Source organism: Pararge aegeria, chromosome 8, assembly GCF_905163445.1.
Source record: "Pararge aegeria chromosome 8, ilParAegt1.1, whole genome shotgun sequence".
Lineage (NCBI taxonomy): Eukaryota > Metazoa > Arthropoda > Insecta > Lepidoptera > Nymphalidae > Pararge > Pararge aegeria.
This window is the reverse complement of record NC_053187.1, coordinates 7,746,571-7,883,640: the sequence shown is the minus strand read 5'-3', so window position 1 is coordinate 7,883,640 and position 137,070 is coordinate 7,746,571. Positions and strand designations below refer to the sequence as shown.

Below are 137,070 nucleotides of genomic sequence, written 5' to 3'. Positions count from 1 at the left end.
TAATTCTTTTAACACGTTGACTGCTGCCTAACATTAACAAATACGGTACACGAGTGCGGCAGGATTACACGCTAGGCGTGTTTTCAGCACTGATGAAGCGTATTCGAAACAGGCGCTACGAGCATGCGGCCCCACACGCCTGGCGTGTTTAAACTTATCGCGACAGCTATGCGGCCTTTACGCAACAGGTGTGTTATTACATCACTCGTATTTTCTCATTTATTTATTGAACAACATGAAAACCCAACACTTGTCGCATTTGAATAGCAATTTGTATTTTTTTGTTGGATAAAATAGAATAAAACTTTAATGTAGTCAACACAGATTTTCTTTTTTTCAAAAATAATCATTTTCTAAAGAGCTTTAAATATAGTGGCTTTACATCTGGTAGGTACACTATTTTACTATATTCAAAATCGCGGCAACGTCAACCTGTGTGTAACTTGTGAATGTCATTTACGAATCATGATAAATAAATAAGTAAAAAAACAGTATTAAATACCTACTTACATACGAATGCGGATTGCCGACAAAGAAGCAAATTTTAAAATAATATGCATTTTAAATATAATAATCCTTCCAGTAAATATACAGAACCATTGTTAAATTTACTTTTAAATTCGAAACAATAGTAACTCATTCCTGAGTAGTTTATTGGTACCGCTGGCCGCACCGATAACGTTTATTTAAGACGATAAGAAAAAATAAGGATGCGGATGCATCGTTTTGTAATTCTGTCGGTATAATGGAATGCAAACCGATATTTATAAAATAAATTATTGACGATACCGATACCAATGAAAATAGTGCAGGCGAACTCAGGCGTACAAATATTAAAAAATATACAAATAGACGTCAAACTTATGTTGCGGATACCTTTATTGCAGAAAAACATTGTAGAGTATGCTAAAATATAGGACGACGATCCTATATCGATATCAATATCTATTTCGCGTCCCTATAAAATATTTTAAAACAATGCAATTATCTAGGTGGGTATTATTTAGTGATCGATGGTATTATACTATTGTTGCAAATATTTGGTCGAAAACATGTTTTTTATATGAACTTGTTAGTTATACGTGTGATGGTCGATTCTCTCGATGGCATGGGAATTATTAAGAAAAACACTCATGTATAATGATTAGATAACTCACAAAACAACGAATTTTAAGTAGGTATACTGTCTAATATGTAATAAAACGTAATTGCGTTAACGTTTAACTAATATTTAATAAAACGTACTTGCGGTAACGTATAACACACTTGTTGCGTAAAGGCCGCTCTAACAGTATATTTAAACAACACAGCGTTTGTGTTTGCCGCACTCGCAGAACGCCGGAAAAACACGCCCAGCGTGTTCGGCCGCATCCTTGTAGGTACATTTATTTTAACACGCCTAGCGTGTTCGAGCCGCACACGCGTTACGTAGTTTTCAAACACAAACGTTGTGTTTTCAGCAGCCAACGTGTTAATGAAGTTATTTATTTTTAGCTATTGACAAACTGTTAAGCCATAGTGTGTGCATTTTATGTTAACTAATACGATTAGATAATTTTACTCGTCGTAACGCATCGTTATTACTGGAAATCTATTACATAGCTTCTTCATAAGCGCACAGCTACACGTACATAACTTTTCTTTAAGTCAGCCCCTGTAAAATTAAAGAGATTATTTATTTAATTAAAATTCCGCGGACCCTGTTAACGGAGACCATGGGACTACGAACTGCTACAAAGTAAAATACATAGTTCATTTATTGGTAATATACAGTTGACGTCATAAAAAAAATTAAGGTCCAGTATGTTGTGGGGTATCCGAAGCACCTCCCATGTATATTCCGCGATTTTTATAGTTTTGGAGTTATGATTTTTTGACGAATTTCGACATGACCATCTTAAAAAGAAGCAAAATACTTTTTTAGAGTTTTTTTTGCAATTGAATTCTCATGAGATATACTTTTATGCAAAAAATAATCGGCTTCGTAGCTTTGATGAAAGTCATGAAAATGTTGGGCTAAAGTAAAAATTTAAGTTCCGTGAATTATTACTTAGATTTTCAATTTAAAGTTAAAAAATTTAAGTTAAACTTTTAAGTTAAATTTTTAACTTTTTGGGGGTGATTCGGGTACCCCACAACATACCGGACCTACATTTTTTTTTATGACGTCACCTGACCAGCCACCCTGTATATACCTACCATAGATTAGTGAATTCTGGTTAGATATAGAACTAGTTAATTATTGGTTCATAACTTACCGTGGGTTATCGCCAAATAATTGATGGTTAAAGATGAAACTTTCCCAAGTCGACGGTATAAAATGTTTTCTAGTAATGACGATCTACGACTATCATATAACATCAACTTTGTCAAAAAAATATCAAAAAGTGCTCAGGGATACATTGAAGTCTGTGTTTTGGATGTGATAGAGGAAAAATAAATAATAGCATTCATAATAAACCTAATGGACTTTTATTTTTAATTGGAAGCTTCATCCGCCTATTAACCATTCATCTTGTTGTGTGATAGACAATTTTTTTACTTCTCGCTTAATAGGTACAACAAAGACAAGGAAAAATTAGACAAGAGGCATTTTTCATTACAAAATTCTCATTCTTTTTTTATTCCACTACAAATTAGCCTTTCAATGAAATCTCACCTTTTCTTATAGTTAACAATTCATTAATTCAGCTATAAATCATTCTCCCTATTCGGTTTTACACGACATCGTATCGGAACAATTAATCGCTTGGCGGCACGTATTGTCGGTATTGTGGTAACGAGCCCCGTGCCTGGCCACCCACCAGACAAAATTTGTATGGTGATTGGTTGTACACAAGTAAAAAAAGGAAAGCTTTTTGCTTCCAATTCAGCTCACATAATTGAAACTTTTGTGTGATAAAAATGTAATGCCTATATTTTAGAAGGGAAAATAAAACGAAATAATAAACATAACATAATGGTATGTATTTCGTTAAACTATTTACAAAAAATAAATACACGAATATTCACAACATTTACATCAAGTAAATGCACGACAATATTGCATTAAGTTGGGAAGAGACGGAATGACAAAGTCAAAAGATAAAGGATGAAAAAATAAATTCAAATATGGTAAAAACTATTACACAATAAATTATGATATTCAAATACTTTGATGAAAGCACACATTTTATAGTAATTAATATATAGATAATATTAATCGTTCACAATAGATTCATACAAGATCCTTAGTGGTGATACGTGACTGATATTGAGAGACGCATACATTATTTTGTACAACCACATAATTATTAACATAAATTCTAAGTTTAGAAGTTTATTGGTTTCCCACTGTAGGCGGCCAAGTTAGCTTCTCTTAATGCTTCCGCGCACGTCTGCAAAGAAACGAAATAGTTTTAATTAATCAACATAATCATATCGTATAAATAACCATATAGACTATATAGGTTTCTCTTTCTTTCTTTCATTTCTTATTGGTATTCATGTCTTTGTTTCCTCTGAACATTGCAAATATATACCAATATATATATGCAAATATATACCAATATATATATGTATATATTTATTGGTATATATTTGCAATCTGTGAATTAAATCAATAAATAAATAATCATGGAAATGGTTATAGCCTTCGGCTTAGAGGTTAGGATTTTGGCCTTCCATTCGAGGAGACAGCCCTTCCACCGCTAACTTGTCAGAGTTATGTGTGTTTTAAGCAATTCATATCTCTAGCTTTAAGACGATGATATAGCTGCGACAAATGTTATGAATAGGTATGTATTTGAAAAAACTATTGCTGTGGCGTTGAGCCTGTCTTCCCCCGTACAGTGTGACAGGGACAGCTGCACCTCAGACCAATTTTACCAATAAGAATTTGGCGAGATCGAAGTTTCGTATTCCCCTGTTTTCTCAAGCAGATTCAATTATTCTTAGCATGAAAATGTTAAGAAATATAGCATCTAGGTTTCTCTTTCTTTCTTTCATTTCTTATTGGTATTCATGTCTTTATTTCCTCTGAACATTGCAGAAAATAATGGAGGAAATAGAGGAATGCGTTTGTATGGAGAATCCCGCCTATAGATTTTTTTATTATGAAACATACAATAAAAAATAATACATTTTATTGATATTAATTTAATTTCAAAAATGTTTGCATACTATTTAATTAGCTGAATGTAAAGGGACAGAAATAATTGTATGAGCAAAAAAAACCATGCCAACAAATAATTACTAATTAATTAATAATTCTATTCTAATCCATTCTGTTCTATACTTTCCACTTAACGGTAAAGAAAAACTTCGCACCTGTATGCCTTCATAATGTTTTGAGAGGCGTGTGAAATCTACCAATCCACTCTTAGCAATCGTGGCTCTCGCGGGCAACCAGCCTTAGATGTCAACCACCATACAAATAGTAATAGATATAGAGAAAAACTTACGGGATGGGCGTGACAGACTCTGGCAACATCCTCAGCGGATGCACCGTACTCTTGCGCGAGCACTGCTTCGTTGATCAATTCTCCGCCACCCTGTAGCAAAGAATGATTACTAGAATTAGAGTGGGTGGGAGAATATGCGTTCCATAGGTTCCAATTATCAAGCTACTAAGTCAAAACATTGTATGTTAACATATAAATTTAACATTTAAAAAACCACGACTTTTAATATATTCTACATTATTCTATTAGTGAAGTCATTTCATTCGATGCTCATGTTGACGAGGTTATTAAAAAAAAGGTATTGGATTTCAAATTTGTCATAGTGTTATAGTATCCTTCTAGACAAGCCAAATCAAAATCGGTTCGTCCATTCGAGAAATACGATGCCACAGAAACATGTCTTCGTTCATGCGTATTTGTGTCATATCATATTGTCACGTCAAAACAGTCACGGCAAACTTATAACACCCCGTCGTTTGAGCGTCAAGAGTTAAAAACTGTACAGTAAAGACCTTATTCAAAAATATTTGATTGGTTAAAGAACAATCATCATAAAAGTATCTTGAAAAGCAACCCACGTTTTTAATTACAGTTATATTTCTCGTTATTTATGGTATAGCTGTACTAAAAAAATATTTTTTTCCTTCTACTGATCATCTACGTATTACGAGGTTAGTTGAGTTCAAAATTGTTTAGGTTTTGGGATTTATCCACCAACAAATTATCAGTACTAGCTTAGTATTACATAAATTAAGATTAAAACAAATCTCACTGGTCCAATAATGTGTGTGCCGAGGATGACATCTGTGGTCTTGTCAGCTAGCACTTTGACGAAGCCGTCGGGCTCGCCGTTGGTCTTCGCTCGGGAGTTCGCCAGGAACGGGAATTTGCCCACTTTGTATGCTCTACCCTGCGAAAGAATAAAAAAATATTACACAGATAAATATATGGTGGCTCTGTTTTTCTCATTTATATGAAAAACAGAAACAAAATTGAATTGAATTTAGGCCGTAGTCCACCACGTTGACAAATTGCGGATTGGTAGACTTTCTACGCCTTTGAGAACTCTGAGGCAGGTTTCCTAACGATGTTTTCCTACACCGGAAGTGATATTTTAAAAGCTAAAAAAAAAAAAAACATTACCATTATAATTTGAAGTAATGTTACTATATAGCAATTTAAAAACATGGGGTATGTCAAGCCGATGGTAACAGACAAAAATAAATTCTACTTTGATCATTTTGATGTTTTTTTTTTGTAATTTTTCCAGTCAAATTGAAACTATGGTGCATTTATCCGTAACACACCTCTTCATTTTCTCATAACACGCACGTTCAAACGCACATAAAAACAAACACTATCATATCAACTTTATAACGTTATACAACGTGTAACCGAATTAGGAAATAGTGTTGAAGGGTGCATAATTATATTTCATAAGGAATCATCCTGTATATATATTTAATCTAAAGAAGCATATTTATTTTTCCATACAAACTTATTCAAAACATTCTAAGTGTTTACTTATGACAACCCTATTGAAGATAGAAGACGGACACGCGCATAGTACCTACGCTACGCTAACAAAGTGACCGAAGTAATAATAATTAAAGTGACAGGAGTCACTTGATTTTAATTTTTCATGTGACGTTAGGGCGGTATCTGATTTCTTTCAGAAGAAACTATGGCACTTTTTTACTCGAAATCAAACAGAGACATTTATTAGAGTATCTCTAAAGCCTGTGAAGTTATATTTCGGTTTTCGTTTACACGTTGTATAAACGACACGGTAGAACAAGAGGATGTATCTAAATTAATCAAAATTACTTGCCTCTTTTTTGAGATCCTCCTCCGATTTGCCAACCCAACCAACTTCAGGGGACGTGTAGATGACGGATGGAATGGCGTCGTAGTTGAAGTGTACAGGCATACCCTACAAACAAAACAGACTACTGAGAATGTTGTAGATTATTCAGATTTATAATATAACTAGCGGACCCATTCCGTCTTGTGAGCAAAATAATTAATATATTACGTGTAACGGAATTATGAACTACTGTTGAAGGGCGCATAAGTATATTTCATAAGGAATCACCCTGTAAAAATATTATATTAAAAGAAGCTTATTTATTTTTCCATACAAACTTATTCAAAACATTCTAAGTGTTTACTTATGACAACCCTATTGAAGATAGAAGACGGACACGGGCATAGTGCCTACGCTACCCTAACAAAGTGACCGGAGTAATGATAGAGTGACAGGAGTCACTTGATTTTACTTTTGCATGTGATGTTAGGGCTGTATCTGATTGCTTTCAGTAAAAACTATGGCAACAGTTTACTCAAAAACCAATACCGTTTCGGTTTCACAGATAAGTCTCAGAGACAGTAAATAATGTACCTCTAAAGTCTCTGAAGTATTATTTCGGTTTTCATTTACACGTTATATAAACAAATAATAAATATGCTACGACAATACACACATCGCCATGTAACAACAAAGAAAGCGTGGCTTGTGTTATGGGTACCAAGAAGAGCGACGATTTTTATATGAATAATATACATAAATACTTTTAATATACAGATAAGCACCCATACACTGAAAAACATTCGAGTTCATCACACAGACATTTTCCAGTTGTGGGAATCGAAATCACAGCCTTGACTCGGAAAGCAGGGTCGCTGCCCACTGCGCCAACCGGTCAGTAAACAAAATCCAAATCGAATTTGGTTAACCGTGGTAACAGGGTTCAGTTACGTTTAATAATTCGATTAACATACGTAACTGTTTCTTGTGGACATCCGTCCACTGTTGGTCTAAAGGCCTTTCCTAAAGTGAGGGATTGCCCATAATCACTATGGTGGATGGACGGATTGGTGATCTCAGTGGATAGACACTGCGTAGTAAGGGGGAGCGTGTAACGGAAGTTCGCTTACTACGATACAGGCAGAGGAGGTGACAAACTGTTATAACAAGGTTGCTTGGAAGCATCCGGCTCCGTCTCCATCTCTCACAAGATAGAAAAATGAATGTTAAAATTTAAAATGTAAATTGTTGATATTGGAAAAGAGCAACTGCTAAGTTTCTTGCCGGCTTCTTCTCGGTAGAATCTGCCTTCCGAACCTATGGTAGAGTCACTACAAACAGACAGACTTGACGTTACAAAAGTGCTTATTAGGCCTACTTGAAATAAATGAATTTTGATTTTATTTGAATTTATTCTGATCTGCTTTTACCACACACAGTTTTAATGTTAATCAGAAATCAATCGGTTTATCGAACTTGAAATTCGCGCACGCTGCAACTTGTTAATGAAAATTAAAATAAGGGCAAAACAAAACAATATATTGAAGCACAGGAAAGCTCTAATTTTTTTTTATTCCACTGCAAGTTAGCCCTTGACTGCAATCTCACTTGGTGGTAAGTGATGATGCAGTCTATGATGGTAGCGGGATAACCTGTTAGGGAGTGTGCTGTGTGGTAGTCATACCCTTAATAGGTTTCTACGCGACATCGTACCTAAACACTGAATCGCAAGCGGCACGTCTTTTTCGCCAGGGTGGTACTTAACCATAATAAGGCCGAAGCCTCCCACCTGACCAGACAAAAAATTCCTCCTCTTAAACTCACAGCACTCACCGTTGCGACAGGGAGGTCTGATGGTGTATAAACGATAAATGTTTCGATTACTACTTTCCGATTACACCACCGCAATGACTTTAATTGACAGTTTGTCTGTTAGTCAGACTAAAGAATACTAGATCGAGCGTGAATAAAAAAAAGGTTTATTTACCTTTATACCCTCAACACAAACGATACCTTCGTCTTCCGCTTTGTGAGCCAACATGGGGCCGTGGATTACGTCACCGATCGCGTATATTCTGAAAAAAAAACATGTAGAATTTCACTTACGTTGACTTACTAAAACTTTATGATATAATCATTACTATAATTGTATACGCTATGTATTTACCTACCCGGGAATTGTAGTCTGGAATTTGTTGTTAACCGGGACACGGCCTCTGTCGTCCAGAGCAATGCCCACTTTGTCAAGCCCCAAGTCCCGTGTGTATGGCCGCCTGCCAATGGAAATTAGCACCACGTCGCACTCCAACTGCGATATAAAATAACTTAGTTAATAAAAGACTGAGAAAAATTAAGGTCAGTTTATCAAGACAGGACTGCCAAAACTACTTGTCGCGTTTCTTTGATCAGAAGTCCAAAAATTTCTGCAGCCACGGGATCATGTCTTTATATCTATATACATATATTAAAGGCAAAGGTGACTGACTGACTGATCTATCAACGCACAGCTTTAACGACTTGGCGGATCGGACTGAATACTACTATTACTAATTAATATAAATATTCCAACTAATTCCAACCCTTAGAGGGTTGAATGGGGGATGAAAGTTTGTATAAAATTCTTCATTTATCAATTAATTTTTATAGTTTAAGTTATATCTTCCGAGTGATCGGACTCGGAAGATATAACTTAAACCGTTTGAATTCAAATGATAACAGTTTCCCCTCAAAGTATGTTTAGCAATAACTATAAACAAGTCTCAAGGACAGACTTTCGAAATTGCGGGAATAGACTTGAGAGAAAACTGCTTCTCAAATGGGCAGTTTTACGTAGCTTGCTCACGCGTAAGCTCACCCAGTAGCTTGGTAGTTTTGGCGCCTACTTATAGATCAGTAAAGAATATTGTCTATAAAGAAGTTTTATACTTAGTTCATATTTTTCTATTAGCAGCAAGACATTTTTTTATCCTTTGTAAAAGTGTGGCAAAAGCGAGTCTTCATTATGGCAAAAAGTCATCGAACAAAATGGCACATATTTACAATAGTTACTTACAAAGAATCATGTAGACATACGGAATGGCAATTTTTGTGTAACTTATAAAAAGATGTGCGGACGAATTTGTGAGATACCGCTTGTAGATTAGTAAATATGAAATAGTCTAGGTCTAGAATAAAGTTTTTTTTTCTATACATTAATACATTGAATGCACGAAATCACCCATGTTCTAGTTTTAATGACCTTTTGATAACCCCATTGCTCTGCCGCTATGTAACTTTAAAGTCATATTACCAGAATATATAAAACTTATATGGAATTATAGCGTTAATCAATATAATAAGTTTTATATACTTTTTTTTTTATATACTACGACAAAGCACACATCGCCATCTAGCCCCAAAGTAAGCGAAGATTGTGCTATGGCTACTGAGATGACTGATGAATATTTTTATGAATAATATACATAAATACTTATAATATACATATAAACACCCAGACACTGAAAACATTTATGCTCATCACCCAAACATTTTCCAGTTGTGGGAATCGAACCGACCGAAATCGGCCTTGGGCTCAGAAAGCAGGGTCGCTGCAAACTGCGCCAATCGGCCGTCAAATATTAATTCAATAAGTAATTCATGTTAATGAATCAATGCACAAGACGGCTGCATTACAGAAACTCGAGAATTATAACCATTGCGCTAAGTGCAAATTGTAATGTGTAATGTTTATTCATATAGTTTTCTTTGGCCATACTATAAGTTTTCATGTGAACTGACTGATGTCAGTTGAAGATTTAGATTTATGTTATGTTAGTGTGTAACATAAATCTGTCATTTCGTATAGAATACCAATATTGATAAATCTTATCAGGATGAATTTCTTATCAGTTACATCATCATTCATCCTGATAAAAATATACGTCTAAGTGTAATTTAACACATTCATCTTAATTCAGACAGTTGTATTAAATCACATAAACAAATACTGATAATGGGATATCTGAGTACACTTAAAAAAGATTTTAAGTAAAAATATATGAATGTATTCTTATTTGAATATAAACAAATGATAAAGTAGTAATACTCCAACTCTAAATTATCTGAAACAAGCTTATTAGATTTAAACCACTATATAAATTAAACAGAACACATAGCGCTGTACCAGGGAGGTTGTAACTGTGTTTGATCTAAATTAGTTAAAAAACCAAGACAAAGTATATATACAACGTGTAAATGAAAACCGAAATAATACTTCAGAGACTTTAGAGGTACATTATTTACTGTCTCTGAGACTTATCTGTGAACCGAAACGCTAATAGGTTTGAGTAAACCATTGACATAGTTTATACTGAAAGAAATCAGACACAGAACTAACATCGCACGCAAAAGTAAAATCAAGTGACTCCGGTCGCTACGCGCACCCAATAATACAGTTAATAGGTGCGCGTCGCGTAGCGTATGTACTATGCATGTGTCCGTCTTTTATCTTCAATAGGGTTGTCATAAGTAAACACTTACAATGTTTTGAATTAATTTGTACAAAAAATAAATATGCTTGCTTTGATTAAATATTTTTACAGGTTAATTCCTTATGAAATATACTTATGCAACCTTCAAAAGTTTTTCGTAATTCCGTTACACGTTGTATAAATAAAAACTAAAAATAAGACTAATATTCATTCTTTAAGTTACCAACATAAATGGAAGGGACCACCTCTCTGTTGCAAAGATATTATATTCTATGGCCAATTTTGGTAACAACTTAGCCATAAAACATAATTATGTTATGTTACCTAAAACTGTATTTTTGTTTCTTTGTAACTGTATCTAGCATAATAAATAAGTGTAGAACAAAAGTTACTAGCGGGTAACTTACAGTTTCGGCATTTCCTCCTTTGGCAGCTTCAACACTGACTTTGACAATGTTGCCCTCTTTCTTGACACCTGTAACTTTGGTGCCGAGCTTGAACTTCATGCCCTGCTTTGCCATAATCTTCTGCAAAGTTTTTGAAACCTCACCATCAATACCAATACCTGTAGACAAATAATTTTATAGCTTATAGTTTTTGACAGCCCTACGTCTGACAAGTTATAGTGGATGTCCTAAGGGACGTTGATCGGTATCACTTATTGCATATTAAATTAACTATACGTCAACTGGCAACATCAACCGTCCGCTAATAATAATTCAACACCTGCCCTTCCCACCTATTTTTATTACTTGCTGTCTTAGCGGCAAAAGAAAAATACTTTATTTCCAATTTCAAATTCAAAAAGCTGTTTATTCATGTAGGCCTATCACAGGCATTTATTAAGCGTTCATACATATATATATGTTTACATAATTGTAAGCGGATGGTGAAACGAGTAACTTCGTTCGAAAATTTAAACCTAAAGCTTTGACACAAACGCTACGTCACAAACTTGCTATCTATTTCGGTTCATAATGTAAAAAGCCTGACCCTCGGACCAGAGCAGACCAGACCAGAGAAAATTCAGGAATTTATAAATTCTCAAATTTCTCCTGGCGAGAATCACCATTAGTAGACGACCGCCAGTGAGATTGTCTACTTATTAATATAAAAGACTCACCTCCAATAGAATCAAGGAACTCGATAGCAGTCACATCAGCACCAAGCCTCTGGTAAACTGAGCCTAGCTCCAGGCCAATGACCCCAGCACCGATCACTAACATCTTCTTGGGCACTTTGGATAGCGCAAGCGCCCCTGTTGATGTGACGATTTGCTGCTCATCAAACTGGTGAAGAAGAGATAAAAAAAATCTTGGGATTTAGCTTTTTGATAAATGGATGGATGGATAATGAAACTTCAATTAGTTCTAATAAGCCAAGTAAACCTATTTTGTAATACAATACTAATGATTTCTTTTTAGCTTGCATTTTTTTGTATTTCTTTCAACATTGCAGGGGCCAGAGCAAATGTAAGATTTCTTCAGGACTCGGCTGGCGGAACATGTGTAGCGGTTGGCGAATTTTAATCGGTTGCGGTTTCGGTCAGTTGCGGTCAACGACAATATTGAATCGCCGCGGTTTTGTCAGAATGACGTTTTCCCCCCGCCACAACGTTCTTGCACATTCTTTATTATTTTTTTATTCCACAACAGCTAACTAGCCCTTGACTATCTCACCTGGTGGTAAGTGATGATGCAGTCTAACCTGTATGTCATACGTCCTAACCGGTATCTACACGACATCACACCGGAACACTAAATCGCTTAACGGCACACCTTTGTCGGTAGGGCGGTAACTAGCCGTGACCAAAACCTCCAGACAAGAGAAGAGAAGATAAAAATTCCCAAATTTTCTCAGTCTGGAATCGAACCCAGGTCATCCTACTTAAATTCCCATCGCTCACCGTTGCGCAAGGGAGGTCGTTAATGTAATTATAAACCATAGACAAAAATTATATAATATAAATAAAATAATTTTTATTAATTCATAATTTACTAGGGCTCTTTGCGTTGATATCAAACATAATACGAATAAATTGATATAAATAAATTTTCTACTTACAGTTACACCTGGAAATGGTGTCACTTCAGATCCAGTTGCAATCAAGATGTTCTTTGTATTGATAGTTTCAACTCCTTTTTCACCTTTGACTTCTACTTTATTAGGTGCTGTAATACTACCAACTCCTCGTACTAGTTGAACCTTAAAAATCAGACAATATTATAGCATTTTATAACATCAAATAACTCTTAACACAACAAATTTAAATTAACACAATAAATATTTAATTAATTGTTTTTGAGGCGATGAGGATTAATTTATTTATGTAAAACCGTTTAACATCGGTATAAACTACTTTAAAATTCTATGTATATTTTAAACAATGATCTGATTATGGCAAAAAAAATGTTGCAGGTAGAAAAATACGAGGTGTCCGATTGGGGTGACACTAATCTGGTACAGTTTAATGCTTCCAAAACCCAAGCGTGTTTGTTTTCCGCCAAACGGAGTCCGTTCCCCCTAACTCCGACTTTCCGAAATGTATCTGTGCCAATCACGAATAGTATTGAGCTCCTAGGTATCAGCATTTCGTCCAATCTAAGCTTTGGACAATGCATCGAGTCCAAAGCTAAAACTGCTGGCAAAAAACTTGGCATCCTCAACAAAGTTAAGCGCTACTTCACGCCAGAACAGCTTCTAACCCTGTACCAAGCTCAGGTTCGGTCGTGCATGGAGTACTGCAGCCATTTATGGGATGGCTCTGCCAAGTACCAGCTCGATGCTTTGGATTCGGTGGATCGTCGTGCTAGGAGACTCATTGGCAACGACCTTGTAGTCAGTAGACTTCAAAGCCTTGAACACCGGCGCAAGGTTGCTTGTCTGGCTGTTTTCTACAAGATACATTTCGGAGAGTGTGCTCAGGAGCTATTCGATTTGGTCAAACCATCTCCTTTCTACAATCGAACTGCGAGGCACCGAAAGAATCTGCACCGTTACGTGGTTGAAATACCATCAACACGTACGAAGCGTTTTGCTTCTTCCTTTCTGATCCGCACCGCAAAGGCCTGGAATGCCCTCCCATCTTCCGTCTTCCCTGATACCTATAATCTGGGTACCTTCAAATCAAGAGTGAATAGGCATCTTCTAGGCAAGCGCGCTACATCTTAGGCTGCATCATCATTTACCATCAGGTGTGATTGCAGTCAAGCACTTGTCTATATAAAGAACACAAAGAATTGGCAAATATTTTAACTATTAGTTTTTAATTGAAGTCTTTTTATTATTCATTAAAATCATACCTTGTTTTTATTAAAAAGCATAGCAATTCCTCCGGTTAAGGCTTTAACTGCATTGACTTTATACGACATCATAGTTTCAAAGTTCAATGAAAGATTTCCAACTTCAATTCCTCTATTTTTGAAGTCATGTTGGGCCATGTGATACAAATGCGAGTTATGCAGTAAAGCCTTTGAGGGGATGCATCCAACATTTAAGCAAGTTCCTCCCAATGTTGGATCTTTTTCTACTGACACTGTCTATGTAAATGATAAAAAAGTATTATATATGGATTACAGAAATAAGATAATAATTAGCCTGAAATGACAATAATAAATTATATTGTACTAGCTCTGCCCTGTATTGAATACTGTTACTTAATTATTGTAACGGTATTAGTTATTTGAGTATGTTCAGTAAGCTAAAAAGGAAACCAAATCTGGTTGACTGAAAGTTATGAAAGTAGGATAGAAAAAAGTAATTTCAAATGTATTACATGTATATATAATACATTTGCTATTTCTTTTTTCTTATCCTACTTTATATGCCTTCATGTGGGAGGGGGAATAAATATACATTTTTGAGTACCTCCTTTACTGCCCTGGCTTCCAGATAGTTACAGTTTACTTCCAGATACTTGTATTCTAATTCTCACATTTAAAAAAAGCTTGTCTTAAAGGTGGTAATAATACCTATTCACTCCTGTTAATGAGCAACAAGAGTTAATGCATAAGCTACCTCAAAATTCTGCATAAGCAGGAATTTCAGTGAAGTATTGCTTCTATATGTAGGTATATTCTTTGTAAGATTTAAAACCTGCAGTATAGTTTTAAGAGTGTAATAAGCAGTAATTACCTTGTGGGTAAGGCTTCACTTTTGGTGCAGTACAAGTACAATCCCTGGCGTAAATTTACTTTTTCCCAGCAACTTTTCAGAGTTATATGCCTTAAAATCTAAAACATTGTCAGGAAACCTAGTCTCAGAGTTCTCCATAACGTTCTCAAGGAATCTACCAATCCGCACTTAGCCAGTATGTTGGGCTACAGCCTACACCCTTTTCTTATTTATTTATTATTCTGAGGAGCCCCGTGCCCTGTAGTGGGCCAGTAATGGGTTGATGATAATACCAATGATATGTATATTTGTGGAAAATTAGTACCTTTAAGCCCAGTTGAGCGGCTTTGATGGCAGCAACATATCCGCCAGGGCCCGACCCAATGACAACAAGGTCTGCATCATGTGTTGTGGCATACTGTCTGATTCCAGTCCTTAAATTGCCACTCTAAAAAAAAATTCATTAAATAAGTTTTAGTTACATTATCAATGTTTACTGAGCAAACACTTAATACTGTTTTTAATGAAATGTTCCAAAAGTAACTAGGATTCAAGCTGTTTATTTTTTTTGAGTTATAATGTGAACTCTGAAAATTAAGTTGATAATTAATCCTAAAGTAAGAACCACCTGGAGCTTAGTTGTGGTAGGTGGAAAATATTTTGCTAAATTATTTTCAACCTAACGTTCAATTAGCCATATCTTTACTTATGAATCTATGGCTTGACAAAGTCACGTGTTGAAGGTCAAAGACTTCACGAGCTTCATGTTAAATATTTTCGGTCGCTAAATTGCATAACAAATGTTAAAGAAGGATACATTTTTTTACCTGAAACAAAACTACTAAACTAACGCAGCTACAGAGACTACAAGATTGCATAACCCATGTCAGAAAACTCTGTTTCGTGTCTTAGCTGTAAAGTAGATGCTAATATTAAGAGCTTACCCTAAATGGAGATGATGCTAGTTTTAAGAATTTGATGCCCATATTTGAAATCGATTTAAAGGGCAGTTCGTATGAAAGTAGAAGGAAAAATTAAGAAAAATATGCGGATTGCGGAACCCTGGCGATCGGCGGACTTGACATTAGTGACATTTACTGTCAAAAAACAGAAAAGTCATAATTACCACAGAATATTAACATATTACCATCTCACAATTGCAAAAGGCCATAGTGTTTACTTATTAAATATTATGATATTGAAGCTCTAAAAACTATTTAAACATTTACTTTATAAAAGGGTTTTTGAGATTTCTTGCTTGTTTTAAAACAAGTAAATTAAAGAATGCATAATTTTCAATGAAATAAATATTTATTTTGTAATTGCAACACCAAAATGCGCGCGCTGATGCAACGGAAGTTTTGTTTATCAATCAAGCAAGCGAGCAGTATGGAATATTATCGCGATCGTGGTAGTGTATTTTGCTGGAACCGTTTGTAAACGTACATATTACGCACGTAAATCGATTTAAAGTATTTTTATCATTATCGGTTGGATTCACGTGACTTTGGAACAAATACGCAGTTATCGTAATTATTTGAAACGTTTCTGAACCACTGGGTAAGTACCATACAGTGAAATCTTACTACCTTTAGTGATAATTTATAATTTGACTTTGTTTTGTTTGTTGTAATGTTAAAATTAAAAATAAAATGATGCTTTCAAAATGAAGCATAAGTACTGTTTGCAAATGAAATAATGAAATTACTATGAGTTATTAGATATTTCTTATTAATTTCTCGAGACAATTTAACGAGCAAAAAATTAATTATTTATTCATTGGTCCTAGGCGGACGGAGCGGTATAATTACTTGAATAACTAACTATAAAATAAAATTATAATCAAGCAAATATACACAAGTATTTGGAGATATAAAATACTTTTAGCCATATTTTTTTTACACATCACTATCGCTAAGAACGTCAGTAATTAGTCTGCATTATATTATATTACCTATATAATTACCTATATTGGATAAATAATTTACCTTTATAAAGCTAACTGTTTTCGTATATATATTTAAAGTATGTAGGTACCTATCTACTTTCTTATCAATATGCAATAGGTACCTACTTATTATTTCAATTTTCATAACCTTGCTACAAAATTTAAGTTCTGCGTTTATAAAGTTGTAATACTTACAGTCTATTTATTATTAACAATATACCTAGGTATCTTTTTAGATAGATAAAAGGTAGGTACATGTAATCTGCCCCTAGTAGGTAATTATTAGTCAGGTATATTGTGAAGAGTTATTAAATAATATAAAACTAAACCTGTACAAAATTAAATTGGTGGCAAAATTAATAAATCTACAATGGGCACCCAATGTTTAACGTACTCAAAAAAGTGATATAGGTATTAATAGTAGGTACTTAAAATACCTTTTAAAAAGGTAATGGTAGACTTTTAATAGGTACCTACCTAGGTAGGTACAAACTAAAGCTAGAAGGGTTCTAAGGGTGGTAGTCTCCGTAAAGCCCTCAAGAAACTTAGAAGGAATTTTTTGTTATTACCATCCCACAGTCAATTAATAATATCACCTATGAAGTGAGAGCAATTCATATTTCATACTTAGCCGAGCTTTTTCATCGTGCAGGATCTGATTTTTTAGCTTTAATGCAGCATTACGCGTTTAGTTCGTACGAGTCCATTAGGTCGCCGTCTTAAAGTCTTAATAGTACAATACAGCACCCCAGTTCGCAGATGGTACCTACCTACCTTTTGTTTACGGAAAGGTGGCAGGTGTAACATTCCAATAAAAAAGAAGAACCGGAATTTCAACCTTAATAACCGGCGTTAAAGTACAAAACTGCTTTGGTGATCGCCATGCGGTGCGGTTTCCTTGAATTAAAAAAATCGAATTCGCCAAAGAAATGCGGATGACGTCATCAGCGCGTACGCGTTCTATTACCAGTATTGCAATAATCCTCAAGCGCGTGTCAGAACAGCATTAGGCAGGTAGGTATTCGCAGTCTTGCCTAATAAAGAAAACTTCTTAGCGTCTACATCAAAATGTCTTAACGGTTAAGTAATTAATTTTCTGTCTCGTTATCGACACAAAACCAAATCACAAATAATTGCCTAATAGAAAATACCTACCCAATAGCAATTGACAGCCTCGGGCCTCGTCTAGTCTAGCGATTAGAATGTTCAACTGCGGATCACGCGGTTTCCCATATAGGGCCAACAATTAACATTGTTTTTTTTCCGTAAAAAAGTTTTTTTAAATTTTATTTTATCCCATTACAAGTTAGCCCTTAACTGCAATCTCACCTGGTGGTTAGTGATGATGCAGTCTAAGGTGGTGGCGGGCTAACCTGTTACGGGGTCTAATAGGAAAGAAATCTAATAGGATAGAGAAAATTTAGAAAATATAAATTCTCAAGCGCCTTTGCCGGGATCGAACCCGGGACCTCTCACTTAAATTATCAGCGCTCACCGTTGCGCCATGGAGGTCGACACGATCATTTATTTTATTTATACATTTAGTTGTCACAGAAGTACTAGAGGAAAAGCTAGGTACCATACAAAACGGTTAAAAAGGTGATCTTATAATGATTCCAAGCTTGAAAAGAAAAACAAACCTACTTTCCTAATATATCAACACATTACTAAATGTTTCCACGAGCACTAACCACTCGCATCCTATTTAAGTAACCTACGTACCTAGTTCGCGAGTTATTCTAAGCTTTGGAACGTGAATAATGGAAACTAAAACGCTACAGTTGTGCATTTCCGCATCATATTTTACTCATTTCAGTGTTTCACTTCAAAGTTGAAATAATCAAAACGTGATGTTGCTTTTTGTGTAATTGTTTTGCGTCAGAGGTTTCATTTGTTTCACTCATTCGCAAAGCAGTTTGACAAGATACTTCGAGACAAAGATCTTAATTAGCTATTGAGGTTTTTTTTCGGCGGGAAACTTCGTACATGGCGGACGCGGTTTTCTCAAATTTTTCTTTGATTTTACTGTAAACTCGTCTTGAAAAGGATTTGGTGTTGTTTATATTGAACTGTAACTTGGCCTGTCAATTTGTGCACACGTGTTAGTGAGATTCCGGTGTAATTTCGGTGTTTTATGTGAATTTACACAGCAGCAGAAATAGTTGTTATTGGTGATATTCGTATAAATCTAACCGTATTTGGTGTTGGTTAAATATTTATTATGTGTCTGTAGTTATAGTGTTTCCAGTAAAATGGATCTAGATACACCTCCTGAGCCGCCCGACCCGGGGGCATCAGCCTCGTCTCGCAAACGACAAGGAGAGGATACCAACGTATATGCGGCCAAAAAAACTATAACTGATCCTACTCAGGTAAACCCATCCGTTCAAAGCCTTTACATACATCCTTCCTTCACCGAAGGCGCCAAGTCATACTCTGACGATGATAATGGGCCTTTTATCGTCCAAGTCTCACGGGAAGTGGAGGACCCATCCTCTGGAGCGTCATTACGGGCTATAAATTTCGGTCAATTCTTGCACAAACACAAAATTGGTTCAATTATCCACGACGGCGTCAAAAATATAGGCCGCAACAAAATTACTGTAGAGTTTACTTCTGCCCAAGCTGCCAACAACTTTCTGGTTAGTCCAGTTTTGAAGTTATGCAAATATAGAGCTATAATTCCCACATACAACATAACCAGAATGGGGCTGGTGAAAGGAGTTCCCGTGGACTGGTCGATGGACGAGCTTGTTGATTCGCTAGAGCTCCCGCCTGGCTGTGGTGAGGTTCTGAAATCAAGGCGACTGAACAGAAAATCTGTCACAGAGGGTGTCATCACTTGGGTGCCTACCCAATCTGTTGTCCTAACCTTCAGGGGGCAAATGCTTCCTGCTAAGGTATATTCATACCACACCTCACTGCCAGTTGAAACATATAAACTTCCAACAATACAGTGCCAGAACTGCTGCCGTTTTGGCCACATTAAAACAATCTGCAGATCTAAGCCCAGATGCTACAGATGTGCTCAGCCCCATACAGGTGACTCATGTTTGGTCATCAAGGAATTATCTACATGTTTACACTGCTCTGGTAGTCATTTTGCTACTGATAAAGACTGCCCAGAATTCTCCAGGCAGCAATCTATTAAAATGGTCATGTCTCAGAATAATAAATCTTACATTGAAGCATCATCTCAGTTTCCTCCTGTCCGCAGGTCCTATGCTGAGATAACAAAAGAAATGTTTACTCCTACTAATGTAACTTCCTCCAAAACCTCCTACCGGCAAACAGTTTTCCGCTCTCCTCGTCCCCGAGCTCCTCTAGCAAAGGGCTACGATAAAAAAGCTGTTCAGACTATTGTCGGTGATTACTCCTCATCCCTTCCTAATGGATGCGCTCTCAACAACAATGTTGAGAACCCTCCCTCCCAAGGTAAAATGCTTGAGTTTATCTCCGAATTTCTACTTAGTATTGTCGCTCCATGTAGTGAAATTCCCTTACCGCCCAACGTTGCCAAAAACTTAAGCCAACTTTTTAAACTACTCCAAAATGGGCCCAATAACCCTGCTACAGTGGAACTGTAAAAGTTTACGTCCCAAGAAACATGAGTTAACCTTCATAATCCCACCATTCTTCCTCCCAAAGTCCCCCGTCCTTTGAGTGTTAAATGTTTTTTAATGTTTGTTTTCAGTCCTTATTGTAGATTTTTATGTAAATATATAGTAAGTAATAAAATTAAAGTATAATGTACAAAAAATATCCGTGTAAGATATATATGCATGTGTTGTCTGTGTCCTTAGGTTAAAGAGCTAACTAGCTAATAACAACTATTTCTTGGTACAAATTCAAAATTAACTTTTCATTAGTTTCACCGATCAATCTCCTTCGTGCCTTCTTCATCTACAAGACATTGGCGAAATACCTTGTGCCCAGTTGGCGCAGACAAAAGCCATAAACAAGAATTGAATTGAATTAGCTATTGAGGTAGCTGCAAAAACATTATTATACCTAATAATACAAATTGCTTGCAACTTTTATCCTTTTAGAACGTAATTTTCTCTTGCTAAAGAATGTAAAGGATTATTTTTAAACCTCTTTTTGCATTGGCGTTATACCTACTTTTAATTGCCGAATTATCTTTTCTTATTATCCAATCATTGACGGCCGATTGGCGCAGTTTGCAGCGACCCTGCTTTCTAAGACCGAGGCCGTGGATTCGATTCCCACTACTGGAAAATGTTTGTGTGATGAGTTTTTCAGTGTCTGGGTGTTTGTATGTATACTCTAAGTATTTATGTATATTATTTATAAAAGATATTCATCAGTCATCTTAGTACCCATAACACAAGCTACGCTTAAATTGGGATTAGATGGCGATGTGTGTATTGTCGTAGTATATTTAATTATTTATTTATTATTTATAATCATTTGCTGGTAATAATAATAATAATTTAGTTTTAAGCGTCTTATAGACTCATTAATGAATTAATCATTTTTTGTGATCTAAGTATAGTTAATAAATTAATACGAGTAGGTACTATAAAAATTACAAAATAAAAGTAAATGTAAACTTATAGCGCGGGTCACCACGAAGGTGATCCCGTGACTGCAATCTCACTTGGTGGTAAGTGATGATGCAGTGTAAGATGGAAGCGGACTTTCTTAAGAAGGAGTATGGAGTTCAATTACCGTACCCGTATTTTTCTATGCGACAGCGTACTGGAACGCTAAATCGCTCGTTTAGCGGCACATCTTTGTCGGTAGGGTAACTAGCCACGATCAAAGTCTCGCGCCAGACCAGACCAGAGAAAATTCAGAAATATTAAATTCTCAAATTGCCCTTTCCGGGAAACGAACCTGGGTCCTCCTTAAAACCATAGCTGACCGTTGAGCCAGGGGGTTCCCCTGGGACAACGGTCAGGTTAGGACAACATAGTACGTATTCCAAATCCCCGCAGCTGATCTGTTCACCCACTATAATATCTACCGATTATCGGCCCACTACAGGGCACGGGTCTTCTTCCACAATGAGAAGGGGCCGTACTCCACCACGCAGGCCAAGTTCGGATTGGTGGTCTTCACCCACATCCCCCTGAAATTCGCGTTACACCTTTCTTGTACTCTCCTTTGAACTCTATTAAAAACCTCAGGTCGTCAATCGACGCAAGGTCGTAGGTACTTATATTTTTATGTACTATTGAATACAAGTTCACAGCAGGACAAAACCGAACTCCAACGGGCGCAAATGGCAGTTGGTAACCATTTTTATTCATTAAATGAGCGTATAAATAAAAAGTAATAATTTACGTAAATTAGGTTTGTTTATACACGACTCCTACAGGAAAATAATTTTGTATCGATGTTCGGTACCAACATCTCATCGTAAAATAAATTAAAATGACAAGCGTTGATAGCCCAGTGGGTAAAAATTTGGCTTCACTTTTTTAGGTACCGAGTTAGATCACCGGCGTGCACCTCTGAACTTTTCTTTTAGTTAAATACCACTTGCTTTAACGGTAAAGGAAATCGTTGTGTGAAAACTTGCATGTTGAGAGTTGACCATTCCGTTCTTTAGGCGTGTGAAGTCAACCAATCCACACGTAGGAAGATTGGGCGACTAACCGTCTATCCTATCGATAAATCCTTCTTGGAGAAGTTCCGTGCTAAGCACGGCTAGCTACGACAGCTTTAGTACTGGTGCACGAGTGAAAATAATATCCAAATAATATATGTGTATTAATAAACGGGGGTAAACTTCTCCTATTCCATGTCCCAGTGATTTAGAAGGTAGACACTTTAATTATATCCCCTGTCAGGGTATAATCGGGGATATAATTTTTATCTTCCGCCCGTGCTAGCCCTGCTGCAGTGGGCCGGTAATGAGTTTATAATAAATACGATAATCCGTTTGTTACTGGGAAATGGCGATATTACAACTGTAAATATTATTTTCCTTAGAGTATCAACCTGCAGCACCTACAATTGCATCACACGAACCGTCAATCATAATAAAATGATGCAGAGGCATGTGTCATTTGTAAACATGCAGAGTATTGTAACAAGAAACCACAGAAAATAATTTTGATAACAATACTACTACCTACCTGTATGAATCACTTCGGTATTAATCAATGAATAAGCCAGCTAAACCGCTTTTAATTTAAGCTGTTTAAAATATTGAATACGTCTCTATTGTATATACGGAGGCCCAGCCTCGATTCAACCATGGGCCATGAATAGGGTAATCATGCTGCCATGCAGTGGTGAGCCCTGTAGTGTTATGAGTAAAAGGTCCAGGGTTCGATTCCAGGCGCGAGAAATTTGGAAATTTATAATTTTAGAATTTTCCTTGGTCTGTACTGGCCGTAGCTAGTTACCACCCTAGCGACAAAGACGTGACCTACAGTAGAAATTGATTAGGGGTATGGATTTAATATAACTGATATAACATTTACGCATAGGGCCAATGGACATAATCTCAGAAATAAATACAAAATAAATATTTGGTGGCCAAGAACTAAGACCTATGGTAGTAAAAACATTTTGTGTGAGGGTGCTCATTTATACAATAAATTACCAAACTCAATAAAAGAATGTAATAACATTAACATTTTTAAAAGTCAGCTAAAGGATTATAATATCTTACCAAATAACCGAAAAATTCTAAAGATTGTTAAACTTTAAAATGATGTTGGAAATGAGCTATCTGCTGAGTTTCTTGCCGTATCAGTGTAATCTACCTTCCGAACCGGTGGTAGAGTCACTACAAACAGACTGACTTGACGTTTCAAAAGTGCTTATTAATTAGGTCTACTTGAAATAAATGAAATTAGAATTTTATTTTAAATACTGTTAGACATAATATAATGTGTGCGTTCTGTGTAGATTTTAAGAAAAAGATTTAAAGCAGTGTATTTTAGTCAGTTATTAAAATGACATTTAAGTTTAAAAAAAAAATAGTGTCAAAGGAACATTATATAAATAGTAACAGCGACTCGTTTGACGTGATGTTTACTATTAATAAATAACCACCAGGTGTGTCTAAATTATTTGATTAGAAGTCCATTAATAAAGTTTATCGCCTCACTACTTATCTGGTGACCTGTTGAAATTTGATACCCACCAAGATATTGATTGCGTATTTAATACCTACCTACTAGTATGATAGCTTAAAATAGGTACCTTGGATAATGTAGGTTAACATTGCTAGGGCTACCAAACTGATCTACAAATACGTGATTACTAGCTGCGCTCCGCAGTTACATCCGCTATACCAACGGGTTATATATCATCATCAACAGCCTATTACAGTCCACTGCTGGACAAAAGGCCTCTCCGAACGGGAGGATTTGCCCATAATCACCACGCTGGGCAGGCGGGTTGGTGATCGCAGTGGATGGTAGTAGTAGCACAGAGAATGCTGCTGCCCGCTCTCCGTTATATTCCCTTAGTCGCCTCGTACGACACCCGCGGGAAGAAGAGGCGTGGTGGCAATTGTATTCTGATCTGCTGTCACCACATGGCACGGGTACTTATAATGCAATGCAACTATGGCCGTAGCGTGATGTTTTATAGCCACTAACCATCTTCAATAAATGGGCTATACTTATGACGCATTTTTTTTTTAATAAGGATGGTATACATAATAGTGCGATCTAACACCTCAGATTTATGATTTCATTAAGTATATCAAGTAAATCAAAGATTAAACTTGTAATTGTATGCAGATAGGTTTGAAAGACTAAACTTTTAAATGAAGCCCACTCGAAGCCCTACAGTGAAGATGAGGAAGTTGGAAGTAAAGCAGGTTAGGTTCCTACACAAATTCTTAAAAGGCAGAGAGGCATAGTCGTGATTGTAACTTGAGCCTAAGCCACTTTAAAGGTCGAGTGGGATAAAGCTTGTGTCTGCTCATAATCCGAACAATATTATAAGCCGGTTAAGGCATTTCTGGCCCATATCTACGGTTCAGTTTACCTGCGCAGTGGAACAGGTAATCCTGTTAGGTGGCCGTGACACGTTGCCCGGCTTCTGCCCGAGGCATTCGATTCAGTTTAGTTCGGCACGCATCCGCGCTCGCGATGTGCGACGCGAGAACTCGTAAACCAGCACCTGCCATACAAAAGAAGCTCGCCATCTATGAAAACGGTACAGCTGCCAAACAAAACAAATATCTACAACCATGTTAGCATAGCCATCTGTCCACCAGTTCCTGTGTTTGGTCGCGCATCGTTTTTACGATCGAAAGTGTCCAAGCATTTTAATTATGATGCGGCTATTCATTTGGATGTGCGCTTGCTTTTAACTGTGGCTAGTTATCATTTTGCGCACGTGCTATTAACCAGTGACCTTAAGATTTTCACGCTCGCAAACGGAGAGTTGTATTCGAATATCGAAATACTGTAACGAAAAAGTAATATGGACCTTATTGTAACGGTTTTGAGTCGAAAATTATCTTTATTTGACAAACTTTCAGCCAAGTGAGCACGAATTAAAGCATTAAATGATGAGCATGATTAGTTCCATAATCCACTGTAGTCTAAAGTTTCGATACTCGAAATGACTACGGTTGCGTGCTATACTAGGGGTAAAGTAGAACAACAGCATGGATGACGAAGGCCCTGATTTTATATTTTCTATTACATTCTAGTCGTAACCAAAATTTATGACGTAATTTACAGTCCTTATTTGAAGAGGTGTAAAAATTTTTCACAGTTCAAATTCATCACAAACTTGCAATTGTTGCGCAGTTCTTGTTCGATATTTCTCCGTTCGGTAATTTCAACACCAAAGACAGGTAGCAGGCCTATTCTGTATCTCGGTGTATATTAAATTACGTTAGAAACTACGGAAAGGCGTCATCTAGTAGCTGTTAAACCATTATTTTGCATTGTAAAAACCTCATATGCCAACACTATACAAACTGAGGTTAAAGAATGCAGTATGAAGGTTTAACCGGCTTTTTGATGGCAACGTTTAAATCTTTTATATGTACACCAAGATACAGAATGGGCTTGCAAAGCCTAGGGTGCTTTCACGCCTTGTGGTTTGCGATATTGGATCGCTTTGACATACTGCACCAGTGTGACACTTGATATTCATTGTTACATCCATTCTTACAACAAACAAACGTTCACTTTCATTGTTTTGCAATTATTTTATATGCGACCGGCTATAATACAGTATTTTATTACACTCGCATTTATATAACTCTCACATTAATTTTAACAAATTTTTAGAGCGCGGTTTATTCTTGTTCTCTTAATTTATATTTGAACGGAATGTTTGAATTGATGTGATCAAATAAAAAGTATTTTTTTATGATATTAGTGGACGTATTTAAAAGTATTTCATTCTTTTAAATTTTTCTGCATTCCTACTAGGTTAAAATTTTTGAGCACGATATATTCTTATTTTTTTTATCATCATCATTATAGCAACCCATTACTAACCCGCTAAGGGTCTCCTCCCACAATTAGAAGGGGTTAGAGCCGTACTTCATCACGCTGGTCCTGTGCGGATTGGTGGATACATACACATACCTTTGAGCATCTTTCCTCACGATGTTGAGCAAAGTTGAAGCAAGTTATATTTCAACTGCCGCAATTCAATAAAACGCACATTACTTAGAAAAATTTGTGCTGGGATTCAAACTCGGTCCCCCGATGTACCCGCTGTGCTATCACCGCTTATTTTTTTTTTTTCAATTGAAAGGAAATTATTGAATTGATGCGGTCATAGGTACAAAGAGGATTTTTATTTTTATACCATTTGACATGGAGAAATTTCTTAATATTTTAGCATTAAAGAATTAATAAACATCTTTGTTATAATTACTATACGGTTCTCCTCTCAGATTGGGGAGGATTTTAGGCCATGGTTTACAACGCTGGCCTAGCGCGGATTGGTAGAGTTCACATGCCTTTGAGAATCCACATGTAATGGGTCGATAATGATGACTATCAATCAATTCGAAACCTTATGTCTAGCTCAAATCAAACTAAGTGAGAGCTAAGCAATAAATGTATTACTCACGGATCGTATTTGAATATATACACTTCTATTTAAAATGTATGTATTGCACTTCCTAGTTCTTCACACTTGAAGTTCTAATTCCTATATTATGCAGGTGTGGCGCAGTACGGTTTGTCGGCGAGTCCCCTCATTAGCTTTGTGTGCACAACGATGCGTTGTTCTCAAGTCACGTACGCTGAGGCGATTAGTCTCGTTTCTTCTTACCGACACTGGAGTTCCACATGGAATTATTTATATGTTGTCTGTACTAATATTATAAATGCGAAAGTGATTCTATTCGATGAAATTTAGCACATATTATAGAATGGTACAAGCCATCCTAGTGCAACTGAAAAGCACTCGAAGGAAATTTTTCTGGGGGCGGAAATTAAAAAAAAGAAAGTACAATGATATTGCACGGCTTTACAGATAAACTGATCTTGACAACATTTTCCATAGAGATAGCTGTGCATAAATATATCTGGCTTAGAGAGAGACGTATTGTACTTTTTATCCCGAAAAAACTAAAGGGTTATATAGGCTCGATTAAAAAAGAAGAAAAATAACGCGGATGAAGTCGCGGGCATTAGATAGTTATTTCAATAGATGTTTATTATTTATATCGATAAGAATAAATAATATAATAATAATAAATCTATATAGTTTTTTACGGTTGTTCTGTTAAAACTATTAAACTATACATCCGATTGAATTGAAATTTTGCATCCATGTAGAGGATACATTGACTTAATGGATAGGCTAACTTTTTTATAAATGTTAAATCTCCGAAGTGTATAGCGGGGGCGTTAATGCTTAGAAAAAATCATAAAAAACTAAATTTTGGAATTTAACTCTTTTAGTCATGAAATTTGGACAGAATTATTTTGGGCTATGTTACAAGCAAACAAGAATGTATTGAATGATGTTTAAATCACAAAATCGGTTACGGGGGTGCTAATGAAAAAAAATTAAAATTTTAAACTAAAATTCCCACAGACTTAAAATTTAATAAAAGTTTCATGTTTGTTAAATTAAGGTCACTTACTATATGTTTTCGAAAAATTTTAGCCCTAGAGGAGATTGTGGGGGCGTTAAAATTATTTATATAATTATAATTGTTGATTCTAATGGTTTCTTTATAGTAATAAATGATGGACCAAGCTGTGGTAACCTAATGGTTAGTGAAAAACCATAATTTGTTACATAAACAGAGGAACACTTTGAATGCCATGCAAGGAACACATCCTATGAAATGACACCCTTCGGACTGGAACGCAGCTTAGCAGCTTAAATAGGCATGGGGGTAGTAGGGACTTCCCTGGACAAGCTTGGCCACAAAATGCTTTAATAGGTACTACTACTAAAACTTAAAGTGCGGAAGAGTCTATGAAAGATTTGCAGTCAATGATTGCAACTATCTATAATTTTCAAATAATACTGATTGCCTCTGGAAGTAGGAGGGACATCTTTAGTGCTAAAACACATATCTATATATATAAAAATGTTATGTTGGTTTGTGTACGCTTCAAAAACTCAAAAAGTTCTGCAATGATCGGGCTGAAATTTTAGCATGATATATAATAGGCATCAAGGATTGTTTTTATCTATTTTTCTCAACCATTCAATCACAATGTGCCACAGCGAAGCGTGGCAGGGTACAACTAGTCTTGTATATAATTGTACATTGAAACTGGATCTTCAAATTACTAACCTAATGTTATCTCGAAATTTTTCATAATAAATATAATTCTTTGTGTGTTATCATCAACTTGGAATTATAATATTAAAAAACTACGGGTGGTACGGCAGATCCCTAATACAATGAATCCTTTTTACAAGAGTTGAAACAAATTATATTTAAGCAAGTTTATTTAATAATAGTTAACCAAAAGTTTTCTCAAATTTTTTCGTAATAGTCATAATTACCCTAATTAAAATAAATATCACCATTATATCTAGTTTCTAGTCAGCCAAATTTTTGTCAGCAATGTTTTTTGGTGGGTGGCGTCGGCTGTGGCAAGCTAGTTACCACCCTACAAAGACGGACTGCCTTGTAGTGCAATAAAAAATACTTTGATGTACCGAAAGATAAGATCTGACAGTCAACATCCATTTAGATTATTTCTTTCTGATGCCTCTACAAGTTTGACCCGTAACCCTCGGCATCTTTCAAAGTGACGGTTGTCTATGTGACCCGATAGTACAGTCAGATTTCACTGAATTTAACGTACCTACCGACTACTTCATCATCAAAATTAAGCCAATAATGCTCTAGTGGCAGCCTTCCTCTCTTATGACCCACCATTTTGCACCATTGCGGGTAAACCTAACTAGTTTTCATCACGAGCTTTTCACGTAACGCTGTATACGTGAAGCAATTATATTATCGGTTGACCAATTTATTTATTATTTATTATTATACATATAGGGTCCTAGCCAAAAATGACTTAAGAGTTCTATCTTCTACTCAGTTGTTCAAAGTATCCTGGCTCAAAACATACTTACTGGACGGTATGTAATTTAATTGCGATAAACGAACATTTAAGCACAGCTTTTATAAAGAGTGGCGTAAGGACCATACCTACATGAGTGGCAAAAACCACTAAGGTTTATAATCTAAGAAGTATTGTTAAAAATTACATAAATCACGTCAAACAATCATTTATTACCTACCACTTGACTTAATGCGATATAAGCCTATATGAAGTATGCGGGCGCCATTTGAAATGTTGAATGCATTGCTTACCATGACGAATACTGTGAGAAATGCCTTATTTAGCATAGTGTTGCTACTTTACCGACGTTAGTGATGTTAGTAAACATGGGCGGGTATTAAGTGGGTGCCACACGTCATGTTAGTACATATTTAAATGCAGACTTAAAACTTTTTAGAAGTCATGCTTATAAAATTTCATGCGCACGTATACACATACTCGCAACTAGAAAAAAAGAAAGAAAACTTTTATTTGGGTATTCGCAGAAATAAAAATATAAAACGAATGATTTTGTGTTTTAGACTTTCAAGAATTCTAAATATCTTCTAAAAATCATTAGTATAAGATTTACGAGTCGTTTTCGCATATCAAACTCTGTACCGTAAAATGCAACTAATGTCACTCGTTTTAGAGTCGCAAATGCTGCACTTCAGATTTTTGTTTTACAAACGTTCTGTCAAAGGTTTAGAGCTAAAGGATTGTAGGCAAATTTCAGCTTTAAAACAATCAAAATAAAATCTATTTTCGCCGACATTGACTGATGCTTATCAAAACGGTTTCATTTGTGCCTATCACAATTTTCCTGAATTTTAAAAATCCATAGAGTCCTTAAAGTCAACTTCCATTTACCGACCACAGACCCGCCAGTAGATGAAAAGACGACATCGGACGAGTCGCAGTCGCCGCTGGACGCAAGCGCCACAAGATCATAAAACGATGTCCTTGCAAAGGACTGACAGCAGGACGCCGAGTGGTTGTCATGGTGATGATGATATACCCAGGTAGAATCTCTGCCGAGAAATCTTCGGGAGACTTGTTGTTCTTCAGATTCACTTTTCATTTAGATTTACATAACATAGCGTCGCGCGTCGTAGGCATATTGTAGGTGTAATAAAGTGACGTTGTTTATTCAGAAGACCACTTACGTATGTACGTACAACATAACCTCGATACATATAATTACTATTTGCGCAGAATGTTGTAATATCTACGGAACTATTTAACTGTTGTCTATATGCGACACTACAGTTACTCTTGCGCACTGCATGTCAAACGCGTCAAACTTGCTGCATTAGGTATGCGTCGCATAGCACTGCACTGCGTAGGCACTCAAGGGATCGTAGGATAAGCAACGCCTTGGGTGGTTTCTTGTGAACCTATGTATCTTGATCTACATTAGTGTACTGTTAACCACACAGCTGTTTACATCTACTTGGTCTGGTCTGCAGGGAGAGTTCAACCGTGGCTAGTTACCACCCCGGCGTCAAAGACGTGCCGTCAAGCAGAATGTGTTGATCAAAACACTTTTTTGGTTTGTCTAAGCTCTATTTATATCTCTAATTGGGGATAATCTAGCCAGAGTACATTTTCGCAGTTATTAAATTACTCCATAATTGATTTAATCTTTCTGCGGCTTCGCCCGCGTGTTCCGTATCGATATTTTCTCACTAAAGAAAAAAAACGCAAAAGTTGCTACGTGAGAAAAGTATGTAACAACTTATAACGTTAATAAAAAAATAAAAACATGACTGCCAAGCTGAACACTACGAATTGTCTCTTTTAAAAATGGCGCCGCTCAGCCGCAATATTGAATTTCTAAAAAATAATTACAGCTAATGTGACTCGGGATAATGCCAGCAACAACAAACAACTGTCATTGATAATGACAGTTGTTTTGTCTTAAGATTTTAAAAAGCCACTTTATTATTCAAAGATAGCACCAGACTTTGAAGAACTAACCCAATTGCGTTTTAGACCATCAGAACCGTTTTCACATTTTGGTTCAGAAACCATGTCTATGAATTGCTCTGTGGCTGCGTGATTGAAGGACAAACAAACAAACACCCTCTCGAAATTTACAATATCAATAGGTATATAAGCTTTTAATAGCTTTCGCCAACGAATAAGTAGAGACGATATACCTACAATATAAAACTTAAGAGAGTGTTGGACAGTTGACTTATCGTGATTACGACACGGCTATTACGCATTTGTAGTAATTCCTTACGAGAGCGGAGCTAACCTGCTATCCGAGATAATCGCGTTAGTTCAAACCTGTTGTATTTTAATTGTCGGTAAAATGCAACTGTCACTTATTGCGCCGTAGATTTTGTTTATGCTCATAATATTAAAGATAAAGTCTACACTGCGCGAGATTACTCCCGCATTCCATAATGAGTAGGTACTAACGTATAATTATGTATAAATAGTTATTATTTAGGTACCTACTTTAATAATGATTAGGTACTGATAAGAGAAATATAGGCGTATAAAACACAACGTTTTTAAAAAGCTTTCCTAACTTTCTGTTCTTATCAGTTTATTTGCAAGTAAACTGCTTATAGCTTTGCATAATCCTTTTATATTCTGTCCAATACAATTATTTCAATATCAGCAAATGCGCTTCAGCGAACAAACATGAGTTTCAGTGAGACAGTATTGTGAAAATACTGTCTCGCTGAAGCTCATGTTCAATTCCTTCCAGTAACCGTAGAAAACACTGCGTTCGATATAATAGACGGTTGTAGCGTAGCCTGCCAGGATGCATTAGTACAGCGTCATGTATCTATCTAAGGCCTGTGCTCAACAGTCAAATCAAATCAAATCGTTTATTTGCAGATTGTTATTACATTGTTGGTAGGTACATAAAATATAGGGACAAACAATCCGCCTTAGATGGCATGCAAAAAATATAGATGATCGTACACTAATTCCTACTTACTATAATACTATCCTAAGTCAATCCACATAATTAAAATAAGAATAAACTTTAAGACTGATATTGATACAAAATTACAAATATCTAATCAATTCATGTCAAAATATAATCACTGTAAATGTCAAACCTATAATATGTGGGATGTTAATAGGTTAATTATGGTTTATGGTGATATACCTAGGATACAAGGTTTTGGGTTCGTAAGAAATATCTATTATCTTATATCTTATATGTATAATATATAGAGCTGAAGAGTTTGTTTATTCGTTTACTTGAACGCCATTATCTCAGGAACGGGTTCCGATTTGAAAAAATCCTTCAGTGTTGGATAGCCCACTTATTAAGGAAGGATAAAGGCCTGACCAATAGGAGCATAGCACCAATGAAGAATGTTTCAAAATCGGGGTCTTTTTCTTTTGAGAGCGTCGGCTGCGTGCGCTGCGTAAACGGTTAAAGTTTCGATAAAATCATGTATGACAAAGTTGTTCCCCTTTAAAAGTTCTAAAAAGAAATCCGCGACAGCTTATGTCTATCTTGGTTGACTTATACGCGAACGAAGTTGCGAGGGACCGCTAGTTTATTATAGGTTTATAGGAAAAAGGATCCAGTCTTTACGTCTAGTTGTAGATGTTTATCTTTTTTTAAATAAAACCTCTTTAGGCGCGTTGAGCACTTTTTGGGCGAGCAAAAATCACGGAACTCGCGTCATTATCACCGGAGGCTCTCCATTAGCTACGTATAAACTTTGTATATATGTGTTATTTTTGGGTGAACAAAAAGTTGTCGTTGTCTTCATACGTTTTCTTCTATCGGTAGTCCCCATAAGTCTGCTAACAAAAAGAACTTTCTTTTTGCTCTTGTAATTTTTTTCTGATAGTCTACACTGGACTAACAATGAACTTTGACTGTTCATTGTAGAGAATAACTGAATTTTCTTATCCTTGCCTTTGAATAAAGTTATGCTAAAAGGTTCCTTTGAGGCAGCATTCTTAAAAGCTACCAATATCTTGGATTAAAAGTGAATCCTTTGTAAATTCTCAACGGTTGGGAATTTCCAAAGGAGGCTGGGAATAGTCGTTCAGTGCTAGGTTCACGTCATCATCATCAACTTTTTGTTTTTTTTTACCTACTATTACAGAACATAGACCTTCTCTCTCATAGGAGAGATATAGTTACATTATGCCAAAGCTAGTTTGAAAGAGGTTCTAGGAAAACACCCCCATAAGGTATTACTAATACGGGAGACATTATTATAATTTTTATCAACGTATATTCTATTGCAATCGCATTCACGAGTATATGTGGATGCGTATTAACTTGTGTTGAATTATTGTTTTATATTATTTTGTGGTTGTCACTGCGTATTTTTTTCACTTCTTTGTATAATTGATATATTGAGTAGTATTGATCTCTGAAAAAGATGTCGAACAAAAGTTTTTATTATTATGAATCATCTGCCTTGTAACCGAGGTTTAATGCACCAAATAGCTTCAATACTGGCTGGCAGGCTCTAGTAACGTAGAAGGTACTGCGGCTTATATAGTTGACGGTTATTATCAAGTGATAATTACCGGGATCGAAAACGAGTTCCAGTTCCCATAAAAAATAAAGGTCAAACCTCCAATGTGGTACACCAATCTAGTTTCCCAGTTGGATCGACGTTGCTTAACTAACGCAATTACTAATAAACCGTATAATACTAGGCCACACTACCTTCGATATTCATCATATTTCTATTCTATGGATAAACTCGATAAACAAAGGTGTCACTACAAGCATTTTGAATCTCATGAAACTTATTTCGGCAAATCGAAACTCCAAATTGCTCTCTGGTGTAAAATTTGAACAAATTGCTTTTGATTTGGGGTGGCAATCATTTAATCGTGGGTGACCTCTCCTCCAATAAAATCACTAATTAACTTCACGCGGTAGCTGCTGTGAATCGGGATAAGTACTTGGTAGAAATTATGTTTTATCATCAATATCCTTTCGCAGTTCCGACGCCCGCGTTGGGGAATAATACCGGAAACTGTGTTTTGGTTACCTCTGTTGAAACAAAAGTTTTTGGTTTATCACATCACATCACACCACACACTGTCGCAACGGTAACCACTGTCTGTTGGAGGTCCCGGCAGAGGCAACCGTTTTGGTCTGGTGGAGGGCTTCGGCTGTGGCTAGCTACCACCCTGCCGACAAAGACGTGCCTATGCCATGCGATTTAGCACTCCGGCACGATGTTGCGTAGAAACCGATTATGAGTTTAATGAAACTGCCACACCGTTAGCCGCTTACCATCTTCGACTGCACCATAACTTCCCAGAAGGTGGGATTGCAGCAAGGGCTAACATGTAGTGAAATAACAAAAACCACATAGATATACACGCGGGCAAAGCTAGTTCATATTACGTTGAAAGCGAAAGTGCAATCGCGTCCAAAGCCGCCACATACTCTCGCACAACGTTTTGGTCAGCTTGACCGATACTAGTTTGAAAATTCCTGGCACGCTATAGCAATGAACGGAATACATACTCCAGGAAGTGAAATTAAAATGTTAGTTACCTGTACTATCGTAGTAGGTAACGATAATAAAAGCAATACCTAAGTGTATGTTTATTAGTCTCGGTTATATCTATAGAAAATTGCATCATCAGCCTCTGTTAAAGCACAGGCCTCTAGTAGGAGAGGGAAATAGATAATAAACAATGCGGATTAGTTATAGTAATCTAATACTCCATGAAACTTCTGAAAAGTAAACATACATTAAGATAATACTAAAATCCCCATAAATTAAGCAAAAAAAGTATCCGGTGTTTATTAATTACTGATCGTTATCTGTTCAAAAATTTGGTATATTATAACATATAATATAGATATTTCGTAGCATTTCCTTTCGTATAAGATATTGAAATATATTTTATTGATCTAAGACTTGAAATGTTTGAACTTTATTTAGAGCTCATCTCATGAAGGATCATAGTGATTATGGGTGACCCGTGTAACTGTAAATAACTCTATCAGGAACCACTCCTAAAGTGAATGTGAAAATTCCTTTCTTTAAAAAACAGCAGATAAAAAAACAAACTAAAAATTATTCTCTCTAAGCACTCTTGCCGCGCAAAAGTTTCATTTACGACGCTCATGAGTGCCAGGCGGACGTTTCATTCATTTTAAAACCCACTTTTATGTGAACAATTTGTCACGTGGACGGACGTGTAAATGTAAAAGTCTCTTTTCACGAGGATCACTTTAAACTAGAGGGTTCCGCTACAGCAAAGTCCTTAAGCACGCATTTTTGGCAGCTGACGTCACTCGGAGTGATTTCTTCTAATTTGTAGTGTTACATCCTCGAGTGGAACCGTGAAATCTTTAATAACCATCCAACGAGATTTTTAAACACCGACATTTCTCATTTTCTATTGACTCTGCAACTTTCAACAGTAATAATTAAAAATTTAAGTACTGGTTTTGCATATTTAACAAGCTGTTGTCCGCGACTACATTCTGCTTTGATTCTCCGTTTTCTTTAGGATAAAAATATTTTCCTGTGATTATAAGTCCTCGGTTGAAGTCCACGTTAAATTAATGTTTAGATAAACTGATGTACGTACCAAAATCATCACCATCTTGGTCGATAGAAAACCACTGATGCACTTATTGTTTTTAGTAGGAATTTCCACACGCCATAATTTGGTGCTGCTTGTATCAATTGACTCCACAGGGAGTCGTTATTATTTTGTATTGTAAAGGTATCATCGCTGCGTTTTTCGATGCGGTCGCCACTCCAGCACCTTGGGAACCGAACATCTATCGGTCCTCCGCTATGTCCCCCATCCTCTTCAATTTCATAACTTGCTGAGCAACGCAATTTGATCATATAGAAATCTGAGAGTGGCTAGTCTTGTGACTTATGCTGAAGCTAAACCGCTGAGCTTTCTTGTCAGGCCAATAGTTTAGTTACGAATTTATAGTTTCGACCACGTATCGACGAAAACGCAGACAAAACGGATTGGTATTTCCATTTGCGTGCATAGCGTTTGGCTAGCAAATGAAATGAAATAGAAAACCCTTTCTTATTTTCTATAATATAAAAAGGAATCGCTGAACTTGTTGCTAAGCGGAAATCTCGAGAGCAGCAGAACCGATTTCGATAATTATTTTTTTTAAATATTCTTTGAAGTACGAAGATGGTTCTTACGGAGAGCAAAAATTAAAATATTGCCTGAAAAAGTCTAAAAACAACACTTTTCAATACGCCCATTCAAACAAACACGTAAACGAACGATTCGTTATTCAATCAATACTCAATTTGATTGGGTCCAGAAGTTTAACAGGGTAGTTTTTGTTGACAGGGAAACCAAATTGTTTCCCCTATTCAGGATTCGAACCTCGCCTTTGAGATCCATACTCGATCATGCATACCACGAGACGAGCGGGACAGGAATTAAAAAAAAATTGAAATTTGATAAATTATTTCTTTGTTGTACATTTCATTTGTTTCTGAATTTCGTATATTTATGTATTGGGCGGGCGGCATGTAGGGCGAGAAGCGAAAAACTCCGTCCGTCTGCTTCACGGGGTCAACGGCCTCCCAGCCCTGCCCGTGAACGTGGCGAGGGATGCACCCAGCTGTTATCGACACTGTTTGCAAAATGTAGGGTAAAACGTGTAATACGTTCAATTCCAATAATTGATTAACTTTAGCAAAGTCTATATACCGCGGGTGTGTGAAGCGGTGATAGCCCAATGGTTAGAACTTCAGCTTCAGGGGCCGAATTTGAATCCCAGTGGAGGCCCTGCAGTGGGCCGTTAATGGGTTGATATGATGCTGATGATATACAACGTGTAGCGTAATCCTTACTTATATCACAGTATAAAGAAGAGATCTTGCAAAAATCTTAAGTAGACACTTGTAGTAAATGCTGCGAAAGTCAAGATAGCTCCGCGACTGTAGGTATATGGAGGCTATGTAGGTCCCTTCGTACTAAGGCCAGTAAGATTCCTATACGAACCTAACCCTGCTCTGTGCCAGCTGTTTCTGTGGGTTTAAAAGTTAAATCTTATTCAACAACATTTTGCATTGAGACCCTGGTGATTGATAAAGAGGGCACGTTACATTTAAACACAGGCAATCCAAAAGTTATTTTATAAAACGTTGGTTAAAAAACTGAACGAAGTATTTAACTCTATTCTCCACGAAGAAAAGGACATTGGCAACTTTGTAGATATATTAACTGCTTCATTAATTTCCCACTGCTTGGCGCAGGCTCTCGTAATATGATAGAGAAAGGTTACGCCTAATTTTGAAATACATCATTGTCGCATCAGGTCTTTGATATGTTTTGTTAAGTATGTTTTTATAGGGGTGCTGAGGTCGTAGATTTATTATTTAATTATATATTTGATCGCTGATTAGTTATTTGAATTGCTTAAAATTTAAAGTAAACCTAATACTTAACTATCGACTCTACCTACTTACTACTTACCTAAACGAAAGAGAGAAAAAACCGAAAATTATTTTATGAAACACGAATATTTACGGATTACTATTTATAAGAGAATAATGTTTAAATCCTCGTTAAACTCACTGTGTAACGAAACCGCTATGTAAGGTAGTTCATACATATTAGATTTGCTTTAGTAATTAAAGCAGCAAATTTTCTAACACATTCCATTTCTTCAGTTCTCCCCCTCACTTTTACCTATTACGGGAAAACTGACTTAATATACGGCACAGGAACTATAGTTACAGTCGTACCTTAGCTTCGGAATGAATCCGAGGTGGAATGTTTTAACTTACTTGCTTTTTAGTTTAGACAATAATTTATGTTGACTAAAAATGACCTAATTTTGTAATTTTTACCTACACTTAGGTGTAGGCTCACTATATGAATTTAACAAAAAATTTGAATTACATGCGTATAAAATATTCAAAAAAATCCTCAGACCGCGATCCGCGAGAGTCCCAAGTTCAAATTTTGTCCATTTAGAAATTGTTATATGCATTTTAAAATTGATTGTGACACATATTACACAGTCTAACATTTTTCACTAAACCGGCTTTCTCTATCTTTGAAGTCGGTTTTGCTTGAAAAACATTTTCAAGCACTCGGCCTTTAAATCGGAATTGGGTTTTCTATGACTAGTGGTTTCAAATATGCAAAGTTACATACAAACGAAATGTCTCTTGGAGAAATCAGTAGACATACATACTCATAAAAATACAAAGTAAACTTACTACCCTCTCCTTTTACAAAGCCAGCTAAAACTCTACAAAGCTTATTGTTAGAGCATCATCATCATATCATCTGATAAACTTCACGGTTAGCATAGGCAGGTCACTATAATGATATCCCAAGATTACATCCCGTGACAAGAGACAAAATAACCGTGTCCACCTATCAAATAATGGCGAATAGGAGCAGTTTACACCCAAAATTAAAAAAAAATCAAAATTCATTTATTTCAAGTAGGCTTAATTAATAAGCTTTTGAAATCTCAAGTCAGTCTGTTTGTAGTGACTCTACCACCCGTTGCCCATAGTGTCTATTATTACACCTATATTGTTTGAATTGAAAAAGCTGCGGGAGAGGATGAAATTCTGACCTTTCCCGGGAAAGTCTTTAGCAGGCATTTCCAGATTCCTCGGTCCTGTGCGATCTGAATTCTGCAGTTCTGACCTCCCGGCGCTCCTATGTGATACTAATATACTACATTACATCGATGTCAAAATACGACTAATATTCCGCTAATATTTTCATGTAGTTAATTTGCCAAATTAACACCTAACACGCTATGAGCGACGCGAATAGCGCTAATTCGTAAAAAGTGATTTACGAAATGAAATGATTTGATGCCGTAAATTATGAGTCACGCCTTTTATGGGTCGGTTCCCAGTGTTAACGTACGCACAGTGGGTGTGTTTAATAGGTAAGTTGTGGGCCACAATATAATGGTTAGTTTGAATGATTAGTTATAATTGTCCTATATTGTGTAGTTACCACCTCATATGAAACTAGTCTTACTGTTGCCTTTTCTTTACACCTATTTAATTCCTGTACGAATAGGGTCAACTTAATTGTTAAAAGGTCTTTTGAGTAGTTCACCTTGAATAAATACAAATACCTTGATAACAAAATCAGTAGGTTTGTAATCGTTTCACGAAGGCACTTAATAAAGTTAATTCTATGACAATCTTTATTCTATCTATCTAGGAACCTCACGAGTCACTCTTTTATTTTAATTATGTGTAAATTCAAAATTATTTCTTGTCTGGACTGGTGGAGGGCGATTTAGCGTTCCGGTACGGTACAAAGTAAAAACCAATCAATGGTATGAGTTAAATATAACTGTCACAACCCTCACAGGCAGGTAGACTGCAATACAAAGACAGGGTATGCAGATGATTTAAAGTGAAGAAAATTTCCAGTACTAGTTATAAAAAACTTAAGGATATGCTTTGTAAGAGGTATAAAAAGCCTACCCTTATATATTTATATCTCATAATCGAGATTTTATTCATTTTATGTCATACCCTGTGCATACCCTCTATGCACGCAACTGACTGCATCATTCCTCAGTGTCAAGGGCTATCTTTCAGATGAATAAAAACAAAACACACGCGTTTTATCAACTACAAAAATGAGTTGAAAAAAAACGTCCAACTCATTTTTGTAAATGATTGCAAATTATGGAATTTTCCGCTCCAAGCCATTCGCTTGCTGCAACCAGTAAAGTGTTCATAAACATGCATTTGGGTTACGGGATAAGTATTGCTGCTGTGCCACCGTATTTGGATGTAGTATTTCTCGCTTGCTATTTAAAACGTGTACTAATAAAGTCACTAGTATATTGACTAGTGACTTTAAATATTTAGTGTAATATAAATATTTATTCTTTCGTATAATAGGCACTACTAAACTCTAACTATTTACGGGTGAAGTCAAGGATTCTTGTAATCATATTGCAACTACTAAAATACGTGAAATACGAAGTGAGCATATAAGTTATACCGGCATAGTTTTGCCTCTATCTAAATATAATAATTTTTCGTCTCCGAGCCTAACGCTGTAGTGAAATATGCAAAGTATTCCTTTACCCTCAATTTCATGTTCAGGAGGTATCCTGTTCATAAGCAAACCCGTTTAATACGTTTAACCCACGCGTTTTATCAACTACAAAAATGAGTTGAAAAAAAACGCCCAACTCATTTTTGTAGATGACTTCAAAAAATGATTGCAAATTATAGAATTTTCCGCTCCAAGCCATTCGCTTGCTGCAACCAGTAAAGTGTTCATAAACATGCATTTGGGTTACGGGATAAGTATTGCTGCTGTGCCACCGTATTTGGATGTAGTATTTCTCGCTTGCTATTTAAAACGTGTACTAATAAAGTCACTAGTATATTGACTAGTGACTTTAAATATTTAGTGTAATATAAATATTTATTCTTTCGTATAATAGGCACTACTAAACTCTAACTATTTACGGGTGAAGTCAAGGATTCTTGTAATCATATTGCAACTACTAAAATACGTGAAATACGAAGTGAGCATATAAGTTATACCGGCATAGTTTTGCCTCTATCTAAATATAATAATTTTTCGTCTCCGAGCCTAACGCTGTAGTGAAATATGCAAAGTATTCCTTTACCCTCAATTTCATGTTCAGGAGGTATCCTGTTCATAAGCAAACCCGTTTAATTCCGCAGTTATGATTTAATTGACGGCCGATTGGCGCAATTCTCGCAGCGATCCTGCTTTCTGAGTCCAAGGCCGTGGGTTCGAATCCCATAACTGGAAAATGTTTGTGTGATGAGCATGAATGTTTTTCAGTGTCTGGGTGTTTATATGTATATTATAAGTATTTTTGTATTATATTCATAAAAATATTCAACAGCTATCTTGGTACCCATGACACAAGCTACGCTTACTTTGGGGCTAGGCGGCGATGTGTGTATTGTCGTAGTATATTTATTTATTAATTATTCTCTGTATGTAAAATTGTATCGTCTTTGCTGAGGGTCAAAGACCGCATGGTTTGAAATTACAGACTAAAACTAACTATGCTAAGAAGTTTAAGCTGGACGGTGCTAAACCATTTATACAAACTTATAGTTTGTTAAATAAGGCACACCTAACGTGCCTATGTCGGAGCGAAATGAACCCCTGAATAAGGCATATATTTATCCTCGAAATGAAATGACGAAAAACCTCACACTGAACTACGTAGCTTCGTTATAAAACAAAAGCTTTGTGTGCGGATATAAGAAAATTCACAGTGAAAACAGGCGGTAGTCTACTAGCTTCGTTTGCTTCGCAGCGTGATGGTTAATAGAGTATCAATTCCTCCAAAATTTGGTTATCAAATGACGTTTTTACTATAAAGTGGTAGCAGTGCTTAAAGTAGCAGAGATCGTCCGGGGAAGCACTAACGCCAAGAAGCATTACTGTGTTGTTCCGGTACGTAGTTGCCGGTGTTATTAGAGGCGCATTAGGCTTAACACCTTCGCCTTGAAAGACACAGGGCGGCACTTTTTAGAACATATCCTTGCATGCCACTTAAACATCGTTAAATTTTTCCAAAATCCTATGAAAGGAAAGCTTCGTTTCACGCGATCTATGCGGCGCGTTGTCAATGCCAGCCCATTGAATACGTGACAGCTGTTTACCAATACAGAGGCGGCAGCGGCATATCGGAACGTTTTCTCTCCCTTTGTGATGATGATTTATTGGCGAGCCTTTTTCAAGGTTCTGTTTATGCCCTGACTCGGCTTGGTTCTGGAATTCCATAAAGTTCGATGGTAACCTGTTAAGTCTGATAGGTTAATTTAAATGTTTTGAATTATAACTTTGGTATTTATTCGCGGTCATACGAAGTTTTAAATTAATTTTAATATGGCTAATGTAAACCAGGTTCCGTGCATATTTGAGATGCTTTTGCCTGCGACTCAGCCGTCCTTTCCTTTCTGAGCCCTTTTTGAAGTCAAACTTCTTTAGGCGCGACTAGGCTAACTCAGTTTTTTTTTCTGACGGCAGTAACGCTTACGTTAGACGTCTGTGTAGTTTCCGCTATTTAAAAATAATAGTTTGGATTGGTCGTAAGTATATTTCATATAACTCCACGCTTCTTGACTTATTAGCCAGCTAGTGGCAAATATCATAATCAATTAGGATTATTTATTTTCAATATTTTCAAACAAATCAATTGTGAATAGCAAAGTGAATAGAAATTCGACAGTTTTAAAAAAAAATATTTAAATTGCAAAGTTTTTTGAAAATTTCTAAATATACTTGTTTATAGATATTTATTTTTGTTTAATTAATTTTCTGACGATTGCGACATTCAATAATATTCAATGACTAGGTTATATTGACATGTGCTGATCTTACCTTCAATTTTCTACTGTCAATAATTCTATTTAACAAATGAAAACATTTATAAAATTTGAAAGTGATATTAATGAATTTTTAATAGAATATAAAATGAAATAGTGAATATTAAATGAAATGTCGGAAAGTCTCAGGAATATTTAAGTTTTTCATCAATAAATAATAATAAAAGTTTTACTTCAATCGCGCATAAAGGTTACACGCTTATTAAGAAGCGCTGACCTGCCCGTCAAATAACATTTTTTTTGGTAGGTAGTTATAGGCTTTAGTTGTTTTGACGATTCTAAGAAACTATTTTTTTCATAATCCTGCGTCATAACACCCGACACATCTGTGTTAATATCATGTTTAATTATAATATCAATGCTGTGAAATCGGAATTGTAATAAAAACACACTAAAATGTTTTTGAATTTTATTATCTTACTTTACTTTATGTTTAAATTAATGATTACCATGCTAATGTGAAAAGTAGGTAGAGCAAATAATGTAATATACAATTTTAAGGGTAGTAACACACTGGTAACACCAACCGACTAATGAACAACACATAACATTATGTCAAGGGTTGACCCACGTGTTTCTGGACATCAAGCAACGCCACGTGTCTGTCGTTCAAATTGCATAGCATCGGGTGTTGTAGGCTTAAAAACTATTAGACTAGTATAAAGTACTAGCGCTCACGTGCAATTATTACTGCCACGTAATTGTAATTTTTTCCTAAGCTTTTCTTAGCTATTTTACACAATAAACTCCGACCAACCACTTCACATCGCCCGCCCGCAATATAGTTTGCTCCACTCCTAAGGATGTTAAGAAATAGCATATAACCTTTCTCAAGAATGCAGGTATCAAATTCGAGAAAGATTTTTCAAGTCCGACTGGACACACAAGCAAAATGTTATTGGCAACCCTAGAAAACTCCAGTTTTATAATTATTATTAGTATAGATATATAGCAATCTTATATAGCCATGTGTAGTACACTCTATAACCTAATATATATATACAGCTCTAATATAACTCTTGCTGCTAACTCTGCGTGCTAGTTGGGTGGATTAATGACGTCTGCTTCGAAAATAAATAAATAAATAATGTTATTCCATTATTTATTCAAAAATCGAATACTTCCAGTCGCATGCTAAGCGTGTTCGACCAGGGACGTCATTAATCAAGCAGATAACATAAAATAGAAAATCTTTCACCAATAAAAGTTATAATTTATTTTTTAAACATGACGATAGGCAGTGATTTGACGCAGTATGGAGTGCACACCACCTAATACACCATTATTAAGTTGCTAAGAAGTATATAGACGTTATGTAAAAGTTACTTTAGCACATTTGCGAGTATAGCTGTCCACGCTTCCTCAATGTTATTATATTGAATGACTGTATTGTATCTCAAGTGAACCAATAATTACTATAGCGCACCTAAGTTTTGTAGGTACCTGCGACTTGTTCCTGGTTACGATTAAACTTACCGCAACCTGATGCTTAGGTACGACTTTACGCCAATATCCTAACTCTGGATGTAGTTGATAATTTCTTTAGTAAAAAGTTAAAAATCCAATACTTAACAATTCACTACACCGACGCGCCACGAGTCATTTAAGTACGTAAATAAGGCAATAGGGTAGATATGAGCATAGATCAATGGTTATATGTACAAGACCATCTGCATAGCGTGCACTTCGTACAGGCACAAAATCACACCTAAATATTATATAACGCGTGTAGGAGGAGGATTTCTCTATTTTATTCCATCTACCCCGGCATTATTTCTACCCCGGTAAAAAAATCCTGTGCACCACTGCTTATTTTTGCGAAATTCTGGCGGGGATTATATAATCTGTGCTGCTATAATTGTTCTTTATTTGTCATAAATTAAATTGGTCCATTTTCTTTACCATAATGAATGAATTATTAATATTATACTTTTATTGCACACCACTAAAAGTGCATAAAAAAAGAAAAAGTACAACAAAACAACGTATACAATTTGGCGGCCTTATCGCATCACAGCGATTTCTTCCAGGCAACCAATGGCGAAGAAAACTAATACAGGAAATAGTTTTACCATATTGCATGAATAAACAATATATATAAATAATAGCTTTACTAAAAGCGGGTGACATAAAAGTGTAATGTGTAAAGAATCTGTGTAAAATCGGTTTACGAGACGGCTTCTTCTACATGCCATATTTTTTTTAATCCGCTTAGCAGCTTGTAACCTTTGTTATTTACTACCGCTTCGGCAGTTATCTGAATGTACTCGTACCTATCTGATAAATAAAAAATATATATAAATACGTTAAGTGCACGGGAGTGTACTTACACGAACGTATGTTAAAATGATTAAATAGATATTGTGAAATAACTATAACATCTCGAATAGTATAAAGATAGGTTGACTTTCTATACTCAAGCAAGTTCACCTAAAACTGAATCTCGTAGGTGATTAAATCTGAGTCGCTGACTCTAGAGTTACCAACTTGAAAACTTATAGCAATTTATTCTTTAAAATGCCTTCTCGCAATTTAGTCCATGCTTCAGTGCTGCCATCTCTGAAACAGTCACAAGACATAGCTGTACCAATAACATTTCTTGAAACTATGTATACAAACAGTAGGTCAACATCATCATCAATTCAACCAATTTACGTCCACTGCTGGCCATAGGAATTTTGTAGGGAGTTCCACAATCCACCTTCCTGGGACGCTTGCCTGCATGCAGCGGCTCCCAGGGATTAAAATAACAAACAATTTCTACAAAATAAACAATTTTGTCTTTTCTTTTGTTCGTCTGTCGGTCTGTTTGTTTACGCCAACACCCCCAACGGCTGGATTGATTTTTAAGAAAGTTTTACTGGCAGATTGTATTAAGCAGACAGTAACATAAGCTACATTTGAGTGAATGGAAAGGTTCGATACAAAAATACTAAAACCCATGAATTAAATAAGAAAACAAACTCGATAAAAGCCGATAAACTATAGGTTATATTTTATATTCACGCCTTTAGTAACTAAAATTAAAAAAGCTAATTAATAACATGGCCGGTCGATGCGACGCGGACGGTTGGGTTATATTGTGTAACATAACGGTTGAAAATTTTCATTCGAAAAATATATTTAGGAAGTAAGGGAATTTTTATTTTGATGTTGAATAAATCAAGACTTTTTATTTAAGGCCTTAACATAACTGACAGTTTTGTCGACCCAAACAAGCACTCACTCACACACACGGAGTAATAACAATTTTAAACTGTCGTGTATACAAATTGTGTCGGTAAAAGTAGCCGTCGATCTAATCGGGAGCGTCCCCCAAATACGAGTAGTTTTACCCTTTTCTGTTTACACCCTACTTGTTTTTTCCGCCGGACCATTATCACTAGTGACACCCTAAGGAAAATTATGTATGCAAACTGTAACAACCCTTTTGAATTTAAAATTAAGCAACGTATCGATTGAACAATAAAGAGAAACATTTCATTATATGGTTTTCTGGTTTAAAGGTATCCTATAATTTTCCACATCCCTGACAACATCTATGGAAAATTTCATGATGATCGAATGAAATCGAAGTATTATAAGTAATAACTTGCACAGTTCAAGTATTCTATAATCGTAATCATCAGTTGGTCTGGTGGGCAGAGTATTAATCTGATCTCCAAGACTTGCCATTTTTCTGCATCTGCATCATCATCATCGTCATCATCAACCCATTTCCTGCCCACTGCAGAGCATGGGTCTCCTATTAGAATGAGAAGGGTTTAGGCCGTAGTCTGCCACGCTAGCCAAGTGCGGATTGGTAGACTTCACACGGCGTTGAGAACATTATTGAGAACTCTCAGGCATGCAGATTTCCTCACGATGTTTTCCTTCACCGTTTATAATAGCAACTGATATTTGAATTGCTGCGAAAAGTCAGTGGTGCGTGCCGGGGCTCGAGCTAGGTCTCCACTTACGGAAAGCCGAAGCCTTACCTTCAACATTTTTTTTAAAGGATCTACTATTAAGTTTGTCTAAATATAACACCCATTTCATTTTTGTCCCGAGACTCATGATTACGAGTACATAACTACGAGATTAAAGCACTTGTAACTAAACTTAAATAATAGGGTAACCTAAAAACTTTATAAGTAGGTACTAATTAAAACAATAGAGTTCTATTAGTTTTATTGGTTTGATTAAGCGTCGTATGCGTGTGGCAACGTCTCGTGGACTGATTATTTGACCTCCAGAGGTCCACGGGAGAATAGGGTATGAAAGGCGTGACAACTTGCTGTCATCAAGTTAAATATGTGCGCCCGCATCAGGAAGTGGCTTATTGATAGGATGACAAGCCATCCGAGGGGATTTTAACAGTGATTGCTTTACGTCATCACCTACTTTGTACACCGTTTCTTTGTCTGAATAAAATTTAAGTATTTCTCCATTATTACGATGAGTTACGTCAGGTGCATCACAAAGTTGCTTTGCGGCATTTTTATTGCATACTCGTATTTATTACGTTACTTTAAAGTCTTATGTTGAGTTACAGAATTTCACTTAAAACGTATAGTTGCCGAACAATCTTAAGTGGTACTTTGAAATGCTCCCCATATCTTAAAAATTTATTAGCTGTTAACTCACGACTTCACCGTCGCGCTGTCTTTTGAACCGTTCCTCAAAATCATAATATTTCTTGACGATGCCTGTTAGTAGTATTCGTCTGAAATAGAAATAACCAGGCCCGATGCTTTTGTAAACTTAAATAGGTTTAGTATCTTAGCACAACCATAAACGCTTTTCGTTTACACGTTTGAGTAATAACTTAACTGGCGGTGTTAGGCTATATAGCTAGTGGTTAGGACTTCGGCTTTACTTTCGGCGGTACAGAGTTAGATCCCCGGCATGTACCTCTTAACTTTGCGAAGTTGCGAACATACGTTGAAGTAATTAAATATTACTTGCTTACGACTATTTTGTGTTTGTTTTACTTTATATTATCATTTTCATCCTAAATGTAGTTGCACATATATTACGGTAAAACAATAATTTTCAGCCGTTGTAAATCGAAAACTTCTTCTCGAGAACAATTACATATAAAAATGATTTAAAAGCTTAATTTGACTGTTTTCGATTTCACGTGGCATACTTAAACCGACCTAAAATGATATGTAGCTAATTTAATTCATGGCTATAGTTGTCTGACTAAAATTTGAACAAAATAATCATAATTCCCTATATACCTATTTTAATTCATTTTTTGGGATACAATGATAACACTATATTAAGTATAAATAAGTATGGAGTATATGCTTAATATAGCGTATTTATTGTATCTATTTTTACGATATTAAGAAAATCATACTGCACATTTGCCTAAGAGGCAATGTTCGTGTCGAGTCTTTTTTTATCTCTAGAAAATCGTGTAGGCACAGCGGATGAAGTCAGAAATACGGTCAAGAATAATATATCTTTTTCTCGCTGTTAAGAACTTTATCGATCTAATAATAGTAGGTAGTTAATTCCCCATTTCAGAATACCCACCGAATAACCCATAATGTAAAACATCCCATGTCGTAATGATTGCCGAAACTGTAAACGAGATATAGGAATTCCCATTAAAGTGACGCAATACCAAATGTAGAGCGATTGAAGTTTAAAAGAAGGTTGGCCCACTTCTGCTTTGTTCCAGTTCTCATGTTTTTTTCCTGCTCTTGCGTGCAGTGCTTTGTTGAAAGTGAAAGACAGGTGAATCGGTATATTCGCGACGGCGAGGGTATAATACGGCGGGTTGACGGCCGATAGGCGCAGTTTGCAGCGACCCTGCTTTCTGATCCCAAAGCCGTGGGTTCGATTCCCACTACTGGAAAATGTTTGTGTGATGAGCATGAATGTTTTTCAGTGTTTGGATGTTTATATGTATATTATAAGTATTTATGTATATAATTCATAACAATATTCATCAGCTATCTTAGTACCCATAACACAAGCTACGCTTACTTTGGGGCTGGATGGCGATGTGTGTGTTGTAGTAGTATATTTATTTATTGTCGTAGTATAATAATAATACTGTCAACCAATTGAAATAAAGGACAATAGTATGTAATTGAATGGCTTCTAATTCTCCTAAGCTTATCTTTGGATTATATGTCATGTTCGATTATTGTATCAAAGGAGCTGTCACTGCCACTTAATAATGCCAAAGGGGCGTTACATTTAGTACTAAATCTGTACATGATTTCGTCGTAGGTACAGTATGAATTCCTGTCCCTACCTATATATATATATATATGTTTTCGACTAATGTTATAAGTGCGAAAAAGAAGAACACGAAAAACTAACTTTCTCATCCATACTTCCACACTAATATATAAACCTTAATAATGCGTAAGTGTGTTTATTTGTTTGTTACCTATCTTTGGCTTACCCACTTCACTAATCTCTATGAAATTTCACAAATAAATAGCTTGTATCCTGGAAATAGACTTTTCCTCCTAGACTAGACTAGGTACTTTTCTACTTTTCCGTGACATAAAGTATAAAGCAAGAAGCCCTGGGGGATTCTTAAAATATAGCGTTTAAACGGCTGCATAGCTAAAACTATAGCTATCGCATTCCGAAGACGGACATCGAATACACGTCTTTATCCCGTGAAAACTAACTTTCACCACGGGATTTTAAAAAATCGAAGAAGTCGCAGGTAAAAAAAGCTCGTCTATAACATTACTAGGTTTTTCAAGATGTAATATATTGTACGTATTATTCAAAGACCTCTAAACCAAGTTGCATAAAAATTAAAATTGCGAATCAAATAACGACGGTAACGTGATTTTTTCGGGATAAACGTAATAACGTATATCACCATGCAAAAAATGACGACAACACTTTATATTTAAATTAATTGTAGGATTTTTATACCGACACTCAGTAATTTTTTGTTATATTCATCAAGTTAAAGTCACCTTCGTCGGTGGAAATATTATACGTTCATTGACGTAGGCAAATATTCCTCCATGATTCACCAAAAAACGGTAATATTTATTTATGTAACCAAAATAACAATACAATGTTCGTATATTTTTGGTTATGTGGTCTATACTTCCTGCTGCACTTCTGAACGTATATATATATATATATATAGAATAGATACTGCCGAAATTCTTTTAAAATGCGGCAATTAATATTGGCGTACGAGGGTCCGCATTTTAGGTGTTTATGTTGTGCATATTCATAACAGAAATTTAGCTACTAGGCTACAAAAAAAAACCTAATTATGTGGTTTTTCGGAAAAAGCGCCAATGAATCAATACTATTTAAGATACGAGTTTATAATAAGAATGACTAAATTGGTTAATATTAATACACAATAGATATGTAAGTATATCGTTATTATGGATCTAATGAGAATGCTCTGATTCACTCCGCGCACGACTCAGAGAACAATGTTCGGAGATTGAGCAATGAGGAGATCCATGAAGAAGAATCAGCTCAAGATAGCTCAAGTCACACGCACGCAGTGGCTCAGCACCAACAAATTGACATATTTATTATAAGTTTAGCTAAGTTCCTAAATTCGAAGAAATTAACTAATATTTTTGTAATGTACATCTGTAACTGACTTAGTATACGTTTTGGCTAGCTGTAAGTATGCTAAGGATATAAATAAATACAGTTTAAAAAAAACACTAAGCTTCAGTGGCGATGGGCGGAGCACATAGCTCGTAGAAACGCCGGTCCTAAGGTGCAATGGCGTCAGCGACGCCTACTTGGCTTCTACCAGCCTGAGTAGAACCTCAACTAGGTAGTCAAACCAGCTGCTGGAACCAGCACCGTAATTACCGTGCTGGTTCTTATTATGTTTACAGTTTACCTAGGCAATCCTAGGTGGGCCGGCATTTCTGTTTTTGCCTGCAACATATACCTATCTGCTTTAGTTATAAAAATTCATTAGTTCCAATTAATAAAATGTAAACACCAGCTATAATAGTTTCTCTAATTAAGTGGAATAAAAAGTTAAGACAAGCGTATAAATACGAACGAACGAATAGTTAACTGAATACTAGCTGTTGCCCACGAATTCCCCTTTTTCCCAGGATAACCGTTATCCTAGGACCGTCTCCAGGATGCGAACTATTTCTATGCAACATTTCACCAAAATATATTAAGTATTCTAGCTACTTATGCATAGGTTAAATATGTATTTTTTGTTATCCCTCGGGTAATTTGTACCAGCAGTTTTTCCGGGATAAATGTCCTGTGTCCATCTCCGAGACGCAAGCTGCATGTATCTATACGTCAAATTTGAACAATATCGGTTTAAAGGTAGAGTCGGGCGTACAACAAACAAACAAGGAGACAAACAAACAAATAGACAGAATTTCGCATTTATAATATTAATATGGATTAACCAGATAATCGAAGCGGTGATGGCCCAGTGCGTAGTGCTTCGAGTTAACTTTCGGAAGGATTTCTATTTTTTCTTAGTTATGTGCGTTTTAAGCAATTTGAATATCAGTATCTTCAACGGTGAAGAAAAACATCCTAAAGAAAGCTGAGCGTTCTCAAAGGTGTGTCAAGTCTACAAATCCGCACAGGGATGTGGTGGAGTACGGCCTTAACCCCTTCCTGAAGGAGACCTGTGTCCGGTATTGGGTTGGTAATGAGTTGATATGATAATCATGATGATGAATGATGATGAACCAGAATAACGTCGCGTTATAAGATTAGTTGAAATTGATCTTGTCTTTGGTGAAAATAAATATAGGAGACCTACTTTTATTCTTGCATCGCGTAGGTAGGTCATCTACTATATTCTCACTCGACATAACCTTGAAAGAGAAAAAAGTAGGTTACACTTATCTTTTAGGCTTAGAGATGCAGAGATGCAGACAGATCGATAAGGCTTACAATCTTGGCCACAAGCTTTATTGTTGCACTTCTAGCTTTAGTTCCTAAGTCTAACCCCATGCCCCTTAAAAAACCTCCCGAAGAGGTTGGAAAATATTTATATTTTAGGTAGGTATTATTAAAGAATACTACATTGAAATGGAAATTGCAATATGAAAAGTGAGATAACCCATTGTACGGCTCTGTTCAAGATGAGTTTGCTTTTTAATTCTTTTTTCAAGTTTCCATTTTGCCGTCTTTTCAACTGTTAAACAACGTATGAAAAACTGCATCCAGTTTCTACATAAACGCGAAGTTTTTAATTTACGCACCACTGTGGGTACATTAAGATTGCGTTTTGAAAAAAAAAAACTTAATAAGTGTCAACTAAAGGAATATAATGAGAAAAGTAATCCTTTACAGTGTTTGTAATTTATTTATACATGCTATAATATAGATATGATTGATACGATATAATAATTAAAACAATGTCACATCATTACTAAGTAGTTGGTACAGTCCTTACATTATAACTGGTCCCCTAATTGATATAGTCCTCTTTATTATATACGGATATTTATAGCGAATGGACTGAAGGTATAGATTAACGAGTATTATTAGTAGAAGTAGTATTAGTTTGAGATTTTTTTTCTACTCCATCATACAACCTTTATTGCGTCAAGCATAGTCTGTTATAGTTCCAGTTACCTATGTACCTAGAAGATTTGCTCATATTGCCGTTTTCGAGTATGAAAATATATGAACATCAGATTATGAAAATTAAGCTTAATTTGATGACTTTACAATGAATAATTGAGTCATTTAACAATTATTCTTTGTAAAGTCAACCTCTCCTGAGGATGCTCCGGTTTCGGATCGAAACTTGCGTATAGAGTACATTGTCGAAGATATTTTTGGTGTGAAGTATAAGGATTAAAGAAATTATAATTTACACCATACAGATTCTCCTGCTTTTCGCGGAGTATAGCAAATTAAGCTTAGTTTTCATAATATATCATGGATTTTCGCAAATAACGCCTGCTTTTATCCAATGAACATCGGAGTAAAATGGAACTTATTTGCATTTTATTGAAGCTCAAATTGGCCTAGAATTCTTTAGTTTGGGCTTATGACGGAACATTTGTGAAAGAAAAGCAAAAGTACATGATTTGCGAGAGATATAAGGTCCATTTTACTTTGATGATTTAGAGTTTAATACTCAAAAACGACTTATCGAACGCGAGCAAGCAAATCATGTACTAAGGCTACAGTATATGTATAATAAAATCCCAATAGACATATTGGTTACATTATGTCTAAGATATAAAAATCATTTGTTTCGACCATGAGATCATATATTTCGATAGAAAGAAACACACAAATATCCTAATGTTAGTAATTCCTAAAGAAATGTCATGCTCAATTTGTCAGTACGGTAATCAATGATACTGACCATCAAACTTGTGTACAAATGCCATAGTTACTAGCCCGAACCCTATTCGCCAGGGATATAATTATTTAGAAACTATTATTAATATAAATAAATTAAGTTAAAAAATAAATAAAGCGTAAAAAAAATCCAAACAAAATAAATGGTAGATACTTTGATAAAAGATTCAAATGTCCCCTATCATAGTTTAAGAGGATTATTTGAAATGCACGTGGACATGAAAGAGATTCATTTGCATATCGTACTGACCAAATGGTAATAAGAGACGCGACGCACCCCTTCAATAGAAATTCTTTTGTAGACATTAAATTAAATGATATGACGTGGAGTACATGCTACTAATTTGAGTTTGTCCACCTTCATATCTTTATGAATATATGGGCATCCGTATATAATATTCTCGTGCCTCGGAGAGCACGCTTTTCCCGTTGATCTCGGTTATGTCAATCTGTGTCTCACCTCTCAAAATTCAAAATTCAAAATTGAACTTGAAGTTTGTCAATTCATGTTGCGTGAATGATGTGGTGATCTTTTTTGTCGTTTTTAGGCGCATCGGCGAGCGCTGTGGTTTTTGGAATTTATAATTTCTGAATTTTCTGTAGTCTGGTCTGATAAGAGGTTTTTGCCGTGTAGTAACCATCCCAAGGACGTACATCTAAGCGATTTAGCGTTTCGGTACAATGTCGCGTTGAAACCGATTATGGTAACGGGCTAAATATAACTACCATTCCCCTAACCGGTTATCTAGTTACCATCATGTACCTACTGCATCATCGTACCAGCAGGTGAGATTGCAGTCAAGGGCTAACTTGTAGTGGATTAAAATAAAATTATCTGTAATAATGGATTTTGGGTTTGCGAATTGCTAATAAGTGCATATTTGGATTATTTAGTCATTCTTATAGTTACACATTAAATCAACGTGCTAAGGTGAATCTTTATAATAAACTAAAATAGCCGGCCTAAAAGTATTGCTTTCCTTTTACTCATGAAATCATCCCTAAAACTCGTAAACGTTTATATCTTTTCTAATGTAATAAAGTGAAGAGTTTGCTTTGGTTGAGCCCGCTAATCTTAGGAATTACTGGTTAAAATTAGGAAAATCTTGTTGTGATGGATAGTCGATATATCGAAGAAGGCTATATATTATCACTCTACGACTATTAGGAGCGGGGGCATCAATGAAACAAACATGTTGCAAAAACGGTTTTTTATTCCTTTTGGAGAGCTTCCGATGCGTAACCCGTTGAAGATCTGCCAAAATACTAAACAAAGGAAATAATTGCTCCTAATAAATTTGAACTTAGTCAAATTAGAAATCCTCAACAGCATGTCTCTCTGGTTGCCTCATACGCGGACGAAGTCGCGGCTAGCAAGGAATAAAGTAACATAAACCGATTGTGGAAAAGTTTTAATGTGCTCAGTTTCACTAAACCGTATTTACTTTCATTTTGAAACGACAAAAACTTATCTAATGGAAAACAAATATGTAAATAATGTGCTCGTTTGAACTTTCATATAACTACTTGGGTTGATTAATTGAATAACAGCCATCGTCAACGAGGCTCCCCTTAATTGAAGAAAATTAATGTTGTCAGGCATTAGCCTCGTTGGTCTAGTGTTTAGCACGTTCAACTACGGAACATGATGTCCTGGGTCCGAATCTCGGGTCGGCATAAAATTATATAAGGTATTTAGTTCGGTTAAAGAATTTTCAGTACCAGTCTGGAATTAGGAAATTGGCGTAGAACGCCTGTCTGTCGCCTTTATTATCACTTTGTAATTTGAAAAACAAGCGGAATAAGACACCGACCATGAATACAGAACAGTGCACTATTTAAGGAGGCTTGTATAAACAATGTTGTGTCTTTTTCACTCGTTTTAGCCTATGTCAAATGGTTCAATTAAGTTTCAATTAAGCCTAGTGATTGTTTAGAAGATGAAGGAAGGAGAAACAAACTTACTTTCGCATTTATAATATTAGTGAGGCTATAGGGAAGTTGGAACTCATGTAACATGACACGAAAAAATACATATGGGGCGTACCCGCATTCATAAAGCTGGGAATTATATGTGTAGCTTCATCACTTAGTGATGAGATCGATCGATACACAATAAAGGTACCTTAGCTACCTACCTATCATTTGTGTGGAAGTATCTATAATGTAAACATCGGGCGCTGTTAACAAGATTGACGGCGTGGCCTTTAGACGTGTTGTGACGTCAATTGTTCCAGCAAATGAGCACTGAAATGGCCTTGCTGAAGCAATACGTTAGGGCTCTAAAAATAGTCATAGGTCAGGGGTCAGGCGGCTGCGACTAGCGATCCATTCGCAAAATGAAAACTGAGATGGCATAAAAAGTTTATCTGACGTAAATCGCGGCTATTGTTTGACAAAGCAAATTTTTGTAGCTGAATATTTTTGGGCTTGGTCACCGAATTATTTCAAAGTAGTTTTGGAATCATGACGGTTAAGGTTTCTATTTTGTTTATTTAACCAGTTAAATTGATAATCCGTTTCTAGTCTAATTCAATTACAATGAAATAACAGACATTTGAAATTCCGCTCTTTTTGTAATTCTCTTAATGTTCATCATATCAACCCATTACCGGCCCACTACAGGGCACGGTCTCCTCCCACAATGAGAAGGGGTTAAGGACGTAGTCCACCACGCTGGCCCAGTTATATGTAGTCTGTCTGTATGTCATTAACCGTTTAAGCAAGTGATATTTCACTTAAAACGCACATAACTTAGAAAAGTTAGAGATGCGATTCGAACTCGGCCCCCCGAAAGTGAAGTCGAGATCCTAACCACTGGGCTAACATCACTTCTTTTTGTTACGCTCTTAATGTTCATTGTATACTTATTATGTAATTCTGCAAAGTAACAATAGCTTATATCAAACATTTTTAAAGTAGGTATCAAAATAATGATATTGTTGTTTCATTACTCTACTCATCCGCCTCTTCCTGAAATATGGCAGTTAGGCATTTAAATTTAAAACAAACTTTAATTCATTACAGCTGCAGCAGAAATAGAGTACGAAAATCTAAGCACATTTGCACGTCCCATATTTTACATACTCTACTTAATTACTACCTTTATTGCCAGGTTTGTGCTCGATGATAGAATATGTATTTCATCGAGTACAAACCTATATACAGAAGATTTACATCGCACTGTATCAAACTAATAACTCTATATAGGTTGGCGCATATTTTTTGCCGGTGTACTTGTTTATTTTTATCTGTACCAATACCATTGTAATGTGGAAACGTAATGTACGTATGCGGTTCCAGGGCCTCCTTTATCTGCCATCTAATATTTATCTTCTAAACATTGTATTAATTTTCTTATCGTACAAATGTACTTAGAGAAGATAAAATGTATTACCTACTGCGTAAAGAATCTACTGCGTTCTTAGTTAAGCTTTTCTAACAATATTTAACTGTCTAAAGTTTAAATTTTATAAGTACGTCGTCGTTGGAGTTGAACGTGTACTCGTATGGGTAGTCGCGTTTACGATCTTGGTAGAGCCAAGATTAGATATAACTTGAAGGCGCGCCCCATATTGACTTAGTTATCAACCATCAAGTTTTACCTATAAGTAAGTATATTAATACAATTATTTTACAAGAGTCCTTCAGTGATAGAGCTCTTAGAAGTAGGAAGCTTTTTTTATTTTAACTTTTTGGAGTCATGTGCTTTTAAATTAAAAACCATTAGCTTTAATGGCGATGGAAATCATAGTGATGAATGCTGCATACCTTAGTGTTCTTCATAATGTTCGCAAAGGCGTGTCGAAGTCAACCGATCCGCGCTGTCTGGCCAAGTGCGGATTGGTAGACGTGGTGGAACACGGCCTAACCCTTTATCATTCTGAGAAGAGACCGTTCCCTGTACTAGGCTGGTGAATTGATAATTATTATGCTGATAAGGAACGGGTACATAGTCCATAATAAAGACCGTTCATAAGTATGAAAAGTCTATATTACGGCCGTTCTTCGTATTATTAATAATAAATGCGATGGTATTCATTTGAGTAAGATTAGCAGTAGCGCATTTTAAATTCTTATTGTTCTGGCTATTGAAATTTTTACTAAAGCATCTTATCGTATATTCGCGATTTAAAAATTCAAAACAATATTAAGCTCATTATTATTATTGTTCTTATTTTTTTATAAGACTGATAATGCATAAATATAACAGTTATCCTTTGTTAAGTCTGGCCCACGAAACTTATATATTTATTTTTAAAAAAGTTCGATCAATTGTTGCTCTAATGAATGAGTCAGTTGCTTAATGTTTTAGAGTTTACCGCAATCTGACTTAGTAGCATAAAAAAGTCCATAAAGTGTTCTTGCGTGATCTTCATCAATAAGAACATTTAAACGCTAGTTTCTATACTCTCAAAGACCTTGAACGAGATTATATATACTAGACGGCCTTCGTCTAAGTCTGGTTCAATAAGCCCCATGTTTGTATTATAGCTCTACAAATATCCTTTCAAGGGCAGTACTTATAACATTCAAGTTTACACTAATGAAACCATAGCTATAGGTACATAATAAAATACGCTTGGATAATCTTCGCTGGCCGTCTTTCTTCCTCATTACTTATGTGTAGATATATTTCTAAAGTACCTAAAATATGTATCTCAATACCAAATTTCAACTAAGTAGCTAGGAGATATTTCTGACAAACTAACAGGTACTCAACCAAGATCCACAAGAATCAAAAAGCAAAAGAAGTGGAATTTCTCCTTCAAATTTAGTCGGAATAATGCAAATATACCCCCTTCTCATTGTGGGAGTAGACCCCTGCCCTGTAAGACTGTAGTGGGCCGGTGATGCGTTGATATGATGATGATGAGGATGAATGCAAATAAGTACTCTTTAACTCTGACGGCCGATTGGCAGCGACCCTGCTTTCTGAGTCCAAAGCCGTGGGTTCGATTCCCGAAACTGGACAATATTTGTGTGATGAATAAGAATGTTTTTCAGTGTCTCGGTGTTTATATTAATATTATCAGTTATCTTAGTACCCATAACACAAGCTACGCTTACTTTAGGACGAGATGGCGATGTGTGTATTGTCGTAGTATATTTATTTATTTAAGATTGTTGAATTGATGTAAATTTTTATATAAATTTGTGTTTTAATATCTATATAAAATTTATAGCTAAACCTACTAATCTCTTTCCTCGTTTCTCATGTTAACATATATATTTAATCGCAACTGTATTTATCAAAGTTATTTCTAATCGTGTACACAGATATTGAAAACCAATACGTTTGTTTATAATATCTTTTATCTTCCGTTATCCTTTAGGTTTTATGAAACTATTTTAGGCTTTAAATTTTCTTGTTTCAGATAATCGTGCATTGATAACAATTATTTTATTACGTATGATACTGATATAAAAAAAATTCATTGATAAAAATTACCATAAAGTAGGTCCTTATGTACTGTTGAATCGATCGTTGTCAATGGTTTAGCGACAAGCTGGTATAGAACAATATTTTTATTTTTTATATAAGTTATACCCATATATCAGTTTGTATCGTGCAGGAATGTTAAATCGCTTGGCGGCACATCTTTTTCGGTATGGTGGTAATAAGCCACGGCCGAAGCCTCCCATCGGAACAGACCGGAAACCAGGCAATTCCACTCTTGCCGTTGTGCCAGAGGTCGTTATCTTATTAGATCTTCACAGAGTGTTTTGTGAGAATAATAGATTATCATAAACCTAAAGATAATACTATATTTAAACCTAGACTGAATTTTAAATAGATATAATATAATATTGTTTGAATTGACTACTATGCATTTTATTTACACAAAAAAGCTAACTTGCTTAATTAATGCAATAGACAAGTTTCAGTCACCTTTTTTTTGTAAAAATACTTATCTATTGCATATACTCAAGTATGATTAATAATTTAAAATACTATAAAATTGATGAATTTCTTAATGACAAGGTAGGTTGAAGACAAGGTGTTAGAAAAGATCAACTGTATTTCAAAAGTACTTATACTTGAAATAAATCGTTTATGTGTTTTGACAGGTGACACCCCGCATTCTTTAAATGCTAATGAGTAATTATATAGCGCATAAGAGTTAGGCATACGTGCCAACCTACTTTAACGCTTGAATAAAGCCATTCTTATTAATGAAGGTATGTAAACTTTTACTGCGCAGTTAAATAATCGTGTGTACAAACAAACTCTAAACATGAATGCTACATACGTCAACTTATCACATTTGTCACACACTTCCGATTATTCTGGCACACAATGTCCGAGTCCGTTTGTTTCCTATCGCGATATACTTACTGTAGGGTTGCCGTATTTTTTTTCAAACTGGAAAAAATCATTAAAAACATTTCATTTTTTACTTTCGTTAATATATCTGCATATATTAACGAAAGTAAAAAATGTTTATTGTTATTTAGCAAAATAAAGTTCTTCTGTCATACAATTGTCTGATAAACTTTCATCTTTTATACAACGCAATAAACCCTTACCCACCGCGTCGAGTCACCCGTTTTTTTTGTTCGCTTGGCACTTAATAACGTAAAAAAACCTATTATTTTTTGTAGGCCCTTCGTTTTGAGCTATCAAATGTTATAATTTGTGCTAAGTCATAAAGTTAATAATTATTGTGTCATTGTCAGATCATTTATGCAAATATAATTTGACTAAATTAATAATTTACAGCAATATAACAGAAATGTAATGTAATATTAAAGTAAAGTACCTAATGCGTGAACCCTACTTACTGGCCGTCCGCTTTTAATGGCATAAAGTAGTTATAATTTCACACTTTAATGAATCGTTCTTTATTAGTTTAGTGAAAGTAACAAATGACTTTTATGACACATTAAATAGCTTTATTTATTCGGCTAGTTAAAGAATTTAAATTAGTTTTTAAAAACGTTCTAACAGACTTGATGTATGATATCATCATCATGATGATCATAGCAACCGATGGACCTAGACTGCTGGTCTTGTGAAGAAAGTTCCGATTCCTCGGTTTGTGCCAGTGGCCTTTAGCGGTGCGCTTGATGCCGTCTGAACATAGACATTTTAATAAAAATACACTGTTATTTAGTTTTTTATGTCTGTCCACTTGTTGGCTACCAAAACTGCTTACCAGCGCGGGGTTGCTATTCCACATTGCATTTTGGGTTCCAACGCCCAACGATTCTATGATAACACAATGCTATTTCTAGTTTGGCCACGACTAATGGAAGTAAAATTTGATAGATATTTTAAGAATTAACAGATGGCATATTAAACTAATATTTCCCTTTTTCCTATGTTTTGTATTGTAATAGATACGCCCATTGTCGAGCGGGTGGAAATTGAACACTTAGTTGAGGTATCGATTTAAGAGAAACTAAAATCCATAACTTCACTACATTTAACGAGATGTGCGTACGAGTTATGGGTCCAAAATCTTATTTAATTAAAATTACTGCACTGAACTGTCAGTATCTGTTGAATTTTAAAGAACTGAAGGCTAGTGATTAACTATCCAGAATCGAAGGACACTAATTGGCTTAACCAATAAATCAGAACTATCGCTTTTCAATCGCGAAATTTCAATTACCTAACCATTTTCATCGAGTGCTCAACTTTCATCCCAGTTAGTAACTGAATTTCAAAAGTTTATAACTTTAGTATTTCCAGCTGTCCGAAGCACAGGAAACGGGGTCATTCATGGCGGGCGATAACGAGCAGCAACGAGTGGTTCCTAGTTGAAATTGTGTTAAAACAGGAATATGTGGGTTAGCACACGGAAAAAATATTTAAATTAGTTACATTTTAACCAAATATTTTTAACGAGTATCCTGAAAATTTAATTTTAAAAGAGGTCTTGCTCCAAATTTGGCAAAAGTTACAATGGAGTTCTGGCATGGAGAGGAAAAAGCATGTAACAAAAGTTTAATTGGAATTTCGACCTATATAAGTTGGTATTTACGTGAACACAGGGTATTTATTAAATAAGTATAGATAATACGTAAGCCTGATTTTGACGTAACCACGTCTTCCAAATTGAAAATCCCTATTCCCTATTCTTATCTTGCAACGTTAGATTGTAAAGCGAAGTCTCTAGTAAGGTTTGAAAGAAAGTATGTGTCGACTGCCTTTTTGGTTGAGGGCTTCAAGAAGAAGAAACAGAGATAAGAGAGTTCAAAACTTTGATCAGTAAATATTATAGAGGTTGTTCATCTGATTGCCTCGCCAGATATTCAACCTCATTTTTGCAAATATCTTTACTATAACAATATAATGTTGAACGATATAATTCCTAAAGAATACAAAACGTCTGAGGAATAATAAGTAGAAATGCTTACTGCATACGCTGTTGAACTACTGCCAACTAGGAAGGCAGTATAAAAGCTGATTTGGATTACAATATATATATTTGAAATTATCTGGAGCACGAAATCCGAACAATGAGATATAATAGATATTTATGACGAGACAGCGAGGCAGCCCCAAGTGCACAATATTTTAAGTAAATGAATTGTTGTGTTATTTCATTTAAATCGTATAATGGAGTTGCGTAAATTCCATGGTTTTAAGCTTTAATTTTTATCGTAAACATTTTCTTTTACCTTGTACCAAATATTTATAATTCATGTTTACTTACGATTTAAAGAAATAAAAACGCAACGTATGCATCATCTCGGCCGTATAAATTAGATGTGCAAAACAATTTCGTACGCCGAAATATGTGAAATCAGTCACAACACAAGACATAAGGTTTACTCGAAAAATTTTAAACAGCTCTTAGATTGTTATGGAATACTAATGTATTTTTTCGCAAGTTCATTTCCTCGTAGGTACATTTATCTACATAAATAAATATACAACGACAACACACACATCGCCAGTAGCTATGGGTACCCAAAGTAAGCGAAGCTATGGGTACTTAGATGACTGATGAATATTTTTATGAATTATATACAAAAATACTTATATACTGATTGGAAATATAAACAAAAAAAAACATAATAAATATAAAAATAGATAAGAATATAATCTTTTGCAAATTTATTACGTTAAATTTTCTATTTTTTTTGACAAATTGAGTTATGAAATATACAGATAAACAAACAGAAAAACCTTCATGTTCATCACACAAACATTTTCCAGTTGTGGGAACCCACGGCCTTGGACTCAGAGAGCAGGGTCGCTGCCAACTGCGCCAATCAGCCGTCAACATAACATTTTATATCGTCGTATTAAATTTAGTAGAAGTTAGATAGATAGTTGTCTGTCTGTGACTTCATATGAAGCACGTTTCCTTAAGACGTTTAATTGTTAGTTTGAATGCAATTCTTGCTAACAGAAAGGCGAAAAAGCAGACAACCTAGCAATATACAAAAACCGATGAGAAAATGTAATTATGATAGTTTTTTTACCTAATACAGCCTGCCAACCTTTCCGCTCTCCTAGGTTGTGGTGGTGGATCTCCTAGGATCATCTAGAAAATCCAGTTAACATATGAGTTTCGTTTTCAGGGCTGGAGCAAAGTCAGTTTAATGGTCAGTACTCACCGGGAACTTAAAATTTTCGTCTGGAAGTAGTCGTTGTGCTAGCGTTCATTAGACAAGGACACTTGTTCGCAACTGGGTGCTTAGAATTTTCTAAGAATAAATATATACTCGTAGGTTACCTAAGGTAGTATTTTTTTTTATTCCACTACAAATAGCGCTTGACTGTATCCTCACCTGTTGCTAAGTGATGATGCAGTCTAAAACAGTAGCGGGCTAACCTGTTACCGGGAGTATGGTAGGCATACCCCTAATCGTTTTAAACGTGACATCGCACCGGAACACTACATCGTCGCTTAGCGGCACGTCTTTGTCGGTAGGGTGGTAACTAGCCTCGGCCAAAGCCTCCCACTACGTTCTCAAATTGCCAATATGTTGCCTAAAGCGCGCCGGCCGCGGCATGGCATTTTTAATCCTATAGGAATAAAGATTGTATTCTAAATAATACTAAATTAACGAACATCATTCAAAAAAAACGATTACAGAAACTCGTTTCAAATGCTGGTGTAACACAGTATTTAAGCAATGCGAATCCCAAGTGAGGTGATATCATCGCTGATTCATGAGATACTTTTCATAACGTAATCGTTTGTTTTACGTTTAAGGTAGCCGGGTATTAAAGAATTTCCCAATGTCATAGAAGTATTAGGTAGCAAGTCAACCAGTGTCGACCATATCTTTTGCGCTTAGATTACAGTTCAAAAACTTATTAAACAGAAAATGGACGAGAATTCTTCGCAGAAAGGTGAAATGTTAAACTCGCAAGAAGAATATTTATTCTGAAATATTGCTAACAAGATATTTATTATTAAATAACAATATCTCCTTGTACTTCTTAAGTCTCCACATTGTTTTATTGTGTGTGTTTCAAAGACGTCTAGAGGTTAAAGTTATATTGTGAACTTTGATCTTTTGTAACAAACTTATTTTTTTTTGATATTATTTTTACACGGTTTTAGCTTCACTTGTATGTTTGTTTGTAACCGACTTCTTTGGGCGCGATTTTGACTCACTTTAAACGGTCAGATTTCTTTCAAACTTTGTAGACATATCGAGGACCGATGACAATACACTAATCTGAAAAGATTATTCCAATTTTCACTATAAAAAATAAGATTTTTTACTAATTACTACAGCGCCATCTAGACCCAAATGAAAAAACCTATGGCGTTCGCGTACCTAACAAATTCCACAGAAAACATTAAGCTACTAGATGGTAGAGGGCGTTAGCTATTACTTTTTAATGGCCTTTTTTAAATAATAATTAGAACTTGCATTTCGAGAGACGGGCACGCTGAATAAAAAAAAAAAAATTATCTCTTTAATGGTGGATGGGTTACCGATTAATTTTGCTCTAATAAAAATAATAGATCAAGAAAAACTAAAAAAAATCGCTATTATGAATAAACTAAAAGAAATAAATTATTTTAGTTTTTTATACCAAGCGTGTTTTTTTAGTTTGTTTGAACTATTTAATTATTATAGTAAAATAATGGTAACTCTTAAAAAACTGCAATACAAATGGCAGATTTAAAATTCATTTTTTATCCAATTCACTTAATGTGTTGGATTATACTTTTGAAGTAGCTCGTTTATATGGTTTCAAGTGTGCGTTGGTAAAGTTACGTAATAACTAGGCTTATCATAATAAATAATACTTATTTAACGAAAGCAAGGTTTTCTTAATAATATGTAAGGTTGCAGTTTCTAGTTCTGCTAATTATAGCTGCTTTTGTCAGCAGTTAATTTATTAATTGCCTATGTTTTAATAACTTAATTATTATGTAAGTATCTACGTATGTATAATAAATTGGTTTCTTTTCCGAATAATATGTCTTGATTGTGATTCTCATATGACCTTGAAATTTAATTTAAATCGCGTCGGAAACGGATTTTTGCATTTTTTTTCATCCCTGGAGTCGTTGAGTTCATCTTATATTAATGTAATTATTTTAAGGTGATTTAACCTCTTAAAATAGCAGGGAATATCATCATAAGAAAAGTCATAAAAAATTAAAACCAACAAAATGTTCATTAATGAGTTTTTGTATTTTATCTGAAAATTCTAAGAAATAATTGTAAGAAGAACGTAATTAAAATTTTCAAAGGTAACTCTGTTATTATTTTACTAAATCGTTCAGCATTTAGTCACAAACATGGTTCAAAATCGGTTCTGCTGCCCGTTCTCTGTTATATTCCCTAAGTCACCTCGCAGGACAACCGCGAGAAGAGGCGGAGTGGTGGTAATATATTCCGATATGCCGTCAACACACGGCATACTACATTCCAAATCCAACTCAATCATAGATAATTTATATTTTCAGTAGTTTCAACCTCATTTAGCAGCACTCATTTTTTTATTTCACTACAAGTTAACCCTTGTCTGCAATCTCACCTGCTGATAAGTCCAATATGCTAACTGGCTAACCTCTTAAGGATTATGGCAGTTTTATTAAGCTAATATCCATAATCGGTTTCACGCGACATAGTACCGGAACGCCAAATCGCTTAGCGGCATGTCTTTGCCGCCAGTTTGGTAGCTAGCCACCGCCGGAGCCTTTAACCACCAAAATATAAACGTAGTTACGTACCGGTGGATTACAAAGATACAATTTTGTTCACAGCGCTGGCAGTGGGCACGGTAAACGAGTGCGGCGTGGGCGCTGGTCCCACGCTGGTCCCCGAGTTCGGGCTGACAGCCGTGGCGATGGTACAAGAGGGCGAGGGCGCGGGCGACGGTCTCATCGCCCCGCGCCGCTTGGCCAACCCCTGTATCGAGAACCCGCTGCGCATGGACCTGCATAGAGAACTTATGTTCAATCAAAAAGTGTAAGTGATCAAAATATATTGAATAAATTATGTTGCATGTTTTAAAAATATTTCTGAAAGTCGGATTTTATGCATTTATATTTCTCGACAATGAAGAGTGAAAAATCATGAGAGTCAGCTTGCTAAAAAAAAAAAAGAAGACTATAGTTTAACCATCAGGTGTGATGATTGCACCAAGCTTTGCACGGTCTATGTATATTATACTTAAAAAAACTACTTTGGGAAAAAAAAATATACGTAACTATCTACTGTACTTAAACCGTTGCGTTTCGTAGTTTTATGTAATAATGTCAGGGATTTGCCGAAAATTAAACTGTTGAGCGTTAGAAAATGATATTCGAGTTTTTTAAATGTTATCCGGCTCCGGTTATATTAATTAAAAAGTTGAAAGGCTTAAAATCTATTTTGAATTATTGAAATCTTTGTTTCGTATCTTAATTAGGTAGTTGAAACTACTTAATTTTATTTTGAAATTGTAATTAAGAGCTTAACTTATTGTTAATATTGTTTTAACTGCAGTATTTCCATGCGAAATTAGTCGAACCTTGAATCTTAATAAGTTAGTTTGGTAATTTAAAAATTGGTTTGATAAACACAATGGCAAAACATCTTCTGCATCCATTTGAAATTGATGATTTTTGAACACACGTTTCGAATCTACCCTCCAGCATATTTCGAGGAGACCATGCTGGATTCGTGGCAAGGGAAACACACGAGCATTAGCCTTAATTCAGTCAGGATTAAACTACGCACTGTTGTTTGAAGCTATTGTATCTGGTCAGAAAGCCACCTCCTAGTAGAGCGCTGCTTCAAGCGCAGGTCAGAAACTAAGCAACGCGAAGTCGCCGTCCAGTGGCTTTGCCTGGTGTCAAGTCGTATAGTTTATTGCGGTATCATACTAATGATTATAGGTAAGAAGCGGTCTCCTAGCGCTGATTCAAACGCGCACATGTCAGAGGCTAAGCAGAGCGAGGTTGCCGTCAATACTCTACCGGCTTTGTGTTGAATCTTAGAGTTAAAAATGTTTTATTTCTTAGCGGCGTGTTTCATCATTTTACATGACAGATCTTATCGCGTCAGAGCATTGCTCGGAACATCAAAAATAGCTCTAAAATCTTTAGTCAATGCTGCCTGCATGTGAATTAGTTTTAACTACGATCGTATCAGACGCAGTGAAATAAACTCTGTTACGTTTCAAATTCTAATCAGAGATGGAACGATCGTCGCCACGTCTTCGCTTTCTTTATTTAACGATTAAGTTATAGTAAGATAGTTATGCGAAGTGTGTAACTTATTATGAATATTTATGAATCTCCGTTAGCTCAACAGAGCAGGTTCACTGAGTTTATAAGACTGCAGGTTCAAAACACAACCAACTTATTTTTTTTAGTCAAAAATAAAAAATTGTTGAAAGAAAATGTTGCACGTTAACCTAAGACGTTAGCAAAATAAAAACTCCTATTATTGACACTGATAAGTTCTAAATAATCTAAAGCATTAGCATTTATTTTTTGTTTTTTGAATTTGAAATTTACAGTCGTTTTATGCTTCAAATGTTTATGGCCCAGCCAAATTGAGAATTTTTCCGTACTTAATTTTTTCTGGAGTATGCAAATATGGCTTTGAGCTTAGCTGAGATTTCAATTTCAATTCATTTTTCCGGATTAACCTCAGTCCTTACTTAAACAATAATACTTAGGGTTGGGATATACATAACATCTTCGAGTATACATTTATAGTAGGCTTGTTCAAATACTTTCACAGGAAGCTAGCCCTTTTTCGGCTTTGAGATTTTCTGAAGTGTACCCTTCGTCTGACGCCAGCATCTTTGTCCATTGTAAAGCCCTTCTGAAAGCACTTTGTGCCGCCCTCAAAAGGTTCTTCAGAGATCGCAAGGTGACACTGCGACGTGTTATATCTTTTCTAAGACAAAAAAAGTTGTACTGCGAATTTGTACTTGTGCACGTAGAAAAAAAAACAGTATGTAATCTTTCACCTTGCATTTAAGTAGGGCATGTTTATTTTTCTTATTCGGATAAAAACAAGGAATGCTTTTTCTTTTAAATTACTTATAATTATTAACCGCCCACAAAATGTTCCACTGCCAGGCGTAGACCTCTCTCAATGTTGCGAGTTTAAAAAAAATATAAATTAGAAATCTTTTTGGCCGTGTATCCTCCCCATTAATGTAATAAAGAAAGACAAGAGTTAAAAAGCCCTCTTTTATGAAATGAATTATCCGGATTTATTCGTTCTACTTTTCTAGAGATTTACGATAGAGGTTTTAAAGTATCTTACACACGAATGAATTTTAATCGTTTTATTATGGCAATAAGCTACGTCCACATGATGGTGGTATCATGTTAAGGCTATTTTTTATGGCTAACAAGAATGCTTCCTAAATTATGTGTTGCGTTGGTTAGGCGTATAGCAATGTTTGAACAAAGATTACCTACGTGTTTTTGGGTATATTACACCTATACATTTTAATAGGTCATTGGGTTGACACCCTTAATCTCGGTTAGCACCACTTAATTTAAATTTTCTATAAGTGTGTGTCCCAGGATAAGCGAACAAACCGAATTTGCAAATCCACTAGGACGATTGCAAAATACGGTTTTGGAATCTATATGTGCAATCATCCTAAGTATTTTTAGGATAAATACAAAATCTTTATTACAGGCATGAATTAACATGATTTTAATGAATAATTGAATGTTAAAAAATCAGTTAAACAAAAAACCTCCTTTTCCATTTGAAATAACCTGGAATTGCCAAATTCATCGGTAACTTACGAATATTTTCTAAGAATTAAATTTTGCTAATAACTACATTATCCGGATTCTTGGGACTTACACAGGTGCGCAACATACTGCTGGGGCCGCTAAACTTGTAGCCCAATAGGCCAAGATACGGTTGTAAAAAGACCATTGGATTTGATACAGTCATAGTTACGGACTGAAATTTGCCTAAATTTTGTAGATAAGTTTTAATTTTATGTCCAGGATATACCGGTATATTCTGTCTGAAGTTGGGCAATTGGTTTTGTTCCAACCCCGTGTCTCAGAGTCGGCCCTGGTTATTAATACATATATTCACACATCGCCATCTAGCCTAGTGATAAATACCTCTAATTTTTATTGAGCGTAAATAAGTAAATGCGATTAAAAATAAAATTCGAAAAATATGATTAGGTTGATTTACCGCTTTTAAAATGAACTTTATCCTTATTCCTACTGTTTTAATATAATATTGTTAAATTGACTACGGTTCCACATTTGCGTAAAATCAAACACGATTACGATTAAGCACATTATAACGATCATCGAAAATATTGAAAGAGAGTGTAATTAAATAAAATAAAAGTACGTAAGTACCTTATTTTTTTATTACAGCCCACAACAAAAAACAAAGTTTTAAAATTGTTTGTTGCATGCGAACCATATACCTCTTCATTTGTAGTATGTACAGGAGTACATCAATAGTTTTCACATTATTTCCGCCTTAAAACATCACTGTATAGGTATTATAGTAAGTTTATAGCAATTTTTTTTTAAGTACCTACATATAGTATTAACAACCAAATCAAATATTGCTTGCCGTCTCTTTAACTACATCGGTATCGAACATCTGTCGCTAACCGTATTGATGGTGTGCGCGCATATATTCAAAGTCACAAAGCAAGTATTACAGATGTCGACTGTCGTTTATATTGATAAACGACAGTCGACATCTGTAACTAATAATAATACTCACACGACCAAATGTCGTATTCGTAATTGCGAATACGTTCCTTGAATCTTTAGATATTAACAGAAACAAATAAGAAAGAAAGAGTATTATTTACCGGGTGAGGCAATGTTTTTATAATTTTGAGTAAAACGCTTTTTTTAATTCAATACAAGTTAATCCTTCACTGTAATCCAACTGAAGATGCAGTCAATACGGTAGTTGCCTAACCATTTAGGTTATAAGCCATACCCGTTAACAGTTTTTACGCGACACCGTACCGAAACGCACAATCGCCTGGCTTACGTCTTGATCATTAGGGTGTTCATTGGCCTCAGAATAAGCCAGACAAGAGTGAATTTAAAATTTATACAATTTCAAAACTGGCTTATTCTAAAAGAGTGTATATAACTTTTGTATATTTTTGTTTATATCCTGTAGTTAATAAGTTTGAGTTGTGAATACTTACGAGTAAAACTTACTCGTAGTTCTATGGTGTTTTTATACTTCGCCTTTGTGAGTCTTATTTTGGGGCGAATCGATAATTAATATGACAGTGTGATTGCGGCAGGTTTAACCCACAATGTATTTGATAAGGGCACTGTTAAAGTAAGGTGCAATTCAACGGGAAGAGTACATACGAGCAGGTAGACGGTCTTATAACTTTTTGGTTACGGTAAATTGTGAGGGAGGCATAGTGGGTGGGATCTGAGAGGCCGAGTCTCGGCTAATTAGTTTCGTCTGAACACAGACAGGCTCATTGGTACATGTCTGAAGTGTAAAAGAAGATTTATTGCTTTTACCTTTTCTATTATAGTATATGTAAGTACATTACAGGTAGAAAAATTAATTCGAACGGGTGATACCAGGTTCAGACAAGACTCTACTCTTGTTGTAGTTTAAATAACTCATTTTTTTACCCAATGGCATGAATCAAATCATAGCATAAATCCCGTCATAGTTTATAAAGGAATTCAAGCTATGAATTGGGTCTGCAAAGTTCACTCCCGGCTTCTCTGCATTCCAACCTATCCGCGCGATCGTAGAGTAAGATCAGACAGACATGATTTTGCAAAATATCCTGTAAATAATCAATATTTATATAAGTATTTTAACTGGGGCTATATGAGTGAAGCTTGATCAAAAATAATAATAAGACTTAGAAAGATGAAGAATATTTTTAATCCGAGAAGCAGCATCGGTCTTCAGGATGTGATTACACATGAGGGTTAATGCCTACGTCTCATGTCAATAGACACAAGGCGGCAGTTTGTTGGACCTGTTCTTTGCATGCCCTGCGAAGTGTTGCTCTGGAGGCCTATCAGATAGTGGGAGGTCATCGTTTTATCCCTGGCAACACTATTCAACAACTTTTTTTTTTTAAATAAAATATATTTTCTTAATAGAAAAATGTAATAATGACTTAATGAAAAATATGCCTAAGGGAACTACCTTGTCACAAAGTTATCAATCATAATATACTTATTAGTAAGGAAAATGTAGCAAATTTGTCGAAATACAATTAACACCAGAACAATAGTCTACTGTCCACTTGATGGGTTAGACGTGACTTAACTGATAATGTAAACAACAAACTAACAAGTCGGTAAATCCTTTAAACTTCGCTCTTAAGCACTAATGTAAGGCTTGAGTTATTGTATACTCCGTGACAATATTTCAAAATAATAGTCGATATGTAAATTCGCCTAGCAGACTGGCGGTGGCATTATTTTCTTCAATATCAATAACTATGCCTTTGAATTTTCAGTACTTAATTGTTATTTACGACAGTAGTTTGCGCACCATCGTAAACAAATTATAGTGTGCTAATAGCTTCAATTCAATAATTAAAATAGGTAAAACACAATTATATCAAACATATTTCGACACATTTTTTAGCAAAGGCCACCCCTGTACTAGTGTAGAGCGATTCCAAATTCCACTGTCCTATATTTTCGTATAAACAGCGACCCACTGCGACCATTTTCATATTGTCATCATCATCACACCAACCCATTACCGGCTCACTACAGAGCACGGGTCTCCTCCCACAATGAGATAGGGTTAACGCCGTAGTCAACCACGCTGGGATTCGAACTTGGCCCGCCGAAAGTAAAGTCCAGCTCCTACCCAATGCGCTATCACCGCTTCACCGATTCATATTTGTAGTCCCAAAGTAAGCGTAGCTTGTGTTATGGGTACTAGCAGTGGCGTGCACAAGGTTTCTGACCAGGGTATGCATAAAGAAGGAAAATGGCAATAATATGGAAAAATCCTTCCCCTTAATAATACAAAATTTTTAGGGTATGCAGTGGTTTTGTGCATGTATGAAGTGCACGCCACTGGGTATATAACTGATGAATAATTTTTATGAATAATATACATAAATAATTATAATATATAGATAAACACCCAGACACTGAAAACATTCATGTTCATCACACAAATATTGTCCAGTTGTGGGATTCGAACCTACGGCCTTGGACTCAGAAAGCAGGGTCGCTGCCCACTGCCTTATCGGCCGTAATATTGTATATTAACCAAATGGGAGGTCTACCAACGTTTATCAGGCCATTGATGTATTAGTTTATTAGTGGCTAGGCTACTAATTTAGTAGTGCCCTGCCTATTGCCACTTTAGCTTTGCTACTTTCTGAGTTCTGTCAGTTTTTCCACAAATCTTTTTATTTTTCCCGTTGATCATTCTATTTGATATTATATTTCTCAAAATATATTACAAAATCTCATAACAACACAAATACTCCAAATACCCAATGCCGCCCTCAAATTCTTTTTCCCATGCAAATATAATATTTCATTTGGTCGACCTGTTGATTCAGTCCATTTCCCAGTCATGATTATAGGTGCCTCTCGTAGCCCCGTCACTGATTTCCGCGTTGCGCCGCCCGTCGCCGGTGTGACGGAAGGAAGCAATACAGATTACCACCGGGAACGCGCTTCATGTTTACTGCTAGCATAGCATTTATTATTTATATGCTTTGAATCTCACTCACACCGCAGTTGTATACTTTGGATCTAAATTGTTGACATAAATAATGCTTGAATGTATCTTAACAGTTGTAGTTATAAATAATGGTCTACATGTGTTACTGATAGCATTAATATAATACCGAAGTTATAAAAGTACTTTGAAACTAAATGTCTGTTGTTATATACTACGTGGAATTTTGCTAAAACACTGATAAGAACGCAAATGTTAACTTTTCATCTACGGTAGCAGGTTTGTGGCTAAATTGGCAGCTCTTTAACACTGTTTCAAATGCCACCGGTTCCGAAATTATGATTTGCATTATGAAATTCATTCAAGGCCTATCACAGGAACTTTTGGAGCGTTCATACATATATGTTTACATAATTGTAAGGGGATGGTGATAAATTAGTTCGCCAACTTAAACCTAAAGCTACGAGGGTTCCAAACGCGCCCTGGTCTTTGAAGAGCCCACAACAAACTTAGCCAGGTAATTTTTTTTTTGTTATTACCATCTTAAAGTAAATTTATATTAAGCTATGAAGCTAGAGCAATTCATACCCAAGCTTTTTTTATCGTTTAAGTTATCCTTAATATTATTATAGGATTTTTCTGTAAGCTTACGTTTTATATAAACTTTGAACTTATTAAATAAAATATGCGAAAAAACATAACCCGTACAATTAAATGAGAGAAGCATTTAGCGTACTCTATTATATCACCATAATATAGTAGGTATACCTAAGTTTAATGCTTATTACTCGTAATAAAAATCCATATATTTTAATCATATTATATGAAAATATTATGGAAATTGACCAAAGCGTTACACTTTTTACGAACTACTTATTTACGTTCGCCCCTTTTTGAGTTATGAGGTAGCCTAGAAGTAGTCCAAACAATTTTCCCTAGATAAAAAGTAGCCCAGATCCTCGCAAGTCGGTTTATAAGTTCCGAAGATTAGTCTGAACAAAGAGACTGAAAAGGATATTTGCCTTTTTTGTGATCGATTAAATAATAATATTACGAGCTTACTAGGAGGCAGTTATTTCGATTCGATTTACATCGATTGCAACTTCGTCTGCCAAGAATTGCTGATATCCCATTTATCAACCGTTTGTTGGTAGTATTTTCAATACTTCACTTACGTGTTCCCCATTTATAGTTAAAAACAGAAATATATAGATTCATGGATATGAAAAATTAATACATGAATAATGACAAACTTTCACACAAATTTTCTCCCGCGCTTAGGGGCATATCCATATATATCCTGCGAATCTATTCTTAATACAGACATACTTTTCCCTAAAGGTGTTCTAGAAATGAATTTGGGTACATTATATTGTCTTAAAATATCAAATTCCCACGTTTAACCATTTGGGCTGCAGGTTGTCTACCATATGGTTAGGACAAAACCTTCTTTTGATATATAGCAAAAGATAGATTTAAAAAATGTATTGTATGACATAAAGTTTGACCGATCACCGATCACCGATATCATTAAAACTGAACGTAACTTTAGGTAATTTTTGATTTACGTTGTTGAACTGGCATTCATTTACCATTACAATTCAAATAAAGGTAGCACGAAAAGCGTTAGTTTGTGAACATAACTTTCGAAATTTCCGTATCGGCAGCTATCCAAAACACCAGTAAGAAATTCGATAGAGATCGAACCAAAACTACTGCCAGAAATATTTACGATAGCAATTCCAGCTTTGTGCAACGGAGAAATGGGTTGATTGCTTTTCAGATTAACTGAACGTTATTTGCTTTGAACAGACCAAGATATTCTTACCTACGAGTAGATGCAATGGCAAGGATGTGTTTAATCAATCATGTAAATGCAATAAAAAAAACAAAATGTTTATTATTTGCCACCAAATAATTAACATTTTGTTTTTATATTAGCCCTTGATAATTTATCTCACCTGCCTCATACATGTGTTCTGCCATGGGTTTCCTCCACCACACTGTCCAAGTTTGGATTGATAAATTTAACACGCTTTTAAAGAATTCTCAGGCATGCTGATTTCCTCAGGATGTTTTCCTTCATCTTGCTTTAAGCAAGCGATATTTTAATCAAAAACGCACATAGCTTACTAAAGTTAGAGGTACGTGCTGGGAATTGAACTCGGTCCCCACGACGGGAAGACCGAAGATCTAACCATAAAGATATCACCGCTTTATGGTCTTCAAAACATTTGGCGGTCATGTTTAAAAAACACCAAGCGAAGCAGTTGTTTGTTTTTTTATAGTAATACTTGTCGGACCAAGCAGATGGCTCACCTGATGGTAAGTGGGAAGTGCAAGGAGCACGTCCTACAACATCCCGCCGTATTGAGGCGTAATGGTTAAGCCTCATAGGTCTGTAATTACACCAGCGACCACACCCTTCAGATCAGAACACAGCATTACAACAATGCTGATTAGCGGCGAAAATAAGCACGGCGATAGTATGTCTCCGGAGCAGTGGCTTGCGTAGAGGGTATGCACAGGGTATGCAGATGATATAATATGAAGATAATCTGCAGTAAGAGTTTAAAAAAGTCCTAAGGATAGGCATTGTAAGAGTTATAAAAAGCCTACCCTTTACTATTTATAACTCGTTCTGGACATTTTCTTCGTTCTATATGCACGCCACTGCTCCGAACGAGTTCCGTCACAGAAAACTCTACTACTACTCAAATAGGTTACTTTTTTTTATCAAAATCGGCTCGTCTAATTATCCGCCTTGATCTATCATGAGGTAAAATGAGTAAGCATTATACTGCATGAAAGTAGAGTATTTTTATCGTTTATTACAAAGTATGAAGCTCTGAGCCTGGTCATAAAGTAGACGGCAATATTCCGTAAAGTCGCTAGCAATTAGGTGAAATTAAGTCACGCTGATGAGCCTCGTAACTCGTAATGGCGTGGAAATTACATTTCAGCTCTCATCACTTCAACGGGCCCTTAAACGCTTTTTGAACTCTGCATTTATTTTTAAATCTTAGTGACTTGTACCTACTTCAGAAAACACTTTCTTTTGTTCATTAAATATCTTAGCGTTTTAATATAAGAGAACAATAGAATCCCATGCTGTGGTAGCAATTACTTAAAGACGCTTAACTCACTATTGCTCGCTATGTTATTAGACACAACACAATAAGTTAGCAAGAAACGGGATGCTGTTATGGAAACGCAAACGTGCTTCAAAAATAAACACATGTTATTCGCTATTTGGCATTGACGCTTTTAGTATTCCTACGGGAGGCGTTGACTCACCGGGAAATCAAAAATTAGCTGGAATAATTTGTACGTGTGTATGTTGAAGTTCCTGGTCGAAATGATCCAGTTTATGGACTAATGGACCGTTGACTCATAAGAATCAATATCATCCTCAGTCTTAATTGTTCCACTACTGGCAAATGATTCCTCAATTCTCGGATACAGGCGTGAAGAATTCTTAACTTTGACCCATCACATTACTCCAATCTAGGTTGGCGGGCTTTAAAGGATCATGTTTTTTTTTACAAATTAAGCCTTTGACTGCAATCTCACCTAGCGGTAAGTCGTGATACAGTCTAAGATAGTAGCAGGCTAACCTGTTATGGAGTATGGCAGCTTTATTAAACTTAAATCCCTAATCGGTTTCTACGCGACTCCCACAAGACCAGAGCGGAGTAAATTCACACATTATAAATTCCCAAATTTACCCTGCAGGGAATCAAACCCAGGCCTCTAACTTAAAGCCACAGAACGCATCACTGCACCAGATAGGTCGTCAAATTTAAAAAATGCCGCCATAGCCGTTAGTTTTAAGCGATGGAATCAGAACTGGGGATCTAATCCAGAGCCACGCGGTCCGTGTTCGAAAGTGCTAACTACTAGACCAAGGAGAGCAGTCCTAAAAAAATTGGCTTGGTAATATTTTCAGTCCTTTTTGCATATAATATTATTTATTAGTACTCTAATTGAGCAATACGGCTACATAATCAATTTTTGAACACCGATTGGCGCTGTGGGGGTAGCGACCCTGCTTTCTGAGTTGTTCTGTGCCAGTTTTAAAGGCTGTTGGTTCGATTCCCACTACTGGAAAATGTTTGTGCGATGTTTTTTTGTATACCTATTACTTATTTATAAAAATATTCAATTCAAACATTCATCAGTCATCTACTCATACTATGCTTACTTTGGGGCTAGATGCCGATGTGTGTATTGTAGAAGTAGACTTATTTAATTTATTTTCCCAAGAAAGGTAGGTACTAGGTAAATAAATGTGGCAACTAAATATCGTTGTAGATTAACAATTTGCGACATTTCTGTGCTGAAACAATTGTATTGTCAACTTCTAAACTCTTACGACAGGCAAACCGTGACGAAAGGAGAAGGAATCTCTGTTAACATTTTTATCAATTATCATCAAGTCTATAACAGTCCACTGCTGGACTAAAGGCCTCTTTAAGGGGGGGAGGGGGTGTTTGCCCATAACGTCCACGCTGGGCAGACGGGTTGGTGATCGCAGTAGGGTAGGACAACAGCTTGCCGTAGCCCATAGCGAGGCAAATGAGGTCGGGGGAATATTCTCTCCCGGGACGAGCTCTACATGCGCTGTACGAGGGAGGCACCGGTGCGTTCTTTGGAGATCCCGGAGCCTCCAAAATATGTGCCGAGTATGGCCACCGAGGGGGTTTTAGTGGGTTAAAATCCCACATAACCCTCAATCTTCCCTGAGGTCGGGTATCTTTGAAGATTTCCATCAACATAAAAAAAAAAAGATGGTGGCAGTAGCACAGAGGACGCTGCTGAACGTTATCTGTTTTATTCCCTTAGTCGCCTCGTGAAGAGGAGGACACATATGGGTTATGGGTTCTTAGATAACTGATGAATAATCTCTATGATTAATATAAATAAATACTTACAATATATAGATAAACACCACAGTGAAAAACATTTATGTTCATCACACAAACATTGTCCAGTTTTGGGAAGCGAAACCACGGCCTTGGACTCAGAAAGCAGGGTCGCTGCCCACAGCGCCAATCGGCCGTCGAATATTTATTTGTGGAAGATAAAATAACTAACGTTGTTACACACTAGACCCAAACCATATCGTTTATAAACTTCTCTTGATATATTAACAACATAAATAAACAAACCATAGTGCAGCAGCTGCTGTGCAACAAAATAATCGTTCGCCTGACGTCACCAAGACTAAATAGTCCACACATGCAGGTACTGTGCGTGGGAAAGCTATGAAGGAACTGCAGTTGAATAAAAAATATCGCGTCCCATAATGTTCCTAGCTATGAATAAGTCGTATGGCGTAAAAAGAGCACTGGCGGGCTGAACACTCATTAGACGTATACTTAATTTAAACTCTTGCCGTTTAATCTTCACGATCTTTTTGTTAAATTACCGTCTACCGTATTAAGTGTATTCTTTTCAAATATTTCAAATGGAGTAACTTATAAAATTATTACTTCAGAAAAGTATTATAAAAAAATACTTTCCTGTACTTAATATGAACAAACAAACAAAAAGGCAAGAACCATTATCTCGGTATCAAATTACAAATAAAAGATACAAAAACTCTAAATAAATTTTCTCCTGTTTTAATTTTATTCTTGACACATTTTTGTTAGTAGTTTTAGAAATAGTTACTCGCGCAGATCGTCTGCCAGCGCTCTTTTTACGTGACATCTACTATATTAGGCGTCACTTTTTCAATTACTCAAGGCTTGCGTAACTTTAAACTTGTTATAAAAAAATACTCTACGCGGCTTTGATGAAGTTATGAGGCATGAAGTGCGATTTGGTATATGCACACGCTTTGACTTTTTAGCTGATGCGGGAAAAAATGTGTGGCCTAGTTGCGACAACTTATATTACACTGTTTTGACTTTTGACCGCATTTGTGGCGCAGAGAAATGATTGCATGAGTTATTTTGCGGTCGTTATAACACACAAAAAAGAGGTATCACATTCGATTCCTTGATTTCGTACGATTATTTTACCAAATTCCAAATGATTAGATGCTACTGTGTGGTGCTTGGTAATTAAAAATGTAGGTACCTACTCTGTACAAAATAAAATTATGTGAGAAGTATATAATTAATACTCAGTAGTTTTAATTCTCATTTGAATTTCAGCTCGCGGCCCGCATTTTATCTGGATGCTGGTTATACAGTAACATATAAAGCATTGTAATTCGTCAGCATTCATCGTACTTATTAAACACCTTTTTAGCCCAAGGATTTTGTTCACTGGTAGGTAGGTCAAATAAAATAAAATTCATAAATCGAATCAATTTTACAAATTTAAGGCCACCTGTATTTAAATCCGTTTTAAGTAAATAAATACACTTGAAACCTTCTGAGCAATGACATCCTTATCGCTTAAAATAACATTGCCTTATATGGTAGCGAAAATCGTATTTGATAAGATTAGCCACACATATCAACAGTATAGAGTATACGTACACTCGACACTCTTATCACGTTACATAGTTTATTTTTTTATAGGATTCCGAGAAGTAGTAGAAATACATTGTTTGGTAGTAGTAGACCTTTTTGTGACAGAGATCGTCCGGGGAGGTACTATCGCAATGCTAAACAAGAATTCTAAATTCTAAATTAAATAATGCTAAATTAATTATCATATATATATTATATTATTAATTAATCATTAATCTAATGCTAAATTCGCTAATTCTGCCGCTAAACAGCATTGCTGCAATGCTGTGTCTGAAAAAGATAGTCGCCGGTTTAATGATAGGCACATGAGACTTAACTCCTACGCCTCGAATTGTTGGGCACAAGGCGGCATTTTGCAGGACGTGCTCCTCGCGTGCCCTGTAAAGAGTTACTCTGTTTATAGGCGATGTGCTTATCAACCGAAGCATAAGTTTTTAGCCTTATCTGCCTGTAATTACACCGGCTACCAAGCCCTTCTGACCGGAACAAAGCGTTGCTCCTCGGTGGCCAGCGGTAACGTGCACAGGGTTTTCGGCGAGGGTATGCATGAAGCAGATATATAGCATAAAATAAAAATATTCCCCTCCAATACGAGCTGTATAAAATAATTTGGGTATGCAGTGCTTTTGTGCATGTATGAAATGCACGCCACTGGTGGCCAGTAAGCATGGCTGCAGTATTTCCCCGGACGACCTGCCGCAAAAAGCTCTCCTATTACTTAAATTAAATACATAAAGCTAGTTTATTTGGATTCTTATCCGATATAAGAAAACAGTATACTGCGAATGTGAATTTGTTTGTTACGCGCTTTAAAGCCTTAACCAATCAACCGATTGTGTTCGCAGTGGCGTTCCTAGGGCAGTGGCGTTCACTTCATACATGCACAAAAGCACTACTTACCCTATAATTGATAAAATAACTCTTGTAGGAGGAGGATTTTTGCCATTTATGCAATTTTTCTGCGGTATGCATACCCTGGTAAGACACCCGGTGCACGCCACTGTCCTGTGGGTCTTCAAATTGAGCAGGCCCAGTTACCTAAAGGACAAATTTAACTAGTCATAATCGCTAAGTCACCGATCTTGTTGTGCTAAATGACAAACAATATCAACTATGAGAAACACTACGATTAAGGTAAACACGCGGATTATGGTTAGAAATTTCGATCGATAATTGGTTAGATAAAGTAGTTTCTATGCGCTGTTTGCCAAAATTAAAAGAGAAATAATAGAACTCCAAGTTTTTCTGTAAATTCTGGTCTCTTCAATTTATAAAGCGCCTGATAAAATTATGTCATAACCAGAGGCGTTCCAGCCATTCTTAACAAAGTACTTGGTAAAGTTACTTTTAAAAAAGGGAAAACCCGAAATGATTAAAAAAAGCTGGATTAGCTTCAAAAATGAATTATGGTTATCCAATCCGGGCAAAAGCTAGTGCTAACATGCCTGAATGTTTTATATAACCTACACTAAATAGTGAATTAATACAGAACTTTTATCTATTCCAGAGGCAAAAATGTTCTCAATCAAAAGAGCGAGCTTCAAAAGGCTCTTTCAAAGCACAAAGAGAAGCAGCTCATCAACCAAATAAAGGAGCACAGAGAAACGCCAGGTAATATATTTTCATTATTTTTTTTGTTTAGCTAAAGCAGAATTTAAAATTTAGTTTGATAAATATTATAAAGAGGGAAGTGTATATTTTTGTTCGTCCTTCCTTCACAGAGCAAAGAAGCAATAGATTGTCGTGATTATCTGCATAGATATCCTTTATAGAACGGAGAATGGAATAAATGTGCTAATTTTTATCTAAAAAAAAAATATACTGTTTTAATGCCAGACCTAGATATTTATCGCAATTGTTTTATTTTTTTTCATTTAACTACGAATTAGCCCTTTACTGCAATCACACCTGGTGGTAAGTGATGGCAGCGGGGTTTGCAGTATGGTAGTCATACCCCTAATCGGCTTCGACGCGATATCGCATTTAACACAAAACGCCTAGCCGCACCTCTTCGTCAGTAGGGTGTTGACTAGCCACGGCTACGAAATTATAAATTCCCAAATTGATCCTGCCGGAAATCGAACCCGGAACCTCCCACTTAAATTCTCATTTTTCGCACTAGGGAGATCGTAATAACTTCTTTATTATTACTTATTACGAAACTGGTATTCCAATAGTATATTTATTTACCAAGTATTTGTGCCGGTGATAGTCTTGTAGATGAGGCTGCAGACTTACCGCAGAAACTGATTAGGGGTATACTTATTTCGGGGAGTCTCTCATGACCTCCGTCCTGCCCAAAGGTCGGAGGTAGCTATAAAGCTTTTCCACCACGCCCAAAGAAAATTGGAAGCTATGGCTGATATGGCAGCCAAGGGCCTACCCCTAGGTGGCTAGTCATAGAAAACAATATATGTAACAGAATAGCGAAATGTTACTTAAGGATGTATAGGTATATTTCATAAGAAATCACCCTGTAAAGAAATTAAGTCAAAAGAAGCATATTTATTCTAAGTGCTTACTTATGACAACCCTATTGAAGATAAAAGACCGACACGTGCATAGTACCTACGCTACGCGCCGCGTACCTAATAAAGTGACCGTAGTCAAATAATTTTAATTTTGAATGTTATTTTATGGTTGTTTCGATTTCTTTCAGTAAAAACTATGGTTTACTGGTTCACTCAAAATCTATTAGGTGTTCGGTTTCACAGATAACTCTTAGAGACAGAATCAAATGTACCTCTAAAGTCTGTGAATTATTTATTTCGGTTTTTATTTACAAGTTGATAATATGTAATGGGCAGTGGCGTGCACAGGGTTTTTGACCAGGGTATGCATAAAGCAGGTACATGACATAAAAAGGAAAAATTCCCCTCCAATACGAGTTATATAAAATAATTTGGGTATGCAGTGCTTTTGTGCATGTATGAAGTGCACGCCACTGGTAATGGGAATAATGCACACGAACAATAAAGGCGGGCCAAGTCGTAGGGAAATCTAGTGGAGTATATAATTAATTAGTGAAATTTTGTAACATTTGACGGGCCAAAGTCAGAACGTAACGTTGACCTTTGGCACGGCACACTTGGGTTTCGTAACGAATTTGCTAAGGCTCGCAGTGCTTCGCTTACTGCATTGCTGGTTATATGAATCTCACTTCCTCGTGTTAACTCTTTCGTAAAGTTTAATTATTTTATTTTCCTTTAATGTTCTTTCAATGCAAATACTTGCACATAATAAAACCTAGAGATACTTAGTCTACCTTAAGTTATTGTCAAATCCTATAAACCGACTGCAACCAAATTTTAAGTATTATAGATTCTAAATTAAGTAAAAATGATGAATAAAGTATCTTTTCACAAGATGAAAAATATTAAAGGCACCTATTTCCATACTAATATCATAAATTCGTAAGTAACTTCTATCAGCGAAATGATAATAGTACCTTTTGCATCTAAACCAATGAACAGGTTTCGATAACATTTGGCAAGTAGATATATAACCTGAGATTTCTGGAAAAGGGATATGTTTTAGTCTGGAAAAACAAACTGTTACCAAACAACAGATGGCAATTTAGTACCTATACAAAGGTATATATACTTTAATCAAACCATCGTCATTTTCATCCTCAGTTGCTTACGTGTAGGGTTGCCAGATCGATTCTTCCTGTTAACCGGATCAATAACCGATTTTTCGGGATTTTAGGGCTTTGGTCGGAAGAAATAAAAAAAAAAGTTAATAATATTAATTATACATAATATATTAAGTAAACAAACATATTTTTGCATAGCACTGTAGATATAAGAAAAAAAAAACAGTAGGTATTTGTGACACATAAGATAAGAACCGAATGAGCATGTTTATTGTTTTTGTTCTTGCCATAAGTATTTGTAATTTTTTTTTTGTGTGTTGTTTCGTTTGACGAAAATGTGAACTTAAAATTATCGAACTTGTTTTTCGGGAGATTATTTGCTTTGTCGGGAGTCGGGAGGACATACAAAAATTCGGGAGAATCCCGCCAATTCCCGACCGTCTGGCAACACTACTTACGTACCGGGCTGAGACCTCCTCGCATACAAAATACAGGTCTGCATTATTATCATTTCATGTTAGTTATATATAATAGGCTTACGACTACATGAGGGTAGTCAACGCTAATTTTTTTACCCCGGACTGTTATTGAGGATTTCTTACATTATAAAAAGCCAATTTTGAGTCTCCGGTTCTATTCCTAACCCGAGAATAAAAGCGGTGTTCCGTAGTTAAAAATACCAACTAAAAGGCTTACAAAGCGGTTATTCTATTTGACATTAGAAGTATATGAAATCTGTCAAAATAAATTGCCAGTTAAAAAGTTAACTACATAGTTAATAGGCAGGTACGACAACGTTTATCTCCATGATCAAATAGAAAAAAATGCTATAAAAACTCTTCTGTGGTTCTCGGGAGTAACGCATTATTTATTATCTTTCAACAGATTGGAAATCACCTAAAGCATTAACTTTATCGATTTATCGCGCGGATAATAAATATTTCATGCATGTCTATTCAAACTGATGGGATGTGTACATGAAATTGCAATGTGCTGGACCCTTCATTATTCTATTACTATCCCACATCAGGGATCATTCCTACTTTCTCATAGGAGTGAGAGATATAAGAGTATATACCTACCACGCATGCAGCGGCGATAGATAGCCCAGTGGGTAGGACTTTGACTTCATTTTCGGGTGCCCGAGTTCGAATCCCAGCACGAACCTCTTGTATTGTGTAGTGAATTACTAATAAATGACCCGGGGATCAAATACCTCGTGATCCTCTGTCGAACATTCTAACCGCTACGCAATACGGGATGTTCCAGGACAGAAAAATGAATTGGTTATCATTTGAGACGAATGGCCGAATTTTGCGTGCTGCCTATACGGTTAAGCTGTGTTTCCTATACGTGACGCGATAATTTTATTTACTTTTAATTATTATTTGTTACGTTTCATTGTTTTAATTGCACGAGCATTGTATTTCCTAGATAGCCTAGTCGGTTACTTTTTATTGCCGCACTGTTGCTAAATTGTTAGTGCGCAAATAAATAGTAGGTACATTAACTTTTCATTACATTATAATTTTATCTTTTTGTATTATTCAGATTTAGGTTATAATTTGCATATATTATACCTGCCTATTGCGTTTTACGATATTATCTGTGCCTTAGCTCTTAATTTGAAGGGTATAAAATGTTTGTAATATTTCGACGTGCGTTTCAAGAGAAAGAAAAATTCGGAAATACGGAAAAAACTCCCCCTCGAAACGTTAAAAACCATATCGGCACGGCTCCCTCGGTACTGAGGTAACGATTCACGGACAAAGCCATCATACCAGACCACATATAATTCAGAAATTACGAATCTCCAAATTGCTTCCGCCGGGGATCGAGCCCAGGACATCCCACTCATAAGACCACGGCACTCACCACTGCACCAGTAAGTTCGTCAGTTTATTTCTACTTACGACGCGGGTAGGTATAGCCTGCCTAATTGCAGCAGGTAAGGCTACTTTTTTTTTGTTATTTATGAAGATGAAGTGCCCAGACTCCATGCGTCTGACGGATTAATATTTTATCACATAACTCGTAGGCAGCAGGTTTTTTTCTCCGCACATTTGGCGGCCACTTTATCCGGTTGTTTGGTGCAGGTGCATCGGCCGTTCACCCCGTCAATCATTATCGTTAGGGTTGCCATTCGTGTGTTATTTATTTCGCCTCGAACTCTGTATGTCATAAAAACCAAAAAATGTCCTGCTATCTCCTGGAAGCCTAGTAGTTTAGAATTCTACTATATAGGTAATTTTCTTAATAACCCATTACCGGCCCACTACAGGGCACGAGTCACCTCTCACAAAGAGAAGGCTTTAGGCGGTTGTCCACCACGCCGACCCAATGCGGATTAGTCAAGCTTAAATAACACTGAATAATCAGTATATAGTCGATAGCTTTTCACTTACTTGGTCGGCAATCCGCTTTGTCCGTCAATCATTACTATAAAAAACAAAATAAACTATTTCAAAAAGCCTTACAGACTCTGTTTACAAGTCGAGTATGTATGTTTGTTGTGACTTTACCACCAGTTCGGGATGCAGATTCAAATGAGCCGGCAAGAAAGTTTATGAACACAATGTCAACAAAGGTCGCTGCCTTATTGATGTAGAACATTCGCGATTAGTTACAATCCAATCAAGCGCATTAAAGGTAATACCATTCAAATCTTATTATAAGCTAGAACTCAATTTCCTACTCGGGTCTTCTTTAGTCAACGTGCCCCTTTTTGGTCAAAGTGGAGTGAAGTTTAGAACACAGTGTGAACACTTACAAACGTCACAATGACGTTTACGTAAACAGTACCTATAAAAAACTGAACTTTTAATTAAGTAAACTTTTGATTTTTTCTTGTTTATGGCTTTTGTTAAAAAAATCTAAATTGCCCACCTTGCCAAATTAATCGAGATTCAGCATAAATAATAGTAGGTAAATACTGGAACCGGACTAAAAAGAGCAGTGCAACGCAGCTGGATAACCTATCGTTATGTTAGATAGTCAAATCTGATCGGCAAATAAGGGCCCTTTGGTGCAGCAGATCAGAATACAGTTTTCAAAACCCCTCCTCTTTCCGCGGGTGTCGTACGAGGTGACTAAGGGAATATAACCGAAAACAGAACGTAACGTCTTCTACTACCATCTACTGCGATGACCAACTGCTCAGCGAGGTGATTGTAGGCAAACCATTCTGAGGACGAGGCCTTGAGTCCATCAGTGTAATAAGCAATGGATAATATGATAACCTATAAAGCCAGTTAGTATGTGAGGTGGATTGAAATCAGAGTGCTTCTAGGTTAAAATCTCACCCATTGGTCATTGCTGGGCTCTTCCATAAGAGAGAGACTGAGAGCGTAAATCTACCAATCTTTTGTTACGCGGATTCTAACAATTATTTTCACATGTCAGTGATAATAGAGCTAAGCGTACTCCTGAGGCGCAAGGTGATGAGAAGTAATATGCTCATTCACCCGGGAATCGGAAGTCGTCGTTATCCGTCTAGCATGATGAGCACTAAACAAACAAGGCAGCTATCATAATAATAATAAATGTTGTTATTCTGTTCTTTATTGGACGTGTCAGCATAACGTTCGTAGCGCTGTATCTCAACATATAGATGTATGTTACCTAACCCAGTGAACAAGATAAGATCTGGCCTATATTTCCCCATTTTCTTATCTATTCGGTTTCATGGCTTAATGTAACGTTAGATATCGACCTTATTTTGCTCTCCGTACTTTTTATCTTCATGTCATTGGCAATGCCATCCAAAAATGTTTACCGCATCTTTAGTTAAGCTTACGTTACTAGGATTAAGATAATATTAGTGTGCGTAATATGATATAAAATATCCTTTTATATATTTTGTAATGTGAAATTAGGTAGATACTTAATAATATCAAACGATGTTTTGATTACTATTTTGGAAGATAATTAAAGGAAGCTACAGGTAATCGAGTATAATCTAAAGTTCAGAATCAAGATATACAAACTTAGCGATTTCTTAGACTTAATAGTTTTACAGCATCAGTAAAGACAAACCGAAGAAGGAAGGATAACGTCGAATAGTCTCTAAGTACTACAGAAATGTTTTCGGAACCTAGTCAAGGATCCCATGACCCCAACTTCCACCGGCCTTTCGAGCTATGTGACGTTATCATCCGTATTCTTCTATATATCTTCGCAAATTGTTGAGCCCACTCGCTTATCTGTATCTATCCTATTAACGAGCACAGGTCTCTTCTCGTAATAAGATTGCTTTAAGGCTAAGTGCTACGTGCTTACTGCCTAACTGCAAATTGGTACTTCACCCACCTTTAAAAACTCTCAGGCATGCAGCTTTTCGCAGGATTAACCGTAAAGCAAGTGAATATCGCTTGCTTTACGGTTAATAATCAATTGCTTTGATAGTCAAGTATTATTGATTTGATTACATAGAGATAATATCTTGAGTATATGACTCTTGAGCTTTCTCATAAAGCCATAATAATTAGCGATCAAGTTTCGAATACGAGGTGAAGTCATGATGGCTTATATATCACTACCAACAGGCATTTCTTACTGACCAGTATGATTTTGTTAATCGTAGTTATGCATGAAATATGATATATATGTAGCCTGTAGGTGGTTCCGAAGTTTACCAAGACCGATCCCTAAGCAAACATTTTCCGATATCAATTTTTCTTTTCCTCGGAGGAAAGGAAAAATTAATATCAGAAAATGTTTTATGAAAGAAGCAAGGTATACCTACTTGTGGACTGTAATGACTACATTTATTTTTGTTCGATCGCCGAGAAATTGTCGTTCATTGGGAAAATTGTTAATTTATTTTCTTCCGACCCTAGCGAATGACCAAGGTTGGATGAAAGTGAAATTGCAAACTCGATTCTGCGATTCCGATTGGCCGAACGTCAGTGAAATTGGTTGCACGGATAACCAAGTGCATTGAATGCTGCTAAATGTATCTGCATATTTACTGCATTACCTACTCGCAGTTGTTTTGCTGATATTGATTCTATTTTTGTACTGCAAAAGAGGGCTGTTCGGGCAATAGTTAAAATAGGCCCAAGAGAGTTAAGAGACAAATTTAAAGCAGCTAAAATTATGACGGTGCATCATCAATACATAATTTGAATATTTAATTTATATACATAAAATATAACAAATTTTATAAAGAATGTGGACTGTAACAATATTAATATTGGAAGTAAAAAAAAATTTGTAGTGCAGTTTACTAGGCTGCATAAAATTAATAATTCATTTAAGGTTTATCTTTTTATAACAATTTACCAGATGAAATCCTGGAGATGTCTCTCAATAAGTTCAAAGTCTATATAAAACGTAAGCTCATAGAAAAATCCTCAAGGATTACATGTATGATAAAAAAGCTTGGGTATAAATGCTCTAACTTCATAGCTCAACATTAACTAGACTGTGAGATGGTGATAACAAAAAAAAAACCTGGCTAAGTTTGTTGTGGGCTCTTCTTAGACCAGGGCGCGTTTGGAGCCCTCCTAGCTTTAGTTTTAGGTTAACGAATGCACTTATCACCATCACTAACATTAGTGTAACATGTTAAATGTATGAACGCTTCATAAGTGCCTATAATAAGGTCTACATGAATAAAATATATTTGAATTTTATGAAATCCCTGCTATTATTATAAATTGTTTGTTTGTTGTTTTGTCCATTTTCCCCCAGCAAATATGTGCGCTAATAAGTGACAAAATTAAAACAAAATACACTGTTAATGCCACAAATAAAACTGGAGCGCAATTACGATATTAATTGTTTTTGCTGAAATATCAGACATTTTTCAGGGAATTTAATAATATTTCCTATACGTAAGACATTAACAGGTCCTAAGATATTACGATTAATACACTAGCCTTTATCCGAAACAATTATTTATTAATAAGTATATATCGTCATCATAATTATGATGATGGCAACTGAAGTTACACAATGCAAGCTTTCAGTTGGTCACTTAATTCATATGCACTGAGATATAAACTCATTGCTCGGTTCTATAACTTTAAAGATTTTTTTATTGGTAAAAGAAACACCATGTTTACATCTTACAACTTTTATTTATCTTTATTATTTTTCTTCTCCAATAGTGACTTAACACTTCAGTCGGTACCTATTCTTTCTATCCGCCATTTTTATATAACCTTCCTTTTTGATCTGGGTTCCTGTCATTCTGAATTCCCTCCGACTGATATTAACCACAGATGCATAATTTTGACCAGTCTGAAAGAAGATACCTTTTTTTTAAAAACTAAACCTGTAAACACAAAGGCATTTTTGCTAACATTCGCAACTAGGTACTATTAGCTACCGGAAATATAACATAACTGCTCAACAAATATTTTTACTTATTCTGGTTTTTTTTACGGTTTTGAAATTTTATAAATAATCTGCATAATATTTCAAGGCAGACGATTTAGCATTTTAATGTTCGACTTTAATGCCCTAGGTAATTTAGTTTGATCTGCAATCTGTAAGCTTTATTTTGAAAACAAGTATCTAAGGTACTCCAAAATTATTTTTCGTAATCTTTAACAGTTAAAGCGAAGGTTCATGTTGTAATTACTCGCAAGGCAAACCTTCATGCTTCTTAATTAATGTTCACTAGGTATATAACAAACCGTAGGTTAGGTATAGGTATATTATAAACTTAGTGCACTATCCTACAAATCCTAGATTATACATACTAGCTGTAAACTTTATTTGCGTATGAAATTAACATAAATATGATAATCATCATCATATCAACCCATAACGGGCCCACTACAAAAGCACGGGTCTCCTCTCACAATTTAGAAGATTTTGGCCGTGGTTCACCACGATTGCCCAGTGTAGGTTGGCTGGTCTACACGCCTATGAGAACAATAGAGAGAACTCTCAGGCATGCAGGTTTCCTCACGATGTTTTCCACCACCGTTAAAGCAACAGATATTTTAATTTCTTTAAACACACATAACTTAAAAAAGTTAGACGTGCGTGGATTTGATGTCGGCTCCCCGAAAGTGAAGTCGGAGTCCTACCAACTGGGTTACCACCTTCAAGATTTTTTTCCACACTTAGCACTTTGAGAACTTGGTTAATTGGGCAGCAGACGAACGAGGCAGTTTGGTCTCGGTGTTAATAAAACCTCCTTTGTGGTTACAGAACTAGAAAGGGCGATCGCAGAGCGGGCTAGGCGGCTCGAGCAGGCGGAACAAAATACGGAAGAAATCGAATCCGGCACAAACCCTACCCTACAAGAAGTGCGAGCGCGCTTACGACACGCGGCGCCGACATCTCCCGCAGCCTCCGCTCACTAAAATCATACAGTTTTTTTTTTTTTTTTTTTTAATATTTAGTCTGTCTTGACATGAATCGTAGCGTAAGATCACATAAGCGACACGTCGTTCCAATTTAAAGTTGATATACTTACCGTCATTGATGTTATAGGTAAAGAGGTGGATAGGTAAGTTGTATTCTAAAGTGTGCTAAAGAGATCTATAGAGTGTAGTTGGCTTTGCTCAGACTTAAGAAACAGTTAAAACGAAACAAAGTTTTGTGTCTGACATAAACCCGTCTCGTTAAAACAATAACTTTGACTGGGCGAAGTCAAAGTACTCTAAGCCCGAATCTCTATGGCAACAAAATCTAACATTATATGAATGAAATTAAATTCTGACACCTTTAAGTTAGCCTGATTGAACTGAAGTTCAACTAAACGGACCGGTCGGACCAACTCCGTGCTGGTCTAGAACGTATGGAACTGACCTTAGTCTTGCTTGGCAATTGACAATGATCGATAAGTTTCGAAAAAAGCCCATTAATTAATGCGCATTAAGCTCACTGCATGCGTACCTTTGCACGATGATTGATGAAGTTACAAAATTGATTATTAATTATTTTGAGGAGACCAGTTCCTGGTCATTTAATAGGCTAAAAATTATTAACATTTCGTTTTATTTGCCTAAATCATTGCTCGACGTCAATGTAGCTTACAGTTAACCTCAAGGATAGTGGTGACGTCATTTAGGCATGACAACACCCCTACGCAGAAAATATTAAGACAAAAGATATATATAATTATAGACTTGCTATTTCCCGTGTTTTCTCACAGTTAAATTTCTAAATTAACGGGCTGCAGACTTCTTGATTTTAAAAGGAAAATTGCTTCCTGTTATACTATGAACTATATGCGATACAATCTCTTCAGCTTTATTGTATAAAAATAATAAAGTGTAGATAAAAGATAAATTTACATATGTGATCTTACGCTATTTTTTTTATTCGACTGAATCATTCGATTACGGCCAGATGAAAATAAAAGTTTCACTCAGCGCCATCTGTTATTACGCAGGCAAACATCAAACGAAATGTTTAAAAAATAGCAACACTTCGAAAGTTCGAACATTGTGTTGGTTATTACTTATTACATCATTGGCACGTTGTACCTTCAAAAGAGATTTCGAGACAACATTTTGTTGGATTCCCATTTCTTTGATGATACTGTATGTTTATGGATGCGAAGCGAACGCGTGGGTTGACGTGGAGATACGCTTTGATTGCAAAGCTTGTATTTGTTTGATTACGCATTAGTTATTTATCTTACAAGTGTGGTAAGTTTAATTACAAATGCACACCTGTATTACGTTTTTCAATACATTTTTATTAGTAAAAACACCTCGCTCATACACCATATCATAACAAAAGACACTGTGAAGTAAAATATAACACGTAGTAATATTTTTGAGCACAGCGGTGGTGTATATGAGCCTAATCTATTGAAAAAATATTTATATATATAGAGAGCAAATTTTTTCTTACCTGTCTATTTTAATATAGGTAAATAATTCTTTAAGGTACTGTTTAGTCGAAATATGTTTAAAAACAAATCATTTTTTTTTTGTATTAATCAATCACTCAAATCAATCAAAAATACTTTATTGTAAACCAGAAATAAATAAAAGCGAACAAAGGTACAAGTCATTAAAATTTGTGTAAGAAAGGCGGCCTTATCACTTATAGTGATAAGGCCGCTCACATATGAATCCAGATAAATTCCAGTAAGATGGATATATAGCATAAAAAAAATGAGATAAATGTATTTAGTTGGTACACAAGTTGTTTTTCATTACTATTTTTACTAAAAAGTATGGAAAAGATTGTTCACGACATATTATGAAGGCGTCTACACACAAGTTTAAAAACTTTGTCGGCAGTACGATAAGCACGTCAACCCAAAAACGCTTGCCTCTATCGGTGTGCCAGCCGCTGTAGTGTGTAGAACCTTAAGAAATCTAAGAAAAAATTATCTATAGGTAGATAGGAGGTCTTTATTGTTTGTCATCGAAACTAAGTCACTACAAGTGTCACAAAAAATGTTTAGTTTAATTGTTTGTATTAAATTAGAAATTATAATAATTATTTCGTTCATTTATATCGTTTAGATAAAACCGTTGGATTGTTTACGTTTTTAGAATGTATTAAAATATGTAGGCAGCTCCGAGATTAAAGTGACCTAAGTTAAATATTTAATTGACATCTTATGTGTGTGTCTACCCGAAAGCAAAGGAAGGACAATAATATATTTGGCAGTCAGCCCAATAGAAATATTAACATAAATATGTAATATGTATTGTGAAGATTTTGATAAATGTGTTATCAATCGCTAATCGATTGATAACACATTTATCAAAATCTTCACAATCCTTTATCACAAGATCTTACTTACGTAGCCTTCATTATGATGTCATGATAAATTCCAGTAAGAGCGATATATCAAGCAAACATTTGAAAGGATTAAAAAAATGAGATAAATTGTATATATCATATTTTTTTAATCCTTTGATATATAGTATTTAGTTGGTAATTGGTCTAACATTGAAACTTTAAAAGCTTTTTTTTTAAAACTCCAAAAAGAATAATTACTTGACCCTGAAAAAGATACCAAGGGTGTGATAAATTTGTAAAAAAAAAAAAAATTACTTAGGTCACTTTCATTCTTAAGATGCGATGTATTGCTTTAAAATTAGGTAGGTAGTTGATGTATGAATTTGTTCAAATGTATTTTGATGTATTACGTTCTTGAAATAAACCACTGACTGAGGAATCGACTGCTTGAGCTGAAACATTAAGGGTATCGTCGTCTTCAACAAGAGAAACATATTTTTCTAAACTTTTTAACGTCACACCTAACAATCATCATTAAACTCATTTGTAGGCTTCGTGAGTGAGATATTATTACATATAGAGAGCGGACTTTACTAAAAGTATGGTTCAGGTTTATTGTGCGAATTTTAAGGCCTAGGACGATGTTGTTCATCAAATATCGTAGTTTTCATGGTAAGTATAAAATATATATGAAAATTAAGCTTGCTAATTTGCTATACTCCGCGAAAAGCACGAGAATCTGTATGGTGTAATTTATAATTTCTTCAATCATTATACTCACACACGCACATTTCGCTCCGAAACCGGAGCATCCTCAATGAATTGGTATGTAACTTCTATCCAATATATATGTAAGAAACACTTTTTTTTAATCCTCACGCTTTATTAGCACCGCAGTTTCTACAAATCCGCAACTTTACAGCAGAGCAGTTTAAAGTTAAATAGTTAAATAGTGTAGTTTATATAATTCGCTTTTCGCTGCGTCTTTCTTGATCATTAGGTGAATCCGCCTGGTATATTATAGAATACACATCTCTATACGTAATAATATCTCACTGGTTTACTATTCTCGTTAAGCACTTTATTGAATCTAGGTATTTCACTAAATATAGGTTATCATCATACATTTTCAGTAATTATTTTGTAACAATAATTACTTAGCGAGTAGTTAGATGTTGGGAATTATAATTAGGTTTAGAAGGTTAAATTATAAATATCATATTTAAAATAAAAAAAATGTAGAAGTCTTATTATTAGTAGTCGTAAAAAAAAAATTACTTCTACATACAGAAATATTCCCATACCGTTTTTGATGTTATTCTCCCGGATTTATTAAATAGTTGTCCAGTTTGATGATTTGATATCGACGTGTTCATGAAAGTGATAGAAATAAAAACATATTTTTGTATTTTTATGTAAAACCTATAGAGCCTATTTCTCTAAAATTTCTAAATAGTGTGTATTTAGTCATTCCCATGAAAAAGCAATAATATTTTTATAACAGAAGCTGTAGTCAACATCTTATACTTTATTCTTCGATAGATTGAGACGGTCGCAAAACAGGAAATGAAAGACATCGGCCTATATTGTTTAAGCTAAATCTAATTTTTTTCGCATAAGACCAGATTATTGGATAGAACCAGGCGTTACTTTTGAGGAAATCCATAATATATCATGAAAATTAAGCTTAATTTGCTATACTCCGCTAACAGCAGGAAAATCTGCATGGTGTAATTTATAATTTCTTTAATCCGTATACTCCACACCAAACAGATCTTCGGCAATGTACCGCTAACGCACGTTTCGCTCCGAAACCGGAGCGAAACTAAAAAATTATAAATTACACCATACAGATTCTCCTGCTGTTCGCGGAGTACAGCAAATTAAGCTTAATTTTCATAGCAACAGACCAGTGTTTTTTCTTTTGGGTAATTATAACCTTAAAGGGTGTGCTTCAAATCCCATACGATTAACTTCTCTTTTACCTAATTTTGGTACAAGTTTAATTCTTAGTTAGCACAGGAGCGTTTTAGTAATTAAAACTTTAAATGCAAAAGTTTTAACAATTCTAATATACGTAAATCACTTACTTAACAAGTCTAAAAATAGGACTATCTTTTGCAATGGAAACTCTTGTAAAAGGACCGCACTTTTTTAAAGCTGTCATGATTCGTTTATGAGTTTTGTAGAACAGAAAATCTTAGCTATAGCCTAATGGCTAATACTTCGGTCTGTCTTTCGGGGGACCAAGTTCGATCGCCGTGACGCACCTCTAAATATTCGGAGTTATGTGCGTTTTAAGCAATCAAATATCACTTGTTTTAACAGTCAAGGAAAACATTGGGGCAACCTGCATACCTGAGAGTTTACTATAATGTTCTCAAAGGCGTAGGAAGTCTGCCAATACAGACTTAGCCAGCGTGGTGAACTGCAACCTAGACTCTTCTCATTCTGATAGTAGAAATTTCATCATCATATCAACCCATTAACGGGTCTCCCCCACACAATGAGAAGGGGTTAAGGCCGTAGTCCAGCACGCTGGCCCAGTGCGAATTGGTGATATGATGAAAATAAAAAAAAGGTAACACCAAATTATTTGCACCCATGTGTGTTTGTTGGTTTTGATGATTTTGGTAAATATTGAATATTTGCCAACATTTGTCAAGATCGGATTCCTAAAAATTATTTTCATATTTTCTGAATTTACCCCGGGATAGAAATTACTTTAGACCTCATCATGGCTTTCCATCAGACGTGATTGTCATCAATCGAAAGCCTTTCAAAAAAACGTCTTTTAATAAAATTTATGAGTAGAACCTATCCTATTCACTGTTGTCAGTAACATTTGTAGAGGGTGTTAGACTTTGTTTGAGTTTTCTTTCAAAAATCCCAAACCGAATTACCAAAGAAAATTGACTGCAGCATCTGTGTTTAATGATATCGTACCTATGTAATTAGAGAATCTCTAAGACCACTAAATATTATAAATCCTTATTTAAGATAACTCTTCTTCTAGTCTGTTAACTCTTACTGTAATTAATTATAAGGTGAACTCATCTATCCTAAAAAACCATTGAGAAATACACATAAAAAAATATCTTTACAATTCTCTCTTAGTTCTCTTTATAATTCTCTTTCAAATTTTGCCCTTTTCTAACTTCTCTTTTTCTTCTGTCTTGATCAATTTTCTTTCAGTTTAAAGAAAATTGTATAAGCAGTTTAGTTATGAAATGCTATGTGAAAGAGTTTGGCCTAGCCTACAAAACTGTAAACGATCAAACTTTTCGACAATCTTGGAATTTTTACAAACAAGTATTATCGTTTACGGTTTGATGAAATAAACGTCGTAGTACGATTTTCTCCATTGTGCCTATTTATAAATGTTATTGAGTACTTTCAGAGTATTAGTTAGTCATAAAGTAGAGTTAAGGTGGAAACATATTAATAACACCCTACCTGCCACTGATACAAAAACACCCGCAATGATGTGAACCTAGCTCACGCCATTTGATCCATGGCGATGGTCAAGATTGCGATAGGGTGTTATCTAATGTACAAGGTACAAGGTATATATGACCCTTTATGACGTCAGTAGCAATTTTCGCACTTGTCGCAATTAAAAATCAACCGGCAGATTTCAATAAAAATGAAATATTTATCACAAAAAGCTACAAAGAAGCTTCAATGATCCACTAATTAGAATTACACACTTAGAATTTGTGCCCCCATTCATTTTGAGCCCACGTGCCCAGTCTGGACATTTAAAAAATTCGGCCTATGGATCTGTGGGCGTCAACAAGACGCGTCGGGTTAGGTGTTAAATATGTTTCTACCATTATTTTGTAGGATGATGACTCTCACTGACACGAAAATCCCAAAATGTACCTATCTTATTCCACTTGTTATCCTTTCACTCTTGTCTTTATTTCTTTGTTTCATCATGTTTTATCTTTTGTTATATTTAGATGACTTAGTACAAAGTGGCATCGTCATGATGTGAAGAATTAGCTTGAAAGCTGTGTGTCGTGGCCATTTTATGTTTGATATTATGTAACTAAACTAGCTTTTAAGGGATTTAATTCTTCGTAAAGTTTACAATGAAAATGTATCAACGTTTGGTAATAAACATAGACCAATAAAAGTGTTTTAGCATATTCGTTTGTTTTTTATTATTGTCCTATATAGTGTTATATGTAAATGTCCCTGTTTGATCTTTGCTCATAAATTATTGGGTAGTTTGAAAATAAAATGGCTGTATCAAGACGTGTGGTCAACTTCGCACCTGAATGTGTGTGAGCAAAAAAAGACTAGTTCCGCGACCGTCTACGAGGCAATACGTAATTGCTGGCCGGAGATATTTCTATGTGAAACGTTTTCACGTTTTAACGCAATCGTTTATCGTCCGTCGATAGCCGTACCTTTCCATACTTCGGTCGAACAGAATCCCTTGCAAGAATCAAATACAGTGGCAATTGCTGTGTCAAGTCTGCAGAGCCGAAGCTGTAATCCGTGCGTGACGTTAGCTGCCATCCCATTCGGGGTGAAGTGGATGCAAGGTTGGTGCAGTTATTTACCAGTTGTCACATTAAAGGGCTGTATCTCTTTGACATGATAAAGAATTAATCTTTATCATTGATATACGTTGCTCCAAATTGGAATGCACGACCTAGTACTGAAGCTTTTATGTTCTACATTATCATATCAATCCATGACCAACCTACTCTAGGCCACGGGAGAAGAGGTTAAGGCCGTTGTCCACCACGCTGGCCCAGTGATTGGTGGACTCCACACACCTTTGAGAACATTATGGAGAACTCTCAGGCATGCAGGTTTCCTCACAATGTTTTCCTCTACCGTTGAAGCAAGTAATATTTTAAATGCAAACGCAGATAGTTATCGAACTCTGCCCCCGAAAGTGAAGTCGAAGTCCTACCCACTGAGCTATCGCCGCTTCACTCACTTATGTCAACTGTTCTGTATCGACAATGACTGGGATGGTTAAAGTGCTCTTCGATGAGGATGGACAAACGTCCTTAGTTCTCGCTAAGGCATGAAGGTATAGTAAAGGCCAGATTAAGACCGCGACTGATTTCAAACGTGCACGCCGAGAGACGATGATGTAGTAAAGGCCAAATTCAGATCAGTGCTCGCCGACAATCAAATCAATCATTTCAAGAAAACTCATTGAAGCTAACAACAAAAATGTCAAAGTCACAGCACTGTTACTATATCACGGCGTTCCATTTTGCGTAAACAGCATAGCAAATAATTAAAAAGACTAGGATTGAAACAAAAATTAGAAAAAACATAAAAGACCAAAAAATATTTTTATAAGTAGGTACAACATTGTTGTCTCTCTATAATAGAGTATTTGACTTTATTATTTTCTCAAATGCACCATAAACCCAACAATATGTTTATTTCGTAATATATTATAACACAATTTTCAGTATTTTGCATAAAATTCTTTATACAAATTCAAATAAATTGGTACTCATGGCGCCAAAACGCTCGGTTTTAGGTCACTTGACTTGAATGGCGTCACAGCCTCACAGGTCTATAAAATGTAAAAACAGATAGTAAACCTCAGTGTCACGCTTTCAATACGCCCTTAAAATCTAGTTTTATTGGAAACAATGGTTTAAAATCTATTATAATATAATATATGAGGAAAGTTCTAAAACGTTTGAAGTTCGTTCCGAGAATCCTATGTAGTCACTCGCGATTTAAATCTTTAAGTCCCTAGTAATAAAGTTATTTATAGCGATAGCAATACCACATTGATTACACTCTTGTTACATCATAAGACTGTAAACAGAGAGTCAACCAATCAACGGCGTTTGCATTCACGTGAATTCATCTCGAAAAAAATAAGAATTTTATTAGATTAAAATAAATTATAAAAATTTATAATTTATTTTTTCGTTTTGTGAAATGAAATATTATTGAAAAATAATTACTTTTAAGGATTTTACTAGCACTTGATATATATAACACAGTCAAATATCCAATTATCCAAAGTTTAGGTAGACGAAATGAATTGTTGTGTTTAATGTCTGTACCTAATTGTTTGGACAGGGACAGGGAGGACACCAACTCCTTTCAACATTTCTGTTCATAAGAGCGGTCCGTGAATAAGATATTTTGAGTGTTATTAATACAAGAGTAATTTGAATATTTCCGCGCATGTGATATTCTCCAAATCGGGATAAGAAAACGCTCAAGTCATTTCAGTTTATGCCAGACTCACGCACGCCTTCATTTTTAGGGTACCGTATCCAAAAGGTAAAACGGGGCCCTATTATTAAGACTCTGCTGTCCGTTTGTCTTTCTATCCGTCTGCCACCACCGGCTGTAGGTATGTCATAAACCGTGATAGTCAGACAGTTAAACTTTCACAGATGATGTTTTTCTGTTGTAACAAATACTAAAAAACACAATAAAATAAATATTTGAGGGGGCTTCTACAACACAGACATGATTGTTTTGTTGTTTTATATATAATGGTACGGAACCCTTTAGTTCGACTCGCACCTGGCTGGTTTTTGTATAATCGCTTTGTTTTTATAATAATGCAGATTAATAAATTGCAACGGTAACTTTTAGAACTTCATCGAATAAATAGTTAAAAACAATACGAAATTACCTCTCACCGCCAACATATTGTATAGGTACTTAAATGAAACATTTATGAACAACCAATCTGGTTAAAGAAACATTAAACACTCCATAACTAAAACCTAGTATGTCAGTATAGAGCGCTACGACGCAAAGCACGTACAGAAAGATATAGATACAATGTGGTCAAATTTGTAACAACATTATTTGTGTTCAAAAACAATTATTTTTTCTTCATATTGTTTTTATATCAACTCAAGCCCTTTATTATAAGGCCCTATGCTTATAATATGAAATAATGGTATAAAAGAAAAAAAATATAAACGAAAACGAAAATTAAAATGCCAACACGTCTCGCAACAGGCTAAAATATTAAATAGGAAGTCACAAATGTGCACGACAAATTAATCACGCATAATAATGACAGTGAATTATTTAAATGTAGTCAATATTATTAGCAAACAATGATAATGATCGGGGGGAAATTTTTCTGTTTCACCAAGCGTGAAGCGCTTTCGTTTTCGTAGGACTGAGAGTCACGGCAGTGGCGGCTCGGGGCTTCGCACCCCCGACGCGAATCAACACCGTTCAACGTCCTATTAGTTCAGTCGCTTCTCGGACACCACGTACTGTCCACGCCTTCGGACAATGCGAAGAGCGCGTATTCCACACCAATGATCATCATGCATATCAAGTTCATCTGCATATCTCTCGTGACATTAGCCTTGATTCAGAACGTTAGTGGGAAGAGGACTAAGAAGAAACGCATAAGCCTTGAGGCTACCGAATCCACCCCGCAACCGAATGTCGTTACATATTCAACTTTTGGATTCAAAGATGTTGGGGGTTACGACGGATTTGTACCTAGTTCGCCCGACTATGCCACCTACTTGACAAGCAATAGCCGGGATTCCTCTACACGGTTATATGCCCCAGCTTTCCCATCATCCATAGATTCCACAGGGCTGGGTAGTTATTACGATCCTCAGCCGGATGCAGCTACTCATACTATTACAAGAGATGGGTATGAAACGCACGTAAAACCTTACCAGCCCCCATCAATGAATTTTTTTACATCCCCGAGTTACGATACAGATGGTGATCGAAGCAAGAATACTGGAACAAAAGAAGTATATAATCTAAATTCTTACAATAATAACTCTCCGATATATGGTGCGAAGCTTAGCTCTAAAAATAAAAATAAGAACTTTAGTAATGTAAATCACACGGATTATAATATTTATAACAGTGTTTCTTCGGTTATTAATGGGAATTCTGCACTAATGGATAACGTGAGTAACAATTATTATCCTATTGTATCACCCGGACAATCTGAAGAAGAAAAACTGGTAAAGATACCACACACACAATCTGTAGACTCTAATCCGCTGAAATTTCAAAAAGTAGTTGATTTTACTGGTTTAAAAAATTATTATCCAACAAGCGTAGAGTCTACTAAGTTTACAGAGTCTATGCATAGACCATATAACTTAGATATATTTAACAACGGAGCTGGTGATGTTAATTTAAATCCATATGAAAATAAAAACTATAATACAAAAGATAAGGAAGAACAAACGTATAACAATAAATGGAACTTGAAGGAGGAAAATACCCATTTGAAATCAGATGAGAAAACCATGTCCGAAGTTAATTCATTAAGAAATGAAGATGTCACTGAAAATTATCCCATTACAATAAATAATTTTAAGAAGAATAAGTTCAAAAATGATTACAAAGATAAAGTTAAAAATAAACAATGGAATTTTGGTTTAGAAAATAATGCGGTCAATAAACATGGCAATGCAATGAAAGGGTATGAGTATTCAACGAACTATAGTAATACCAGTTTTAAGTACGACACAGGAATGCCCAGAAGACCTTTTAACAGTAGCATAGATGAAATAGTTCCAGCTGGCAGTAATCTTGATTTTGTTGATTACCAATTTCCGGAAAAAGAATATTCACCATTTAAAACATCGAATATAAAATCTCTGTATAATTCAGATAATGAAAACGTATTTTCTATACCTAAAAGCAAATACAAACTTTCAGAGGAATACTTAAATGCCTTTAAAAATTCATACACAACCCCTACAACGACCTCTCAATGGGGAAATATATTCAAAGACACTGAGTTTTCTTCATACAAAAACCATCCCAAAAAACCATTCAATGACGAAATTAATGACGATATCGTACGTATTCCGAAGCGCCACACAAGTATCGACTATCAAAAGCTTTTTGAAAATAAACCAAGTGATTGGGATTCTCTTGAGAGCTATAAACCATATAAACCTATAAAAAGTAGAGATCCGTATGATTGGATGACTAGAGATTTAAGCAACAGATATAAAACAGAAGAAGATTTACTAGGCCTAAGAAATCATGATACATCACATCCTTCTTATGTGCCTTCGTTTAAACCAAGTTATAATAATTTCGATGAAGATATTGATTACAAAAAGCTTGCAGCTAAGTGGAAGCAGAATTTCCTGAAGGCCAAGTATAGAGACTCTGTTCGTGAATACGAAACATTTGCATCAGAACCAAAACCAGTTCACGTTGCACTTCCGAAGCCATACCCGGTAAGTAAAAATTGTGATATTCTATTATAATGTAAGATTTACTGTGCACTGGCTTGGAATCCTTCACTGCTTGATCGTGATTTATATAATTAATCAATAAAAAAGAGAAGATGGAATGCGGATCGTGTGAGTAACGTTGGACGTCGCGCACTATTTTTCTCGCCTCGTGGCCAGTAAGATGATGCGCCTATATGATTACACTTACTCGGTGAAATCATGAAACTAAAGTCCGCGTTCTAGTTTGATAGATAATGTATAGTGTTACGAATTTTCTTTTAACTAATATTTTAGACAGAGTCGAAGAAAATATTCTAGGAATATTCCATAGCTACTTATCTGGTTTCATAACTAACTTAATGAAAGTGAAAATCAATTCAAAGCAGATTTACGGTTAGCCGTCACCTGAGGGAGATAATAAGCTCTTTATGCTTTTACCATAATAGTTTTACAATCGTTTCATTACTCTATTATCTTTTGTGAGAGCTTTTCTCCCATAAACTGAAACTGTCTTAAAAGTTAGGACCCACGACGTGTAATTTGCCGTGTTGCAATTTGTCCCTATACGTGGGTATACGCTCAAAAACAACCACAAATGCTCAGCTTTTAGTTTGTAACCCAAGGCACCGCCAAAGATAACAAGCTATTAAGTTAATAGATACCTATTGTACTTTTTTTAATAAACTTTTATACAGAATAATATAATTATGTATGCTCTGAAATGTGTAAGCTTCACTTCCCTTGTACACCGTGCAAACTTGCGGACTATCATATTACATCTTATCGCCAACTTTAAAAATTCATACAAAACCCCTACGCTCCCTCTCAATGTCCTCTGTTATCAAATGTCCCAGATACCTAAACTCCGTAACTCTATAGGTATATATAATTTTATTTTTCATACCTAAATGCACACAGTCAAAAAGTTGTTGTGTCGTGATGTTTGGAAGAGGAAGATAGGCAATTATTTCGCTAATAGGCTAGGTATGTAAATGTAGCTTGGAATTTATGTCACGTTATTTTCTTGGACTTCGCGTGTTATTTAATTGCATAGAAGTAATTATGCGGCAATATCATAACTCTACTTAAATTTAACTTCATCACTAGGTTTGCATGTTCACTCGACCACAAAGTAGCGGGCTTATTTTTCAAGAAATATACAGCAGGTAGCAACAGCAGCAGGTTCATAACAACATTTCTAAATTTAAGAAAAAATGTGACGCAATGTAAGAATAAACTTACAGTGCAATATACTAGGTTACATAAAATTCATAATTCGTTTAAAGGAAATTGCATACAATTCTACAATAAACTACCCATTGACATCTTGTAGATTCTCTTAAAAAGTTCAAAGTTTTTATTAAACGTAAGCTTATAGAAAAGTCCTATTATAGTATAAAGGACTACGTAATCTATAAAAAAGCTTGGGTGTGAATTATTGCTCTAACCAGGTTGCTCTTCTAATAATTTTGAATGACATTGTGAGATGGTGATAACAAAAAAAAAACACCAGGCCAGGAAGCACACCCCGACAGCGGACTCGTAAAAAGACTCGACCAGGAGCGGCGGTAAGTGTGTTTAGCAGTCAATTTGTTGAATGTTCTATCACTCGAAGTATGGCAGCTATGTAAGGCTATGAAGCCTCGGTTCAAGAATTATGTCTTTTTCGACCGTCTAAAACGTGCGAAATTCGCGTGCGCGCCGCTCTCGCGCGTGCGCGTGTCGTGCAGTCCGGTGGGGAGCACACGCTTATGTGAAAATTTTGCTAGGAAATTTGGAAACTCGGAAAATTTTCGGAAAAAGTCACGTGGACGCGTTTGGAAGCCTCGTAGCTTTAGTTTTAAGTTTACGAATGTGGTTATCGCCATCATCTCACTACCGTGTAATTCTTATGTACGCATCAAAAGTGCCACCTATACCTACCTACCTACCTACTTGAATAAAGATATTTTTGACTTTGACTTTGACAACTCAAGAGTTAGGAAATTTGCGTTTTTCAACGCTCGCACCATTTTATGGCTCGTGCTCTTTATTTGTTGTAGAGCACAAAATCCCTATTGCAATAAGTTTAATACGACTAGGAATACGCAAGACGGAGCCAGTCAAAGGGGATGGCAGGCCGGAGTTCTTGTTAAATTTTGTATAAAACGTATTACGCAGATTCATAGACGTCCAAACCAAATACTAAATCAGATTTTATATAAAATTCATCTCCAATACAAAAAAAAAACTACTTTTATTTTAGGAGCACATTACCACCACCGCATGCACTCAATCCACTGCTTTGAAAAGATTTTCTTTATGATGCGTTTCCCTACGCATCAAAAAGAAAATCTGCCCTGGTCCCTTAGCTTGGGTACATTAGTAAATACATTAGTTTAAGCCTGTACTGTGAACTACCAGTCTGATCCCCCCATCCTTTGGTCCTGTATAAAGGGACCTCGGGGCCACGGATGGCCAGAGTGAGGGTATTATCCTCTCACATGTGGTCCCGGGAAGATACACTTGCAAACACCGGCTGCCGTGCCCCAAAAAGAGACACATGAGTTCTTGAGGGATCGTTTCCCTAAGACGAGTCAAAAAAGGCACCGTACAAGGGCGACACCGCGGTCCTTTCTTTGGAGATCCCGGAGCCTTCCAATAGGTATGTACTGAGGACGTCCACCAAATCACACATAATCTGATTTCGAAGAAGAATTCGGGCATATTGTTTTCGAGAGATTTGTGTCCGTTACCAAAAAATTTATGCAATTTAAATATCCTTTAAACGGTGAAGAAACGGTAAACATCGTGAGTAAACCTGCATGCCTGAGAGTTCTCCATAATGTTCACAAGGGCTTGATAGAATTATTGTTTTAAAATTCATAACCTATTTGCTGTTGCGGTAGGAATCCGTGACGCCATTTAATTTACATTTAATGTAAATACAGGTTGACGCTGCGTATATTTTTAAGACATCTATGAAAATTTGTGTCTGATCGGAGACTTCAGCCGTGTCTAGTTACCACTTTACCGGCAAAACATAGTTGTTATACTCGTATTTAACCTGCACGTAACCTACGTCACATCGCATCGCACCGGAAAGCTAAGACGGACCACCACACTCCATTATATTTTTTTGTGTAAAATGTTGCCTCAATAAGCACTAAATCTATCTTGCACTGTACCTACTACCTACTGATATTTCTAAAACTTTTTTTCTTTGGTGTACAATAAAAGTGGACTCATAGGTTCAAAACATACTTTTTCTTATTTATTTCGTAGGTGTGGTTCTTTTGCACTTAGTTTTCGTTTGCAAATCAAATTACAGATAGAAGTTCCACATCCGGTAGTAGTACCGGTGCCGCAGCCATATCCGGTAAAGGTTCCGATTCCAAAACCAGTCGCCGTGCCGGTTATTCGAGAACTAACCGTGCCGGTTGAGAAGCCCGTGCCGTATCCGGTGATCAAAAGAGTCCCTTATCCTATTGAGAAGCTTGTTCCGGTACCTGTTATAAAACAGGTGCGTTCAGTAGTATTACATAGAAATTCTACATATAACATACCTACGTAACATAAAATGACAATGCGTGACATATAATTTTCTAAAATAACATTATTAACCCATTTTGATTTAGCCGCGGATTATTTCCTAATTAAGTGTCTATCTGTGATTTCTAATTATGATTTGTCATTTGTCTGTCTGTCTGTTCATTATTCTTTATACGAACTTTTATTTCGGAAATTGCCCCTAAGAGAAAATGGGGCTTAGAAGATTGGTATGCGAGCCGTATTTTTTATTTAACATTTGTAAAATACATTACAATCTGTTTTTACATTACTACTAGTTTTACATAAACCAACACTTTAAAGTGTTATAAGTACATTAATATCATTTGTTATAAAAGAAAGTCTTATTAACTCAGGTACCTATATAACCTTTTTCAAAAGACAAGTACTTACGTACTGTAAACATGAAACCTCTTATTCTATGTACCTACCTATTAGGGACTTTATAAACTAATATATCATCTACTATTCGTAATCTTTTATTTATATATGTATATTGTATCTGTATATAATATAACTTGCTATGCGAATAAGCCAATATTAACATATGTAATTTTTTGTAAATTAAGTTGCTTGCACCCGGTATTTATGGAAATTACCCTTCTCACTTGCACGTCATATGATGTATATAATAAAATATATCTAGGTATAAAACAATTGATTAATATTCATTTTCCAGAATGTCAAATAAATAGATAAACTCCTAGGATTAGCTATATTATTTAGCGAGTATGTAATAGTTTGACACAAATTTTGTTATATGGTGCGGGATTGGCTATTAGATAACCGATATACAACGCTTTATTAGTTACTAATCTAAAATTAATAATAATCATTAGTCTTATATATCTCATTTTATTAAAGCTTGTAAAATTAACAAATTACCCAAACAAGTATTATACCTATTATCAAAATGTTTTGTTGGTACTTAATAATCTAACCTCATAACCCGTTATCAGGTTGCCGTGCCAGTAGTAAAACCGTATCCAGTGCACATTCCTCAAATCCGAACTGTGTTCCATCATACGAAATCCCACGATGATAGGGAGATAGATCCCTATGAAGAAGAGTATATTTCGCGTCCGGAGCCTAAGCGACCATACAATAAAAGACCGAAGAAGTAAGTAAAATTTTATATCTCTATCTATCTATGTTGGGAAAATTTGTGGTAAAATATTCAAAAAGGAAACTTGAAATAACCAATTGTCTCATTTTTTTCCCCCTCATTCTTTCCTATAGGGAAAAGGTATATCACCGTGCAGCCAAACCAATCGTCTCATACTTTACTATTTTTTTATGTTGTTTTTTCCTAAGATAATGGACTATACAGCATACTCAATCCTTTTAGTTTTTAACACGGAGAATTCTTAGCTAGGTAAGTTAGGTATTTATTTCATCTTTGACGGGAGACATGCCATACTTGTTGTAGCTATGCTCGTACGGGTGTTTCCCCCTTCCGGTGTTTTCCGTCTCATTTAACAATGCAATGTTTTTCGTATGCAATCGTATTTAAAAAAAAAACACTCATCAAAAGAGAAGCATGCCTCAAGAGTAGATAGTAACTTATAACAAAATATACAAAATGAAATCAAACATTCTTTATTCAAATATACCTATCAAGTTCGTTTTTTAAAATATTTTTTATTGATTTACTAGCTGTCCGGCGAACTTCGTACCGCGCATCATATTTTTTTTGATGAATGTTATTATTTTAATACCTTATTATCCTATTCCGGTCTAAGAGGAATCCAAAAAATCAAATATCATAAAAATTCGTCGAGCCGTTCTTGAGTTATAAATGGTGTAACTCACTTTTTATGTCAACTCAGACGGGAACGCTGTCGAACGGGATAAACAGTATCCTATGTCCGCCCCCTGGCTCTAAGCTACCCACCTACCAATTTTCAGCCATATCGGTACAGCCGTTCTTGAGTTATAAGTAGTGTAACTAACACGACTTTCTTTTATATATATAGATTTCATCGGTGAAAACAAGCTTTTTGTTATAACCATTATCAAAGAGAATCATATCTGTGTATGATAAATATTCAAAGATGGATGTTTAGCCACAAAATAGAACATATGGAGTAAACAAAACAAAAAACTCAAAAGAAGACTTAACATTGTTATATGTTTCAGTTCTCGCAATCGACAGCGTCCATCACCTGAGTCCAAGAGGCCATCACGCACTCCTTATCAAGATCGCAGAAGAAGAATTCCTCACCGACAACCTACCAGCTATCACGACCAAAGGCCTAGAAGACCATACAATTCAGAGTCCCATTCTCCCCACAGATTTAGGGATGACTTCGATGAATACGACAGTGATAGTGATTTTGAACGTTACTGCAAAAGAACTGGTAAATGCTAGACTTATAAGTGACATCGAAACTATATGCCAGCCTACGCGTGATCTTTGTTGGTCGAACTGAAGTAAGTCACAAGTGGCTTCGTACAAACAGTTTTTTTTAATTCAAATATGGAACGTCTCGGAGAGCCAATTTCAGTCCGTCCAAGTAAGATTGTGCGAACTATATCTTTAAATAAATAAGAAGAGCTATATATACAGACGTTCGTTAACGTCAAGCAAAAACCACTGAAGCAAGAAATAATAAATCCAAGTTGCTTACATTTACAATTTCGTGCCCGAGAGTTAGAAAGTTTGAAGAGTAGTGAGTAGATTTTTTTAAGGAAATTATTTTGAAGGAAAATTATGTATTAGACTACGACGTGTTTCAAGGATTTTTTGTTATTTTTTATGGTGGAGTGCTTAGAATAATGATTGGACTCCGTAGCGCACTATCACTTAAAAGAACAATCATTAATCTAAGGTGGAGTGATTCTTTTTTTACAAGTTGTGTTCTCCATATACATGCATTTCCCATAGGTATTAGTGTAAATAAAATAAGATAATATATTAATAGCATATTTTAGATAAGTATTACTTTAGAAGTATTCTATTATATTAACGGTTTACTAGAGACTGATAAAAAATTATCTTAGTATTTAAATTTATTTCATCCTTAACGAAACGTTTTGTCATATTTATGGCATTCTTGTTTACATTGAATGTTAACATACACAATGTAGGCTAGTAGATGCTTACGTCTAGAGTTAATAAATCAAACTTTTTAAATTTATGGCTTCAAGTTGGGTATTTCATGTTTTAAACATTAATTTAAGTTAGTAATTAGAATACATATAGTTAAATTGTAAATAAAAAAAAACATAATGTATGTACCAAACCTATTTATTTTAATTAAAAATGATAGTAAATATAACAGCATGAGCATTATTATTTTTTATAGAGTAAACTTAAGATATTAGAAATGAATATTTATTTAATGGTGGACGTAAAGGTGGGTACTGGTTAGGCATTTATAAAGCGGTAAAACAAGAAAATGGGTTCTAGATGTGCCTTCGTGATACTTACAATATCCGTACCTAGTTAAAGTTAATCTTTAATATCGATGAAATCCTTTATTGTTTTATAAGGTTTTCTATACAATATCAAAAAGGGATAAAGTAGGTCGATAGTTGTAGTAGGTACTCTACGCCATTGATATCGAGGTAAATGGCGACATCGTTTGGACTCTAGACTTGCGTCTAGAGTCAGCGTCGCGAAACTGTGTATGGATCCTTCAACACTAAGGCCAGTAACAGCGAACTTCCCTCAACCCACACTCACATCACGATTGCTCTGACTGGTTGGGAAGCCTGTTTATACCTAATGTTAAAATTAACCTGTTTATAATGTTTAAAATTTCGGGTTTTCTCAACCATTTTGATGGGTTTATTACCTATTTGAATTTGTCATAATAATATGGTGTGCTGTTTTACGTTTCCCGAAAACTTTCACTCCATTATTTCTACCACATAGACCATCTTTTAATTACTGTTTAGGGCAAAGAAAAGTTTATAATATTATAAAATACAAAAGCAAAATATCCTTTTTTATTTTACTTTTAATTATTTAAAAACATTTGCTTTTCTTCTATTTTTAAAATATATTAAAAAGTAATTAAGGGATGGTTTACACAATAAAATAAGTTAGAAAAAATATACGTAAGGCTAAGTGACGACGTATAAAACGCGGTTTAATTACAAAATATCGATTGTAATCATAAATGATCAGATAATATTATACTCTGTAGTACATAGAGACAGTTATTGGCTCCGCGCACGCACTGGGATCAACGCACGGTTGCGGTTGGACGCGCGCTTTTCCTCGCGCTCTGCTAAACAGAAACATCTTGTTTACAGCAGATTCCTATCCATAATCCATATCTAAACTAAATAAAGCTGGAGAGTTTTTTGTCTGTCTGTTTGTTTCAACGCGGAATTGAAAGTTTGATCGGTACTTCAAGAGCGATCAAGCAATCGTACAACCAACACTTTAGCTATATAATAGTTGTTAGGTTATATATTTTCCTTTATTCTACTACAAGTTATCCCGAAGTGAATTTTAAATGAAATTTAAAATTGCAATCGGCTAGCCTGTTAAGGCTATGGCAGTTTTATGAAACCTTTTACCCTTATCGCTTTCTCGTTTGATCGGTTTTCGATTGTCCTTTATTTTACTACAAGTTATTCCGAAGTGCTGATAAAATTTAAAATGACAGTCGGCTAACCTGTTAAGGCTATGGCAGTTTTATGAAACCTTTTACCCTTATCGCTTTCTCGTTTGATCGGTTTTCGCGGCATCGTACCGGATCGCTAAATCACTTTGTGGTACGGCACGTCTTTTTCAATAGAGTTGAAACTAGTCACGGCTGAAGCCTCTCTGCCGAACATCGAACCACCGCGCTATGGAAGTCGTCAGATTTTTATGTTTGTATGAACACCTACCGGTATCGATAGCTCTACGTGCTCTCGTGGTTACGTGGTGAGAGGAGAGTGTCAATTGCCAAATACCGACTGAATCTTTCTCGGCCGAAAATCTCGATACATTTCAATTATAGGCCTGATTATAGGCCTGATCCGGGAATCGAACGTAGAACCTCGTGATTCGCAATAACCGACTTAAAAGACAGTTAACGATACAGTGAACGAGTAAGTATCGAAGCCATTTTCGAAATGCACGAAATATATTTGAACATACGTATAAAAGAATTGCTTGTTTATTTAATATCTACTCGTTTATATAATCTATTCTTATTATAAATCTAAAGAGGTTTATCTGGAATTTTAATATAACTGGGTTTAATGATGAAGCATATTTTTAATTCGGAAAATCCATCAGTAATGAAATGTGGGTTGAAGGATTGTCAGAACGGCTCATGTTTTTCAAAGTTAGGGATATTCAAATTCCTATTGGTGTGTGGACATCGTCCAAAATTTAAAAACCAAAATTGTTAAAACGTGCTCACGTACAAAAATGTGTACGTAACGTACACATTTTTACGTAACGCACATATTTTTTCACAGAAACGTGTACGTTTCAGTCGGTATTTTAAAATACTTTTGACTTGCTTTATAATATGCATATTTAATTTTATATCAACAAAGCGAGCTGCTGGCAAAAGCAAGCAATTCATAAAAATACGCGCCTGACAAATATAAATAGAAGTGTAATTAAGCTCATAATTTGATTTGTTATAATTCAGGCGCTTGTGGTGAATGAATTAAGAATAAAAAGTTTAGTTGCATTAATTAGTGCTCGGGTCAGGGCTAGCGGTTGGTTGTCACGAATTCTTCATTGCAGTTTTGCTTATATTCTCAGGTTAGGAATACCTTTCCCACGAACAAGGTTGCTCCAAGACGAATTATCTGGATCGTAGACTCTATAATTTAGTCCTTAGTATGTTGTGTCTTTTCGCCTTTGAATAGCATGGCAAATTGTATCTTGGTCTATTGCTAGTACTTCTATTATTTTCACTGTGGTGTACAATAACATTCGAGAGTATACCTACATATCTTGTTTTAAACATACCTACTAGTACTAGATATATAGATTTATAATAACACAAACACATAATTATATTTTTACAAGTATTGGTATGCAAAGGCGGTCTTATTGCCATGCCACAACACAGTTTCCCTGACCGATTTCGGCCACGGTGGTCAATCTTTGAGGAATTCAACTACGCGGGAGGTATTATAATGCAAGTGTGTGAGCAAACAGTCGTACTGTCTATTCCCTCACTCTCATAGCCCGATTAAATGGGAGCTCCAAAACCACCAGAAAGAGATTAGGCGCAGTACCAACAGTGGTCTAGTGATGTCGTCTCAGTGCTTTAACGTGCTCTCTGAGGCACTGTAAGTCACTGCCAATTTAAAAACTTCGTGCTAGTACAAAGAACTTCTTGACAGAAAATTATAATACTATTCATATATTCATATTTCATTTATTTCAAGTAGGCCTAGTTTATAAGCACTTTTGTCACTGGTACTGTCAAGTCAGTCTGTTAGTGACTCTACCACCGGTTTGAAAGGTAGATTTTACTGAGAAGAGCCGGCAAGAAACTCAGCAGATTGCTCTTTTCCAACATAATATTATAGGTAAGTATTTACATTTTATATTTATTCATTGGCCTGACCCGGGAATCGATCCTAGGATCTCGTGATCTACAGTCGAACATGCTCACCGCTAGACCAAAGAGGCAGAAGATTATTATCTACTAACGATGTCCGCATTCTTGGTCCGGCAGAACGTCGTATTACAGTTATTACATATCCTTTGGTAACCGTTTGTTTTTCTGGGATAAAAAGTAGCCCATGTTACTTTCCGTCCTTTCAACTAACTCTTTGCAAAAAATCAAGTTGATTGATTACTCATTAAAGCGTAAAGGAGGGGAAAACAAACAAACACGTTTTCTGTTAAAGATGTTTTACCTTCTAGTGATTCGGGCAATACTCTGCTCACATACAGACTTGTTATATAAAACCTGACTAAATCCTTGACTATATGTAACGATACAATAGAGCTCGCTTCATGATCGCCTCGATAATTAAATTACGAGCATACAACTCTGAATAAGCTTAAGGCAAGGCACTGTTTAAAAAAGTAAAAAAAAATTGAAACAAGGCCTCAAAATACCGCCGTTATTCCAGCTGATTGATGGCTACTGCTGGACTCGCTTAATTTTTTTTAGCTGCCCTGTATATAATTTGATATCGCCTGTTCCTACTGTGGAAGGCATATCGACTCTGCGTCCGGATGAATGAATTGGAAACTTTATTAAAAACCAAAAATCTGATTACGTTTGTAGCAGTCTCAACGATCAATACATAGGTATATATTCACATTCTTAGGTATTGCAGAACACTGATTTTGTGAAAGACATCTCAAAGAATAAACCGGCTAAGACGATGTCATACCTACTTCCGAAAGAAACGTAGAAATTTTGTATGATTCAATTGTTCAACTCTAAAAACTAAAAAAAATATATTACTTATATGGAAAATGTTTTACAAGGACTCATTAAGATTTTTTGTAAATAAAAAAGGTCAGGTGGGGACCTTAAGGAAATATTATGTCGGCATATTTAAACATTAAGCTCTATATAATCTATATTTAGTTATAACGCGGATTGTTTGAAAAAGTCGTTTTTCAAACTTTGAGGGTTTATATGCGACACATAAGGAAATCAGTCCCTATTTTTAATATTGTGTGGGAAAGCGCAGTGTAAAAATACGTTCAAATTTTGTAATTTATGATCTAAACAAAACTTCTCCTCGCCTTAACTGCTAGAGGTCAACCAAGTTGACTTATAGGTCATACTTTATAACATTATTCATAGACGTACGTACAAGTTTTATTCGTTTATTGTGTTTCCAATGCCCTATCTCATCATCATCAGTTCAATCGATTGACGTCCAACGATGGACAAAAGTTATTTATAGGGAGTTCCAAAATTTGTTGTCCGTTTGGTTCTAGCGGCTCCCAGCGACGTCAAAGTCAAAAAGTCAAAACAAAGTTATGATTACCGCTGCCACGTAATACACACAGGGCACTTAATATTAGAAGGGTTAAATCCGTAGTCCACTACGCTGGCCAAGTGCTTGGTGGACTTCGCACACCTTCGAGAATATTATGGGGCGCTCTCAGGCATGCAGGTTTCCTCCACCGTTAAAGCAAGTGATGTTTAATTTCTTAAAACGTACATCACTCAGAAAAGTTAGAGGTGCGTGTCGGGATTCAAACTCAGCCCCCCCGATAGTGAAATCGAAATCCTAACAAGTAAGCTATCATCGCTTCACTGCCAATAAATATTGGGTACTAGCTGTTTCCCTCGACTTCGTCTGCGTTTGATTTTGTTTATGGTTGTGGCATTAAATTTAGTTGTAAAAAAAATTAAAGTATTAAGTATCGCTAGGCCTTAAATGAGGAGTTTGCTCTTGTCCGCTGAGGAGTTCTGTCCTCTATCTCCAACCACAGTTTGGGCAAAATTAAACACATATTATAACCTCTATAGTACAAAAATAATTATTTAAATCGGCTATAATTTGTCGGAGTTATGGTGTAAAATCGTCAAACACTCATCCCCTCTCCCAAAGGAACCGAGCTTAATGTCTGGATAAAAAGTATCCTCTATTACTTCTAACACTTTCAAGAATATGTGTACAAAGTTTCATGAGGATCGGTTAAGTAGTTTTTGTGTGAAAGCGTAACAAACAAACTTACATTGACATTTATAATATTAGTTGGGATTAACATTAATCATATAGAGTTTGGTGGTAATAGAATCTCAGTACTTACCAGGCTGAAGCTAGCAAGTTTGCATTTTCCAACCCGTTTCCGGACCCAGCGTTAATCACTAAAATAACTTAGTTATAATCAATAATGTTCATCAACCTGCATAAAAGCAACGTGGTAAGTCTATGCTCTAAAACCATATCTCCCGCCTGTGCCAAGCTGTGTGATATTAAAAGATGATGGTGATAAAAAACTGGTAGCTTGTCACTCCTAAATCGAATAAATACGTCACTCAAAAAACATAAGACCGGGAATTACAGGTGGGTATTATAATTCTGACACAGTTGCTGTGACTATCTGGTTTTCTATTTTCGTTAACCTTATCTTAAAAACTTTCCACATCAATAACATCGGTAAAGTCCGAACACTGGTTGCCAAAACGTTATAAACAAACAAAAACTATAAAGGTCAATCAACTTTATGTAGAAGTCCTTTAAATATCGAGTAGCGTTTCACCGAAAAGATAATAGTAGATACCTACTCTACAGTAAAGGGTGCGATCTGCGAGAAAACCAACAACAACTGCTTACCAGGAGTTCAGCTCAAGTTGGCAAGCATTTTCTGTGAGGCTCGAACGTTTTTAAAGTAATAATTGATTAAAAGGGGAGGTCTTTACCCAGCAGTGGGATAATATATAAAATTAAAACTAAATAAAATTAATATTATAAAAGAAAAAATAAGAAAAGTTATATAATATAATAATTTAATAAATAAAATAAAAAAACGGAGGACCCCTTTGCTGACAAAGACGCTGTGGGCTGTGCAGAGTTTTAAAAAATTTAATCCGTGTGACCCACTTCATTTTAACTACTCGGTAAGGTACTAGTATCTAAACGAAGAATACTTTAAATTGAAGTGGTAGAGACAAACTGAAAATATAGATAACTCATTACGAGTCTGTGTACAGCCTGAGTTCTGTCAGTTTAACGAAATTAAACACGAAAATCGCAACGAAAGCTAAACCGGTTATAAACTGATCAAAGATATTCTTCCTTAATCACTATCTATGCTCATGCTCATTTATTTCCTTAAAGTAAACTTATTTACAAAATGTATGCAAATACATATTGTAAATGGCATCATGCTGTATCAATACTATGTATAAACAATTATTTTTTGTTCACTTTATGCAGTAGGTTCCATTTCCGCGAATAATTATTTTGGACATTTTATTGATTGTTTTATTGACTAACATAAAATCCTTGATAGCAAAGGTACATACTTTACCATCTTATCTTGAAAGGATGAATGGCCACTCGTTCACTATCCTCATCATCTCCATCCTGCTAATCTTTCATTGCTGAGCACTCTTTTTTCATGAGAGAGAGGTGCACTTCATACATGCACAAAAGCGCTTCCTACCCAACAATTTTCATGTAATTGGCAGTAGAGGAGGGTTTAGACATTTTATGCCATTTTACTATTGGGCTTTGTGTCTTTCTACTCCAGGCTCGTTGCTATTGAGAACAGAAAAACCCATTATTATCATTATTATTATTATTAGATGACTATTTATAGCCACTGAATCGAACCCAAATCCTTGTGATCTGTAGAAAGAACACGCTGACCACTGTACTAACGAGTAGCAGTTATCACTCGATTGGATCCGACAAAGTAACAATATGATCATGTTTTGTGAAATTATACTCTTACAAAAAAAGCTAATAAGGAACTATAATACTTTTGTAAAAAAAAAAGTAATTAGAGTGTTCCTAGTCACGTCAATCCCCAACCAGTAGCATTGAAATCAATCAATGGCACACCTAATTACAAAATACCGGCACGCATGTTTTAAGTCAATCATCCTATAAAAGCTATAGCCCACTGGTGGGCACATGCCTCATCTCTCATAGGAAAGCTCTAGAGCATAGACCCAAAATCCACTGGTACTAACAAACCACTAATGATAGGTCCTGACGACTATTGTCACCTATTAGTGATAATAACTCGGATCGATGGTATAAAGTGTTCTGCGGGGCACGATGGACTTTACACGACCCTACTTTAGACGGTCGATTGGCGCAGTGGGCTGCGTCCATGCTTTCTGAGTCAAAGGCCGTGGGTTCGATGCCCACAACCGGAAAATGTTTGTGTGATAAACATGGATGTTTTTCAGTGCCTGGGTGCTTATTTGTATATTATAAGTATATATGTTTATTATTTAATTAAATGTACATCAGTCATCTAGTCTGGGGCTAGATGACGAGGTGTGTATTGTCTGAGATTAATGTTATTACAGATAAATAATAATAATAATTATTATTATAATAATCTTTATTTCGGACATTTGTCCATATCGTGTTAGTAATACAATGTAGTTAAACCTATGTTAGTATTTAACAACTAAAAACAACCTTATTCTTTACACACAATTCCTTAAAGCCTAACTGAGCCCCACCTATAGCGCGTGTGCACACCATCCCAGCACCCCCAGAGAGAGCTGTCCAGCCTGCATGCCAGTGTACTGAGGAGGGTGTTGGTTCTGCTCACGAGTCTGCTCATCATTGACGCAGCACCCTTGCGAATGATCGCGTAGAAATCATCTACCTGCGCATCCGCAAACATCTCTGACGCGCTGCAGCGTCGTGGCTTCTTCAACACCGCCCTCAGCACATTGTTGTACTGAACTCTAAACCAATGGGTATAATTATTTATTGACCCGATCCGAAAACATTCCATTGGGTCATCATTATCATCATCATATTACTCCTCTACCAGGGCACAGTTCTCCTCTCGTGAAGGAGAACGCCGCTCCCGTGCCGTCGACCACACACCTCTGACAACATTATGTAGAACTCTCAGGCATGCAGGTTTCCTCACGATGTTTTCCTTCAGCGTTAAAGCAAATGATATTTTAATTGCTTAAAACGCACATATCTTAGAAAAGTTAGAGGTGCGTGCTGGGATTCGAACTCGGCCCCCCGAAATATTTTTTTTTTTTTTTTACGACAATACACATCCCCAAGTAGCCCCAAAGTAAGCGTAGCTTGTGTTATGGGTACTAAGATAGCTGTTGAATATTTTTATGAATATAATACATAAATACTTATAATATACATATAAAATGAAGTCGAAGTGGTATACACTGAGCTTTCATTGAGTGACTCCCTTTTATTATTCCATGGAATTAAACGTCATCGAACATAATGCGTCTATATTATGTTAGTTACACCCGACGAGCTCATTTCTCGGTGGCATAATGGTAAAAACGGTTCTATTGTTCAATTTCAATTATATTCAAGCCTTCAATTTGATTATATACATTTGCCTACACAGTACCTTGAGATCCTTAGATCGATCGGTCGTCCAAACAATGTGCTCCGGTAGCTATATCATCGATAACGCAGCTCAAATTCGAAGGGTCACCTAATTCGTGAATTTGATCATGTAGACATGCTCTACCTATCATTTGAGGACCTCTCTGGTGCAGCGAAGAGCGCTGTGGTTGGTTGGATGTCCCGGGTTTGATTCCCCGCAGGGGCAATTTAGAAATTTTTAATTTCTGAGTTTTGTCTGGTCTGGTCTGGTGGATGCCGCAAAGCGATTTATCGTTCCGGTACGATGTCGCGTAGAAACCGATAAGGGTTATAGGTTTAATATAACTGCCATACTCCCTAACAGCCCGCTTCAGTTTTATACTGCATCATCACTAACCACCAAGTGAGGTTGTTAATCTCCTTCATTTTATCGTTAAGAGACTCTGAAGACAATGTACTAGATTAGATCGCTCTAAGTAACATCGCTCTTCTAAATGTTTTTAAAAGATATGAATATAATACTGACGGCCGATTGGCGCAGTTTGCAGCGACCCTGCTTTCTGAGTCCAAGGCCGTGGGTTCGATTCCCACAACTGGACAATATTTGTGTGATGAGCATGAATGTTTTTCAGTGTCTGAGTGTTTATATGTATATTCTAAGTATTTATGTATATTATTTATAAAAATATTCATCGGTCATCTTAGTACCCATAACACAAGCTACGCTTACTTTGTGGCTAGATGGCGAAGTGTCGTAAAAAAAAAAACTAGCTTTAGTAATTTTAACCCAATCAAAACAATATGGTTAAAATGACATTTAAGTGTATGACAGGTTGGGAAACCGTTGCACTGTTCATAGTCAAATGTACAAAACGATAAGTGGATCATGTGGATGAAAACAATAATTATCTGCACTCAACAGATACATGAACTGTGACTAAATGCATACTGTGCATAAATTTAGTCACAGTTCTTTTTAGGAAATAGTTACCATGAACTAATGAAAAGTAAGCTGTAACATCATTGCCACGAATCAACTCACATAACGATTGTTCAGTATTATAAGACCAACTATGATATTTTCAACTTTGCTTACATTTATATTTTTTGGGGTAGTAATTAGCCATAACTACTGAAGCCTTCCACGATATTAACCAGATCTAATACAACCCGAACGCAACTTGTAAGTCTGAAAACATCTAAAGTAGGTTGCTAGAAGTAGCTGTATCGGCGGTTAAAGTGATAGGTACGATCTACTGCGAAAAATATAAAATAATATATCTGTAACTCGTTATATCGTTACTGGGAATTCAAATAAAATTGTTCTGATTAGAGTTCTGTTCTAATAGTCACAATATTTTTAACCCCTTAATTTTTTTAAGTTTCAATTCTTACACCAACTGAATCTGATTAAATATACCTACTAGTTGTACATCGAGTAGTAGCGGTAGTCTTTGATACAAAGTCCGAAAAAAGGAAATTTAACAAAAAATAGCCGCCAATAAAACTTTCTCTGCGTGAAACAGGGAAAACCAGCAAACTCACTTTCGAATTTATATTAAGTTATAATCTGCCTTCCTAAAGCTAAACCAAGTTTCAAGATACATGCTCGAAAAAGCGCGAAATTATAAAGAAACTCTGTCATTTGATAACTAATAAACATATGCAAAACTTGAAACTATGAAAATTTAGATCTAACAGAGCACTTCTAATAACTGTATTTGAAGTTTCTAGAGTAAATAATAATTAAAGAACACAACAGAACACAACACAACAAAATAAGAAAGAACACAACAGAACAACAATTAATAAATTTAAACAAACTAATAAGAAAAATAATATAATTATAACCATTAACTAATACACGTGCATGTCAACTTATAAGGTAAAGTATAAAATATTTTAATATTGTTTCAATGTCAGTAATTTTATAAGTTTTTGGAACACTTTATTTAACATTTAATTGTAAAGATTCATTTATGATATCATAAAAACTTTTTTCCATCAGCCAGTTCTTTAATTTTATTTTAAAAGTTTGAAGAGGCATGTCCTGTATCTGTGCATGAGCAGTGTTAGTCCAGTAGTCAGGGCTTTGGCATCACTTTCGGGCGGTCGAGTTCGAATCTTAACATGTACCTCTAACTTCTCTAAGTTTTGTGCGTTTGAAGTACTCAATTAAAATATCACTTGCTTCAACGGTGAAGGAAAACATCATGAGGAAACCTATATGCTTGAGAGTTCTCCATAATTTTCCCAAATACGTAAGAAGTCCACCAATCCGCACTGGCCCAACGTGGTGGACTACAACGACGAGAGCCTAAGCCCTTCTCATTGTGGGCTGACACACGTGCCCTGTAGTTAGTGTTGCCCAAATGCAAGAACAAGACGAGACTTAGCCAGTCTTGGTCTTGGTCTTGCGCCAATACACCTGGTCGTGGTCTTGGTCTTGGTCTTGCGCTCCCAGTCTTGGTCTTGGTCTTGGTCTTGCAGCAAGAGTCTTGCAAGTCTTGCAATTACCTATTAGTCTATTACTATTTATTAAAGTTTACTTTAAATCTTAGAAAAACGTATTAGAATTGGAACATTGTGAGCTTGAATTAACATAGCCATAGTAAAGATCAAGCAGATTAATAAATAACTGAAGATTTGATAAGAAATTCGAAAAATCAACTGACCTATATGTCGTTTTCCATGGAAGTAACTGTTTCTTAATAAACATTTATGATTTATAAGCTTACATTTGCTAAAACATGTAAAAAAACAAATTAATTACAATAACTTGACTGTATTTTAAAGAACAATACTTATCTGTCTAGAAAGAGATTGAACCCTCAACTTATAAGAAATTTAATAAAAGAGTTTTACGATTTATCATTTATTTGAATAAAAAATAAAATACAACACAAATCAACAGCTTTATCATTAGGTTATGATACTTTATATCAATTCTTTTGACCAAGAATTAATACAAAGTAACCATCTGGCTGACTCATCACTTAACCTATTTCTATGTTTTCTAATTACTAATGATGCTTTAGAAAATAACCTCTCAGCAGGTACTGAAGTTGCAGGTATTGAGAGAAAATCACGGGCCATTTTCGATAAAATCGGATACTCTGTCTCATGCGTCCTCCACGAATCTAAAATCACCAATCTGAAACTTATTTATTCTTTGGAACACCTGTAGGTACTCTTAAAATTCGAAATTATTTTGCATGAATAGTGTCAAATGTTATGATTTCGGCGCGGCGGCAACGATTGTTTTAGATTTCAAAAGAAGCCGCCGGCGCGTGTATCATAACCATGTACTTCCGAAAAGCGGCAAATTTCTTTGAGAAGTAAGTACAAAACCTTTGATGCCGCATTATCAAAGTGCCGATGGTTAAAACATAACTATGCATGCACTCAGTTTGATTTTAATAGATATTTTTTTATTCGCTATGTTTATGGTATTAGTCGTAATGCGCATAGGTCCAGTTTTTCATATTCTTTGATATAGTTTTTTGCGTCTCATAGAATTCCTAAGCGTACCTACCTACCTATACACCGAACTGTTACACCTAACTACTCCGTGAAATAGCGCTAAGTCCTAGCTGCAAGACGCAAGAGTCTTGCAGGCTATGTCTTGTTCTTGCTCAAGTCTTGCACGGTCAGTCTTGGTCTTGGTCTTGCTAAAAATACGCGGTCTTGTTCTTGGTCTTGGTCTTGCAAAAACGCAAGAACAAGACCAAGACTGCAAGACCAAGACTGAATTTGGGCAACACTACCTGTAGTGGGCCGGTAATGGTTCGATATGATGAAACAACATTGTAGTAGAGAAAAGCAAAGAAATTCATATATTTGTAATGTGTCGTTACTCGTTACAAATATGTTTACGCTAAGCCAGTGTGCCCAATACACTGGCTAATTGTCTATGTAGCCATGCGAAGCCGGGGCGGGTCACTAGTCAAGTATACACTACGGCAGCAGCGGATACGTGGATCACTGTGATGAGCCTTGAATTATCCGAGTCGAATTCGCAACAGTGGTCGTGCAATCGGCTTTAAACTTGACATGGTAATACCGCTTGGAAGAATATACTGCTTGAAGAAGTAAAATTTATTTAATAGGTACCTAAATAGAGTTCTAAATTTCATGAATAACAATAACTTTTTCTGAGCTATTTATGCTTCTTTCATTTCGCCCGAAATGAAAGAAGTATCTAAATTAAGTAACTCAAAATAGTTTAAAAACCAATTAAATTTTGAAACAAAATATTAACATAAATACTTTTTTTACTTAATTAGCAATTAGGCAATGAAACTATAATTATATTTATATATTCGTAATTTCTCAAGTTCTACGGATATTTACATCCGTACTTAGGATGACAAATGAAGTAAAATACATGTTTTAGGATTAATAACTTGACATTAATATACTATCCCAAAGGGTAATATTTATTTATAGTTAATTTGCCAGAATGCGCTAAATTAAGGCTTTAGTTTATTTTTGCAATTCTTGAGATAGGCAGACGGCCTAAGCGGTTGGTCGTGGTATATTGATGAAAGATTGTATGTGATACTTATACCATAACTTTTCTTAAAAATAGTTCAACGGTATAACATACCACGATATTATTTTGAATGTGTCGATAAGAAATGTTAATTATACACGAAAATCTTAGGTTAAAATCTTTAATTATACCTTAACCTCTATCTATCTATTATTAGAGGCCGCTAGTAAATAAAAATACATTTCGAAACGGGGTCAATTTTCTACAGAAGCATTGGTATCCCCTGTTATTCCTCCAAATGGGTTTTAGGTCAGTTTGCAAATCAAAAAATCCTCTGAGGTTTTAATAAAACTCATGTGTTAACTTGATAATTACCATTCCTCACGCGCGCTTCAGTGAAGGCAAACATTGTTAGCAAACCTGCATGCCTCGGGAGAAATTGTTTAACGTTTTGTTATTGTTTAGGTAACCATTATTATAAGAAAAACTTTAGTTAAATAGTGTATAATCTGTGTGATCATAGAATAAAGACGCACGTGTGAACACGGAATTGAATGTTGAATTAAAAGTTCTTAGTACAGGTACGTACCTGCTTATTACTTTCGATTATTATTTACCTATCTTATTTAATACTGAGAAGTCTACGGTCTGAGTTTAATATATTCTATTACTTAATTATATATAGTTTGGTATATGTGTTTGTACGCAGTCATACATTACGACTTAAAAGCTTTTTAACTTTCGTCTCATTTAAACTCTTTACAAAAGATAATGGAAAATAAAAGACTTACAGTGTTATTACTAGCACATTTCATTTTTATACGTAAATAAGCTAACGTCTCTTTTGGTATGCCTAGATAGTCACAGCTTTGAATTATTTAAATACCAACCATACCATAGAATATGTAACCCGAATTTTTTATAAATGCCTTTGTTACTTAATTTTTTTCAACGAAAAATGTCGCATTTTATTCATGAGCGTTAAAACATTTTGTAGTATAAGAGCAAGCAAATAAAAAGCCTGCGAAGGCCTCGAACTGTTTAGTCTGTGAACGCGGCCCCGCTGAACCGGTCGCCACTGACCTTACGCGGTAAAACCTTTTTCACATGTAAGTAGTTTATTTGTAAATCTTCCAAATATTTTTGCCCAAGTTTCATAATATCCTAAATGCATTAAACAAAAGTAATATAATGAATAATAGGTATACTCGTAGGTAAGGGTCACGAATTTATTTTTGTTATTAGAATATTTTGAATCCTGCCAGTGTGGTATGCTTTACGTATATCCTTTAGAAGCACGAAGGTTAGCTTATAATATGATTTGTTCGCCGGTAAACATTTCCATAATTTATATTATTTTAAATTATTCGAATATTTTATCGTTTTACCAATAAACAGTCCAAACAACCATGAAGACTGCTATATAGTATTGAATTTATATATACATAGTTATACACTTACACATTATTAGTACATTTGAGTTGATATTTTTTTACGTAGGGACTAGAGAATGCTAGCACTAAGCGTTCAAATTAACGAAAAATTTTTAGGACTAGGGTTTATCGTTGTCCTAATTTTTTACACACATGTAGGTAAACATTTTATTGTAAATATCAAACACCAAAAAACATAACCATACAGATTTAAATATTGTTGATTGCGTCAGCAGCATTTAGTACATTCTCTGCCATTCGGGGTTTTTCAATCTCATCCTACGGTTTTTTTCTTTTATCACCTTAATCTTTTAACATGTCTTAAAATACAATCTATATTATTCTGTTCTTATGAACTTAAGATACCTACTTAAATAGAATAAAAATATATATGATCACAATTATAGGTACCTTAAAATTTGCCTTTACCTGTGGTATTTTACTATTGAAAAAGAAAATTTGGAAACACGATCACAAAAACATCAATCTGCTATTTGTTTGCTTTCGTCTTATGTTATGAGTATTTTAGAAAACTTAGCATTCTTGTCTAGTAGTATCCTATGTTTTGAATGTCTCCATCTCTAAAAATGTTCATCAGGTTATCACCAAATTTACTGGAGGAAAATTAGACTCACAACTTTTACTTTCAATACAGTATATGGAGTAACAAAACTGATGGTCTGACACACGTCAAAGGTACTTTATTGAATCGATTTTAAAGGATATTCAACGTCTGTATTAAACTTTTGTATATTAAATGTATTTAACATTTGTAAATACTTACATATTTTATGATAATCTTATTGAAATGAAATGAAATATCTTATTACGTGAATAGGTAGGTACCCACCAAAAATGTCTTGCAGTACAAATAAAACCATAATGTATTTATTAATATTCCGACGATATTATCTAATCACATAAACTAAAGATTGACCCTCAATTTTTCCCAACTTGTCTTATAATGAAAATAATCTTTTTTAGAAGAATTTGCATAAACACAATAATCTCTGGAACTGCCCGTTCGGTTTGAATTTTTTTTTTTGCGATTGATAATCATTCTTCGAGAATTATTTTTCCTAATGGAGCATATATATATATTTATATTTATAGCTGTTGCCCGCGTTCATTTTCCGCATTTATCACGCTTTTTTACATATCTCATGGGAACAGATTGTTTTCCTGGGATAAAAGTAGCCCATGTTACTCTCCGTCCTTTCAAATTGATTGGTAGCACATGACACGTGAGGGCGTGAAGGAAGGATAAATAAACAAACAAACAAACAGTTTCGCATGTTTAATATTGAAGAGAAAAAACATGTCATATCGTTAGAATAACTAGATGCAGCGTTTTGTCTAGGTTTTGTCGCAACTCTACTGACAAAAGCTTGTTAATCCCGAGAGGTCGATGTCGGCCGGGTAATGCGACGCGGCAGGTCATAGAGACATCGCAAAATTGTATACATTACGACGAATTCGCAAGGCACTTCTATTAGGTACCCACTTATATAGATTAACATCTCTGTATCGGTCGGTGACAGTATGTCCACCAGTTAGCAATTATCTGAATAGTACCTATCTAAATAAGAAGTGTTATTAATGTGTAAATAGCACCAATATTAAGCCGTTAATTAAAAGATTTTATAAAAAATATAATAATAAAAATAATTTCCTTTGACTCTCTAATTGCATAGGTCAATCTGATATTTGGAAAAAGCCAAGTTCGAGCCAAGTTAGATGTTAATATTTAATGTTTCCTTGTCTAGTTTATGTATTTTGCAGTAACTTAGTTTCTTCGAAAATAAAGGTCATACCATTTTAATACGTCATATTCTTGTGAAAAAAACTAAAAGTAATTTCTGTTGGGCGAATGAGAGTGATTCTGATGTTTGAAAGTGTGATTTTTGTATATCATTATTTAAATTCGTTTTTTTTTTTTATTCTCAGTTTGCCTGTTTTGTTTGTCATTCTAACAACTAAAAAACCAAAATAGCCGGCTTGCTTAGGTATTTATTGCAGGAAGTTACTACGCTGAAAGTAAGCACGTAGTAACGTTACCTTATTAGCTTCGTGAAAAAATAACCAATTTATTTCGCGTTAACGGACCAAATACCTTGGGTTTATAATTAATTCTATCTTACAGACTATAAAAGGATTACTGTAGGCATAATTGTCAGCATGACTTGCTCTCTATTTGTAGTTGATTGAATAGCAAATGCTTACGACTTTGTCCAAAACAAGGTTTTATAGAACCTGTATTTTTGTATCCTATGATGTCGGCGGCTTTGTCCGATTTTGCTTGGGATTTTTCACAAAGGAACTAATTCGATATTTTTGCAAATTTAAATTTATGAATAGTTTTTAGGGATAGGTAATTATTAATTCCTTGAGATTTCTGATGCCTAGTGAGGTATATGAATCCCCATGGCGTAGCAATTATAAATAGCTTCATAAGAATGAAAGTAAACTTACACTTAATCTTCGTGATGAAAAATAAGCCTAAACCTTAACATTTATTTAATTAAATTGTTTGTCCAGCTCCTGTTAAATCAGATTGTGTAAACATGCCTGCGCTTCAGTTTTATAATTACTTATGCATAATAACTATGGAGATAAGGTTGCGTTCTATACATAACTGCCTTGGGCCTTGAAAGAGCCGGGGCAAAAAGCCACGCACGACTTAATAACATTCCCTTCCCTTATAATTAGTGACGAGTTGAGCAGATGTATAATGTATGACCAACGACAATACGCGGAATCGTACGGTTTTTGTTAATAATAAACAGAATGAAAATTTAGATTAAGAAGGGATATAAAGCAAAATTGCTTCTTGTAGATTTGAGTTTTACAGTAGTCCATCAAGTTTGATTTACTTAAAACAATAGTAGCACGCACTCAGGTTTTATCTAATCATTGGTGGTGACTGCCGGGTAGCTTCGGAACTGTACGGACTATAGCGGGGCATGAAAGGCGCGCGGGTGAAATTTGATTATTTATTTGCTTTATATCCGCTCTTAAAGAAATATAATTTTTTTTACATTCACTTGCAAACCTAAAGAATCCGAGTATTAATAACAGGTAAAGATTTCAATAATTGATGGATTGTACCTACTTAATCGCCGGTTAACAGTAACAATGCTGTAAAGTGTATTAATTAATTCTATTTATATCGGAAAGCCTTTGTTACATCTCGTTCAATACGTTGTTGTGCAACCACCATCGTCACAGTTCTCATAGTACCAGCAGACATAACAAGGCAGATCTGTCAGAGATAGGGAAGGCTTCTCGATGCACCAAGCGTTTCCCAATAATAAGACCATCTGCAAAAACGTGAGCGAATAATTGTTACTTGCAGACTGGAGCGCTCGATTCGATGCTGTCATTACTGGGTCGTTAACCAACAATAGTTCAAATCGACTCTTAAGAAAATTACACACCAAACTTTAGGTTAACCTTTTTTGTTGTAAAGTATACTATAGATACACACATTGAAAAACTTATATTAAATAAAAAATTGATTATCTTAATTCATTGATGATAAAATTAGAGTAATAAATAAAATGAATTTAGTTAGGTTATATAATATCATAAGTTGATACAATATTGCGCGTTTCGAATTGTTCGATTTAGCTCCGACCACTGATAACTATATATTTTTATTTATTTATTTTTATTTACTTCTTCTTCTAGCCTTTCTCCACGCATTTTTCTCACGTTCATTTGAAGTCATTATGTTATAAAGAAAGTGTATTCATAGACGTAAACTTACCACTCGACCTCAGTGACGCATATCGCAAACCGTGCGATCGAGCGGAACAGATTTAATTTATCATTATCTCCTTTATTATGCACGCGGAGGAAGAACGCGGACAGCAGCTAGTATTTTAACCTACCTACTTAATAACGTCAGAAGCTATAACAACAATGCTTTGTTGTAACTTGTATCCTTCTTTTAAATCGACAACAATAGCGTTACTTAAAAATTACATTTTGAGAATCAGTTTAATTGGAATATAAACCGGCTCGTCATAGTCCATCACAATCCTAAATTCATTCTAAAGCATTGTACAGGTATAGATACCTATAGGTATTATAGCACAGATGCCGACTGATAAAAACCTACACAGGAACGTAAATTACTTTATGACGTAATCTCGACATTCTGTCGCAGACAACATTTATTATAATTATTATAGCAAATTAACTACCTGTGCCAGATTATCTTATTGAAGCTCCACAGTCAAATTCTGTTTAACGGGCTGATTGATAAAATTTACTGTAACGATTACAATTTTCAAATTTTTTGCAGCTCGAATTGCTTTTGTTTCCTACCGGATGAGCAACATTATTATTCGATAATAACGTAACAGGCTATTGTCATACTGAACTCCTATTAACGTGCTCATAAGCACATGAGAATTTCATAATGACGTGAAAATTAGGTTTATTATTATCTTGTTAAAATGTAACAAAAACTATTTTGTTACGTGCATGTTATGATTTTCACACTTCATTGTTGCAGGCCAAAAATGAGGGCAATAAGCTTAATTATTGCACTGACGGCGGTAGTATGCTGTAATGCGGCAACTCCTCAACCACAACTACGGTTTGCATGGAAGGAAGTAGACTTCGTATGGGATTCTCCAGAGCAACGGGAAACTGCCATAAAAGATGGAGTCTTTGTTCCAGCTAACAATCTCCCCCTAGGCTTAGCGAAATGGAAGAACAAAGTCTTTGTCACCGTACCCAGATGGAAGAATGGAGTTGCTTCTTCTCTAAATTACGTTGATATCGATGGACCACAAGACCAACCATTGAAACCATATCCATCTTTAAAAGACAATCTTGTAGCTGATTCCGCGAAAGACACACCATCAAACAGTTCGATTGTATCAGTTTTTAGAGTATATGTTGATCCCTGTGAAAGACTCTGGGTCATGGATACAGGATTGGCTGATATTTTAGGTAAACTATGATTAAATGACTTTATCTACATCGTGCACGTAGGTATCTGCTCAGTTAATCGTCCCACGTTTAGGGAAATTGTTTTGTACAAGGAAAAATATAATGATGTTCCTTGGAGAAAGTTTCACTTTATATACATAGAGCACTTTACAGAAAACTATTGGCAACAAGACAATTGAGTTTCTATTATGTTTTCAATTTTCTCTTTAAGGATCTCCAAATCAAGTTACCGGCCCATCATTGGCTATATTTGACTTAAACACAGACCAGCTAATCCACCGTTATTTCTTCAAAGTGACTGACATGAAAGAGGATTCATTCTTCGCTAACGTTGTAAGTTTCTTTAAAGCAATTATTTATCAATAACATTTTTGGAATTAAGATCTCGTTAGAAGCTTGTCAAATCTTTTGTAGTAAGTAGTTACAATGTTGTACTTTATTCTCACATTTATGCATTATGCGGACATAAATGTTTTGATTTGGTGATAACATTAAGTAACGTGTTTGATTACCTACTGATTGTGTACTTACTGGTCTGAAAGTGTTTTGTGTGACCCAGTTGCAACATACTTAAACAATCGGGCTTATTAAGTTACAACAACAACAATGTGTTGATGTTATAACACAGTATGCATCAACACCAGATGGTGTGTTAGTATTGTAAATTGATTATTATTCAGAAATATCAAGGTCAGATGTTTCCAGGTCACCGTAACTGTGAAACCTGTTAGGAATTGTAAGTTATCTGCATTCTGCTTACTACAGAAATTAAAAGATAGAATAGTGGTTTTAGAATTGGTTCGCAGTTTTGACAGAGTATACATACGGGTCGTCGAAAGTTTGAATGCCATATGCGAAGTGTGCGTTTGCAAGGACAAGCTCCGGGGCATTGCCCTTGATGCATACATCCGTAACATGGTAAGCGAGCTCAATGTTCGTACACGAGGCAATAACTCGCCTTAAAAGCTATTTGTGCAAGCTAAATGCACATGATTTTTGAATAAGTTATTAGGGCATTCTATTTGAAAGAGCTTTCTATTATCCTACGTCCCGTTGCAAACGAGTATCAGTTGTTCGATCAATCGCAAGAACGATCGAACAACTGATTGCTCGCGTTTGATTGGAGGGCAATTTGGATGCGATGGGTTGAGAGTGCAAACGATCCCTGCACCAGATTGTCTGTGAATGAGAACCTTTATAAAAAAGTGTTCGTTAAAAATTCACCCGTATTTTTAAATGTAGAACAATAATTGCAAAGCACTGATGTATACACTATAAATAATTGTAGGAACGAGATTAGTGAAGCTAACTGAAATCCTAAATCCCAAAGAATTGGTATACCTACTTTGAATTGACGTAATCCACCTTAGAATAAGTATGAATAGTGATTTCCTTTCTTTAATGTGACGCAATAAACAATTCAGATCCAAGACAAGTTTATTGTAAGTGCAATAATAATAATTCTAGTTTTTGCATGACATGTGGGTGGTTTATTATTTAATAATCAGTTAATTGGTCTGACATTGTCACATAAATTGCGTTCATGCTACAATAATTGTATGAATATGATTCCACTACCGCGTTTCGATAAATTATAGTTCACTCACTTTTCCCTTTAGCCACTATAGTTTATGTGTTTCAAAACGTAACTTTTAAACTATGAAATTAATGTTCTTCTTTTGCACATTTAGAATAATTCAATAACACTCATTGTGTTGTGAAGTTTCTCATTACATTAATGTTATTGTTATCAATGTTTCAAGAGATAACTGACCAAGCGAAGCGAGTTTATTAAAAAGAGCTGGTATCAATCATCAATAATATATTTGATGATATGAAACACATTATACAACAACTAGTTTCTCGACAACTATAGCTCAACTATAGCAGAGGTTTACTCAAAAATTGTATTGTTTCGGTTTCACAGATAAGTCAAGAACCAGTAAAAAATGTGCTTCTAAACCCTGTAAAGTATTATTATTATTTCCGCTTTCATTTACACGTTGTATATAGAATATTGTATTGGTGTGTTTGTTAGTAAACACGATAAATATACCAAATGAAAAAAAAGAACTTTTATTTCAGATTTTGTTTTTCTTGTATGACCAAAATAAAAAAATTAAATAAAAATCTTTCCAGGTCATCGATGTAGATAAGGACACATGTGACAACGCATTCGCCTATGTGCCCGATTTAGGAGCCTACGGTGTTGTCGTGTACAGCCTCAAGCAAGATGACTCTTGGCGAGTTAGCCACCACTACTTCCACTTTGAACCTTTAGCTGGTACCTACAAAGTAGGTGGGATCGAATTCCACTGGACCGATGGCGTGTTTGCCTTAGCACTGTCCGAGCCTCGAGAGAACGGGTAAGTGAATCACGTAGGTATATTTGGACCTTGACTGCTTCGTTTAATGCATTTCGACCATGTATTTGTATTCGATACGCTCTACTAACGTCACATAAAAAAGCTTACAAAATGATACAATGCCATCTCGAATCCTTGTTAGGATTGTTTTTTATATCTACGAGTAGCTTAGCCCGCTACTTTCTCGCGAGTACCTATTTTACAGTGTACCTAATTATGTTAGGTACGGAAATACGAAAGATGCGTTAAAAATGAATAAGTAAACTAAATTAAAACTGAATAAATAAACTTAGAAATAATAAAAACAACCTGACTTTTTTGTACTGTTCTACTAGTAAAAAAAAATTATTCGCCATTTTGACACGCCCTGTCGTTTTTGCGTCGGGGGTTAAAAAAGGAGACTTTTTAAACGCACTTTCAAACTTTCACTTTCATAATATTTTATTTATTTCTTCATATTCAACTACAAGCTAGCCCCTGACTGCCATCTCACTGCAAGTTACAGTCTAAACTGAGTCTTCAGAAATTATCAATTTCCAAATTGACGCTGCCGTAAATCGAACCGGGAACCTCCCATAAAAAAAGGCCAAAAATCCCAGGGAAAGACCTGGGAGATCGCCAAAAATACGATTTTATTAGAGTACCTAGGTACGTTGAAAATAATTAATACATTTTGAAACTTTTGATTACAGATTCCGCACCATGTTCTTCCACGCATTCTCCAGTACTAAGGAATTCTGTGTGTCCACTGAGCTACTTAGAAATTACACATACATTGATAAAAACGAGGCATTCAACGACTTCAAGGTTCGAATACTAAACTTGCATTTATAGTACCGTTGCTAGCTGGTTGAACTTAGCAAATTGCTTATGTAAACATAACGAAACTGTTATTTTTATTAGCATGTATTGGCGATTGTCAATGCAAATAAACTGGATAGACCAATAGAGTTTGAACTTTTTGAATTAGTTAAATAGAGATGGCCTTGATTTAAAAACTAGCTGTTCACCGCGGTTTCACTCGCGTCAATTAAAAATGGTCGTAACCATAGAAAGATTCCACCAATCCGCAATGGGCCAGAATGGTGGACTACGGCCTTCACCCCTCTCATTGCGTGAGATCCGTGCCCTGTAGTGGGCCGGTAATGGGTCGATATGATGATGATGATGATGGTGATGAACGTAAGATAATATTAACCCCCTTTTAAAGCTGTTCTTGTGGATTGTACAATTTTTATGTATCATGAATAGCGCACGCTAAATAATGAATTTAATTTGCCACTTTGGGTTACATTATTGCAGTTGTCTTAATGATCTCTAATGTTTTAGGTAATAAGTTGTAGTTTATGCCTTCCTGACAGTTTAATTTTCTATTAGTAAATAAATCGGTCCATCATTTTCAGAGCCTAGTCGGTACAAACAAACAAAGTAAGAAGTCTGACCTCTTTACATTTATTTTTGGAGTAATGCTAATGATATGCTTTACAATAATGCCCGAAAAAAGAAAGTTATGTTTTCAAGGTCCAGGTTTTTACATATGTATTCGTTGATCCAAAATAAGTCCTTAATGCTTGAAGAAATTTAAATGGATTGATGCTGGCTATAATTTTTTGCGGAGTACATTCTATATGGCACCATATATATATGCGAAAATTCGTACACGGTCTGGCATATCTTTACCCCTCTTATATGTACACAACTACCTACCTAAGTTTTTTAACTTTAGTTGTTTTAAAGACTCTTGTGATTACTAGTGTTAATCGTTAACCACACAAACACGACCTTTTTGAAAGTTTAAAACTTAATTTATTTTTTATTTTCCAGCTTTTGGGTGACCGTGGTGAAAAAACTCAGTCTTCAGCCAGCTTCTACGACCCCAACACCAGTGTGCTATTCTATACCCAGGTACGATTAGATTGCTAAGTCTATTACCTATCGCCGGAGGGCAATCAATGACCTCCGGCCTCCATTAGTTGTAGGCCCGCGGGTGGCTAATTAAAGTTGAAGTTTTTCACCCAGCTAATGACAGGCCTAAGAAGGTGGCGTGCCGTGTAGTGCAAGTCTCTCTGGAGGATTTCGCAGCGATCAGGCCATTGACGATGGGACCCGCCATGCATTGGGGGGTCAAAACTTTTGCGAGAGTGCGGTGAATACGCAAGTGAATCCCGTGCTCTCACTAATAGGTCTATCAAGGGACACACAGAGTTTGAAATGGGTGCAAGTCCAGAATAACTACTCTATTTGTTACCAACATGGCTATCCACACTGCATCCGCAGACTTCGTGGTGGTTTGCCAAATATGTCAAATAAGTATGATGTTTGCGAATCATGACAGCATTAAGACATCATTGGTATTAGGTATCGCTGCAAGTGATCAAATGTGAGTTGAAGTGTGGGCAGCGGCGTGCACTTCATACATACACAAAAGCACTGCCTACCCTAAAATGTTTGTATAACTCATAAATGCGAGGGATTTTTCCGTTTTATGGCACCTTCCTTCTTTATGCATACTCTGGCCAATAACCCTGTGCACGCCACTGAGTGTGGGCATATTCGGCGTCCTTCTTCGTCCTCCTTTATTGTACAGTCACAAACCGACAAGACTAAAGTACTAAAGTTTTATCCGTAGAATAAAGTAACTATAGATGAATGAACCCTACACACTTCACCGTAATCAGGCGATTAAGCCACATAACGCAAGCTGGGAAAAACTTGCAACTAACTACACTTAGTTAGTTGCAAGTTTTTCCCAGCGCACTGACAAACGGTCTTATTAATAATCGTTTCTAAATCTATCGGCTTTTTGTTTCTTTTGTATCAAGATCGTCATGCCACTACTGGCATTACCGAACAAAGTAAGCAAAAATACAGATCTTTATATCTTGAAATGTAATTAGGTACGAGGATGTAATAATAAAGCTGCTCATTTGATTAATTAATCCAGTTAATATTGTACCAAATAAGGTGATTGCAATAAGTACTTACCTAATGACATGTCTACAATTATAAAATCCATCTTTAAAGCAATATCTTTGAAAATAACTTCACAGAAAATGGTATGCTGCTTAAAGCATAATAGTGTGTAGACTTTCATGATTGTTCTATTTCATTGTCATGAGCCCAACAGACTTATACGAGTAGAGGACTCGGTTGGTCTTATGATATGATGCAAGTATTATAATGGACATATATTAAGCTTTTAAGCGATTTTTGTGATCATTTACTTTTTATTCGTATAAAAGTACAGACGTGGCCTAAGATGGGACTCGCTTGGCTAGAAGATGCCTATTGACTCTTGTTTTATAGATACCCAAAATTTAAGAGTTAGAAAACACAGAACGCGGGAGGGCGCTCCGAATCCCAGCCATGCGTAAGTAAGTATAAGAAAAGAAGACGCAAATCGCTTTATGCGAGTTTTTGGGATATTGACTTGAGTATAACAGGTGTTTTTTCGATTTGAATTATGGCGATTTAGTTTAGATTTCTTCTTTGCTCTAGTATTTATTCGCCAAAATCGACGGACAATTAAAATGTGTCTATTATACTACGCAATAACTAATTTAGGTAACAACATAATTTATCGTGTGGTTTGAACTTTAGTTGGTATTGCTAAGAATATCTTAGAAATACAAACTAAAGTTCGTAACATGCAAAACGAACATTGACTTTTTTTCGCTCAAGTAGTTATGCTATTTTTTATAACTCCGGGAAGTCCATACAAACAGGAAAATCATGCATAAATAATTCTTAATTTGCATAAAGTTGCTACACGTTTGTGAACTACGGGGATAAAAATAAGTATTGGTACTAAACACCTAATGGTTGTCAATATTATCAAATATAAATATTAAGGAAAAAAGTAGGAAAGTGTTTTGTGCTCTTGGATATATCTATAGTGGAGCTTTATCTTGTGTTATAATTGAACGCTCGAAGGATGTTTTTTTTTATTTCACCCCTAAGGGGATCAGATAGGGGAAGAAAGATTGTACGAGAGTTTTTCTCGTTATATTAATGAAATTTTGTATTTTGGTGGACTATAGAAATACCTCTTACCTATTTCTTAACATCCTACAGAAGACCTATGTCTTAACACTCTTTAGAAGACCTATAACCAACAGTGGACGTATATCGGTCGATGAAGATCCATTTCCCAAACCCATTTCATACCCGCGAGTTTGTTTTTCCGAAAAATGGAGGAAATACTTCTGGCTCTCCAACTATCTCTACGTCAAAAATGTAGCGTCAGTGCTAAGTGAAAAATGCACTCTCAGAACGCAAGTTCATAATATGTTTTTATAACATTAGTACGAGGATTTCAATATAAATAGATATTATTATTTCTTATCGTATTTTTGCAGATAAATCGCGATGGAATCGGCTGCTGGAACTCAAATAAGCCCTACACTCCAGAGACCAACCCACTGCTCTTCAGCGACCCCAATTTGTTCGAATTTCTTAACGACTTGAAGGTAAATATCACGTCTCTTGATAGCAAGATCGCGATTTAGGGCGATTGTGTAAAATGTTTTTCTGTCAGTTGGTCATATAAAACAATAATACATAGTTGACATAACTAAGTAACAGCGCAGTAAGCATTAAAAAATAAATTTGAGCCTGATTGTTTCATCATTGAATTAAGCACAAAATAATAAATATTTAAGTTGATATTATAATGATATTGTTTTAAATTATTATAATATTTCAACTACTTAATTCAAAATAATTAAAAAAAAAACATTTTTATCGTAAAGTTCAATTCAATAACGGTCAATCAGTCTTTTAGATGAATATAACATTATATTTATATTGTTTCCTTTTACTTTTAGGTGGATGACGAAGGAACTTTATGGCTGCTCAGTGACAAGCTTCCTCGTTTTCTCTACAAATCCCTAGACCCTAACGAAATCAATTACAGGATATTCAGCATCAATACCAAAGATGCCATTGCTGGAAGTGTTTGTGAATAAAGAGACTAACTATTTCTATCAGTTAACTATGTACAAATGAGAGACTAGAGCGTTTTAATTGAAGGGCTGAGCGAGCGAGTTGAGAAAAGCTAGATTTGCGAAAATAGACCAATAAGATAAATGAATGACAGCGTGATAAAATTATAAATCGTATTCTGTCAGTTACCTAGTTTGGGTTTTTTTTACATTTACGATTAATGTTCTTACCAAGTAGCTGTAACTTTTATGAAACAAGATTGTCTCTAACGGGTAAATATTTCGTAACGGTATCAGCGAACGAAATCCATTAACCAATTAATGAGCTTTAATGAGGTTTCGTTGTATGAGCGTTGACTGGGTTGATTGACCTTCCGTGTTTGGTTTAAATATAGCAAAGCGACGGGGCCCGTGGTAAGTGCTTTAAAATTTATTTGACCTGAAAAAAAAACCGTTACAGAGCGATTGCATGTAGCGTGTCCAAATAATTTAGAACGAGCTAAGCTGTAATAGAGCTCAGTTTTACAAAAATCTTAATGGGCTACTGTTGTTTCAAGCATTAGCTGTAAGTCTACGCTCATCTCTTCTTTGTGCAATCGCACCCTTATATTGTGTGTCCGCTAGAACAGTGATGTGATCAAATAGTTAAATTATTGATAAAAAATATTGAACTTTAATATGACTACTATCTCTAATAATTCGGTAAAATTTGCTAAAGGGTGGGTGTGTCAGAAGCACATACCCTTAAAGTAGACATTCTTCATTAAAGCATACTATATTTGCATTTTATTTTGTCATATAAAAACTGGTATATTATGTTTTATTTCTGCCGGTATATTTTATGTTTGTCACTCAAATAGTTTGCGAGCTTTGTGAAACTGCCTGCCGATACGTGGGCGTCTGCTACCTAAGAGTATAAGACTTGTCGCGTAGTGTAGGTACACCCGCGATACAGATAACTAATATCTATCTGATTATAATGATTTTCCGTTATAACATTATTTAAATATAACTACTTAATTATTCTAAAATATTTTCCAAAATAGCATGTTGACTAGCAATGACTTTTGAGCGGGCATACTGTAAACTGCTTATACTATATATATTCGAATTTGTCTGTAAAACAGCCAATAACTACTAACCCTCATACGTGGGGTTAATAAAGAGACATGACATCAAAAATGATCCTATGTGTCGACATTAAGTTTAGTAAGTTTACTTCCGGTATTATACTTTTAGCTATATAACTGAATTCGCCCCATTATTATTTAAAGCAGAAAAAATTCTCCGCTTGGAAAGAGAATATAAACATAAGTTGTCTCTTTTTAATAATTAGCAAAACAAGTAAAGCTTCCAGTTTGATCTTATATAAAATTATTAGTATTAAGCACTTATATTGTGTTACCAGTAGAATGTATTTGAGAATCTTTAGGCTTCGCGCCCACATGGCAATATTACTGTCGATAACATTTATGGCCTGTGGGCGGGGTGTTGAAGTATTGATAAATAACATTGTCAAAAATGTTGACAGTGTATGGGCAGCCTTAGTTCTTAATATTAATTATTTGTACAAATAAACATACCATGACAAATAGCTGCTTAAGGTAGGGAAACCTTAAACCTTTAACTGTGACTCAGTGAAACTAATTTAATTATAAGTATTTTGTTGTATTTTAATAGTATTTAGTTTTATCTATGAAAAATTTAAATAAAGATATGGAAAATATGAAAAATATTTTATTTAGTACTAGCTGTTGCCCGCGACTTCGTCTGCGTTTGATTTTGTTTTTTGATGTGGCATTCAATTTAGTTGTAGTTCTAAAGAAATTTAAAGTATTCAGTATCCCTAAGCCTTAAATGAGGGGTTTGCTGCTGTCCGCTGAGGAGTTCTGTCCTCTATGTCCAACCACATTCATCAGATCTACACAAAGTGTGGGCAAAATTAAACAAATATAATAACCTCTATAGTACAAAAATAATTATTTAAATCGGTTATAATTTGTCGGAGTTATGGTGTAAAATCGTCAAACACTTTCATCCCCTCTCCCAAAGGAACCGAGCTTAATGTCGGGAAAAAAAGTATTCTAAGTAGGTATATTACGTCTAACACTTCCAAGAATATGTGAACAAAGTTTCATGAGGATCGCTTAAGCAGTTTTTGCGTGAAAGCGTAACAAACAAACTTATATTGACATTTATAATATTAGTAGGGATTTACCTAAACTTTGTAGAATCGTATATTATATTGCATATTATATTCCTGAGGCTGTCATTTCAATGTTTGGCAATAGGTACTATTGAATTGTAAGGACCTCGCAGGTGCAGTGGTGAGAGCTGACACAGGGATCAGTTTGGAAATTTGATAATTTCGAAACTTC

General features: G+C 35.5%; 4 protein-coding genes across 5 annotated transcripts; 3 read left to right on the top strand and 1 right to left on the bottom strand.

Moving 5' to 3' along the window:
• Positions 1-3,182: 3,182 nt before the first annotated feature.
• Positions 3,183-15,915, bottom strand: LOC120625812 (dihydrolipoyl dehydrogenase). The gene is made up of 12 exons (XM_039893034.1): positions 15,776-15,915; positions 15,157-15,279; positions 14,021-14,257; positions 12,783-12,923; positions 11,842-12,007; positions 11,126-11,283; positions 8,421-8,557; positions 8,237-8,324; positions 6,274-6,375; positions 5,215-5,352; positions 4,443-4,532; positions 3,183-3,377 (listed from the first exon to the last, which is right to left on the bottom strand). The coding sequence occupies exons 1-12, from the start codon at positions 15,815-15,817 to the stop codon at positions 3,312-3,314; spliced, it is 1,488 nt and encodes a 495-aa protein (XP_039748968.1). The 5' UTR covers positions 15,818-15,915; the 3' UTR covers positions 3,183-3,311.
• Positions 15,916-24,851: 8,936 nt separating this feature from the next.
• Positions 24,852-90,116, top strand: LOC120625619 (protein FAM107B). The gene is made up of 4 exons (XM_039892701.1): positions 24,852-24,930; positions 65,137-65,341; positions 80,027-80,130; positions 89,282-90,116. The coding sequence occupies exons 1-4, from the start codon at positions 24,864-24,866 to the stop codon at positions 89,434-89,436; spliced, it is 531 nt and encodes a 176-aa protein (XP_039748635.1). The 5' UTR covers positions 24,852-24,863; the 3' UTR covers positions 89,437-90,116.
• Positions 90,117-96,064: 5,948 nt separating this feature from the next.
• Positions 96,065-136,392, top strand: LOC120625636 (L-dopachrome tautomerase yellow-f2-like). 2 transcript variants are annotated; one of them, XM_039892722.1, is made up of 8 exons: positions 96,065-96,339; positions 126,941-127,383; positions 127,595-127,716; positions 129,523-129,749; positions 130,442-130,556; positions 131,574-131,654; positions 134,108-134,218; positions 134,576-136,392. In XM_039892722.1, the coding sequence occupies exons 2-8, from the start codon at positions 126,948-126,950 to the stop codon at positions 134,714-134,716; spliced, it is 1,233 nt and encodes a 410-aa protein (XP_039748656.1). In that variant the 5' UTR covers positions 96,065-96,339; positions 126,941-126,947; the 3' UTR covers positions 134,717-136,392. The 2 variants fall into 2 exon arrangements, with proteins under 2 accessions (XP_039748656.1, XP_039748655.1); XM_039892721.1 differs by lacking the exon at positions 96,065-96,339 and adding an exon at positions 122,025-122,094.
• Positions 98,728-107,743, top strand: LOC120625635 (protein PFF0380w-like). The gene is made up of 4 exons (XM_039892720.1): positions 98,728-100,989; positions 104,297-104,488; positions 105,495-105,655; positions 106,675-107,743. Exons 1-4 carry the CDS (start codon positions 99,076-99,078, stop codon positions 106,904-106,906), a joined length of 2,499 nt encoding a protein of 832 aa, XP_039748654.1. The 5' UTR covers positions 98,728-99,075; the 3' UTR covers positions 106,907-107,743.
• Positions 136,393-137,070: the final 678 nt, after the last annotated feature.

Coding starts and splice junctions, on each gene's coding strand:
- LOC120625812 (XM_039893034.1), bottom strand. CDS start 15,817: ATGGGCATCAAATTCTTAAAACTAGCATCATCTCCATTTAGG. Junction 11,284..11,841: donor GTTCCTTGATTCTATTGGAG/GTGAGTCTTTTA, acceptor ATTTGTCTACAG/GTATTGGTATTGATGGTGAG. Junction 4,533..5,214: donor GCACACACATTATTGGACCA/GTGAGATTTGTT, acceptor TCTTTGCTACAG/GGTGGCGGAGAATTGATCAA.
- LOC120625619 (XM_039892701.1), top strand. CDS start 24,864: ATGTGCGACGCGAGAACTCGTAAACCAGCACCTGCCATACAAAAGAAG. Junction 24,931..65,136: donor GCTCGCCATCTATGAAAACG/GTACAGCTGCCA, acceptor TTTTGTTCACAG/CGCTGGCAGTGGGCACGGTA. Junction 80,131..89,281: donor GGAGCACAGAGAAACGCCAG/GTAATATATTTT, acceptor TTGTGGTTACAG/AACTAGAAAGGGCGATCGCA.
- LOC120625635 (XM_039892720.1), top strand. CDS start 99,076: ATGATCATCATGCATATCAAGTTCATCTGCATATCTCTCGTGACATTA. Junction 100,990..104,296: donor CACTTCCGAAGCCATACCCG/GTAAGTAAAAAT, acceptor ATCAAATTACAG/ATAGAAGTTCCACATCCGGT. Junction 104,489..105,494: donor CGGTACCTGTTATAAAACAG/GTGCGTTCAGTA, acceptor ACCCGTTATCAG/GTTGCCGTGCCAGTAGTAAA.
- LOC120625636 (XM_039892721.1), top strand. Junction 127,717..129,522: donor ATTCATTCTTCGCTAACGTT/GTAAGTTTCTTT, acceptor AAATCTTTCCAG/GTCATCGATGTAGATAAGGA. Junction 134,219..134,575: donor AATTTCTTAACGACTTGAAG/GTAAATATCACG, acceptor TTTTACTTTTAG/GTGGATGACGAAGGAACTTT.